The 136,084-nt window shown below is 45.2% G+C and overlaps 1 protein-coding gene across 4 annotated transcripts; it reads right to left on the bottom strand.

The window, feature by feature from the left end:
- Positions 1 to 15,261: 15,261 nt before the first annotated feature.
- Positions 15,262 to 115,486, bottom strand: LOC149439147 (cytoplasmic dynein 1 intermediate chain 1-like). Of its 4 annotated transcripts, none has more exons than XM_089659406.1 (8): positions 115,304 to 115,486; positions 56,288 to 56,518; positions 34,124 to 34,240; positions 29,236 to 29,350; positions 26,054 to 26,144; positions 22,359 to 22,382; positions 20,641 to 20,700; positions 15,262 to 15,412 (listed from the first exon to the last, which is right to left on the bottom strand). In XM_089659406.1, exons 2-8 carry the CDS (start codon positions 56,507 to 56,509, stop codon positions 15,277 to 15,279), a joined length of 765 nt encoding a protein of 254 aa, XP_089515532.1. In that variant the 5' UTR covers positions 56,510 to 56,518; positions 115,304 to 115,486; the 3' UTR covers positions 15,262 to 15,276. The 4 variants fall into 4 exon arrangements, with proteins under 4 accessions (XP_089515532.1, XP_089515533.1, XP_089515535.1 ...); XM_089659407.1 differs by having other exon boundaries at positions 15,262 to 15,409; XM_089659409.1 differs by lacking the exon at positions 22,359 to 22,382 and having other exon boundaries at positions 15,262 to 15,409.
- Positions 115,487 to 136,084: the final 20,598 nt, after the last annotated feature.

Raw genomic sequence — 136,084 nt, 5'->3', positions numbered from 1 at the left:
GGTGCATAGTGTTTTATCCGGGGTAAAAGGTTTTAATAAAGGCTAGTAGTACACTCACATGTTGTTAGTAATATATGCGCTTTTGTTATATATACAGCCGCAGGTGGCGGTGGAATCAGCCTCGTTAATGTGCCTACGCACACTGTCAATACTCGCCGTTCTGACTGCGGATGCGTGATGACGTCACTGCCCCTCCCCTACGCGTTACGCTACAGGGACTCGTAGCTTCCTCTGGGGGATGTAGAAAAACTACATATTATATAATTATTGGCACAAAGTATATGAATGGATACTCATGGTGATAATTTATAGAGAGATTAATAGATACTGATTTAAATAATTGTGCATAATTTTTAGAAAAAACAATGAATAGAGCGCGGCACCCAATTTTCTTTTTGTTATCTCACTGACGCACACCACGTGAGGGTGAGCAAGGACGCCTGCGACACATTGGTTATATGTACACAGATTGTTTATATATGTATATATAGATATTTGCACCCTTCAGTGGCTCACAAGTAAAACTTCACACTAGGATTGAGTTCTGACTGTAAATGTGAGTATAATTCCTACTCTTTGTCACATACTGTAGCTAGTGCATGAGCTGAGAGTACTGGTAGATGCTGAAATATATCGGGTGTTACCTATTGGGAGCCTATAAAGATTAAAATGTGGATGCTGAGATTTCTGATTTGATGTAAAAGTAGAATTAAATTCTGCCTCGTGGTAGGTGGGCTTTTGCCATAATGTGCAGCATCTTAGAATTTTATGACAGGATGACCCTAAAGCAATGCAATATCAGTGATCTTCCCAGTCACCCTGACACCACCGCTGACACCTTCATCCAGTCTTCTTGGTTTGGGATCTTCAGCGATCTTGTCTGGCTGGCCAGAGATGACATAACATCTGCACTTGCACAAGCAACACAGGCGTTTACGTCATCCTGGAACCCAAGGCATGCAGAGAATATACACTGAGCTGCACATGCACAAGCAACACAGGCGTTTACGTCATCCTGGAACCCAAGGCATGCAGAGAATATACACTGAGCTGCATATGCACAAGCAACAGAGGTGGTTATGTCATCCTGGAACCCATGGCATGCAGAGAATATACACTGAGCTGCACATGCACAAGCAACACAGGCATTCACGTCATCCTGGAACCCAAGGCATGCAGAGAATATACACTGAGCTGCACATGCACAAGCAACACAGGCATTCACGTCATCCTGGAACCCAAGGCATGCAGAGAATATACACTGAGCTGCACATGCACAAGCAACACAGGCATTCACGTCATCTTGGAACCCAAGGCATGCAGAGAATATACACTGAGCTGCACATGCACAAGCAACACAGGCATTCACGTCATCCTGGAACCCAAGGCATGCAGATAATATACACTGAGCTGCACATGCACAAGCAACACAGGCATTCAATTCATCCTGGAACCCAAGGCATGCAGAGAATATACACTGAGCTGCACATGCACAAAGCATTGTCTGCTAAGGGAAAACAAAGAAACACAGCACCTCTAAGTGTGTACTGTAAAGATATTTAATAGAAAGATAAGTAGTAACTCACATCTTAGAATTTAAAAACAGGCTCATGGGTAAGAGGGTGAGACGCCTGTAGTCAGATGTTGTTGTGTGTCTGATCCAGAGAGGAGATCGATTGAGTCCGCCAGCAGGTGGTGCTGTGCATGTGCAACATGGATGGTAAGCCTGGTGGAATCTCCAAGGTGTCTGCCAGCAGATGGTACCATGCACATGCAGCATGGATGGTGGAGCCTGGCAGAGTATCCAAGATGTCCGGGATCAGAACATGTGTCGTCTGACGTCATCAAAATGCGACGCGTTTCTGAGCATGTGCAGGACGAGATGAGTCCAGGCGCGCTCTTTCATCAGGGACGCTCAGGCACGCTCTTTCATCATTACTCATACCCTATGCTAAGGTCCCATTCACACCTAGTGTAGTGGGAACCTGCATTCCTGCGCATGGCTTTTGCTGCTTTCCATGCAATTTACAGGCATTTTTCACTGGAATGGGCTGCTCTATGCACAACAAACGTGCCAAAGGAGCTCCAGAACCTTTTCGGTCATGGAGCATTGTGTATTTTTTCAATGCAGGCTTGACACACAACAAAACACACAGCAAAATACATGTCTGCTAAACCTCACTTGGAGTGCCAATGACAATGCCAGCACAAGAACGATGCACGTTGTAGCACACTTTTTGCACTTTTCCATTCCTGCACATTTCTGCGCACAATCCTGGAAATGCATAGGTGTGAATGCAACCTAAGAAGAAAATGGTTAGCAGGTAACACAGAAGCTTTGATGGCATAGGAGACTCAGGGGTAGATTTACTAATACTGGAGCACCCAGAATCTGATGCAGCTGTGCATAGGAACCAATCAGCTTCTAACGTCAGGTTGCTTAATTAAAGTGGTTCTAAAGGCTCAAGGTTTATTACCTTCCTGCATTCTATGCAGGAAGGTAAGAACCTTCTGTGTGCAGCATCCCCCCAGCCCAGGAGCGGACTTACCATTTGGAAACTCGGGCACTGCCCGAGGGCCCAGGGTCAGTGGGGGGCCCCATGAGATGCCCCTGGTACCTTTTTCATAGGCTTTTTTGAGTTTGGGCAAGGACACAGGGGTCCCATGATCCCTTATTGCCCGGGGGCCCCATGAGTTGTCAGTCCGCCCCTGCCCAAGCCCCCCCCCCCAATACTCACTTAAGCGATATGCACTGGAGTCTTGGCTATCCCGGGACTCCCTCTCGTCATTGGCTGAGACAGAAGCAGGAGCTATTGGCTCCCACTGCTGTCAATAACAGCCAGTGAGCCAATGAGAAGAGAGAGAGGGTGGGGCTGAGCTGCAGCTTGGTGTGTGAATGGATACACGGAGCAGCGTTATCCGATATCCAAATGAAGGTCCTGTTTGTCCTGAAAAATACTGTAATTCACCTGGACTCTATAAGTAGTTGCAATGATACAGCTATCCAAATGAACAAACGAAACCAGCGCTCAAATCTTCATGCAGACTAGGATAACTGAAGCTGTAATTCGTGGAGGTGCAGCCCTTAAAGATTGGGAAATCTTGATACTGGTGAACAAAAGCAAAACAGGGCGCACTCTCTTCGTGCATTAACGTTGTAAACCAAGAATTTATTATGAAACATAAAAATGTATACTCACAATGAAGGGAGTACGTCTCCCGAAACACGTTAGCCTACCTCACTAAGGGTCTACCGTCACTTTGGACTGTCATTATGGACTCTTGTCTGTTTTTATCCCCCTTTGATTTGTGATTATGCATTTTTATGCTTCATAAAAAAATTTTGGTTTACATTGTTAATGCACGAAGAGAGTGCGCCCTGTTTTGCTTTTGTTCACCAATGACACAGCTATAGTAACACATGCCAAAGTTTTAAAACTGAGCTTAGGCGTTAGAATTTTTTTTTTTTTGTTTACCTTCCAGTATGAAAGGGGTTAAAATCTAACTCCAGGTAATATTCAAAGCAATTGTACCAGAGAAGCAATGTAAAACAAATAGCAGCTTTGGCTGCAATACTCTGATACTGTCCCTTGCAGTAACTGCTTTCCATCACTAGATGTCCTCAGACTCCTCCACAGTGTCATTCAACTCAGAAGACTGAGGACAGCCGGTAAGTGCAGGGTGTCATGGACCCGTCTCTAAGGGGGTGTCTCCAGGGTGCCCTGCGCTCAGATAAAATGATGCAGAAAATAGTGTAGATGTCAGCACATCAGTGTTACTCTTCATCATTGTGGACTGTCTGCCTCTAGAAAATATATCTGGAAAAGTATTTAAAAAAGGGAAAACAATGCTGGTAGGGCCTTTGGGGGTAAAGGATGTCTACTGGGGAGGAGGAAGACTGGAGTTGGGCTTTATATACTAAATGAGTGTTGAAGCTGAACTCAAACCTTCCTTCAGTCTCACACAGTTGTACAGGCTCCTCTCCTGTACTGAAAGTGTGTGATTTGATTTTACTACATACACAGTGTAGAAGCTGCAGCAAGTCACATAGAGCCTGCCTCATATCCTGCCTGTGGGATATCTGGCATCATCTAGCTCTTTAAAGAAGCACAAAAGGCAGGGTGCTGTCATGTTTTCAGTAAATTATGTTCAGCACTCTGCTGTTCCATCCAACCAGCTATGATCTGCAAACATTACATAGAAAAGCACAGAGGTCCAGTGACATCACGTGGTATTAAATAATATATGTGATGAAACTGAAAAGGTTTTATTTAAATTTCATTGCATGTAGAGGAAGAAGGGGGTGAGGAACCAGGGAAGACAAAATATAAGCAGATTAAAATTCAGCTTTAAAATAGGCATTCCCTGACCTCTGTCCCTGCTGCCTTTTCCTGTCTCCATATGCTTTTCTGGACCTTCTTCTCAAGTTAAAAGAATACATCTTCAGTCCTAAATAGCAGGACAGGATTATGTCAATGAATTGCAGATGATTCTGAGGCTCCATGCACACTAGCATTTTTTCTGCTCCTAGAAGCTAAACAGTGTTATCCGACAGTGCATCCAGAAGGTATTCCCAGCGCTTCACTTTTTTTCCTCAACATTCTACAAACAATACCCCACAATGACAACATGAAGGAAATTCATTGTCTTGTGGACGCATAGAGCAACGTCTTGGGATCGAGCATGCAGCACTGGGGGCACTGCTCGAGGGGGAGGAGCCAGGAGCGCCAGCGGGGACCCAAAAAGAAGATTGGGGCTGCTCTGTGCAAACTCATTGCACAGAGCAGGTAAGTATAGACATGTTAGTTATTTTTTAAAAAAAAAAAAACTAAGTTTTAGTGTCACTGCAACTGGAGAGTGGTGGGCGATCACCGGGGGTATTATGATCTTTAGATATGCCTGTTTTTGTACACAATAGGGAATAGGTTTTTAATTGGCTGGGATAAATCTTAATTTTAATGGGATTGCACTATTTGGAGCATTTTCTTTACTTTTGCATGGTTTCTGTGGGAGCATTATTGGGTTGGCACTACACAGCTGGTGACATGGTCAAAATATTATTAAAGTAGAACTATAGGCAAAACATTTTTATTTTCATTTTGAATTCAGTAAGGGAGGGTTATAACCCCTGTCAGATTTTGTTTGCCATCTGGGTCCCATTGTGAAGATTTTCCTTCACTTCCTGTCCATAGCCAAACAGGGAGTGAGAAGAAATCCCTGCAAGCTAAGGGAACTCCTTGCCCCCCTCCACAGGTCACCAGATCTAGTGACCCCATTGGAACTTTTCTGGGAACAATTTGGGATTTTCTTTTACTTTCACTTTCAATGATAATGGTAAACAGGACAAATAGAGAGGGGGAATCTCCGTAGAGGGGGCACAGACAGCAATGAAGACTGTTTGGGATTCTAATCCCTCTCCATTCTATCCAAAACTTAAAAAAAAAAAAAAAATTGCCTTTCGTTATACTTTAAGTTATTTGCAACATATGAGACCAAGATTATTAGGGGTCTGTCACTTTTTACCAGTGGCGTGATGAATTCAGAGAGAACATTCACTGGACTATATATGGACAATTATTTGTATTGCAATGTATGATTTTTGTTGTTGATTTATCTGCCTCGTGTTCACATTTAACTGAACATGGTGGATTTTAAGTTTAAGATAGCAGCAGTGGAAACACAGGTTATGTGATTTAATGTTGATTTATATTTGTTTATTTTATTTGTTATTTGCATGTGTATTAGTTCAATTCACAAGATTGGGGTGATTATATCACGAGTTTTAGAGTTACTGACCTTTAGGCTCCATGCACACCAGGCGTTTTAGTAATGCTGGTAGCGTTAGCTGGGTAAAAACTTGTTTAACCACTTGAGCTCCAGAGGATTTACCCCCCTTAATGACCACGCCTCTTTTTGCTACTCGGCGCTGCACTAATTCAACTGATAATTGCGCGGTCATGCAATGCTGCACCCAAACGAAATTTACGTCCTTTTTTCACACAAATAGAGCTTTCTTTTGGTGTAATTTGGTCACCTGTGCGCTTTTTATTTTTCACGCTATAAACAAAAAAAACGCCAAAAATTTTGAAGAAAAACAATCTTTTTTACTTTCAGCTATAAAAAATATATAGTAAACTCAAAGTTGGTTATAAATTTAGGCCAAAATGTATTCTGCTACATGTTTTTGGTAAAAAAAATCCCAATAAGTGTATATTGATTGCTTTGTGTGGAAGTTATAGCGTCTACAAACTATGGTATAGATACTGCAATTTACGCCATTTTTCTGCTATACAGCGCTGCGCTAGTTTAACGGACAATTGCGCAGTCATGCAATACGGTACATAAATGAAATTTACATCCTTTTTTTCCCCCACAAATTGAGCTTTCTTTTGGTGGTATTTGATCGCCTGTGCAGTTTTTATTTGTTGCGCTATAAAAAAAAAGGCTGACAATTTTGAGGAAAAAAAACTATATTTTGGACTTTTTGCTATAAAACATGTCCAGTAAAAAAAAAATCAAATTTAGTCATAAATTTCCTCCAAAATGCATTCTGCGACATGTCTTTGCTAAAAAAAAACCCAATACGTGTAAATTAATTGGTTTACGTGAAAGTTATAGCGTTTACAAATAACGGGAAAGATACTGGGATTTTTAGTTTTTTTTTTATACTAATAATGGCGGCGATCAGCGAATTATGGCGGCGATCAGTGACTTATGGCGGGACTGCAGCAGACATTCTGACATTGGGGGGTACTGACTTGGGGTCACTGACATCCCTAAAAACACTAATACAGTGATCAGTGCAAAAAAAAAAAAAAAACACTGACACTGTACTAATGGCAATGGGGAGGAAGGGGTTAACTTTATTTTGCAAGGAAGGGTTATAGGAGTGAGGGGAGTGTTTTACTAGGGGGCGGGGGTGTGTGCTGGATCTTCTTTCTCCATCAGCTCGTCCTCGAGCTGTCAGGGAAGTGACAGACAGCACATCTACTGCAGCTGTGCTGTCTGTCACTGTTTGCCGCCGTTCACCGGGAAACAGCCCGTAAAGACCGGCTGTGACCCGGCGACTGACATCCGCGGCGGTGATCGGCGGGACAGATAGGGCGGCGGCGCGCCTCGCGCGCGCCCCCTATCTGTTTACAAAACACGCGTTTAAAAATGTGGTTTTGCCTGCCAGTGCCGCCCTGCCGCCGTATTTCTACAGTGGCAGGGCGGCAAGTGGTTAAAAGGTGAGTTTTTCAGCATTTTTTTAGCATTTTTGCATTAGTGTTTAGCCACCTTTAACTGGATTTTTAGCATTTTTTACACACAGAAAAATAACATTTTTGCAAGAAAAAAAGCCCCAAATCGCTGGTTTGCCACTTTTTTCCTTGTTTACCAGTGTTAGAGCGTTTTTACAGCTCAAAAAGTCCTCTAGAAGCCAACTAGTTCTGGATTTTTTTTCCAGCCAAAAATTGCTGATTGCAGTCTGTGTGTGCATGGACACATAGGACAACATGCTGGGGAGTTTACTGGCTGTAGAAAAAAAAGCCAAAAGCCACAAACAGTCGCTGTAAAAATGTCCCGTGTGCATGACGACTTACAGTGTGGTGTCAGTTGATTATAGATATGCTGTGCAAGGGCTTGCCTGACTGGATACACATTGGATAGTTTAGAAAGGTCCTCACGTTTTGGTATGTCTAAGCCCGGGTTCACATATATACGGTGCGGTATATCTCATGTGATTTGCACAGGAACCGCACTGCATTCCCGTGCAAATCACATGCGATTTGTGTGTGGTGCGACTGGAGCCATACATTTTGTATGGCTCTATTCGCCCCGCACCAAAAACATGCAGGACCCTTTTTTAGGTCCGCATTAGAATCGGATCGCATTGGTATTCACACCTATGCGATCCGATTCTGCACGTCGCACCGCGTTTTGCGGACCGCTTCTGTTGTTAACTTAACATACACACCCGCAGCGGTTCGCATGAACGGGGTGCAATTCTGATGTGACGCGGAATTCGCACTGAAAACGCTGCAAATTCCGCACCGCATCACTGTGAACCAGGGCTTAAGCTGATTGCACGCTCATATTGTAACATGTGTGATGGCCCTAAGATTCATATATACCATGCATACTGGGAGTGATTACAAAAACTGAAGAATGATAAATGTGGTGCAGCTGTACACGGTAGCCAATAATCAGCTTCTAACTTCTAATCGCTTTGTTCAGTTAAGCTTTAACAAAAAACCTGGAAGCTGATTGGCTTCCATGCAGAGCTGCAGCAGATTTTGCACTCTCCAGTTTTAGTAAATCAACCCCAATGTATTTATGGATAGCATCCTTTGAATTTTGTCTAGTGTAAGAGATGGTAAAATGAAACAACACCAAAAGTAATTAAATTCAGCCATCATGTCTCATATAAAGTATAAAGAGCAAGACTTTGAATCTCAGCAAGGTCTCTACTGCCATCTAAAGGATGAAAATGATAATGACTGTAAAACAACCATCCAGAAATCAACTTCTTAGCAGGATGATACTGAACGCAAAACAGGCTGCAGTTTGAAACAATATTTTTAAATGGAGGACTCAGAAGGTAGGGCAGTGACTACTGTGTTCTGCATGAATGCAGTCAGAGGCAGAATACAGGCTGCTGACAAGACAGAGATGAACCAACGATGTTTTCGTAGGTGACATTGACAGATGTAAAGGTACCACCATTAAAAGAGAAATACGGGCAAAGCTGTTTTGGCCATACTTTTGTGGGTCACGAGAGTGCTCTTCCTTGTGCTCTCCTGTGATCCAGAATCAGCCAACAACGGACTAAAGTCTGCTCTTGGCAGCAGTGGTGTATTTAGGTTCCGTGCTGCCCTAGGCAACAAAAAAATCATCTCCCCCCCACAGAGAGACCCTGACACCGACCAACACCCCCCCTCCCCATAAAGAGACCGTGACACCGACCAACACCCCCCCCTGCCCCATTGAGAGACCCTGACACTGACCAACACCCCCCCCCCTCCCCCACAAAGAGACCTTGACACTGACCAACACCCCCCCTCCCCCACAAAGAGACCTTGACACTGACCAACACCCCCCTCCCCCACAAAGAGACCTTGACACTGACCAACACCCCCCCCTCCCCCACAAAGAGACCTTGACACTGACCAACACCCCCCCCCCTTCCCCCCACAAAGAGACCTTGACACTGACCAACACCCCCCCCACACACAAAGAGACCTTGACACTGACCAACACCCCCCCCCCTCCCCCCACAAAGAGACCTTGACACTGACCAACACCCCCACTCCTCCCCCACGAAGAGACCTTGACATTGACCAACACCCCCCTCCCCCACGAACAGACCTTGACATTGACCAACACCCCCCCTCCCCCACGAAGAGACCTTGACATTGACCAACACCCCCCCCTCCCCCACGAAGAGACCTTGACACTGACCAACACCCCCCCCCCACAAAGAGACCTTGACACTGACCAACACCCCCCCCTCCCCCACAAAGAGACCTTGACACTGACCAACACCCCCCCCTCCCCCACAAAGAGACCTTGACACTGACCAACACCCCCCCCCCCTCCCCCACAAAGAGACCTTGACACTGACCAACACCCCCCCCCCCACAAAGAGACCTTGACACTGACCAACACCCCCCCCCCTCCCCCACAAAGAGACCTTGACACTGACCAACACCCCCACTCCTCCCCCACGAAGAGACCTTGACATTGACCAACACCCCCCTCCCCCACGAACAGACCTTGACATTGACCAACACCCCCCCTCCCCCACGAAGAGACCTTGACATTGACCAACACCCCCCCCCTCCCCCACGAAGAGACCTTGACACTGACCAACAGCCCCCCCCCTCCCCCACAAAGAGACCTTGACACTGACCAACACCCCCCCCCCCCACAAAGAGACCTTGACACTGACCAACACCCCCCCCCCTCCCCCACAAAGAGACCTTGACACTGACCAACACCCCCACTCCTCCCCCACGAAGAGACCTTGACATTGACCAACACCCCCCCTCCCCCACGAAGAGACCTTGACATTCACCAACACCCCCCCTCCCCCACGAAGAGACCTTGACATTGACCAACACCCCCTCCCCCACGAAGAGACCTTGACACTGACCAACACCCCCCCCCTCCTCCCCCACCAAGAGACCTTGACACTGACCAACAACCCCCCTCCCCCATGGAGAGACCCTGACACCGACCAACACCCCCCTCCCCTACAAAAAGACCTTGACACCGACCAACACTCCCCCCTCCCTGATTGAGAGACCCTGACATTGACCAACACCCCCCTCCCCCACGAAGAGACCTTGACACTGACCAACACCCCCCCTCCCCCATGGAGAGACCCTGACACCGACCAATACCCCCCTCCGCCATGGAGAGACCCTGACACCGACCAATACCCCCCTCCTCCATGGAGAGACCCTGACACCGACCAATACCCCCTTCCCCCATGGAGAGACCCTGACATCGACCAACACCCTCCTTCCCCCACGAAGAGAGCCTGACATTGACCAACAACACCCCAGGCCCCCACCTGAGAGAGCCTTCCACTTCCACACCGCCCCCCATACACTGGCAACCGTCCCCTCCCCCGGTGAGAGAGAAGACACTCACCTTCACAGCTCCTGACATCCCCAGGAACAAGAGTCAGGCTCTGTATACACCATCAAGCAGTCCGCAGCCTCTCTCAGATGCCACCTGTTCCCCACGCTGCTTGTGTCCCTTCTTCCATTCCATCTTTCGGGGGACGGCTCAAAAATGCCGCTGCCCCCCTGAAAAATGCCGCTCTAGGCAAATGCCTTGTTTGCCTTGTGGTAAATACGTCCCTGGTTGGCTGACATCACAAGGCTGCTACGGGCTCTGGAAGGATCCCGACAATAATGTTGGATACCTCCTAGATGCCTGAGTGACAGCTGGGTAGGGCTCTCAGTGTGATATTCACAAGCTCTCTGCGGTCATGTGATCATTCAGTTCTTGGGCTTAAAGCCATCACACCAATGTAGCAGCCATAGAGTAGAGTATGCATGTTTGTTTGTTTTCTCAATCCCCACACTTCTCCTTTAACTCTACATCCTACCTAAAATCCATTTGCAGCACAGGATGGGGAGAACATTGCTCTTAATAAGTCTTACCAGTAACGTCTAATAGCACAATATAAATTCATTGAAATAATAGGAGTTTATGCAAAGATATTTAGGTAACTGCTTGTCCTGATAATAATAGTGTATGCCAGTGTTTCTCATCCTTTTTTCAGTCAAGGCGCTCTTTAACCTCTTCCATACCGGGCAATTTTACCCTTTCCTGCCCAGGCCAGTTTTCAGGTTTCAGCGCTCTCACACTTTGAATGACAATTGCGCAGTCATACAACATTGTACCCAAACTAAAATTTTATCATTTTCTTCACACAACTAGAGCTTTCTTTTGGTGGTATTTAATCATTACCGGGGTTTTTATTTTTTGCTAAATTAACAAAAAAGACCGAAAATTTTGAAAAAAAAAACACGTTTTTCTTTGTTTCTGTTATAAAAGTTTGCAAATAAATAATTGTTCTTCATAAATTTAGGCCGAGATGTATTCTGCTACATGTCTTTGGTGAAAATAACCCAAATTAGGATGTATTTTTTAGTTTGTAGGAAAGTTATAGAGTTCACAAACTATGGTATAGATCTGAATATTGATCAATCCTGAAGTACTGACAGCCAATCTAATTTCTTGAGGTCCAAGAATGTCAGAACAGTACAGATATCCCCCAAATGACCCCTTTTTGCAGATTAGACAGTTCGACGTACTTCATAAGAGGAATGGCGAGTTTTTTGAAGTCGTATTTTTTTTGTCATAATTTTTCGGAAAATGAAAAAATAAAAAAAAATATTTTCACTATTTTTTTTTTTTACATACTGTCACCAGTGCAAAAAAAAAATATATATATATTGTTTATTCTTTTTAATTATTTTTTAATTTTAAATTTTTGAATAAATTTTTTTTCTTTTTTTTTAAGATTTTTTTTTCATATTTCACTATGTCCAAAGTAGTACAATGTTACCATAGTAACATTGTACTACTTTGGGGAAGTGATCAGTATTTTTTTTTTTTTTTTTTTTTACACAATTTGCTTATAGCAAAGAATTACTTTGCTATAAGCAAGCATTTACCTGAATGACATCGATTCATTCAGGGTTTTTTTTTTTTTGTGCTTAGCTGTGATTTGGCCACAGCTAATCACATGACATGTGCATGTGATTAGCTGTGACCATTTACAGCTAGGCAGTAGTATACAATGGATGGCATGAATGAAGCCATCCATTGTATACAACTGTCATGTGACCTGCTGTGATTGGTCACAGCAGGTCACATGGTACCGGCAACGGGGGCCGGCACTCAGATCTGTCATCGGCCATGTCTGAGGTACACGACCGGTGACAGATCGCGCCGCTGCGCGGCTCTGCAAGCGCGCGAATTGCGCATGTGCGGGAGGACGCCATATGGCGGCCTCCCGGAAAGGTAATGCATTTTTGCGGACGCCATTTGGCCATAGGCCGGGCGTCAAATGGTTAAAGTTATGAACAATCTTGGAGTACCCTTTAAAATTCTGGACGGTCTCAAGGCGCCCCATTCTAAAATGTAAAAACTATTTTAATTATTTTATCTAATGCTGCAACACCCACACATGTAGGACCCCCAACCTTAGAGGGGTTTATTCTTCTAAATCAAATACACTTTTGCACACTGGTACTGAATAGTATTCCAATGTTTCTCTTCTCCCCCAGTTTCTCTCTATCACTTAGCTAATGGGACCCCATTACTGACGGGGGGGGGGGCAGGGAAGGGTCAAACAAGGATGCTGTGCATGCGACCAACATCTTCCATATCAACTGATGGCATCATTGGTTGTTAGGAGGCTGGCAGCTAGAAGGCTGTAATGGCGCACAATGAATACCTATGGCTTTGTGTAACTAAAAGGCAGGCTTGATCCACCTTCTGGCCTGTATATACGTTTTGGGCAATTTCTATGCATTTTGCCAAGGCAACCCTGAAGAAGCTTCAATGCACCTCAGGGTTCTGGGCACCCAGGTTGAAAAAGGCTGGTGTATATTAAAGGATTTGCATGAGCATGACCCAAATCTACCTCCAAACCTTCCTCTCTCTCTAGATCATGTCGGAAACATTTTTTCTTTTACCTTGTTACTGTAGAGGTAAAACAGCTTTTATTATTCCCTGTAACATCACCACCAGGCCTGCAAGAATCCCCGCTCCCCCCGCCACACATGGTTGTTTCTTTGGCTGACTTGCACATCACTACAGCACATATGAACTGGCGGGAGGAAGCACAATGGCCGCTGGAAAGGTAATTATATTGCCTCCTATTACAGGCTGGCTCATGTGTAGAAGTACGACACTTTAAAGTGTTGCGAAACCCACAACAGTACAATCAGTCTGCATATGCAGTAAAGCATGCTGGTTATACTCACTGTTGAACCTAAGGGGTTAATCCTCTGCATTGTGTAAAAAAGGCCAGTTGATCTTGACTTCTCTGATCCTCCTTGTTGAAATGACCACCTGATACAGACTGAATCTGTAGTCACATGCACATGCTCAGTTTGGTGTGTATTGCTAGAGAGGTTTTTTTTTTCTTGGGAGAATGTATGTGATCAGGGCCAATCAGCACTGTCCAGACAGAGGGGCAGGGGGTTTCCATCCTCCTAGAGAAAACTCCTCATTCAAACTTAAACCAGTGCTCAGCTGAAGTCATAAGACTGCTCTAATTGCTAATAGGAAAAGGTATTTAGCAGTTTATATTTACTAAAATAATTGAATTTACGTGTAGTGTGTACTGTGGGATACCAGATATAGTGAATGCAGGATCCAGGGAGACCAGATATAGTGAATGCGGGGTCCGGGGAGACCAGATATAGTGAATGCGGGATCCGGGGAGACCAGATATAGTGAATGCAGGGTCCGGGGAGAGCAGATATAGTGAATGCGGGGTCAGGGGAGAGCAGATATAGTGAATGCGGGGTCAGGGGAGAGCAGATATAGTGAATGCGGGGTCAGGGGAGAGCAGATATAGTGAATGCGGGGTCAGGGGAGAGCAGATATAGTGAATGCGGGGTCAGGGGAGAGCAGATATAGTGAATGCGGGGTCCGGGGAGACCAGATATAGTGAATGCAGGGTCCGGGGAGATCGGATATAGTGAATGCAGGGTCCGGGGAGACCGGATATAGTGAATGCAGGGTCCGGGGAGACCAGATATAGTGAATGCAGGGTCCGGGGAGAGCAGATATAGTGAATGCGGGGTCCGGGGAGAGCAGATATAGTGAAAGCGGGGTCAGGGGAGAGCAGATATAGTGAATGCGGGGTCAGGGGAGAGCAGATATAGTGAATGCGGGGTCCGGGGAGAGCAGATATAGTGAATGCGGGGTCCGAGGAGACCAGATATAGTGAATGCGGGGTCCGGGGAGACCAGATATAGTGAATGCGGTGTCCGGGGAGACCAGATATAGTGAATGCAGGATCTGGGGAGACCAGATATAGTCAATGCAGGGTCCGGGGAGAACAGATGTAGTGAATGCGGTGTCTGGGGAGACCAGATATAGTGAATGCGGTGTCCGGGGAGACCAGATGTAGTGAATGCAGGGTCCGGGGAGACCAGATGTAGTGAATGCAGGGTCCGGGGAGACCAGATGTAGTGAATGCGGGGTCCGGGGAGACCAGATATAGTGAATGCAGGGTCCGGGGACACCAGATATAGCGAATGCAGGGTCCGGGGAGACCAGATATAGTGAATGCAGGGTCCGGGGAGAGCAGATATAGTGAATGCAGGGTCCGGGGAGAGCAGATATAGTGAATGCAGGGTCCGGGGAGAGCAGATATAGTGAATGCAGGGTCCGGGGAGAGCAGATATAGTGAATGCAGGGTCCGGGGAGAGCAGATATAGTGAATGCAGGGTCCGGGGAGAGCAGATATAGTGAATGCAGGGTCCTGGGTTTAGTAACACTTTAAATTGATTATAACTACACTGAGCAGGAAAGGTCATAAAGTGCACACTGCAGGTATATGCACAAAAACGTCTGTACAGTAGGGCATTGTAAATTGCTCCCTGTGACTCTGCAAACTGTAATTTACATTTGTGACTCTGACCAGACTAGAGAAAACCTCTATGACTAACCTTTGAACATGGCATGCAGAGACAAAATGTTGTAGCAAAATATTTTCCTTGACAGAAGCCCCGAATAAAAGAAATACAATGTACATCACGTCATAAAATTCTTACCTTCTGCCTGATGTGTAGTGACCGGCGTCTGTGTCTCCTTTGCGTAAGAAACTACTTCTCGAGGTAGGAAATCCACCTGGGTGACCTTGGAGACTCCAAGTTTAATAAGTCTTCTTCTAGAAAACAGAAATGTGTTTAACTGTTAACAGCTAATTGGAAAACGAATTTGTTTTACAAAGACATGGGGAGGCTGACTGGGGTCTATGGCCATGAAATGTTCTACCCTCCTGCTGCTTTCTGATTCAGTTTTACTAAAATTTCTGAGGAGAAGCAGAAGAGAGAATACATTAGTCCCAGGGTCTAGAGGGGATTATTAGGAGGGAAATACCCGCTAAAAGGCCAGTACTGTACTTAAAGGGAGATAGGGCCTCTTACCTGCTGCAAATACTAGCTGCAGGGATCTACTGTACAATTGCTACAGACAGCACCTCCCGAACCAAGTTAACAGAGGCTGATGTCTTGTACAAACAAGGTTTTCACAAATTGTAATGCTCACTTTCAGCAAAGAAACAGCAATACCAGGTTAAAGTATATGTATCTTTTCGCCTTGTAAAACGACCCAGTTTACAACAGAAATAAAAGCTGCATACAGAGGCGGGGGGTGAAAAAACAAAAGGAAACTGGTCTTCCCAGTAAATGGCTGTGCAGTTGGGGGGTAGCGTGTCAAGACAAGTCTGATCATTGGAGGACAGCAGACTGAGTTCCCAGCATAGCTAGAGAACTGACCACGGTGAGTTCTCATGCCTATTGTGGTCAGTTTTTAATAGGAAAGCAGAGGGACTGGCAGGAACGCCAGAGATTTCACACAAAGGGAGCAATACAAAGAGAACAGGATATGTTTTCTTACAAGTACATGGCACAGAAGGCACATATCAGGAATATGAAATGTTGGGTATACATATCCTTTAATCCTGCAGGATTAACCTGCTCAAACATCAGGGCTGCTGCCACCTAATTTTCTGTTTAAAAGAAGACCCATTGCTCTCAGCTCTGTTGGTACTTCAGAGAACAGTAGTCAGTCAGGGGACAATGATCACAGGTACAGAATGCCACACTACCTGGGGTTTATTTACTAAAGCTGGTTCACTCAGAATCTCATGCAGTTCTGCATAGAAACCAATCAGCTTCCAGGTTTTATTGCTATAGCTTAATTGAACAAGCTGAGGTCAGAGGCTGATTGGCTACCATGCACAGGTGCACCAGATTCTGAGTGAACCAGCTTCAGTGAATAACCCCCCCGTGTGGCTGTGCTGCCCAAAATGGTAAGCAAATGTCAGCAAGCTGTCAGATACAAATGGAAGAATAGGAATGGAAGGGCCTGTCAGTGGACTGAAGGATGTACTGATGGCCTTTAGCTGGGCTTTAGTCAGTTTGCTGTGTGGGTGTGCATATACATGTCACCAATACAGGGGCGGACTGACAACTCATGGGGCCCTCGAGCAATAGGGGATCATGGGGCCCCTGTGTCCTTGCCCAAACTCAAAAAAGTCTATGAAAAAGGTACCAGGGGCATCTCATGGGGCCCCCTACTGACCCCGGGCCCTCGGGCACTGCCCGAGTTTCCAAATGGTCAGTCCGTCCCTGCACCAATACCATATGATCAGGTCACACACCGCAGGAAGACAATCGTATCTCCTTCATTCTATACGGACACCTGATTTGCTAGTGGGTCTGCTTGAGCCCTGGTTCACACTGGTGCGGTGCGGAATTCGCAGCGTTTTCTGTGCAAATTCTAGACCGCATCAGAATCGCACTCCGTTCATGTGAACCGATGCAGGTGTGTATGTTAACAACACCCCGAAATCGGTCCACAAAACGCGGTAGGATGTGAAGAATCGGATCGCATAGGTGTGAATACCCATGCGATCCGATTCTAGTGCGGACCCAAAAAAGGGTCCTGCACCTTTTTTGGTGCAGGTGCTGTGCAATTTGAGCCATACATGTATGGCTCCGATTGCACCGCACACAAATCGCATGTGATTTGCACAGGAATGCGGTTCCTGTGCGAATCACATGCTATGTACCGCACCGCATTAGTGTGAATCTAGCTTTAGTACTCATCAGACGCTTTGGCCTGAGACCAGGAAGTGGTTGGGGTAATCACACCAGTTGCATTAGGTCTTATTAGAATGAAGATACACAAGCCCTTTGCGGGTGTGGGAATTGCACCTGGAACCACCTGCACCCAAAACACACTTCCCTTTCACAGACATGCATTAATTCTTAATGGCACCCCCTTGCATCTAAAAACGCAGCGCAATTACAGGTGTGGAAATGTGCTAGAAATCATATGGTGCAAAAGCACCATGCAATTTCCCTGCCCAGGGGTGGACTGACAATTTGGAAACTCGGGCACTGCCCGAGGGCCCGGGGTCAGTAGGGGGCCCCATGAGATGCCCCTGGTACCTTTTTCATAGGCTTTTTTGAGTTTGAGCAAGGAAACAGGGGCCCCATGATCCCCTATTGTCCGGGGGCCCCATGAGTTGTCAGTCCACCCCTGTCCCTGCCACCGCATTTTAAAAAAGGCGCATGAACCTTTTTCCTGCATGAAACACAGGCACATTGGCCCTTTCAAATGAATGGGCTGCCATGCCAATGTGGATGCGGCTCGCAGAGCCGCAAAGGTGTGAACCAAACAGGGATTGAAGGTCTGGTACTCCGGTGAGTCCTTCTCCATAGCTGGGTCTCAGCCAGCTAGTTGTTTCGTTGTGCATTTAAATCTTGTCACGGGCTGTACAGGAAAAGGATTTCCTACACTTTTTGTGGGAGCCTGGTCTGCAATATATTCCCATCTCACACATTCTTGAAGAAAGCTTGATGTAGGAATAGCAGGTTAACCAGGATTAGCACCAAAGACAGCATATGTCACCAGAACACTGTGGATTCTTAATATGTAGTCCAAACATTTACTGAAGGGATCACATCATACATTTCAAGGCCATGTCAGTACAACATTTCAAGGCCATGCGATTGGTGATACCTGATGATCCATGGACTACTGGCGATGTATGTTTTCTTTCTCCTTTATCCGAAAAGGAACAGAACCAGGGGCGGACTGACCATTTGGAAACTCGGGCACTGCCTGAGGGCCCGGGGTCAGTAGGGGGCCCCATGAGATGCCCCTGGTACCTTTTTCATAGGCGTTTTTGAGTTTGGGCAAGGACACAGGGGCCCCATGATCCCCTATTGCCCGGGGGCCCCATGAGTTGTTGTCCGCCCCTGAACAGAACTGTTGCTTTAACAGCTTAAAAGTGTGAACTGGAGTTTGGCTTCAATTTGTTAGTGTATCTAAAATCTGCTAGTACATCTAACATCCCCTTCCCTTAGACTGACAATGTTGTCCAAAGGTGTCTCTATTGCTCCTCCATGCAGACTTGGGTTTACTCTAATACAGGAAGTGTGTTACTGGTCAAATCACCAGCTGAAAACAGAGGGAGAAAGCTTAAATAAAACGAATGCAGCCACCACATCTAAAGATTGGTACGCTCCAATATATAATATTTTTGATTTCAGTTTAAAACCGCTTTAGGCGAATGAATCCTGTTATTGAAAACCTGAATAAAATGCTCAAAATGTGATTTTGTCAAACTTTTCCTATTTTTACAATTGTAAAAATATGTTGACTTCATTTAAGCCACATCCACCCTTCAGCTATCACTTTTTATCCTGCTGTCCATTAAAAAGTGGGTTCTCCCCATCAATTCCTTCAGTGGACGCCAACACTCCAGTCCAGCACCATAATGACCAGTATCATTCATTTGGTTATAATATTACCAGACAGAAAACACATACTGCTATGGTCTTAAAAGTTGTGTTCCGTGGCATAAAGGGAATACTATGAATGATTTAGAAATAATAACAGTTTTGTTGTCTGTGGTAATCAGCTTCCACCTGCTAATTGTCTAATGACGTTTAAAGTGGTTGTAAACCTCAGACTTGTCTCTATTAGGAGCACTAAGTGTCATTTCTGTCTGCTGCTTTGTTCCTCTGCTATTAGCATGAGTCACTTCTGACAGTTTGACACCAAGAGAAAATTGGTGACAGGAGAGGGAGCTCCAGCAGATTGACAGCCTCAGCTCTGCTCTTGTGAGCTGTGTGGAGGCAGGGTGTCTCTTCCATCCATTCAGCTCTCAGAGCTCCCCTCACTGAGCTCTTCAGTGTGTAATTTCAGCTCTCCACCCCCCTTTTTTTTTGGAACTCTCAGACAAGCTTTATAAATTCAGTGCTTTGACTATAGAGAAGAGAAGACTTCAGATAAACATGTACAACTTATGTTGGAGGATTTGTTTCATCTCTGTGTATCACCTGAGACCAATCACTTCACTGGGTATATGTAAGGATTTACAATCACTTTAACCTCCCTAACGGTATTCCCGAGTGTAGTTCGGGGTAAAATGTCAGTACCAAAAGCGGTAACCCCGAGCTACACTCGGGCTTACCATGCAGCGCTGCATAGGGAGTCCCTGCAGCACTTACCTTGTCCTTCGCTCCCGCGATGTGTCCCCTGCAGCGTCCCCGGCCATCTCCTCCAGCTGATGCCAGCATCCGGCTCCTGTGTTCCGGTCCCTGTGACGTCGGGGCGTACGGGCGGCGGCGGGAAATTTGAAAATTTAAAAAAAATTTCATTTTTTTCAAAACGATTTTACATAGTAAAACATTGCTGTTTCAACCCATTTCACATACATTTTGTCCCGAGTGCTCTGTCCTGTCCCCGTCTGCATTTTGAATGTTCTTTCTGCCTGGAAACTTAGAAAAGTCCATGGCGTCCAAAAAGCGTCCCTTTAGGTCAAAAGCGGGTTTAGATCAGCTAGAGAACAGCGATAATAAATCAGAACCACTTGCAGAATTGAGTGATAATGATTCGTGGGGGAAATTCCTCATCAGACACTGAAAACAATTTTGCGACTGAGACCAGTGATGTGCGAACTTGGCTCTATATTTCAAATTTCAGTGTTTTTGGTTTGATTATATTATTGAATTAAATGTAATATTATTATATTATTATTTTTTATGATTATTTATTAAATTATAATTTATGATTTTGTGTTTCAAATTTTATCATACCCGGGATGTTTACTAGACTCTTGTTCAGACAGATTTCAGTGAGTTATTCCTAAATATTACAGCCTACAATAAAAAAACTACATATTTCCATGCAAAATAATGGTACCGCTTTCAGCACCAAAAATCTGAAATAATCATACCGCTAGGGAGGTTAAACAGTGAAAATTCTGATTGCTGTTGGTATCATAGACACGTTTCTCTCAGAGGAAAATGAAGAAATGTCTTATATTTCCCATAAAGCAGATGAAATCCACATTATGATATAAAGGCTGGAACGTACCCAAGGTCAGAGTCTGAATGCAGCTGCAGTACAGACGGGTCAGTATCCCACTGCAAGGTCCTGCTCATCGTCCAGAAAGCAGTTTAAAAAATATAAGTAGACACTATAATTCCTGAAATAACAATGTTTAATGAATATAAAGAAAATGAACACAAAATACAAAGGGGAGCATGCATATACTGATGGATGAGATGAGTCAGTGATGGTAATTCCCCGGTCTAAAAGGATTTTCTGAATATACAACGTAACAATCTCGGTTAGAATAAAGGGGATGAAAAATCAACAAAAAGTTTTGCCACTAAAGACCTTTTTCCACTGTATCTAATTTATACAAGACAGTAAAACAGGACAAAAGCAGACTGACTGGCTTAAAGATGGCATTAAAAAAAGTATTTTGCTACCTTGAAACAATACCTCCCCCCACTGAATAAAATGATTTATGCAAGGTATAGGTTGGCATAAAAAGTGAGTAAATTCATGTCTAAATCTAAATTCCTAATGATTTTAAACGTTCTAGAGAATCTTTCTGTTTCCCCTTTCTGTTTTTGTGTAAGGGATCTTGTGCTGCAAATTATTTACTATGATTCTATAGCAGCAATATTTCAGTTGTAACACTTTCATGGCATTGGGAACACTTAGCCCTGGTCCACATCTATGCAGCCGCGCAGGTCGCGTTTTACGCGGGCACAAGAGCCCATTCATTTAAATGGACTGCCGTGCTCCGTGACACGCAGGGAAGAAGTCCCTGCACTTCTTCTGAAAATGCAGCCCACATGGGAACCTCGGTTCACAGTACGGTTGCGTTTTCCAGTGCGGGCGGCATGCCATTAGAACTAATGGCACCCGCCCGCGGGTCCGCATTCCTCTGTGCGGGTGGTGCGGCTGCACGGATTTTCATGCGGATCTGCAGCAGCACCACCCGCACAGATGTGAACCTAGCCTATGATTTACTAAAACTGGAGCACTCAGAATCTGGTGCTGTTGTGCATAGGAGCCAATCAACTTCTAACTTCAGCTTGCTGAATTAAGCTTTGACAATAAAACCTGGAAGCTGATTGGTTTCTATGCAGAGCTGCACCAGATTTTGCACTCTCCAGTTTTAGTAAATAACCCCCTAAAAGTGTTAAAGGATAAGTTAACCTTTCGTAACATGTTACACCCATATTCATTACTATCGGACCAGACCCCCCCCCCCTTCCCCCGATCCCAATTGTGACAGCTAGCGGGGAATCTTTTCCTCACCGCTAGCTGTCACAATTTTAAAAAACACATGGCCGTGCGGGGTTCCGCCCATCAGCCACGTCACCCATTCACAGTATTCTGTGAATTGGAAAACTACAAGTCCCGATAGCCTTTTCATTGTAATTTCAGCCATACAACATGAATGGGCTCAAATCGCACTGCAAAGAATTGCACGTGATTTGAACAGGAATGCAATGCGATTCCTTTTTGAATCACATGCAGTTCCACGCATCAGTGTGAACCTAGGCTGAAGGTATGGCTAGAGTTCACACTTATTAAAATTATTTATTTTTAAAATAATAAGGTTTTTAAAGGATCATATTATCAGTATGGAAATAAGCAGCATATTTATTTTAAAACTGACTTTCCTTATTCAACATAGAAAGGTTTGTTGTATGTTTTTTTATTCTGCTGATGTAGTAACTTTTGCTATAGAATATTCACACACTTTGCAAAACACACAAACGCTTTCTTACCCCATAAGGCCACTTTGAATATTCCTAAGAATAAGAAATAAGAATGGTTTATTATTAATCCAAAATTAATAAAACTCAAATAAAACACAGATCTTCTGCCTTCTAAGGCCAGAGAAACTATTTCAAACAATGGCTGGTAAAATGGATGCCTCATCTAGAGTCAAAACTGGGCCAAAACCAAAAATTAATTCTATTACTGATTCACCTCATAAAAAAGAATCCAATGCTGAGAAAAATATGGAGGCTGTCATTGCCAAGATCTTCCTGATTATGCTAGTTGACTGGTTGTCATATTGATCCTCTGATCCTAATACTTTCTGTGTCACCGATTTGGAACATGCATGCAGCAAGCTAAAGTGTATGTGAAAACCAACAATAAACCTCTAAAATTTGCTCCCTTTTGTTATCTTACATATATTCTTGAAAGTGTTCTTTATATTGATGCGATAAGTGATACAAAATGTACCCTGTTGATCCTGCTGAAAATATTTTGAGTTGATACATTTCTATGCTGTCTGCCTGCGTGACTGTTATCAGTTTAATTGTTCTCTGAGGACATAGGCATGCACATGGGGTGTGTCGGATGTACCTGAACACCCCCTAATCACCCCGTGCACCAATGGCGTAATATCTATGGGTGCAATGTGTGCAGAGGAGGGGCCCACTGTGCCCTCACACATTGCACACCATGGGGAGATGATAGTTCTCTGTCTTGGGAAGGAGGCTGAGGGGGCTGCTGGAGAAGGAGCCCAGTGGGAGATGAACCCAACAGCTGCCCACCAGCTATGCTATGGAACCATTGGGTGCTACTGAAGCACTAGCAAGTTACTTGACAGCTGTCATCTGACATGGAGCATCTGATCCTCTCCTCCTGCTGCTCCCATGGCACCCAATCTCCCCCACATCACAAGCGCTAGAACTGCAGCAAATATTTATGTAGCGCTAGAGATGTGCTGGGGGGGTGAAGGAGTGGCAGGGGTAGAGTTTCAGATGACAATTGTCAAGTAATTAGCAGGAGCTTCAGTATTATTGATGCTGGGCAGCTGTGGGGTTCGGCTCCTACTGGGTCCTTTCTCCAGCAGGCATCACAGCCCTCTGCTCCTCATCACCAAATCCTCATCCCAGAGCTGGAGCCACAGTCTATTCACCTCTTCTCTCTTTGGGGTGCACACCTGTGACACCTCTGACCAACTGATCCAAATGGGACAGGGGCTTTTCGAAAGAACTGCAGGCTGGCCTACTGACTATGAGCCCTGGCTCTATTCTTTGGGAAGTGTGCGCCTGAAGGACCTTTGGAGTAGTTTTACCTCAGATTTACAGTAAGTTCATCTCTCCCTGAGCACACAGTGAGAACTGGAGGACCTAGATACAGATTTGGGGCCTCTGTGTTTTGTTGGGGTATAGAATCAACAGCCCAAACCAACATTTACTGTTTCAACCCCCTCTGAGACTCAAAGCAGAAGATTATAATTGGCTCAAAACAACCTGATGCTGGGGTCTCCTGCTGTTATTTGTAATCTGTTTATTAAGGTGTTATGTGTTTACTTTTATAATGTGTACCTGTGTTTGCCTATCCTGCCTAGGTGTGGAGTGTCGTTCTCCCAGTGTATAATTTCCCCATTGTGTGCCTCTTATGTGTGAATTCCCTATGTTATTTGAGTAACTTAATGTTTCTGTCTGGATGTGATTAGTCTTGTGTCAGCTTTACCTCCTTACCTAACCATTGTGGGATGTTTACCCAATGAAATGGTTGTTTTTATTGTTCATGTGGGAACGGCCCCTTTTTTTGAAGTGTAAAAAAACCTGTATTTCTGTTTAATAAAAGTAATTTTCCCTTGGTTTTACTTCAACATATTGTCTGTGTATGATGTTTGGGGTAAAGGGTTGATATTAGCTACTGGTCTGCTGGAAGGATTTGGAAGGCAGGAGGCACCCCCAGGCGGGGTGCCAGACGGTCTATCACAACACCCTAATGCAATAGGCTGTGCACACCTATGTCTGTGCACTACAGATGTTAGTTATACTGTACGTGTGTTGTGACCAAAGAGGAAAAGGGTGGGGTTTTATCTTATTTCTGTTGTTCTGATACAGAAGGGCATGCCAGTGTTTTTGTAAGGAAAAAAAAAAGCTAGAAAAAATGAAAACCACGCCTCCTTACAGTATACAATTGTTTATGCAAGGTTAGGATGGCAGAGAAATTGCATGAATTCATATCTAAAGTCATATTGATTTTAACCTTCTATACCAAGGCCATGTAAATATACACAAATCTTTAACAGATTTTCACCCATACTGTACCACTGTTCAAAGCCCTCTATATAAGACATGATTTCCATACACTGCACTGATAATTGTCAAAAAAGCCTGAAACAGCTGTATGCAGTTTGGAATAAATATATCTACTGTACTGTATACTTGGCTGGATCTGTACTATAAAAAAGGTGTTTCTGAACATGAAAAATAATTATTCGCCGCACCTGAGCCCAGTATGCTGGCTACCAATCTTGGCTAGCTGGTTGCTAAAACCAGGAAGGGTCTTGTTCTCACTCCAAGCTATCCAAAGGTCCAAAAGAAAGAAGCCAGTGAAAGCCATCATAAGAGCATTTTGAACCACATCCAATTCGCATGACATGTGAAATAACATTGGATTCTATTGTGCCTGGTGCGGTGCAGCCGGAGTGCGAATTGAAAAAGAGTCCTGTCAGTTTTCTGAGCAGTGCTGTCTGGCTCAGGTGCGAATTCAGGCTCATTGACTTATATGGGAACTTTTCTGAATCGCACATGTCATCAGTTGGGAACAGGATAAAATCCTGACCTGAACCTGATCTAAACCTGACCTGAATCAAAAAACAACTACTTTGTCAATTAGCTGTGAAAACAGAGCTTCAATTTGCACTGCACGTGTGTGAATCCACATTAAGTTCTTTCAAGCGCAAAACTTTATAGTAGCAGAGCAACTACTCAAAGCCCAGCCTAGGACCTCCTCCTCTGCCCCAGTTTTGGTTAAAAACCTGCATCAGAGGAGGAGGTCCCAGGATGGGCTTTGTGTTGCTTTTCTGTTACAATAAAGTTTCACGTTCAAAGAATTGGCTTCTTTCTCTTGGTTTAGAAAGTGCATCTGACTGTTGAGACATAAAGGACTGATAGGCATAGTTTTTGCCCACTGTCCCGAACTGAGGTATAATCCTTAATTGTTTGGGATATGTGATGGAATTAGACACGTAAATACCTTCTGTAGTAAGAAGGCTTTATTGTGCTGTTGCATATTCCAGCAATCTGTTGGGAATTACCACTATTACGATACTGGCTACAGCAATGTATGAGAGATATATCCACATGCAAAAATAAAAATGATGCAGTGCATGAAATGTTTGGTGTGAGCAGTGGCGGACTGACCATTTGGAAACTCGGGCACTGCCCAAGGGCCCGGGGTCAGTAGGGGGCGCCATGAGATGCCCCTGGTACCTTTTTCATAGGCTTTTTTGAGTTTGGGCAAGGACACAACGGCCCCATGATCCCCTATTGCCCGGGGACCCCATGGGTTGTCAGTCCGCCCCTGGGTGTGAGGCATGTAAACCAAGTGCTGGGCTCAGTATGACCTTTGCTAAGGCTTACTATGAACGATGACTAAATGTTTTATATAAATTATAAACATCATGATAGCCACATGAATAGGGCTAAGATACACATCTTACCGTCCCATTATTGCACCATCAACAGAGTCCTGGCTCCCGGCCTCGCTGGGCGTGCTCACTGATTTGGATGAAGGAGATATTGGGGTTGGAACTAAGTAATAAAGAAAAACAAAGCCAATATTCTTTTCAACTCCAATAAATCAAATATTTGCAATGCTATTGTCTATACCATACTTTTACTAGACTTCTATTATTTAAAGCAGATCAAAACCCTAACTTAAACTGTAAGACAATTAGTTTGCTGTGTTTCATGCACAATTGCAATGGGGTTTTTCTTTCACTTTTTCACTTTCTTTATCCTAATTTACATATCAGTGCAGCTGAGCTGCTGATCTCTTCCAGTCTCTTTCAGCCATTTCCTATCTATATGTAGTCTCTCCAGTAGCTGCACACCATGGACTATGCCCAACCAATGTGTCCTGGCCCAACAGTTCTCAGCCAGGGTGACCAGGGTGGTATGTGACAGGGTGACAATGCAGGAGCACAGTAAAAAATAACCCATAACAGGAGGTGTCTGAACAAGGATCTTCATGGCAGGATCACCATCAGGGGTGTCTTTACCACAAGGCATTTGCCTAGGGCATCATTTTTTCAGGGGGCAGCGGCATTTTTCAGGTGGGCAGAGGCATTTTTCAGGGGGGAAGCACCGCCCCCCGATTGAAGGGATGGAAGAAAGGACACACGCATCATGGGGACCAGGTGAGATCTGAGAGAGGCTGCGGGCTGCTTGATGGTGTATGCAGAGCTTGATTCTTGTTCCTGGGGATGTCCAGAGCTGTGAAGGTGTGTGTCTTCTCTCTCACCGGGGTGGGGGGGTTGTCAGTGTATGGGGGGTGGTGGTAGTGGAAAGGTCTCTCGGGTGGGATGGGGTGTTGTTGGTCAATGTTAGGTTAATGTCAGGGGTGTTTGTGAGTGTCAGGATCTCTCCATGGGGGATGGGGGATGGGAGGGTGATTTTTGTGTTGCCTAGGGCAGCAAGAAACCTAAATACACCACTGATCACCATCATAAAGAAAAAAGTTAACATTTGCAAAACATGTTAATGCTTATATAAGATTTTAGTGATTAGATTTAAATCTACTTTAACCACTTGCTGACCAACATACTGTACATATAAAAACAATCTGTCAGTAAGTGGTTATTACAACACCATGGCTGCAGCTACATCCATGATCACAGTACAGTTTTTTTCGGTAGGTGATTGGCTGCTTTGTAAAAGTGAAATCTGTTCCCCCATCTCCTCTGTGACGAATGATCCTGGATGTAATGATGATTTTATCACTTCTGGTTTCAGAGCTGGCATTTGCTGGCTGTTACTGCCAGGGAAGGAGCTAACCAAGCACAATCTGTGCTTGATTAGTTGCTTTGGAGGGCAGGGAAGACACTGGAGGTCTAATAGATCCCTGATGTTTCCATAAAGAGACTGTCACCCAAAAGCTATCACACAGAAGGATAAAAAAATATAGCAATACAGTTACATAGAAAAAGTGTAAAAAATTTATTTGAATAAAAAAGAATTAAAAACAATGTAAAAGCACCCCCATCTGTCCTTGCATGCATGCAAAAGCAAATGCATGCTTAATCTGGAACACATACAGGGGTTAGACAAAAAATGGAAACACTACATGATTTTCAGGTGTGAAAGTGATGACGTTTTGCGTTGAAAGTGATGTAACATTCTTTTGCTTCCACTGTGTGATGAGACACCTAGCTAGTAGGTGGGAAGCCTCACTTTCGTCATTCACTGCATATGCTGATAGTAATCTGGAGTCATGTCAGAGCTTACTGAACTTCAAAGAGGGCAAACTGTTGGTGCCTCTGTGACTGAAGTTGCCAATTTATTTGCCATCTCGCGAGGTACAGTATCAAAGGTTATACCGGCGTGTACAGTTTCTGGGAAAAGTCATCTGTAAGCATAAGCACGGTTCACATGGTCAACTGACTGAAAGAGATAAAAGGACATTTCGCAGGATTGTGAATATGAAAGCAACTGCTGCAAATGTGACTGCAGTGCTCAATCCCAGTCTTCACGGGAAACGTTATACGCTGCCATAACCTTTGATACTGTACCTCGCGACATGGAAAATAAATTGGCAACTTCAGCCACAGAGGCACAAGCTAAGAGGGCACCCACAATTTGCCCCCTTTGAGGCTATGACATGACTCAGTATCACTAGCAGCGCACGCAGTGAATGACAAAAGTGAGGCTTCCCGCCTGTTAGCTATGTGTCCCATCACACAGCGGAAGCAAAAGAATGGTATAGCACTTCCACTTTCAACATGAAACATGTCCATACTTTCAGACCTGCTTTGAGACTCTGGGAAGAGTGCAGGTCACAGACAGCTCAGAGATCCTATGGGACTCTACTTTGTGAAAGTCCAGCCAAATGTGATGCAGTACAGCCAGCAGTTGGGCAATACAGCTAGGAGCTGTGCAGTGCAGCTAAAAGTTGCGAAAAACTTCCAGCAGTTGTGCAGAGCAGTGAGAAGTTATGCAGTCCTCAAGTTGCTCAAGTTCTTGCGGTTCTGCTGTATTCCAATGATCCCCATCCCTATCTAAGTTCATCGTTCACCAATTAAAAAAAAAAACCCTAGACTGATGTTTTGAGCCAGAGGAAGAATGCTGAAAATGCTGTGTGCCTGACTGTGTGCGCTCTAAGGGGGAAATACAACTTAATATGACCAACTGCTCTTTCAGGGGTGCGCTACTCAAACATGTCCACTGACCATGTTAACTTGCTGGTAGGTGTCCAGGGACCTGTACAAATACAGATCACCTTCCTGATTTTATCACCTAGCCACCTCACACGTCAGTAAGCCCCAGGGGCGGACTGACCATTTGGAAACTCGGGCACTGCCCGAGGGCCCGGGGTCAGTAGGGGGCCCCATGAGATGCCCCTGGTACCTTTTTCATAGGCTTTTTTTTAGTTTGGGCAAGGACACAGGGGCCCCATGATCCCCTATTGCCCGGGGGGCCCCACGAGTTGTCAGTCCGCCCCTGGTAAGGCCTTACTTAGATTTACCATATCTATGAAATCTAAGGGCCTACCTGATTTAAATAATTAATATCCAATCAGAAAAGTCCTTGCACTATATAGTTGTGCAAGGCAGGCCTGGATTTGGTAGAAAGCTGTGAACAATCAGACATTTTACAAGAAATTTAATCACACATCTCTGAATACCTAGAGGTGGCTCTGGGGAGATCCCAATACTCTGCAGTAGAGCTTCTGTTTCACGCCTCTTGCGGTCTAGATCAGAATCTTCATGGATTGGCTCTGTTTTTTGCTGTTGTTCTGCCTGTGTAAAATAATGTGTTATAGATTCACTAAAGATCTTGGGGACAATATAAAGACACAAGGCTTATGCAGGCCATAGATGGGTTGAAAATCGGCCGATTTTTCGGCCAAAAATAAAATCGGCCGATTTTCGGATCGTTAGTGGGCTAAATGTTCGGCCGTTTTTCGGTATTTTGGCAGATTTTTTTTATCGGTAAAGTTGGAAAATTTTGCCGATCGGCCGATTTTCGCGGCAATGATGGGCAAATCGGCCGATCTTTTACCGATAAAAAAATCTGCGCATGAGCAGTGACCTGCAAGAGGAAGACAAAAAAAAAGAAGAAAAAAGAAGAAGAGGATGAAGAAGAAGAAGAGGATGAAGAAGGAGAAGAAGAAGAAGAAGAGGATGAAGAAGAAGAAGAGAAAGATGAAGAAGAGGATGAAGAAGATGAAGAAGAGGATGAAGAAGAAGAGGAAGAGGAAGAGGATGAAGAAGAAGAGGAAGAAGAAGAAGAGGATGAAGAGGAAGAAGAAGAAGAGGATGAAAAAGAAGAAGAGGATGAAGAAGAAGAAGAAGAGGATGAAGAAGAAGAAAAAGAGGATGAAGAAGAAGAGGATGAAGAAGAAGAGGAAGATGAAGAAGAGGAAGATGAAGAAGAGGATGAAGAAGATGATGAAGAGGATGAAGAAGAAGAAGAGGAATTCCAGTCCGGCAAAAAGTGTCCCTGCAGAGAGCTCCGCTATTTCTTTGACAGTTCCTTGACAGTTATAGCGGTTGCAACAATGTATCTATTTGTTTCTGAATAAAAACATCTGTATCCGAAATGGATACAAATAGATACATTGTTGCAACTGCTATAACGGTCAAGGAACTGTCAAAGAAATAGCGGAGCTCTCTGCAGGGACACTTTTTGCCGACTGTAGACGGGATGAAAATCGGCCGATTTTTTTACCATTACTGGTAACGTCAGCCGCTTGAACGACCGATTTTTCGTTTTTTTAAAGAAAAATTGGCCGGTTTTCTCTCCATCTATGGCCTGCATAAGTCCATTTTTTTTTTATAACTGCACAAAATACTAAAGAGGATAACAGGTAAGTGACATCACTAAACGATCAAAATAAAAAGTTACCTATCCACAATATACTATACACCCACAAGTATGGGAATACCTCCCTAAATGAGTTCAGGAGTTTCCAGGGAAGGGTACTGTTAATGCTACAGTATATAAAGACAATACAGATAATTGTGTGCCTCTGACCTTGTGACAACAGCTTAGTGAAGGCCCTTTTCTGTTTCAGCATGGCTGTGCCCGTGTACAAAGCCAGCTCTGTAAAGACACGGTTTGATGAGTTTGGTGTGGAGGAACTCGAGTTGTCTGCACAGAACCCACACCTTAACATTACTGAACATTCTTGTTATGAACAGGAATATGCATTGTGAGCCAGGTCTTCTTTTCTAACATCAGTACCTGACCTCACAATTGCTGTTTTGGCTGAAAATTACATATTTTCACAGATGCACTCCAAAATCTTGTAGAAACCCTACGAAAAAGTGTGAAAGCTGTTACAACTGCAAAGGAGAAGCCACCCCCATATTAATGGAAATGGTTTTCGAATGGGGTATTTATCAAGTTCATATTAGTTTTGATGGCTGATTAGTTTTTGGGTACCCCTAATCTCTGCAAAGCCAGGCAAGATGCATTTTCCACGCTTTCATCCGCAGTCAGTAAACAGTCCATGAGCTTGCTTTTTGTTGTTTTTTTTAGGGGTTAATAACTTGGATGGGGTCTAGGAGTATATGGGATGCCCAATGGAACTGAAACAACTTGGGAGGACAAATTCCTAAGCACAAAAAGGAAAAAAATCCAGCAAACTCATGATCTTGCCACCATGCCAGGCCTCCTGCCTGGGAATTGACCAGATTCCCCTAAGTATGCAAATTATCCCCTCCTTACCCTCCCATTCCCACCACCTACTGGCTTCCAGAAACTTTTCCAAGTTTCTAGAGCAGAGGGAGGTATCCAAGAACTGACCTGCAGAGCTCTCCAGCCTTAACCTGAAGTAACCTCACTGACTCACTCCCAGGCTGACTCATACCCAGGCTTCTAGCATGCTTCTCACTATTAACCACTTGCCTACCAGGCACTTATACCCCCTTATTTACCAGGCCAATTTTCAGCTTTCAGCGCTGCCGCACTTTGATTGACAATTGCGCGGTCATGCAACATTGTACCCATATGAAATTTTGATCATTTTTTTCTCACAAATAGAGCTTTCTTTTGGTGGTATTTAATCGCCACTGGGCGCTTTACTTTTTGCGCTATAAAAAAAAAATGCAAAAAATTTGAAAAAAAAAAAAAAGTTTCTTTCTTTCTATTATAAAATTTTTCAAACAGGTATTTTTTCTCCTTCACTGATGTGCGTTGATGAGGCAGCACTGATGGGCACTGATAGGCGGCACTGATGGGCACTGATAGGCAGCACTAAAGGGCACTGATAGGCAGCACTAAAGGGCACTGATAGGCAGCACTAATGAGGTGGCACGGATAGGCGGCACTGATAGACAGCACTAATGAGGTGTTAAGGATAGGCGGCACTAATATGCAGCACTGATAGGCGGCACTGATAGGTGACACTGATGATGGGTACTGATAGACGGCACTGACTGGCATCACTGCTGGGCACTGACTGGCGGCACTGACTGGCACAACCACTGGGCACTGACTGGTGGCACTGACTGGCAGCACTGCTGGGCTGCAGTGGTGGGTGGCACTGGTGGGCAGCACTGGTGGGCACAGGTGGGTGGGCACAGGTGGGTGGCACTGCTGGGCACAGGTAGGTGGCACTTCTGGGCACAGGTGTGTGACACTGCAGAGTGGCACAGGTGGGTGCACTGCTGGGCAGTGGGTGATCTGCTGGGCACAGGTGGGCGGAGCTAGTGGGTGCACTGCTGGGCACAGGTGGGCGGAACTTGCGGGTGGCACTGCTGGGCACCGATCATCAGGGCACTGATCATCAGTGCCCTGATGATCGGTGCCGATCCCCACTCTGACAACTGTCGGTTCTCGGCAGTACTTTCCTCACGATCTGACAGCGTGAGGAAAGTGCAGCCGAGAACCGACACTTGCATTTCCCTTTGATCAGCGTGTCATTGGACACCGCTGATCAAGTGGTAAAAGGCCGCTGTGATTGGCCTTTTACCGCATCACGTGATCAGCTGTGTCCGTAGGACACAGCGATCACGGAGATCGCCGGGTGCGCGCCCCCTGGGAGCGCGTTCTGGGAGGACGTCATATGACGTCCACTCAGAACTGGCCGGCCGCAGTTTAGCCGTCATTCGGCTATCTGCGGTCGGCAGGTAGTTAAAGAAAAAAACCTTACACTAAAGGGTATTACAGGTGGATGAGGAATTTTTCATCTGGGGTCAGATGCTCCTTGCAAAAACTGTATGCTGACTCTTCAGAAGATAAGAGCCACTCCTGAAGGAGTAGATAGCCTAGGATCACTCCTTCAGGAGTGGCTCTTATCTTCTGAAGAGTCAGCATACAGTTTTTGCAAGGCTATCTACTCCTTCAGGTGTGGCTCTTATCTTCTGAAGAGTCAGCATACAGTTTTTGCAAGGAGCATCTGACCCCAGATGAAAAATTCCTCATCCACCTGGCTGTCTTGAGAGTAACCCAGGGCAAGGGATTCCAAGTAATGGGATACCAGGGAGAACTAGTTGGGTATTGCACCTGATCACAGCTCCATTCTTTGTGTAGAAGTACTCACACTTTCCTGTTCATGTAGCTTTAAAGGTTGAAGCTGCTTTCAAGTATTATGCTGGACTGGCTCCTTCCCTGCCGACAGGCTGTCTTTCTCCGGTAGACTGTGGAGATCCTTCTTACCAGCTTCCAGCCTGTAGGCAGACCAACTCCTCTGGGGCCCACTCCCAGGCTCCACGCCAGCAGCACTTCCTCACTTCATCTTCCACCCAACTCTTCCGCCCAGGCTCTATCGTATTTAAGGGCTGATCTTGCCACCATGCCAGGACTCCTGCCTGGGAATTGACCAGATTCCCCTAAGTATGCAAATTATCCCCTCCTTACCCTCCCATTCCCACCACCTACTGGCTTCCAGAAACTTCTCCAAGTTTCTAGAGCAGAGGGAGGTATCCAAGAACTGACCTGCAGAGCTCTCCAGCCTTAACCTGAAGTAACCTCACTCACTCACTCCCAGGCTGACTCATACCCAGGCTTCTAGCATGCTTCTCACTATTAAAGAAAAAACCTTACACTAAAGGGTATTACAGGTATTACAGGTGAGTCATTTAGTGTATTTGTTATTCAAACCTGAGCTTAAACAGAACCCCCCCCCCCCATGACTGGGCTTATGAAGGAGTCCTCCAGGACTTTTGCTGTTTTTATGTTTTTATGAATTTGATGGTTTTCAATGGCATAGTTCACACTTGCAGTGCAGTGCTTGCAGTTCCAGTGTGTTCCTGTTCCAGTAAAAAAAAAGTGGAACATGCAGCATTTTCCCTACAGAGAACTGTACTGGAATGATGTAAAGCGCATTAAAAATGTATCAGAACACACCTACATACATGAAAAACACACCAGACTCCAGTACAGTGAAAACAAAAAAACAGGAAAAAAGCATCAGGAACAAATAAAAAAAATGCATCAAAAATACACTGGGACGCATAAAAAACTCTCATGCCGAAATGCATCCAGAACGGATCTGGAGGATGTTTTTGTGGTGTGAAATAGCCCTTAACGTACGAGTTTGAAGCAACTAAACTCAGTTCACTGACCTCCTTCTTTTTCCGCTCCTCCTCTTTACGTTTCTTCTCTTCCCGTATTTGTGCTAAACGCTGCTTCTTCCGTTCCAGTTCAGCTTTCAGGTCACTTTTATCAGACATTATGTACTCCTACATGAGATAAAATCAAGAAAGGTGATGACATCTATTTAATATCAAATAACTGACCTGAATGTTTTTTTTTATTTTTCCATTTAAAGTAGACCTAACCCCGGACAGTGTTAACAAACATGTTCATGTAATTTCAAAATACTGTATGTATTCAATCTTTTTAAATCTGCAGTTTTATATATAATCCCTGGTGAACCTGTTATGACGATTCTTGTTCAGACACTTTCTGTTATAAGGTGGCATCTGTCTCCCAGTCTCCTGTATAATCACCCTGTCATATGTACCCTTGGCATGGGCGGACTGACCATTTGAGCACTCGGGCAGTGCCCGAGGGCCCGGGGTCAGTAGGGGGCCCCATGAAATGCCCCTGGTACCTTTTTTAAAGGCTTTTATGAGTGTGGGAAGGACACAGGGGCCCCATGATCCCCTAATTGCATTAGCAGTATTTCAGAGTTCCAGCCATTTTTGTGTTTATTAAAAGTCAGTGGCTATAAAATCTGTAGCTGCTGATTTTTAATAAACACACACTTACCTGTCCCAGGATCCAGCAATGTTCTCACCCGTGCCGTCCCTTCTCCCCTTCTCTTCTCCACGGTGCCGACATGTCAACTGCTGGAACCAGGCTGTGACAACTTGCGGCTTCACAGCCTGGTGCCCACTGCGCATGTGTAAGTCGCACTGCGCCTCCTAATTGGTCCGGCAGTCTTCTGGAACCTATGAAAGTTCCCAGGAGACTGCGGGAGGAAGGAGGGGGCTGAAATTCCGGCTCACTTCGCCGTGGTGAACTGTCAAAAACAGGTATCCGCTCTCCCTCAAAAGGTGCCAAACATGGCAGTGGAGGGGGGAGGAGGTAAATAAGCGGAGCTTCAACATTTGAGTGGAACCCCCCTTTAACGTGATGTATTTGTAAATGTTTGAAGCAGATGTCAACATTATAACTTTTTCATTATAATCGCACATTTTGTACAAGCATTTATTGTATATGTGTACCTAGTAGCACTCTGGATTCCAGCATATTTTTTTAAATCATTTGATAACATTAGTAACTTGTTTAAACAGGCAAATTATTATTATTACTATTATTATTATTAGTAGTAGTAGTAGTAGTGTATATCTAGTAGTGTATATCTAAACCCTAAGTGGATGACCTATTGTTACATTTTTGAATGTAAACGTTTGGAAAATAGAATTCTGCTTCCTTTTATTTTTTCCTTTTTTTACCCCAACTGATCACCACCAACCTCTTTCAGACATTTTATGTCTACAAGCACTAGCTCCAGTGTCAGCAACACATCATTACTTGTGACTGGCTTCCCAGTAGTGATAATGGAGGTCCATGCCTGCACTTTGTGTTGGCACAGCTGTTTGTAGACTTCACCAAGGGTCAGGGGCGGACTGACAACTCATGGGGCCCCCGGGCAATAGGGGATCATGGGGCCCCTGGGTCCTTCCCACACTCAAAAAAGCCTATAAAAAAGGTACCAGGGGCATTTCATGGGGCCCCCTACTGACCCCGGGCCCTCGGGCAGTGCCTGAGTGCTCGAATGGTCAGTCCGCCCCTGCGCACAGAATTCACCAACTGTCTGCAGAGTCAGTAGCTAAAGACCTCCAAACTTCATGTGGCCTTCAGATTAGCACAACAACAGTGCGTAGAGAGCTTCATGGAATGGGTTTCCATGGCCGAGCAGCTGCATCCAAGCCTTACATCACCAAGTGCAATGCAAAGCATTAGATGCAGTGGTGTAAAGCACACTGCCACTGAACTCTAGAGCAGTGGAGACATTTTCTCTGGAGTGATGAATCACGCTTCTCTGTCTGGCAATCCGATGGACGTGTCTGTGTTTGGCAGATGCCAGGAGAACGGTACTTGCCTGACTGTATTGTGCCCAGTGTAAAGTTTGGTGGAGAGGGGATTATGGTGTGGTGTTGTTTTTCAGGGGTTGGGCTTGGCCCCCTAGTTCCAGTGAAGGGAACTCATAAGGCATCAGCATTCCAAGATATTTTGTACAATTTCATGCTCCCAACTTTGTGGGAAGAGTTTGGGGATGGCCCCTTCCTGTTCCAACATGACTTCGCACCCGTGCACAAAGCAAGGTCCATAAAGACATGAATGAGTGAGTTTGGGGTGGAGGAACTTGACTGGCCTGCACAGAGTCCTGACCTCAACCCTATAGATCATCTTTGAGATGAATTCAAGCGTAGACTGCCAGCCAGGCCTTCCCATCCGACATCAGTGCCTGACCTCACAAATGCACTTCTAGAAAAATGGTCAAACCTTCCCATAAACACCCTCCTAAACCTTGTGGACGGCCTTCCCAGAAGAGTTGAAGCTGTTATAGCTGCAAAGGGCGGGGCCAACTCAATATTGAATCCTACGGACTAAGACTGGAATGCCATTAAAGTTCACGTGTGCGTAAAGGCAGGTGTCCCAATACTTTTGGCAATATAGTGTGTGTGTATATATATATATACACACACACATACAGTGAAGGAAATAAGTGTTTGATCCCCTGATGATTTTTAATGTTTGCCCACTCACATAGAAATGATCAGTCTAAAAATCGAATGGTAGGTGTATTGTAACACTGAGAGAATAGCAACAAAAAATTCAAAAGAAATGCATGTCTAACAAATGATGCACTGATTTGCATGTTCATGAGGGAAATAAGTATATGATTCCCTTCACAAAACATGACTTAGTACTTGGTGGCAAATCCCTTGTTGGCCCACTCCTCTTGGCAGATTCTCTCCAAGTCCTTAAGGTTTGGTGGCTGACGTTTGGCAACTCGAACTTTCAGCTCCCTCCACAGATTTTCAATTGGATTAATGTCTGGAGACTGGCTAGGCCACTTCAGGACCTTAATGTGCTTCTTCTTGAACCACTCCTTTGTTGCCTTGGCTGTGTGTTTTGGGTCATTGTCATGCTGGAACACCCATCCACGACCCATTTTCAATGCCCTGGCTGAGGGAAGAAGGTTCTCACCCAAGATTTGACAGTACATTGCCCTGTCCATCGTCCCTTTGATGCGGTGCAGTTGTCCTGTCCCCTTAGCAGAAAAACACCCCCAAAGCAGAATGTTTCCACCACCATGTTTGACAGTTGGGACGGTGTTCTTGGGGTCATAGGCAGCATTCCTCCTCCTCCAAACACAGAGAGTTGAGTTCATGCCAAGGAGCTCGATTTTGGTCTCATCTGACCACAACACTTCAACTAGTCCTCCTCTGCATCATTCAGATGTTCAGTGGCAAACTTCATACGGGCCTGGACATGTGCTTTCTTGAGCAGAGGGACCTTGCAGGCACTGCAGGATTTCAATCCTTGTCGGCGTAGTGTGTTACCAATTGTTTTCTTGGTGACTGTGGTCCCAGCTGCCTGCAGATCATTGACAAGATCCTCACGTGTAGTTCTGGGGTGATTCCTTACTGTTCTCGTGATCATTGACACTCCATGAGGTGAGATCTTGTATGGTGCACCAGACCTAGGGAGACTGACAGTTGTTTTGTGTTTCTTCTATTGCGAATGATTGCACCAACTGTTGTCACCTTCTCACCTTCTCACCAAGCTGCTTGGCGATAGTTTGGTAGCCTAGTAGTCCAGCCTTGTGTAGGTCCACAATCTTGTCCCAGACTTCCTTAGACAGCTCTTTGGTCTTTGCCATGGTGGAGAGTTTGGAATCTGATTGTTTAATTGCTCCTGTGGACAGGTGTCTTTTATACAGATAACAAAATGAGATTAGCAGTGCTCCCTTTAAGAGACTGCTTCTAATCTCAGATTGTTACCTGTGTGAAAGACACCTGGTAGCCAAAAAAGAATGATAGGGGATCAAATACTTATTTCCCTCATGAACATGCAAATCAGTGCATAATTTCTTTTTAATTTTTTGTTGCTATTCTGTCTCTCAGTGTTACAATACACCTACTATTCGATTTTTAGACTGATCATTTCTTTGTGAGCGGGCAAACATTAAAAATTAGCAGGGGATCAAATACTTATTTCCTTTACTTTATGTACACAGTATATAGGAAACACAGTCATATCAATTCCTGCTCCTTGACATTCCAGCATTCCAGAGTTTGTTCTTATATAACAATAAAGACTCATTAAAATCTGTAAAATAGCATGAAAAGCATGCTGAAATCGTGTGTACATACTTGTCAGGAGTGCTTTTATCTGCAATGAATAAAGCGGTTTTTGACAGTAATTGGTGTGACAGTCCTGAGTATCTGAGAAGAATCAAGCTGTGTGTCTCTTCCAGATTCTGAACTTCAGGTGCTGCCACTGGTCTGTGTTCTGACTCTACCCCCAACCTGCTGATTTTCTACTTCTTCTGCCTATCTGATATCAAATCTGACTTCTGACCCTGCTTCTGCCTTCCAAATTGATACATCTTCTTCCAATTTGTTGCTGATTCTGGCTAGCTTTGACTACTACATCTTCAAGTTCCGGTGCTCCATCTGTAAGACAGCGTTCTGCACAAGTTTCAGTCCTGCGCCCACAGCATTCCAACAATATCCAGACTGTCATCTGGCCATGATGTCAAAACCTATGCCACTTCTCATCCAGCTACACCCTCCTCACCAACTCCAGGCGTTCAAGAAGTCCTTTCATCAGCTCAGCCTCTACCAGGTACTGGACAGTAGCACAGGGTAACATAATTCATATTGAATTCACTAAAGTCGGCCATATATGGATCTAAATTCAACCGGTTCAACAGGGACTGGTCAAATTTCGATCCAGGTATGAGCTAGCTGGCTGTACACAAGTCGATCTATTGATCGACTTCTGTACAACCAGCCTGTCAGGTTTTCCTGAACGATCAGTGCTATACTGATCAGTACTGCTTGTTGAAAGAAAAAAAATTATGTATGGTTTCCCTAAGAGCTTAGTTTTAGGGCTGAAGCACATGAAACTCACACAGGCATTTTGGATGTCTCTGGTAATTTCCAGTGATATACCACACCCAGGGAGCCACACATGTTGTGTACAGCCTACCATACAAGCAGGGACGGACTGACAACTCATGGGGCCCCCGGGCAATAGGGAATCATGGGGCCCCTGTGTCCTTGGCCAAACTCAAAAAAGCCTATGAAAAAGGTACCAGGGGCATCTCATGGGGCCCCCTACTGACCCCAGGCCCTCGGGCACTGCCTGAGTTTCCAAATGGTCAGTCCGCCCCTGCATACAAGTGAATGCCTGTACACGGCTGTGTTCTTCTTTGCATCAGCGTTCACACATGCATGGGTACCCAATGTACTTTCTGAACATGAAACTTACACCACTTGTAGGGCAAGCTCTATGTGACATGTATGGCCCCCCATGTGCAGCAAAGTGCTGGTAAACAATTACTGTATATCTGATATTGAAGTGTTTACAAAGGCAGAGTTGTAGTTTAAATGTCACTTTTTTTTTTTAAATATATACAGTATATATACAGTGGATAAAAAGGGCTACACACCCGTTAAAATGTCAGGTTTCTGTGATGTAAACAAATGAGACAAAGATAAATCTTTTCAGAACTTTTTCCACCTTTTAATGTGATTTATAAACTGTACAGCTCAATTGAAAAACAAACTGAAATCTTTTAGGGGGGAGTAAACATGAAAAACTAAAATAATGTGGTTACATAAGTGTGCACACCCTCTTATAACTGGGGATGTAGCTCTGTTGAGAATTAAGCAATCACATTCAAAATCATGTTAAATAGGAGTCAGTACACACCTGCTTCCAAAGCTTTAGAGGGATCTCATTGTTAAAAGGTATCAGTCAGGAGAAGGGTACAAAAGAATTTCCAAGGCATTAGATATACCATGAAACACAGTGAAGACAGCCATCATCAAGTGGAGAAAGTATGGCACAACAGTGACATTACCATGAACTGGACATCCCTCCAAAATTGATGAAAAGACAAGAAGAAAACAGTTCTGGGAGGCTGCCAAGAGGCCTACAGCAACATTAACCACCTCCCGCCTGCCATATAGTAATATGATGGATGCAAGGTGGTTCTCTCGTTCTGGGAGGACATCATATGACGTCCTCCCATTCTCACCGCACATGCGCGGCCCCGGACACAGCGGATCACCGATCATGGAAAGAGCTAAAGATGTCAGCTTGGTCATGTGATCAGGTGTGTCCAATCACAGCTGATCACATGTAAATAGAGAAATGCCGGTTATCGGCATTTCTCTCCTCTCGAGCTGTCACGCTGACAGCTTGAGAGGAGAGGAGAGCCAGTAATTGGCTTTCCACAGAAGGGACATGTACACTGATCATCAAGGCACTGTTGATCAGTGTGCCCTGATGATCAGTGTAGCCCTAGCAGTGCCACCTGTCAGTGTCCATCAGTGCCTTGTGCCAGTGCTCATTAGTGCCTCATGCCAGTGCCACATCAATGCCACATATCAGTGCCTACCAGTGCACATCAATGCCACATATCAGTGCCCATCTGAGCTGCCTTTCAGTGTCACCCATCAGTGCCAATCAGTGCCACCTATCAGTGCTGCCAATCAGTGCCACCTATCAGTGCCAGTCAGTGCCGCCTTTCAGAATGGCAACGACCCAAAGCATACATTCAAATAAAGCAAAGGAATGGCTTCACCAGGAGAAGATTGAAGTTTTGGAATGGCCCAGCCAGAGCACAGACCTGATCGCAAATCTGTGGGGTGATCTGAAGAGGGCTGTGCACAGGAGATGGCCTCACAATCTGACAGAGTTGGAGTGTTTTTGCAAGGAAGAATGGACAAATATTGCCAAGTCAAGCTGTGCCATGCTGATAGACTCCTACCCAAAAAGACTGTGCTGACTGTGCTGTAATTAAATCAAAAGATGCTTTAACAAAATATTAGTTTAAGGGTGTATGCATTTATGCAACCACATTATTTTAGTTTTTTATTTTTACTTCCCTCCACCTAAAAGATGTACTGTTTACAGGTCACATTAAAGGTGGAAAAAGTTCTGAAATTATTTATTATTATTATAATACATGATTTATAAAGAACCAACAGTTTGCTCAGCGCTTTACGATATAAAGGGAGACAATAGAGCAACGATACAGTTCAATACAAAAGGGTGAGGAGGGCCCTGTTCCTTAGAGCTTACAATCTAAGAGGGAGGGGCTGGTGGTACAAAAGGTAATAACAGTGGGGGATGAACTGATAGGAGGAATAGAAGATTCGGTGATATTTGGGGCAGGCTCTGGAGAAGTCCTGGAGACGAATATGGGAGGAGACAAGAGAGCTAGAGAGCAGGAGGTCGTGGGAGGAGCGGAGAGGACGGTTTGGGTGATATTTGGGGACAAGATTGGTGATGTCATTTGCGGCAGAGTTTTAAATGGCTTTATATGTTGTTAATGTTTTGAATTTTATTCATTGGGCAATGGGAAGCCAGTGGAGGGATTGACAGAGAGGGGTGGCAGATATGGAGCGGTTAGTAAGGTGGATGTGTTTGGCAGCAGCATTCACGATAGACTGAAGAGGGGATAGCCTGCGATTAGGTAGGCAAATGAGGAGGGAGTTACAATAGTCAAGGTGAGAGATAAAAAGGGAGTAAATAAGTTGCTTAGTGGTTTCAAAGGTTAAGAATGGGCGTATCTTGGAGATGTTGCGGAGGTGAAGTCTACAAGATTTGGACAGTGATTGGATTTGTGGCTGAAAGGACAGATGGGAGTCTAGGAATACACCTGACGTCGGTCACGCCTCTGTACAGCCTCCCCTCTGATGATGTGCCTGTAGCACGAAAGGCCTAAGGAGGAGCTGTGCAGAGCGTGACGTCATTTCCTACCGCCGGAGCCACGAGGAGGCCCGGCGGCCATCTTTACTAGGGTCAGTAATGCTGTCTTCTACCTATACACATTTGCTGTGATGTGCATACTGCCCTATTGCTATGTCTGACTAATAAAATCACCGTAAGAACATACTACACTATCTCTGGCACCTGTTTTTTGGGGCTCCTTCTTGGAGCTGTTACTCCCACAGAAAGGGTGCCCTCACCAGCCAGAAGAGGGATCAACACTACCAGTGTGACTAGCCTTAAGGGGACCTCTGGACCTGTCGTGTTGTTTCTGATGACCCACAGTGAACAGGACGCCCACCACTCGGTCTTCGTTGGATCGGATACCTGGGATGATTATTCCTATATGCGCATAATCCATGCGTTTCTGGTGAGTGCGCATTGCTGTTATTTCAAGGCAGTACATACCTCGGAAGTATATTCATCTTATCAGACAATACTGCGGATATTGCATAGACTTTATATGTGTACATTTATATATACTTGTTTGTCTTCATCCAGTTAATAATTCTTGAGCGCTGCACTGTTCTTTGTAGGATTACACCTAGTACCCTGGCATAAGGGGAGGGACTGATGGTTGTATTATTGATCTTGATGGAGAAGTCAGGGGAGGGAGCACGGGTTGGAGGGAATAGTATGAGCTCCATTTTGGAATGATTTGATGAAGTAGAGTGCCATCCATGCCGATATGTCACTTAGTAGGTTAGTAATGCGAGAGCAGACTGAAGGGGTGAGGAGTAGAAAGATAGATTTGTGTGTCATCAGCATAGAGATGGTACTTAACCATTTGCCACCCGCCCTATGGCTGAATAGCGGGCGGCAAATGTCATCAGTGTTCTGGGTGGACGCCATATGGCGTCCTCCTGCACGTGCGCAGATTGCGCTCCTGCAGAGCGGCGTGATCTGTCACCGGCCGTGTACCTCAGACATGGACGGTGACAGATCTGAGTATCGGCCCCGTTGCCGGTACCATGTGACCTGCTGTGACCAATCACAGCAGGTCACATGACAGTTGTATACAATGGATGGCTTCATTCATGCCATCCATTGTATACTACTGCCTAGCTGTGAATGGTCACAGCTAATCACATGCACATGTCATGTGATTAGCTGTGACCAAATCACAGCTAAGCACAAAAAAAAAAAACCCTGAATGAATCGATGTCATTCAGGTAAATGCTTGCTTATAGCAAAGTAATTCTTTGCTATAAGCAAATTGTGTTGAAAAAAAAAAAATACGGATCACTTCCCCAAAGTAGTACAATGTTACTATGGTAACATTGTACTACTTTGGTCATAGTGAAATATGAAAAAAAAAAATCTTAAGAAAAAAAATTTAATAAAAAATAATTACAATTTTATTTATTTTTTTCATACTGTCACCAGTCAGTGTTCCTGATCACCGCCATGCCAGTTATATGATAATGCTGTACTGCACTGGTAACAATATGTAAAAAAAAAAAAAAATAGTGAAACTAATTTTTTTAAATTTTTTACGAACAATTATGACAAAAAAAAAATACAACTTCAAAAAGCTCGCCATGCCTCTTATGAAGTACGTCGGACTGTCTACTTTGCAAAAAGGGGTCATTTGGGGGATATCTGTACTGTTCTGACATTCTTGGACCTCAAGAAATTAGATTGGCTGTCAGTACTTCAGGATTGATCAATATTCAGATCTACCATAGTTTGTGAACTCTATAACTTTCCTACAAAGTAAATAATACATCCTAATTTGGGTTATTTTCACCAAAGACATGTAGCAGAATACATCTCGGCCTAAATTTATGAAGAACAATTATTTATTTGCAAACTTTTATAACAAAAACAAAGAAAAACGTGTTTTTTTTTCAAAATTTTTGGTCTTTTTTTGTTAATTTAGCAAAAAATAAAAACCCCAGTGGTGATTAAATACCACCAAAAGAAAGCTCTAGTTGTGTGAAGAAAATTATAAAATTTTAGTTTGGGTACAATGTTGTATGACCGCGCAATTGTCATTCAAAGTGTGAGAGCGCTGAAACCTGAAAACTGGCCTGGGCAGGAAGGTATAAAATTGCCCGGTATTCAAATGGTTAAAGCCATGGGAGTTTATCAAGTGACCAAGGGAGGAAGTGTAGATGGAGAAGAGAAGGGGTCCAAGGACAGAACCTTGAGGGACCCCTACAGAAAGAGGAAGTGGAGAGGAGGAGACAGAGGTATAAATAACACTGAAGGAGTGTTGCGATAAGTAGGAGGAGAACCAGGAGAAAGCAGAGTCTCGAAGCCAAGAGAGTGGAGTTTTTTGAGGAGGAGGGGATGACCAAATGTATCAAAAGCCACAGAGAGGTCAAGTAGTAAGAGTACGGAGTAGTGGCCATTGGTTTTAGCAGTTAGTAAATCATTAGTGAGTTTTAGTAGGGCAGTTTCAGTGGAGTGTTATGAGTGAAAGCCAGACTGTGAAGGGTCAAGAAGGTTGCTGTCAGTGAGGTAGGAGCACAGGCGATTGTAGACTAAGCGTTCTAAGAGTTTAGAGGTAAACGGGAGTAGGGAGATGGGTCTTAAGTTGTTCAGGTTGGTGGGGTCCAGCGAGGGTTTTTTAAGTATGGGAGTGATCTGTGCATGCTTCAGAGGGGTGGGGAAGGCACCATTAGAGAGGGAGAGATTGAAGATGTGAGTGACGGAGCTTAGGACTAAAGAAGAGGATGACCGTGGTGGTTGAGAGGGGACAGTATCCAGGGGGCACGTGGTAAGACGGGCTTCTGAGAAAACTTTAGTGACCTCTTCAGTAGTAGCAAGGTCAAAAGAGGAAAGTGTTAAGGGAGGTTTAGTATAAGGTATGCTAAGTGGGATATACAGTATGTCTGTGTAGCAGAGATGCCTCTACAAATTGCATCAATCTTGTTTTTGAAATGATTTGCAATCTCATAAGCAGTGAGTGTGTTACTGGGTGGAGGTGGAGAAAGTAGAGAAGAGACAATGAGGACTGGATGACAAGGTATTAAGAGTGACAAAGTAGGCTTGTTTAGCAGCATGGAGGGAGAAATTGTATGTTAAGAAAGCAGATTTACAGTATACAGTGTGAATGCTTGCTGATATTTGTTTTTACACCACAATCGTTCCAATGCACAACTATGTAGCTTAAGATTTCTGGTGTTGTCAGTCTGCCACGTTTGTAATGGTCGGAGCCTGATACTTTGTGTAGTTAGAGGAGCAAGTGAGTCTAGTGTGGACGAAAGCGAACTGTTGTAGACAGCAGTGGCCAGGTCAGGGCAGGACAGGGGAGAGATTCTGTCATAGAGGCGGTCAGTTGCAGAGTGGAAAAGAGAAGGGTTTAAGTTGTGAAGGTTTCTGCGGGTAATTGTTTGCTGCTTGGAGGGATAAGTGAAGATGAGGACACTGTAAAGATGATGAGATTGTGTCACGATATAAGGTCAGGTTCAGAGACCAGTTGCTAGGCTTACCTGAAACCAGCAGGATTGGTACACCAGCGGCCCACCCTGGGAATGACGCAGGCTCACCTGAGGTGCGAGGTCTAAGCATCCACCGGCCTTCCCCAGAGCTCCTAATGGTGGAGATGGATTTGGCTGCGTGTGAATGCCAGATCGCACATCTCAGGATCACCCCACCAGGGAATGAGTAGGCTGGAAACCAAAAGCGGATCAAACAGTTCAGGGATCAAACAGAAGCGGAGTCAGTCACAAGCCAAGGGTCGGTCACCAATGGTAGTAGATAGGATGAGGCAGAATCATAGTCAGTAGCAAGCCAAAGGTCGGTAACGTAGATGAAGACAGCAGCAGGAACAATAAGCAGGATATTGGCTGGTAAGGCACAATAATCTGGCAAGGAGGAAGTGCATGGACATGGCTTTTATAAGGAAGTTCATGGGAGGAGCAAGGAGTTCAAGGTTCAAGAGAAATCAAGGTACAAGGCAGGATTATCCAAGAATTGTCAAGGGAGCTGTCCAGCATTCAAGACCTTGCCTCCTACTGCAGAGGGGCCAGGTTCAATTCCAGGCTCTGACAGATTGTGATCAGAGAGAGGAAAGGGGGTGTTTGTGAGGTTGTAGGAAGAGCAAAGATGGGAGAAAACAAAGTCTATTGTATTCCCATCAGAGTGAGTGGAGGACTGTGTCCATTGTGTTAAGGCAAAAGATGAGGTTAGGTTGAAGAGTTGGGATGTAGCCGGGTTGTTCACATTAATGGGGATGTTAAAATCTCCAAGAATGATAGTGGGTATTTCAGAGAAGAGAAAGTACAGTAGCCAAGCAGAGAAGCCCTCAAGAAAGCGCTACAGGAGGTCAGTAGATCACTGCAGTCCTCAGAGAAATGGGAGAAAACAGCCGAATGCAGTGAGTCTTGAAAGAAGAGAAGGATAGAGAGGGAGGGTTATGGAAGACTTGAAATGTGCTTAGTGGGGATAGAAGCAAACCAACTCCACCTCCTTTCTGACCACTAGGTCTGGTCAAGTCCAGAGAAGGCTTCTGCAGGAGAAGCAGAATCTGATGCTTGAAGCCAGGTATCTGTAATTGCTAGTAGGTGAAGGGAGTGGGAGACAAAAAGGTCATGGACAGAGGTGAGTTTATTAAAGACAGAGCAGGCATTCCAAAGGGAGGGTGGTTTTTAGGAACATGGGGATTGAGATTAAGTTGGGTGGATTTTTCTCGGCTAATTTTCTCGGCTATTCTCGGAGGAAGGAGGGTGCCTGGTGTGGGGTTGAGATACTGGAGAACTAGGGTTTGGGGAAATATCACCAGAGGTTAGGAGAAGGAGGGTGAGGAAAGTAAGATGGGAGTGGAATGTATATTAGTGCACATGCCTTCCTGTCCTGGTGTTTGGATCATCAGGTGAGTAAAGTATTAGCAGGAGGTGATGAGAGCAGTAGTAGGGAGATGGTAGAAGTGAGGGTGATATGTATAAGCTTTGGGGTGGAGCAGAGGGGTAAATAAAGGAGATTTTGAGAGCAGAGGATAGTAATATGAAAAGGAGGAGTATAGGGGGCATTTTAAAAGGTAGATGGAGTGGGAATCAAACTTGTAGGAGATGTTTCCCAGGGTGTTTGCTTGCAGTCCATCCAGCGTGCAGTAGAGTTCTTTGTTGTATCTTCCTGCTGCTTGAGTTATCCTGCATTAGTTCAACTGCTGCTTCGCACTCCAGCAGCAAATGCACTCATGCAGGACAATGCCCCACCCTACATCTGTGACCTCCCCCATAAGTTGGTCTAAATTTATAGGGAAATGATCAAATGGGCAACTCCTCTCTGCACCAATTAGGAACTGATAAGGATCACATGAATTTGGGGGGAGGTTGATCAAAACCAGACCAGACACAGGCCAAAGTCATAAAAGATGATTGATTTTCTGATCACAGAAACAAAGGAGGTGAGAATCAATCACCACAAACAGACAAAAAGATATGACTAATTATCCTGAGTTTTGCAGAAAGTCAGTGCATAGCAGCGAGCTAGTTTAAGGTAGAGATCACATAACAGCATTTACCTGTGAAAAAATAGAGGACATGATCAAGGAGCTGTGTTCAACTGCTATTTTGCACTCACGCAGGACAATTCCCCCCATCTGCGACTGTACCCCCCGTCTGATTTATCTTTGTCTCTTTTTTTATATCACAGAAACGTGACATTTTAACAGGAGTGTGTAGACTTTTTTTTTAAATCAAGTCTGTGTATATATATATATATATATATATATATATTTGTATACAGTTGTGTTCAAAATAATAGCAGTGCGTTGAAAAAAAGTGAATAAAGCTCAAAATCCTTCTAATAGCTTTTATTTCCATCCACACAAATGCATTGGGAACACGACACATTCTATTCCAAATCAAAACATGAAGAAAAATATATCAAATTTGTGTTGTTCCTCTAAAAAAATTGAAGAAAAGTGAATATTAGACTGTTCAAAAAAATAGCAGTGTTTGTATTCTTCTTTACAAACTCAAACATTCACTATATAAACTGAAAAATGTTTGAAGATTTTGCTTTCCTTTGAATCACTTAATGAATATTTGGTTGTAGTCGCACTGTTTCTGAGAACTGCTGTACATCTGTGTTGCATGGAGTCACCCAACTTCTGGCCCCTGTGATCAGGTATTCCAGCCCAGGATGATTGGACTACATTCCACAGTTCTTCTCTATTTCTTGGTTTTGCCTCAGAAACTGCATGTTTGATGTCACCCCACAAGTTTTCTATTGGATTAAGATCCGGGGATTGGGCTGGCCACTCCATAATGTCAATCTTGTTGGTCTGGAACCAAGATGTTGCACATTTACTGGTGTGTTTGGGGTTGTTGTCTTGTTGGAACACCCATTTCAAGGGCATTTCCTCTTCAGCATAAGGCAGCATGACCTCTTTAAGTATTCTGATGTATTCAAACTGATCCATGATCCCTGGTATGCGATAAATAGGCCCAACACCGTAGTATGAGAAACATCCCCATATCATGATGCTTGCACCACCATGCTTCACTGTCTTCACAGTGTACTGTGGCTTGAATTCAGTGTTTGGGGGTCGTCTTTAGGCCAGTCAATGTGCTCTTTGGCAGATTGTAACCTCTTCAGCACATCTTTTTCCCAACAGTGGGACTTTGCGGGGACTTCTTGCAGATAGCTTGGCTTTACATAGGCGTCTTCTAATTGTAACAGTACTCACAGGGAACTTAAGACCTTCTTTGATCTTCCTGGAGCTGATTGTTGGCTGAGTCCTTGCCATTTTGGCTATTCTTCTATCCATTCGAATGGTAGTTTTTCGCTTTCTTCCACGTCTTTCAGGTTTTGGTTTCCAGGTTAAACCATTTGCAATCATTTTAACTGAGCAGCCAATCATTTTTTGCACTTCTTTATATGTTTTCCCCTCTCCAATCAGCTTTTTAATCAAGGTACGCTGTTCTTCTGAACAATGTCTGGAACTACCTATTTTCCTCAGAATTTCAGAGAGAAATGCACTGTAACCAGTATGTACAGCATTTGCTGCCTTCCTTCCTTAAATAAGGGCAATAATTGCCACCTGTTTTTCAAAGAATGAATGACCTCACTAATAGAACTCCACACTGCTGTTATTTTGAACATGCCCCTTTCAATTAGTGATTCAATTACACAGAATCAGCAGCATGCATGTCATGACTGTTGGGTCTGTTGGATTTCTATTACTCTACTACACCTGCTAGTAAATTATTTGCCATGTAGAAATATAATTTCCACCAAAAACAGTGATTGATCAGGTTAGTGATGTCTGATTGCTATTATTTTGAACACAACTGTATATATATATATATATATATATATATATATATATATATATATACACACACTAGAGGGACTATTATGGAAAAATTAAATAAACTTTGGTATAATTGTGCCACCATTCCGCAATGCTGCTCCACCATGAAAAAGATTTGATGGGGTTCTATCAGAGTGTCCATTTACTCACCATGTCCAGATGCAGGTGTAGGCCCCTTTACCTCCATTTCCCACAACTCCCAGGGTACTTGGACATACCCAGAGAGTGTAAATTCATCACCTTCCCTCCCCCTGAGACGTAACACCTGATGAGGCAGAGGTAGCCTGGCATGTAATCTGCAGCCCTGTGAGAGGAAGATAGTTAACCACTTAAAAGCGGTACATGGCCACTTCCTTGGCAAAGCAGAGCATGAGAGAACCCAGTGTAGTAGTAGGCCAAAACCATCTGCATCAATATGGAGTTGTCCCTCCTTATGGAGATGTGCATGGGGTATAGTCATACTGGAACAGAAAAGGGCCTTCTCCATATTTCTGCTCAAAGACTGAAAGCACACAATTGTCTAAAATGACTTTGTATACTGTAGTATTAACAGCGCCCTAAAATCACCTGAACTTAATAATTTTCAGGGATGTCCACATACTTTGACCACATAGGTTATGTAGGTGTGACGGTCAGGTGTCCACAAACATTTAGCTACATAATGTAAGGATTGGTTCACACCTACAGGTGTGACTAAACATGGGCATGCTTCTGCGTGTTTTTCATGCGTTCCCACATGTCGCGTGTAAGGCAGTCAATTCATTTCAATAGGCTGCTCTATCCATTAGAAATGCAGAAAAAAGGTCCTAGACTCTTTTCCAAAACATGGCACACTATGCAGTTCTGCGTGTGTGAAAATGCAGCATGTTTGGAGATGCGTGTTGGTGCCATTAACAATTAATGGCAGCGCGTTTTTCTACGTGTCAGGAAAGCGCTCGATTTTGTGTATGTTTTCAACACACAAAAATCTGAACCAATCCTAATTCTTGCTTTTACTGATAAATGAGGAAAAGGAGTTCTTTTTTTCAGATAAGGTGTATATACAAACCGACTTTGGTCCCATTTGTTTATTTTTTTTTACATTTATACCTGCCTAGCGACCTAGTAAGTAGTTGACAAAAAAAAAACTAATTGTGTATCCAGAATCAATCAGTTTCCTATAAAAATTTGGATTAAATTACTATTTTGTTTAATGCTTGCCTATCATACACTTAAACAAACAAAAGCAGTGAAGTGGAAACTTTACTTTAGCCTGTAATTACAGAGAAAATGTGATAGCATAAAGCAAATGGCAGCTAAATACATAATTCATTCTCTCTGTGACAGCTGCGGGGTTCCTCAAAACAATGGCAGCCATCTGTAAAAAATGTTCAAGCAGAAAATCAAACTAACATGATTTCAAAATGTAATCACATTCAGAATCGACATAATCAATCTCTTGCACAAAAATATGAATATGTTATGACCACCTTGGGCCTTAGTTATGTGCCATCTTGTAGCGGAAGCCTTTGGCCTCATCTTCATCTCTCTTTAAAAGAATTTGTCGCTTTGCCCATTCCATGCTTATCAGTCAGGTACATTATTGCCAAATTTTAAACAGTGGCAACATAAAGTACAGTATGTGCAAATCCAATCATTAATATCTCATATAGGCTTATTAACATGTTAATGTAATTTTAGAGGTCTTTTTTGATATCTGCAGCTTTTATTTAAATGATACCTGGTGATCCCACTACAAAAATTCTTGTTCAAGCATGTCCTGTTATAGAGTGAATGCGCTCTGTCCTTGTATCCCAATTGTGCTCCTGTGTTGTCAAAGGGGCTTATGTTGCAACCGCTGCAATAGCTGTATGGTTTCCTGATGCTGACAAAAGTGAACCAAATGCGATTTCTCCTGCGCTCCGGGACCCAGGCCGGTGGTGAGTAGATGAAATCAAACTCCCGAAAAGCAACCACCGGAATAAACAAGGTCGTGCAGCTCCACACCAAGGCTGGGGAAGCCCGAACAGAACTGTGAAGTAAAACAACAAGAAGCGCACCAACCTTGCGCATTACCTCAGTAACCAAAATTTATTTAGTAAAAGAATGGTACTCACAAACAGTGAATAAAAAGAGGCATGTAAGTCCTCCAAGGGACTTTAAAGGCAAGGGGCCAGTGCGAATCCCATCATGGGGGTAGCCACTCAGTACAGCTGACGCGTTTCAAAGGTCATGCCTTCTTCCTCAGAGCTGACTGGACTGAGGCATAAAAGGGAACATACACTCTCAGTCCAGTCAGCTCTGAGGAAGAAGGCATGACCTTCGAAACGCGTCAGTAAACTGAGTGGCTACCCCCATGATGGGATTCGCACTGGCCCCTTGCCTTTAAAGTCCCTTGGAGGACTTACATGCCTGTTTTTATTCGCTGTTTGTGAGTACCATTCTTTTACTAAATAAATTTTGGTTACTGAGGCTGACAAAAGTGAACCATTTCCATGTAGTGTGCATTGAAATAGCTGCTTGTAGTCTCTGCTGGATCAAGTGACAGGGTGACAACACAGAAGCACAACTGTGAGTGTTGTCACCCTATACCAGGAAGTGACTAAACAAAGAAATTCATGGCAGGATCACCAGGTATTATTTTAACGAGAGCTAAAGCTTATATAAGATTTTAGAGATTGTGTGTTCATCTACATTAATTACCAGCACTGACACTACAACTGGGCATATTAGCTTGTAATATTAGTGCCATCTTGATTTCTCAGGGAATGCTATACTGTTGGGAATTTTATTACGGTATTTGAAAAGCAATATTGTGGCGCCTCAATAAGTGAATAATTTAAACAATAATGGATGTTGCCTGCTCTAAGCCAGCAAAAGTTAACAGCTGCCCCTAAAAAGTGAAATGCACTTCTACACATGAATATGTGAATAGGTAGGCGCTGCAATGATTATATAGCACAGATGAAAAATAGAGTGAACTACCAATATCATCAAACAAATGGTAGTTCTAAACAAAATATGATGAATAGTGAACATAATATATTATGGTGACAGTCCCATAAAGGTATAGTCCCATAGATATATGCTCTTTCAATAAGTGAATTTCTCACTCACCAGAAAAAACTGACCCGGTCAAATAAGGTGGTCAAATATCGCTTTGTTATCATAAATATTGACGACCAGCAACAGGCTCTCCTGGATTTACGTGATCACAAGACTCTGGGTGCACAAATGGTGGATGGATTCACAATCCCAGGCTCTCCTCAAGATAAAGGTAATGCTCCAAGCAGCTCAAATAAACCAAATAAATTAAATTGCTCTAAATGTAGTATTTATTGAAAATAGCATAACAAGATAGGTAAGTATCAATGCACTCACATGTAATGGTGCGCAGAAACCAGCACCAGTCTATGCAGCCTGTGTTTGTATGTATACCAATAATGATGGCCGGCGTGCGTTCCAAGCCTCGCTTTCGACAGGCCAGATGTGACGGGATCAGGTGCGGACTGACCATTGGGGAACTCGGGCACTGGCCGAGGGCCCGGGGTCAATAGGGGGCCCCATGAGATGTCCCTGGTACCTTTCATAGGCTTTTTTGAGTGTGGTTTGAGTGTGGGCGAGGACACAGGGGCCCCATGATCCCTTATTGCCCGGGAGCCCCATGAGTTGTCAGTCCGCCCCTGGACGGGATCACGCTTCTACGTACGTTTCACCTGGAGAAGTCCTATTACACCTGGAGTCAAACCTTCAGGACCCATGTGCAAGAAACTATAAAAGGGCCCCCCCCTCCACGGTGGCGGAAAGTCAGGGCCTGGTTGCAAGTACAACCTTTGTGACCCTGGTAGTTCCACTACTGGTGTCAGTAGTTTTATTTTTGTTATTTTATTTTTTTATCATTTTTTACCATTTTATTTATTTATTTGGGGTTTTTACAATTTAATTTTTGGTTATAATTCTTTAGGAGCTCTGTTGGGGAGCTTTGGTGAGATATCAGGGGTCTAAACAGACCTCTGATGTTTCACCTTTGAGACAGAGAAAAGAGATTAAGGACATAGCCCTCAATCTCCATCTCTGCAGCCTCAGTTGCACAGAATGAATGGACAGGAATAGCTTCCTGTTTATTCACAAATTGAAGCACAGTAAACACAGTTTACTATGCCCCAGGTATGAATGAATAGGATCAGTGATTGGTACGGATCACTGACTCTATTCATTAGGACAAGGAAGGGCTGTTAAATGACACATTTACCAGCTCCTTCCCCACTCTCCATCCTAACAGATCCCCTGCAACAGCTGGCGAAAGAGGTGAAGGGGGGAACCCAGCAGCACTGCAGGTGATGATGGGGGGGGGGGGGCACGGGAATACACAGGAGCCCAATCACAGCAGGAGGTGGATAGGACGGGAGGAAGGGCGACATGTAGAGGAACTGATCCCCTCCATTTGAAAGGGATTCATTCCTCCATAGGCTGCATCCACCTTCCCTCTTATCTAGGTGTACAGGGGGCCACACGGATCACACAGGAGCCCAATCACAGCAGGAGGTGGATAGGACGGGAGGAAGGGCGACATGTAGAGGAACTGATCCCCTCCATTTGAAAGGGATTCATTCCTCCATAGGCTGCATCCACCTTCCCTCTTATCTAGGTGTACAGGGGGCCACACGGATCACACAGGAGCCCAATCACAGCAGGAGATGGATAGGACGGGAGGCAGGGCGACATGTAGAGGAACTGATCCCCTCCATTTGAAAGGGATTCATTCCTCCATATGCTGCATCCACCTTCCTTCTTATCTAGGTGTACAGGGGGCCACACAGATCCCCTGGAACATAGAGCTGGGTCGCAATTGTGACCCCTGTACTTACGCCCCTGCCTGGACTGTTATAGTAAATGGCTATGCAATTTGGGTGGTAAAGGTATATTGCCAGTTCTCAATAGTTTTATTCCTGGGTATATAATTCTACAGATTTTTTAAGGGTTAGAATGAAGAACAGGTGAAGAAAGCAGGCGGCCCTTAGGAATAAGAAAAAAAGCAGTGTCAGTGCTATGTCTAAGAACTCTCTGATCCCATGAGATCTCTTGGATATCCTGAGCATAGGTGAACATCGGCAGGAAAAATCTGTCTAAACCCCACTTGAGCACCTGGGTAGGCAGAGCTTGTGGGCTGTCTGATAGCGCATGTTTGCTTGCGCTTTTTCTATTTAGTTGACTCAAGACAAATACATTTTTCATAGATGCTAGTGTGTGGAATATACCACCACCTTCTATGTGTTGGGAATACAACAGCATGTACTATATAGTATTGTGTGTTAATATCACTTGACCAGTAGATGGCACTGTACACTAAGGTTGCTAGTTGTGCATATGTGTAAAACTTGTTGGTTCTCTCTCATCCCTCTCTTCTCTCTCTTCAAAAACCAAGATGTCTGCTGTTACAGATTGCTGAAATGTGTTCTGTATGTTTGCAACTTAAGCCACACAAGTAAAACAGTGTTCAGCCTCATCACAAGCTACCAGTGTCTTCTCTAACACATAAGCAACACTATGTCTTTGGGTTACTGATGGTTATGCCTCTCCACTTCACTCTCTGCCAAGCTTTTCTCAATCACTTCAATATCAAATGAGAGTACCAATATGGTGCTGTGACTGGTATGCTGAAAGAAGGAAGGGTTGTCCTGGCAGAGCTCTAAGTCAAAGATAAATGGAGACCACAGTTCAGTGTAGGGTCAGAATCCAGAGTTTTCTAGATACACAACTTGGGATTCTTGAACATAGGTAGTAGCTAGTTAAATAGCTCTAGAATCATGAAAGATTTGCTTGAAGAAATCTTCACAAGCTAGACCCAGCCTAAATCTAAAACTTTTTTAAAGTTTTGGTTAGTGTGGGTAATGGCTAAATCCCATATAGTTGTAGTTGTAGGTAGGTAGGGATTAGTGGGGGTTTCATGTGGTAGTTGTAGGTAGGGATTGGTGGGGGTTTTAAAGTAGAAGGTTGTAGGTAGGGATTGGTGGCAGTTTTTAGGTGAGGGGAGGGATGTTGGGGGAGAGACATTGATGTGGACATGGTGCTGTGACATGGTTTTTAATATTTGATATTGAGAAAAAACATATTTTTTTAAGTAATCTGCGGTAATTGTGGTTCGGTAGCTTCAAGCTGGTGTCTATGCTTTCTCTCTTGTTTTTGTATTAGGTTATTTTTGTGGTGACACCCACCAGTACTTTGTAATTAACAGATGTACACTGGCTCAAGCACCGAAATAATATTTGTGGGCTCCCTGAACCAATTACATAGTCATGTAAACCCCATAAGTAACGAGGAAAAGTTTCTAAAGTGAGGGGTTTCTGTTCCTAGGGCTTGTACAGACGTGCAGCCAAGGAGGAGTAAAAACAGGTGGTTGATCCGTGGTTTTACTGACCACACAGCTAAACAAAGACATGCAGCTACATAGGGCTGTATGTATAGCATGACCATGATACTTTGCTTTGTGACCCCTTGCCCATTAAAGTTATTGGGGCTGCACCGCAACTGCCCTGCAACCATGTAAAATGTAGACTTTTAGGGTTAAAACAGGATGTGAGAAGGGGCGCAAGTGCTGCCCCTTGTGAGAATGAATACAGTTTTCACAGGAAAAGATTTACCCAACTGCTCCAACTGGACTAGAAAATGTGGGGTTTACCATCACTTTCTCTCCTAGGAAAATGGTCAATAGGGCAAATAGAAAGGGTCAATCTCCGCAGTGGAGAAACAGACAATAAAAAAACTGACAGAGGTTCTCACTCTACTATACATTTTTTGGCTTTATATATACGTAAATTTAAGATTCTCTAGATGTTACAGTTGAACATTTAGCATTTTTTGCCCATAATGCTGGTTGAGGACAAGCTAACAGACTCAAGTATAGTGTTGGAGATACGCAACAGAGTTAGGTACCCAGTCCCTAAATTTGTGTGTCTTGGACAAAGTTCGCTTTATGCAGTCTTTATTTGTACAATTACCACTATGTTCTTACCTGAATTTTCTCAGGCAGAACTGGCTCTGCAGCACTAGCCTGTGCCACGGAGACAGATTCTTTCGCTTCCTCTTTTACACGTCTTGCTTTGGATGGCACAACGCGGCCTGGCTTCTCCTGTGATTTGGTAGCCCTTTCTTGGCTGTTGCTTGCTGCAGCCGCTGAGTTTTCTGGCTTCTTCGGATCTTTTTTCTCTTTTGAAACTCTTCTTTTAGGGGGCATCACAAAAATCTAGCATTTGTGAGAAAGAAAAAGAGAAGAATGGCTATAAAATAGTATTAAAAGTCACGCTTTCAATATTACTCTGTGATACTAACTGAACAAAGCCCTTCAGGACAACCATGTACCCATTTAGATTGAATAAATAAATGATTTTGTGGAGATCAAATAATGCTAATAGTCAACTCTCCAGATTTTGAGTACTTTGACAGTTTGGATCAGGGGTGGACTGACAACTCATGGGGCCCCCGGGCAATAGGGGATCATGGGGCCCCTGTGTCCTTGCCCAAACTCAAAAAAGCCCATGAAAAAGGTATCAGGGGCATCTCATGGGGCCCCCCACTGACCCCGGGCCCTCGGGCAGTGCCCGAGTTTCCAAATGGTCAGTCCGCCCCTGGTTTGGATGTTTGTGTGCTTTTAGAGCCATAGAAGTTTTTTGTAGTGGCTAGAGGTGCTAGCTGTCACAGAGAGAGATTATCCTACTTGTTTGGAAAATCTCCTTGTGTGCAGGGTCAATTTTTCACATGACAGATCACAGCGAAGGATCAATAGTAAGTGTAGCAATCAGCATCAGGTGAACATCACAGCAGATTCTGGTAATGGAATAAGTTGTTTCAGGCTCTATGCATACTAGTTTTTTTTTTTAAGCTAAAAAATGCTGGATAACAAACGCTGATAATAGTGTTTTTTTTAGTAGCGTTTAGGAGCATCAGCGTTATATTAGCATTTTTTCAATACATGGAGGGAACAAAAAGCTAAAAAAAATCTGTTAGGAGCATTTTAGTAATATTTAGTAGTGTTTAGGAGCATTTAGCATTTTGTTTCTGGAAAAAGCGTTCCAAAAAACTCTTCTAGGAGCTGAAAAAAAAAGTGGGCATGGAGACTCAAGAGAGTCAGCTATCTGTACAACCATCCTACTTGGGAATATATCAGCTCAACTATGAATATCATTAACGTCACATGTTTTTTTTTTTTTTTTTAATTATTGAGATCAGGGCTTTTTTTCTCAGAGAATATGTGGAGGTACTCCCTACCCACCACCAAGCACAAACCAACAATAGAACAACCCCTTCATCAACAACAGTTCCCCTAAACATCAATATATGTCAGCAAAAATAGACCCCCAGTAACAATAGATCTACCCCAGCAACAATGGACACCCCAGCAATAATAGATCTCCAAGCAGCCAACAGAATTTATAATTATTATACCAGCCCAGGGGCGGACTGACTATTTGGAAACTCGGGCACTGCCCAAGGGCCCGGGGTCAGTAGGGGGCCCCATGAGATGCCCCTGGTACCTTTTTCATCGGCTTTTTTGAGTTTGGGCAAGGACACAGGGGCCCCATGATCCCCTATTGCCCAGGGGCCCCATGAGTTGTCAGTCCACCCCTGTACCAGCCCATACCAGAACCCCACCTAGACCTGGCGTCTGAGTCAATGTGGAGCTCGGTACCCGTTACTGATCCACCCATCCGTCTGATCCATCAAGAGTCACTCTCATCTCATCAGTCCATAAAACCTTTGAAAAATCTGTCTTCAGATATTTCTTGGCCTAGTCTTAATGTTTCAAGGTATGTGTCTTGTTCAGCGGTGGTCGGGTTTCAGCCTTTTTTACCTTAGCCATGTCTCTGAGCACTGAACACCTTCTGGGCACTCCAGGTAGGTTGCAGTTCTGGAATATGACAGCACTGGAGGATAATGGGTTACTGATAGCTTCACATTTGATTCTCCTCAAATCTTTGGCAATTTGCGTTTTTTTTTCTCAACACATTTCTTGTGAGCCTGTTGACTATTTGCAACAAAACATATGATTGTCCTGTGATCACACCCCAATATCTTATCAATTTCAAGAGTGCTGCATCCCCCTGAATGACTTTTTTTTTTACAATTTTTGACTTTTCAGAGTTATTTAAATCTCTTTTTTGACCCATTTTGCCTGAGGAAAAGAAGCTGCCTAATAATTATGCATACCTTTATACTAACAAAGCCACCATCTCGCCCACCCCACACGCCAAAGTCCTGGGTGTCACCCTGGACTCCCACCTCTCCTTCCTACCCCACATCCAACTGCTATCTAGATCTTGCAGGCTCCACCTCCGCAACATCTCCAAGATACGCACATTCCTCACCCCAGACACCACCAAACAACTCGTACACTCCCTCATCATCTCACGCCTGGACTATTGCAATTCCCTTCTCACCGGCCTACCCAAACGAACGCTATCCCCACTCCAGTCGATCCTAAACTCAGCGGCTAGACTCATCCACCTCACCAACCGCTCCACATCTGTCTCCCCCCTCTGCCAATCCCTTCATTGGCTCCCGATTGCCCAACGCATCAAATTCAAACTGCTAACTCTGACCTACAAAACCATTCACAATGCCGCCCCAAACTACATAACTGACCTGATACCCAAATACTACCCTACCCGTGCCGTCCGCTCCTCACAGGACCTCCTACTCTCTAGCTCCCTGGTCTCCTCCTCCCACGCCCGATTGCAGGACTTTTCTAGGACTTCCCCCATCCTCTGGAACTCCCTACCCAAATCCATCAGACTGTCACCTACCCTCCTCACCTTTAGGCACACCCTGAAAACCCTCCTCTTCAGGGAAGCCTACCCAAACCTCACCTAACACCCAACCTCACCTAACAACTAACCTCCTCCACTCCTCCCACCACTCCATCCCCCACAGCCATCTCCTCCTGTGCCACCTTCCCCTCCCTCCTAGATTGTAAGCTTGGAAGAGCAGGGCCCTCGAACCCCTCATGTATTGTTACTGTCTTGTCTCATGTTATGTCCCCCTTGCTACTGTACAGCGCTGAGCAAACCCTTTGGCGCTATATAAATACTGTATAATAATAATAATATAGGGTATTGATCTCCATAGGCCACACCCTCCCTCATTACACAAATACACATTACCTGATATGCTTAAATCCAATAAACATTCAAGTTTATATAGCTTAGAGTTGGACAATATGCATACAAATTATGATTTGGTCAAAAAAACTCACTTGCCTAATAATTCTACACACAGTGTACATACAGGAAGTCTCATGTAAAAAAAAGTGTATGTATAGCCAATTTTTCATTTTAGTAGTAAGGGGTTAAAACCCTTGTCAGTTTTTTTTTTTTTTTTGCTGTGTGCTGCTGTTTTTGGCTTTTTTGTTTTCTTTTTTTTTCTGCTGTGTCCCAGTTGTCACAGGAGATGTCTTCATTGGAAGTTCCTCTCCATTTCTGTTCCAGTAACAACTTAAATATTTCTTTTATCTTTCAGTTCCAGGGACAATAGTCATCAGGACTAACAGAGAGGGCGAATCTCTCCAGGAGAACACATACAGCAATAAAAAAATGATACAGGCTGAAATTCTTCCCAAAAGGTTTTACCTATATATACACTTTAAGATAGTTTGAGAGAACTTTCTGACTTTTGCAAAATTGGAAGTGTGTTGAATAGCATCAGTAGCTCACTGATTATTTGTCTAGAAATGTCATTTAATTGGAAAAGCAGTGTTTTAAAGTAGTTGTAAAAGCAGAAGATGTTTTACCTTAATGCATTCTCTGTATTAAAGTAGAACTATAGGCAAAAAATTTTTTTTTTCATTTTGGGTAAAGTAAGGGAGAGTTATTACACCTGTCAGATTTTTTTTTTTGCCATCTGTCTCTCATTGCAGAGATTTCCCTTCACTTCCTCTCCCATAGCCAAACCGGAAGTGAGATGAAATCCCCTGTAAATTAAGGGGATTTTTTGGGGACTCCCAGGTCATCAGAACTAGTGTCCCCAGTGGCAGATTTCCCCTCTATTACTTTTTTGGGGACAACCAAAAGTTTGAGATTTTATTTTAATTTCACTTTCACTATCCTAATAATTGTGCACACAGTGTACATATGGGAAGTCTCATGTAAAAAAGTGTATGTATAGCCAATTTTTTCATTTTAGTAGTAAGGGGTGGACACCCTTGTCAGTTTATTTTTTTGCTGTGTGCTGCTGTTTTTTGGCTTTTTTGTTTTCTCTCTTTTTCTGCTGTGTCCCAGTTGTCACTGGAGATGTCCTCATTGGAAGTTCCTCTCTATTTCTGTTTTAGTAACAACTTAAATGATTCTTTTATCTTTCAGTTCCAGGGACAAAAGTCATCAGGACTAACAGAGGGCGAATCTCTCCAGGAGAACACATACAGCAATAAAAAAAAATATACAGCCTGAAATCCTTCCCAAAAGGTTTTACCTATATATACACTTTAACAGGGGCGGACTGACAACTCATGGGGCCCCCGGGCAATAGGGGATCATGGGGCCCCTGTGTCCTTGCCCAAACTCAAAAAAGCCTATGAAAAAGGTACCAGGGGCATCTCATGGGGCCCCCTACTGACCCCGGGCCCTCGGGCAGTGCCCGAGTTTCCAAATGGTCAGTCCGGCCCTGCACTTTAAGATAGTTTGAGAGAACTTTCTGACTTTTGCAAAATTGGAAGTGTGTTGAATAGCATCAGTAGCTCACTGATTATTTGTCTAGAAATGGAAAATCAGTGTTTTAAAGTAGTTGTAAAAGCAGAAGATGTTTTACCTTAATGCATTCTCTGTATTAAAGTAGAACTATAGGCAAAACTTTTTTTTCTCATTTTGGGTAAAGTAAGGGAGAGTTATTACACCTGTCAGATTTTTTTTTTGCCATCTGTCTCTCATTGCAGAGATTTCCCTTCACTTCCTCTCCCATAGCCAAACTGGAAATGAGATGAAATCCCCTGTAAATTAAGGGGATTTCTTGGGGACTCCCAGGTCATCAGAACTAGTGTCCCCAGTGGCAGATTTCCCCTCTATTACTTATTTTGGGACAACCAAAAATTTGAGATTTTATTTTACTTTCACTTTCCATACATTTTTATTGAAAAAGTTTTGACTTTAGAAAATATAAACGCAAACGCTATCATGCGTACAAACAGAGATATAATAATAATAATAAGAGGTAACAGATCAAAAGCAGTCGTGCACAGAAAAAAAAACATACATAAAATTGGTAACAATGTAAGTGATATGTTGAAAAAAGAACATCAACCATATCATGTGAATAAATCAGTGAAAAGAATGGTTGAGGGACTATACACCTATTGCCTAATATCCAACTATAACGAGAAAAGTAGTAGCATTTGAAATACACAGAATGTATAGTTGAACCAAGAAATGCATGGGACACATCGTAAATCATCCTTTTAGGAGACCCAGTAAAATAAAAGGGAAGGAGAGGGGGAAAGACAAGAAAAGATGGAACAGAGAACGTCAAAAGTGCTTGAACCAGGGATATAGGGTCTCCAAAGTTATAGCAAAGTAAAGCTGCCTATTGATATTGTAAGATGGGCATGTTGAATCTATAGAGTCCAAGTTTTAAGGAATCTCTTGTGAGTATCTGAAAGAATGCTAGAGAGATTTTCATTAACAAGGAAGAAATCTAGGCGGCGATGGACTTCCGTAAAGGATATGAATAGAGATGAGCGAATCGAAGTATCCGAAGTGGAATTCGAGTCGAATATCGGAAAAATTTCGATTCGTGCCGAATCCGAAAAACAGCCTAATTCGGACGCGCGAATCGAAATTTTTCCGAAAATGGCGGCTGACATGTGCGGCGACGGAGCGGGGATGTCGGGGAAGGCGCGCAGACAAGGCGCGCTGCCCCATAATGCATTCCTCAACGACATGTGATCGCATCAGCCAATCAGCAGCCAGCCAGCCAGCACTGTGTAATGGTCGAGGTATATATAGCGGCCATTTTGGAAATCTTCATTTGCCTGCAGTCATTGAACAGAGGCAGACCGCTCTGTACTAGGGACAGGGACAGAGTTAGGGCCACAGAAACGAGAATTGGGGACAGAGAGAAGTTACTTAGGGACAGAGAACCATTACTCAGGGACACAGACTTGTTAATGAGGGCCACAGAATCGTTATTTAGGGACAAAGAAACGCTAGTTAGGGCCACAGAATTCATACTCAGGGACAGACAGAATTTTCACTCAGTGCCAGAGAATTGTTACTTAGGGCCACAGAAACGTTATTAGGGCCACAGAATTTTTACTCAGGGACAGACAGAATTGTTACTGAGTGCCAGAGAATTGTTACTCAGGGACAGACAGAATTGTTACTGAGTGCCAGAGAATTCTTACTCAGGGCCACAGAATTCATACTCAGGGACAGACAGAATTGTTACTCAGGGACAGACAGAATTGTTACTGAGTGCCAGAGAATTGTTACTCAGGGACAGACAGAATTGTTACTGAGTGCCAGAGAATTGTTACTCAGGGACAGACAGAATTGTTACTGAGTGCCAGAGAATTGTTACTCAGGGACAGACAGAATTGTTACTGAGTGCCAGAGAATTGTTACTCGCACAGACACAAAATTGTTACTTGCACAGACACAGAATTGTTACTCGCACAGACAGAATTGTTACTCAGGGCCACAGAATTCATACTCAGGGACAGACAGAATTGTTACTGAGTGCCAGAGAATTGTTACTCAGGGACAGACAGAATTGTTACTGAGTGCCAGAGAATTGTTACTCAGGGACAGACAGAATTGTTACTGAGTGCCAGAGAATTGTTACTCAGGGACAGACAGAATTGTTACTGAGTGCCAGAGAATTGTTACTCGCACAGACACAAAATTGTTACTTGCACAGACACAGAATTGTTACTCGCACAGACACAGAATTGTTACTCAGGGCCACAGAATTCATACTCAGGGACAGACAGAATTGTTACTGAGTGCCAGAGAATTGTTACTCAGGGACAGACAGAATTGTTACTGAGTGCCAGAGAATTGTTACTCAGGGACAGACAGAATTGTTACTGAGTGCCAGAGAATTGTTACTCGCACAGACACAAAATTGTTACTTGCACAGACACAGAATTGTTACTCGCACAGACACAGAATTGTTACTCAGGGCCACAGAATTCATACTCAGGGACAGACAGAATTGTTACTGAGTGCCAGAGAATTGTTACTCAGGGACAGACAGAATTGTTACTGAGTGCCAGAGAATTGTTACTCAGGGACAGACAGAATTGTTACTGAGTGCCAGAGAATTGTTACTCGCACAGACACAAAATTGTTACTTGCACAGACACAGAATTGTTACTCGCACAGACACAGAATTGTTACTCAGGGCCACAGAATTCATACTCAGGGACAGACAGAATTGTTACTGAGTGCCAGAGAATTGTTACTCAGGGACAGACAGAATTGTTACTGAGTGCCAGAGAATTGTTACTCAGGGACAGACAGAATTGTTACTGAGTGCCAGAGAATTGTTACTCAGGGACAGACAGAATTGTTACTGAGTGCCAGAGAATTGTTACTCGCACAGACACAAAATTGTTACTTGCACAGACACAGAATTGTTACTCGCACAGACAGAATTGTTACTCAGGGCCACAGAATTCATACTCAGGGACAGACAGAATTGTTACTGAGTGCCAGAGAATTGTTACTCAGGGACAGACAGAATTGTTACTGAGTGCCAGAGAATTGTTACTCAGGGACAGACAGAATTGTTACTGAGTGCCAGAGAATTGTTACTCAGGGACAGACAGAATTGTTACTGAGTGCCAGAGAATTGTTACTCGCACAGACACAAAATTGTTACTTGCACAGACACAGAATTGTTACTCGCACAGACACAGAATTGTTACTCAGGGCCACAGAATTCATACTCAGGGACAGACAGAATTGTTACTGAGTGCCAGAGAATTGTTACTCAGGGACAGACAGAATTGTTACTGAGTGCCAGAGAATTGTTACTCAGGGACAGACAGAATTGTTACTGAGTGCCAGAGAATTGTTACTCGCACAGACACAAAATTGTTACTTGCACAGACACAGAATTGTTACTCGCACAGACACAGAATTGTTACTGAGTGCCAGAGAATTGTTACTCAGGGACAGACAGAATTGTTACTGAGTGCCAGAGAATTGTTACTCAGGGACAGACAGAATTGTTACTGAGTGCCAGAGAATTGTTACTCGCACAGACACAAAATTGTTACTTGCACAGACACAGAATTGTTACTCGCACAGACACAGAATTGTTACTCAGGGCCACAGAATTCATACTCAGGGACAGACAGAATTGTTACTGAGTGCCAGAGAATTGTTACTCAGGGACAGACAGAATTGTTACTGAGTGCCAGAGAATTGTTACTCAGGGACAGACAGAATTGTTACTGAGTGCCAGAGAATTGTTACTCGCACAGACACAAAATTGTTACTTGCACAGACACAGAATTGTTACTCGCACAGACACAGAATTGTTACTGAGTGCCAGAGAATTGTTACTCAGGGACAGACAGAATTGTTACTGAGTGCCAGAGAATTGTTACTCAGGGACAGACAGAATTGTTACTGAGTGCCAGAGAATTGTTACTCGCACAGACACAAAATTGTTACTTGCACAGACACAGAATTGTTACTCGCACAGACACAGAATTGTTACTCAGGGCCACAGAATTCATACTCAGGGACAGACAGAATTGTTACTGAGTGCCAGAGAATTGTTACTCAGGGACAGACAGAATTGTTACTGAGTGCCAGAGAATTGTTACTCAGGGACAGACAGAATTGTTACTGAGTGCCAGAGAATTGTTACTCGCACAGACACAAAATTGTTACTTGCACAGACACAGAATTGTTACTCGCACAGACACAGAATTGTTACTGAGTGCCAGAGAATTGTTACTCAGGGACAGACAGAATTGTTACTGAGTGCCAGAGAATTGTTACTCAGGGACAGACAGAATTGTTACTGAGTGCCAGAGAATTGTTACTCGCACAGACACAAAATTGTTACTTGCACAGACACAGAATTGTTACTCGCACAGACACAGAATTGTTACTGAGTGCCAGAGAATTGTTACTCAGGGACAGACAGAATTGTTACTGAGTGCCAGAGAATTGTTACTCAGGGACAGACAGAATTGTTACTGAGTGCCAGAGAATTGTTACTCAGGGACAGACAGAATTGTTACTGAGTGCCAGAGAATTGTTACTCGCACAGACACAAAATTGTTACTTGCACAGACACAGAATTGTTACTCGCACAGACACAGAATTGTTACTCAGGGCCACAGAATTCATACTCAGGGACAGACAGAATTGTTACTGAGTGCCAGAGAATTGTTACTCAGGGACAGACAGAATTGTTACTGAGTGCCAGAGAATTGTTACTCGCACAGACACAAAATTGTTACTTGCACAGACACAGAATTGTTACTCGCACAGACACAGAATTGTTACTCAGGGCCACAGAATTCATACTCAGGGACAGACAGAATTGTTACTGAGTGCCAGAGAATTGTTACTCAGGGACAGACAGAATTGTTACTGAGTGCCAGAGAATTGTTACTCAGGGACAGACAGAATTGTTACTGAGTGCCAGAGAATTGTTACTCGCACAGACACAAAATTGTTACTTGCACAGACACAGAATTGTTACTCGCACAGACACAGAATTGTTACTCGCACAGACACAGAATTGTTACTCAGGGCCACAGAATTCATACTCAGGGACAGACAGAATTGTTACTGAGTGCCAGAGAATTGTTACTCAGGGACACCTAATCGTTGAATTAAATAGTATGTCAGACAACATGCAGAGGAGTGGCAGAGGAGGCAATGTTTTAGGAGCGAGCAGACGTGGCAGCAGAGGAAGGGGTCGAGGCAGCAGTATTCGCAGCCAGAGGCCAGTGCTCCCGGTGTCATCCAGCGGTCGTGTCTCCACCGACAACCCTGCCGTCATTGATTGGTTGGCTCGGTCGTCTTCCTCTTCCCAGGTCACCTCTGACACCTACAGCCAACGGTCGGTGGGTACGTCAGACACAACCGTTAGTTGGCATGGCCCGGGAGCAAGCCCACTGAAATCACGTGTCCTCTACCTGCCCCTGTCCTTTGCTGTTCCCTCACCAAGCGAAGTATCGCATGCTGTGGGCTCAGCCCCACTGTACAGTGAGGAAGAGCTAACAGAGGGCGGTCAGGAACGGGGGGAGACATCGGCCTTTTCAGCAGCCAAGCGAACAAGTACTGGCGAGGAGAGTGGCTCGGTAGCCGGTCTAGAGACAGGTCTGTCTCCTGACCCAGACGCAGCCGAGGGGGCTAGTAGTGAGGCGGAGACCCTACTTGATGATGAGGAGGTTGATCGCACTTGGCAGCCTCGTCGTCATCAGGCAATTTCTTCCGCATCATCAGGAGAAGAGGGTGGCAGCTTGGCAGCGAGCAAAACAGTCGGTGGGTTGCACAGGAGACAGCAGCAGGGTCGCATCAGTGTCAGTGGAGCCAAACGTCCACGGAGTAGAGCACCAGCTCCACTGCAGCCTACCACCACGGCCAGTAGTGGTGCCGGTGCGCACGGAGGAAGTAGCAGTCAGCCAGTGAAGAGTAGCGGGGGCAAAGTTTCCTACTCGGTGGTGTGGCAATTTTTCCTCAAGCCGCCCGAGGAAGTAAACGTAGCCGTATGTCGACTATGTGGCCAGAAATGCAAGCGTGGCCAGGTGGCCCATGTTGGGACTACAGCGTTGCGTCAGCATATGCAGCGTCACCATTCGGTGGCCTGGGAAAACCGTGATAAACATACGGCGGTTCTGCCTGCCCCAGCCCCCGCTCCATCACCCGCTCCGTTACTTGCTCCGTCACCCGACGTCGTCAATCGCCCTCTATCAGCCAGTCAAGGCTCCAACACCTCTGCTGAGGGGAGTTGTCGCTCATTGGCATCTTCCGCTCGTTCAGATGCTCCTTCTCCTGCTACTCCTCTTCTCGGATTCCGTCAACAGTCTTTCTTGGAATCCGTATCCAAGAGACAACAGTTTGCGAGCACGCACCCGACGGTGCAAAAGCTGAACGTCCTCCTGTCCAAGTTGCTGGTGCTGCAGTCCCTCCCTTTCCAACTGGTGGACTCAGCACCTTTCCGAGAAATGATGGCTTGTGCCGCGCCGCGGTGGAGAGTGCCAAGCCGTCATTTCTTTGCCCAAAAGGCAGTGCCAGCCCTGCATTCACATGTAGAAGAGATGGTGGGCCAGTCTTTGAGCATGCCGGTCTCTGCCAAAGTGCACGGCAGCGCCGACGTGTGGAGCTGTAACTACGGTCAGGGACAGTACATGTCATTTACGGCCCACTGGGTGAACGTGGTGCCGGCACAGCCGCACCAGCAACTTGGACAGGTCACGACGCTTTTGCCTCCACGTTTGCACGTCCTTGGTCCAGCAAGCATGTCCGCCTCTACCACCTCTTTTTCCGCCGTGTCCTCAGCCGCCACCCCCGTGCCAAGTCCCATTACCCGACCGGCATATCACATGTGCAGGGCGCAACGGTGTCACGCTGTGCTGCACCTGGTATGCCTTGGCGAACGTAGTCACACAGGGGAGGAACTGCTGAGTGTAATGAACAGAGAAATCGACAGATGGCTGTCTCCGCGCAAACTAAAAATCGGAACCATGTTGACTGACAACGGAAAGAACATGGTGTCTGCTCTGCGTCAAGGAAGGTTGTGCCATGCGCCATGCATGGCTCACGTGTTCAATCTGGTTGTCAAGCGGTTCCTAAAATCCACCATCCCACTGCAAGACATCCTTAAAATGTCACGTAAACTGTGCATGCATTTCAGCCATTCCTACACCGCAAAGAACACCCTCATTGAGCTGCAGCGGCAGAACGGAATTCCACAGCATCGCCTGATCTGCGACGTTGCAACAAGGTGGAATTCAACCCTACACATGTTAGACCGCCTTTACGAGCAGCGAAAGGCCATCACCGATTTCCTGATGTTACAAGCGGATAAAGGTACTCCCCTGTGTAACTTAGATGTCAGCCATTGGCAGCTCATGCGTGACACCTGCCGCTTGCTCAGGCCCTTTGAGGAGGCCACGCTATTCGTGAGTCGGCAGGACTATGGGATGAACGACGTCATTCCTCTGTTGCACGTCCTGGAACAAATGCTGTTAACAATGGCTGGTCAGGGTGCGGTAGACGTGGCGCACAGATCTCAACGCCACATGACCCCTGTGGGGGCAGGACAGGAAGAAGAGGAGGAGGTAGAGGAGGACATTTGTGCTCAGGAATTATTGAGTGAAATGGGTGGTTTTTCCACTCAGCGGACAGGAGTGGAGGAGCAGGAGCATCTGGTAGAGGAGGAGGAGGAGGAGACAGAGGACCCAGACGCACCGTGGCAGTATGCTGTGGAGATGGAGGCAGGGAGTCCCTCGCATTCCTTGGCACAAATGGCCCATAGCATGCTCGGTTGCTTGCGTAGCGACAGCCGAATAATAACCATCAGACAGAGGGATGACTTTTGGCTGTCCACCTTGTTGGACCCTCGCTACCGGTCCAAAATGGTGGCCTTTTTCACACCTGCTGAGAGGGAGGCCAAAATTACGTACTATAAAAACCACCTATGTAGTCAGTTGGTCTCTGCCTTTGTGCGCCAACGTCCATCCTCAGACACTGTGGGCCCTGTGCGCTCGCGTTCCGCTGGCATGGCAGCAGGGGAGGGGTGGGGTGGTAGGAGCAGTGGCAGCTCCACCAGCAGCGGCTGCCTCAGTCTGCAGTCGATGATGAGTAGCTTTCTTCACCAGCGCAGTGAGGAAACTACTAACCAGCCGCAGCAGCAGCAGCAGCATCAGGTGGACCTGGAGCAGGAGCTCAAACAACAGGCTTGGGCCTACTTGGACAGCACCCTGCCAACCGAGGTAGACAATCCCCTTGACTACTGGGCAACGAAACTTGACCTTTGGCCCCAACTAGCTGAATTTGCCCTTGAAAGGCTGTCATGCCCGGCCAGTAGCGTGGCATCGGAGCGCGTGTTTAGTGCGGCAGGAGGTATTGTAACTCCGCGGAGGACACGACTGTCCACCCAAAGTGTGGAGAGACTCACGTTTGTGAAAATGAATCAGGCGTGGATTAGTCTGGATTTCAAACCACCAGTTCCTGACACAACTGACTAAATCCGCCATGAATCATGCCTCAAACATGTGCCACTTTCAGGTCTCCTCACACTGCTGGTGTGTTTAATTTTTTGACATAGGGTGCTGGCAGATTACGGGCCTCCTATAGCTGCTGCCAGGCCCCTAATCTGCCATAGGCCCCTATATACCGCCTCCTCATGCTGCTGCTAGGTCCAGAGTCTCTCATGGGTCCCTGTACGGCCTCCCATTGCTGCTGTCTCCATCGCCACACTCTGCTGCCATGTGCCACTTTCAGGTCTCTTCACACTGCTGGTGTGTTTAATTTTTTGACATAGGGTGCAGGCAGATTACGGGCCTCACATAGCTGCTGCCAGGCCCCTAATCTGCCATGGGCCCCTATATACCGCCTCCTCATGCTGCTGCCAAGTCTAGAGTCTCTCATGGGTCCCTGTACGGCCTCCCATTGCTGCTGTCTCCATCGCCACACTCTGCTGCCATGTGCCACTTTCAGGTCTCTTCACACTGCTGGTGTGTTTAATTTTTTGACATAGGGTGCAGGCAGATTACGGGCCTCACATAGCTGCTGCCAGGCCCCTAATCTGCCATGGGCCCCTATATACCGCCTCCTCATGCTGCTGCCAAGTCTAGAGTCTCTCATGGGTCCCTGTACGGCCTCCCATTGCTGCTGTCTCCATCGCCACACTCTGCTGCCATGTGCCACTTTCAGGTCTCTTCACACTGCTGGTGTGTTTAATTTTTTGACATAGGGTGCAGGCAGATTACGGGCCTCACATAGCTGCTGCCAGGCCCCTAATCTGCCATGGGCCCCTATATACCGCCTCCTCATGCTGCTGCCAAGTCTAGAGTCTCTCATGGGTCCCTGTACGGCCTCCCATTGCTGCTGTCTCCATCGCCACACTCTGCTGCCATGTGCCACTTTCAGGTCTCTTCACACTGCTGGTGTGTTAAATTTTTTGACATAGGGTGCAGGCAGATTACGGGCCTCACATAGCTGCTGCCAGGCCCCTAATCTGCCATGGGCCCCTATATACCGCCTCCTCATGCTGCTGCCAAGTCTAGAGTCTCTCATGGGTCCCTGTACGGCCTCCCATTGCTGCTGTCTCCATCGCCACACTCTGCTGCCATGTGCCACTTTCAGGTCTCTTCACACTGCTGGTGTGTTTAATTTTTTGACATAGGGTGCTGCAAGATAATGGGCCTCACATAGCTGCTGCCAGGCCCCTAATCTGCCATGGGCCCCTATATACCGCCTCCTCATGCTGCTGCCAAGTCCAGAGTCTCTCATGGGTCCCTGTACGGCCTCCCATTGCTGCTGTCTCCATCGCCACACTCTGCTGCCATGTGCCACTTTCAGGTCTCTTCACACTGCTGGTGTGTTAAATTTTTTGACATAGGGTGCAGGCAGATTACGGGCCTCACATAGCTGCTGCCAGGCCCCTAATCTGCCATGGGCCCCTATATACCGCCTCCTCATGCTGCTGCCAATTCTAGAGTCTCTCATGGGTCCCTGTACGGCCTCCCATTGCTGCTGTCTCCATCGCCACACTCTGCTGCCATGTGCCACTTTCAGGTCTCTTCACACTGCTGGTGTGTTTAATTTTTTGACATAGGGTGCTGCAAGATAACGGGCCTCACATAGCTGCTGCCAGGCCCCTAATCTGCCATGGGCCCCTATATACCGCCTCCTCATGCTGCTGCCAAGTCCAGAGTCTCTCATGGGTCCCTGTACGGCCTCCCATTGCTGCTGTCTCCATCGCCACACTCTGCTGCCATGTGCCACTTTCAGGTCTCTTCACACTGCTGGTGTGTTTAATTTTTTGACATAGGGTGCAGGCAGATTACGGGCCTCACATAGCTGCTGCCAGGCCCCTAATCTGCCATGGGCCCCTATATACCGCCTCCTCATGCTGCTGCCAAGTCTAGAGTCTCTCATGGGTCCCTGTACGGCCTCCCATTGCTGCTGTCTCCATCGCCACACTCTGCTGCCATGTGCCACTTTCAGGTCTCTTCACACTGCTGGTGTGTTTAATTTTTTGACATAGGGTGCAGGCAGATTACGGGCCTCACATAGCTGCTGCCAGGCCCCTAATCTGCCATGGGCCCCTATATACCGCCTCCTCATGCTGCTGCCAAGTCCAGAGTCTCTCATGGGTCCCTGTACGGCCTCCCATTGCTGCTGTCTCCATTGCCACACTCTGCTGCCATGTGCCACTTTCAGGTCTCTTCACACTGCTGGTGTGTTAAATTTTTTGACATAGGGTGCAGGCAGATTACGGGCCTCACATAGCTGCTGCCAGGCCCCTAATCTGCCATGGGCCCCTATATACCGCCTCCTCATGCTGCTGCCAAGTCTAGAGTCTCTCATGGGTCCCTGTACGGCCTCCCATTGCTGCTGTCTCCATCGCCACACTCTGCTGCCATGTGCCACTTTCAGGTCTCTTCACACTGCTGGTGTGTTTAATTTTTTGACATAGGGTGCAGGCAGATTACGGGCCTCACATAGCTGCTGCCAGGCCCCTAATCTGCCATGGGCCCCTATATACCGCCTCCTCATGCTGCTGCCAAGTCTAGAGTCTCTCATGGGTCCCTGTACGGCCTCCCATTGCTGCTGTCTCCATCGCCACACTCTGCTGCCATGTGCCACTTTCAGGTCTCTTCACACTGCTGGTGTGTTAAATTTTTTGACATAGGGTGCAGGCAGATTACGGGCCTCACATAGCTGCTGCCAGGCCCCTAATCTGCCATGGGCCCCTATATACCGCCTCCTCATGCTGCTGCCAAGTCTAGAGTCTCTCATGGGTCCCTGTACGGCCTCCCATTGCTGCTGTCTCCATCGCCACACTCTGCTGCCATGTGCCACTTTCAGGTCTCTTCACACTGCTGGTGTGTTTAATTTTTTGACATAGGGTGCTGCAAGATAACGGGCCTCACATAGCTGCTGCCAGGCCCCTAATCTGCCATGGGCCCCTATATACCGCCTCCTCATGCTGCTGCCAAGTCCAGAGTCTCTCATGGGTCCCTGTACGGCCTCCCATTGCTGCTGTCTCCATCGCCACACTCTGCTGCCATGTGCCACTTTCAGGTCTCTTCACACTGCTGGTGTGTTAAATTTTTTGACATAGGGTGCAGGCAGATTACGGGCCTCACATAGCTGCTGCCAGGCCCCTAATCTGCCATGGGCCCCTATATACCGCCTCCTCATGCTGCTGCCAAGTCCAGAGTCTCTCATGGGTCCCTGTACGGCCTCCCATTGCTGCTGTCTCCATCGCCACACTCTGCTGCCATGTGCCACTTTCAGGTCTCTTCACACTGCTGGTGTGTTAAATTTTTTGACATAGGGTGCAGGCAGATTACGGGCCTCACATAGCTGCTGCCAGGCCCCTAATCTGCCATGGGCCCCTATATACCGCCTCCTCATGCTGCTGCCAAGTCCAGAGTCTCTCATGGGTCCCTGTACGGCCTCCCATTGCTGCTGTCTCCATCGCCACACTCTGCTGCCATGTGCCACTTTCAGGTCTCTTCACACTGCTGGTGTGTTAAATTTTTTGACATAGGGTGCAGGCAGATTACGGGCCTCACATAGCTGCTGCCAGGCCCCTAATCTGCCATGGGCCCCTATATACCGCCTCCTCATGCTGCTGCCAAGTCCAGAGTCTCTCATGGGTCCCTGTACGGCCTCCCATTGCTGCTGTCTCCATCGCCACACTCTGCTGCCATGTGCCACTTTCAGGTCTCTTCACACTGCTGGTGTGTTAAATTTTTTGACATAGGGTGCAGGCAGATTACGGGCCTCACATAGCTGCTGCCAGGCCCCTAATCTGCCATGGGCCCCTATATACCGCCTCCTCATGCTGCTGCCAAGTCTAGAGTCTCTCATGGGTCCCTGTACGGCCTCCCATTGCTGCTGTCTCCATCGCCACACTCTGCTGCCATGTGCCACTTTCAGGTCTCTTCACACTGCTGGTGTGTTTAATTTTTTGACATAGGGTGCAGGCAGATTACGGGCCTCACATAGCTGCTGCCAGGCCCCTAATCTGCCATGGGCCCCTATATACCGCCTCCTCATGCTGCTGCCAAGTCCAGAGTCTCTCATGGGTCCCTGTACGGCCTCCCATTGCTGCTGTCTCCATCGCCACACTCTGCTGCCATGTGCCACTTTCAGGTCTCTTCACACTGCTGGTGTGTTAAATTTTTTGACATAGGGTGCAGGCAGATTACGGGCCTCACATAGCTGCTGCCAGGCCCCTAATCTGCCATGGGCCCCTATATACCGCCTCCTCATGCTGCTGCCAAGTCCAGAGTCTCTCATGGGTCCCTGTACGGCCTCCCATTGCTGCTGTCTCCATCGCCACACTCTGCTGCCATGTGCCACTTTCAGGTCTCTTCACACTGCTGGTGTGTTAAATTTTTTGACATAGGGTGCTGGCAGATTACGGGCCTCCCATTGCTGCTGCCAGACATGTAATCTGCCATGGGCCCCCGTACCGACTCCTCATGCTGTGACGTTGCAACAAGGTGTAATTCAACCCTACATATGTTAGACCGCCTTTACGAACAGCTAAAGGCCATCACAGATTTCCTGATGTTAAAAGCGGATAAAGGTACTCCCTGTGTAACTTAGATGTCAGCCATTGTCAGCTCATGTGTGACACCTGCGCTTGCTCAGGCCCTTTGAGGAGGCCACGCTATTCGTGAGTCGGCAGGACTATGGGATGAATGAGGTCAAATCGGCCATGGGCCCCCGTACCGCCTGTTCACGCTGATGCTGGTCCCACAGTGTGACCTGGGTCCCTGTACGGCCTCCCATTGCTTCCACTCTGCCATGTACCTCTTTGAAATCTCCTCACACTCCTGCGGTTGTCCATTTTGTCATAGGTTGCTGGCAGATTAGCGGCCTTCCATAGGTGCCGCCAGGCCCCATATCGACCATGGGCCCCCGTACCTCCTGGTCACGCTGCTGCTGAGCCCACAGTGTGACCTGGGTCCCTGTACGGCCTCCCATTGCTTCCACTCTGCCATGTGCCACTTTGAAATCTCCTCACACTCCTGCGGTTGTCCATTTTGTCATAGGTTGCTGGCAGATTACAGGCCTTCCATAGGTGCCACCAAGCCCCATATCGGCCATGGGCCCCCGTACCGCCTGGTCACGCTGCTGCTGGGCCCACAGTGTGACCTGGGTCCCTGTACCGCCTCCCATTGCTCCCACTCTGCCATGTGCCACTTTCAGGTCTCCTCACGCTCCTGCTGGTTTCCATTTTGTCATAGGTTGCTGTATGGCCTCCCATTGCTGCTGCCTCCACCGCCACAATGTGGCTCCAAACACTGGTTTTGGCCCCGTGACTGGCCAAAGGAGTGAAGTGTGCAGTGATTCTAAGATCGACGGCACTCATCTGCATGTCATACTGACAGACAGTATTATTTCTCTTCCCCAGCAGACTCCAAGGGCATTTAAATTAAAGGTACAGTGTTCTGCACTAATATTAAGTCTCTCTGAAGCCTAGAAACACCCTTTTTTAAGTTAAATTCACAGCGAATTTATTCGACTCGAATCGAATATTGTCCACGAATTCGCCGAATCAGTCGAATCGAATTTTTCATTTCTTCGCTCATCTCTAGATATGAACTGTTGTTTCCAAGCTTTCGCTATGGTTTGTTTGGCTGCCAATAGTATGTATGCAGCCAGTTTAAATGACAATGGTAAACAGAGAGGGGGAATCTTTCTAATGGGGACGCAGACAGCAATAAAAACCTGCCAGGTGTTCTAATCCCTCTCCACTCTATTCAATACTATAAAAAACGTTTTCCCTTTAAGGTATAAAAAACTTGTGTACAGTTCCCCCCAGCCCCCCCCCCCCCTAAATACTAACCTGAGCCCAATCTCAATCCAGGTCTGCGCACAAGAGCAGCATCAGTGTTCTTTCTCTCCCTCCTTACTGGCTCAGAGGCAGCAGCAGAAGCCATTGGCTCCTGCTGTTGTCATTCACAGCCTGTGAGGAGGGGGCGGGGATGGGGCTGAGCCGTGCTCGTGTGTCAATGGACACCCAAAGCACATCTCAGGAGAGAGCCCACACAAATGCCCCCATAGCAAGCAGCTTGCTGTGGGGCACTTAAAAGGGGAAGGAACCAGGAGTGCCAGTGGGGGACCTCAGAAGAGGAGGATTAAGGCTGCTCTGTGCAAAACCATTGCACAGAGCAGGTATGTATGAATTGTTTGTTATTGTAAAAACAAAATTCCCTTTACAATCACTTTAAAATGTGCTATTCTATTAGATTTAAACCCTCAAGAACAGGGCCCTACTCTGGTATTGAACTGTAACTGTACTGTCTCCCTTTATAATATAAAAAGCTGCGCAAACTGTTGGTGCTATAAGAATCCTGTATAATAATAATTACAATGATACATTTCTTATATTATATAACCCATGGGCATGCTGTCAGATAAGGCAAATTGCAAATTAAAACATGCAGCTTCTGTACAGAGCGTGTCTGAGTTTTGTGATGCTGTGTAATTCAGCTGCAAGCTATGAGGTCTCTCACAGGAACAAGGAGAGCACCCCATACATTTGAACATGAGAGGAACAAGAAGCTTAGGCTTGCAAAATTCTCCTGGAATCTTTCAGTGTGATTTTATTTTTAAAGCTGAACAAGACATAATTAAAATACCAGTTAATGGCAGTGCCCCAGGTTCTTTAAAATCTTAAGAACTACCCCTGACTGCATGGTACATGAAAGCCCATGAAGCTGTTTAGTATATGAATACCCTGATGAATTAATCAGAAGGTCCATTTTCGCATAAAAAATTCAAACAAACATAAATATCTCATGATCCACGTATATCCTTTTTTTACCATTTCATTTTCAGGGGCATATAAAGATACGCCAAAGGATAAGATAAAAATCTAATAATTGGCTGAAGATGTCACACTTTGTGCATTTTGCAGCCCTGCCAGTAAAATATTTGGCACCCGTGCTGCAAGCCAAACTTTACTGTGCAAATATTAGGCAAAAGCAAGCAACTTTGTTCTCAACGTTTAGGCAGTGCTTTCTTAGCAATTATCCTTCTTATTATAAAAAATAAAATTGCACAATTAGAAGTAGATACAGCATCAATGAGCTACTCAATTAACAAAACACAATAGGCAAATGTATAAATGACAAAAGTAACATGTAGTAAAGTGGTATGAGGGCATCATTTTGTGATCACTTACTCATTAGCCTTAGCAACTCTAATATTCCAAATTATCCACAATGTCTCAATACTGATATGGTCCAGAAATATTTAAACAGAATAATGGTGAATAAAAAACCTGGACCAGATGGCATACACCCACGAGGGTCCTAAAAGAATTGAACTCTGTCATTTCAAAGCCATTGATTCTAAGGGACTCTTCAATGACTGGCATAGTACCGCTGGATTGGCACAAGGCCAATGTGGTGCCTATATTTAAAAAAGGGGTTCAAAGTCTTTACCAAGTACCTATATAACTTTTAGTTTAACTTGTATAGTTGGAAAAATACTGAAGAGTTTAATAAAAGACCACATTAGAGGAAAAAAATATTTTAAGCAACAGACAGCATAGATTCATGAAAGACAGAAGTTGTCAAACAAATCTGATTTACTTTTATGAGTAGATGAGCAAAACTTTGGACAGAGGGGTGGAGGTGGACGTGGTATACTTGGACAGAGGGGTGGCAGTGGACGTGGTATACTTGGACAGAGGGGTGGCAGTGGACGTGGTATACTTGGACAGAGGGGTGGCAGTGGACGTGGTATACTTGGACAGAGGGGTGGCTGTAGATTAAATATACTTAGATTTTGCAAAAGCGTTTGACACAGTTCCCCACACACGGCTAGTGTGTAGGGTAAAGTCTACAGGTTTGGAAAAATCTGTATATAAATAGATAGAAAACTGGCTAAAAGATGCTATTTAGAGAGTAGTGGTTAATGATTCATACTCTGAATGGTCTAGGGTCATCAGTGGTGTACCCCAAGGTTCAGTGTTGGGACCCTTACTTTTTAATATATTTATAAACAATATAGGGTCTGAGATTATAAATCCCATTTCAGTCTTTGCAGATGACACCAAGCTGTGCTGTGGAATATTGTCCTTATAGGATGTCTCCAGCTTACAAGCCGACCTCAATGCTCTGTGTAATTGGGCAACTATGTGACCAATGAGGTTTAATGTAGATAAATATAAAGATATGCACTTGGGGGATAAGAATATGCATGCATCATACATACTGGGGGGATACAACTGGAGGGATCAATGGTGGAGAAGGATCTGGGAGTTCTGGTAGATCACAAGCTCAATAATGGCATGCAATGCCAAGCTGCGGGTTCTAAAGCGAGCAAAATCCTCTCTTGTATTAATAGAGGTATAGACTCCAGAGAGAGAGATATAATTTCCTAGATTGTAAGCTCGAAAGAGCAGGGCCCTCAATCCCCTCATGTTTTGCATTGTATTGGTATTGTTCTGTCACATGTTCTGTCCCCCTTTGTAATGTACAGCGCTGAGCGAACTATTGGCGCTTTATAAATACTGTATAATAATAATAATAATAATAATAATAATTTCCCCCGGAACAAATCATTAGTTATATTTTGGGCAACAAGTCACAAAAAGAACATTGGGGAACTGGAGAAAGTACAGAGAAGGGCAACTAAACTGATAAGAGGCATGGAGGAGATCAGCTATAAAGAAAGATTAAAGGAACTGAATTTATTATCTTTTGAGAAGAAGAGAATAAGGGGGGATATGATCTCCATGTATAATACATAAGGGGAATATGATCTCCATGTATAATACATAAGGGGGGATATGATCACCATGTATAATACATAAGGGGAATATGATCTCCATGTATAATACATAAGGGGGGATATGATCACCATGTATAATACATAAGGGGGGATATGATCTCCATGTATAATACATAAGGGGGGATATGATCTCCATGTATAATACATAAGGGGGATATGATCACCATGTATAATACATAAGGGGAATATGATCTCCATGTATAATACATAAGGGGGGATATGATCACCATGTATAATACATAGGGGGGATATGATCACCATGTATAATACATAAGGGGGGATATGATCTCCATGTATAATACATAAGGGGGGATATGATCTCCATGTATAATACATAAGGGGGGATATGATCAACATGTATGATACATAAGGGGGGATATGATCACCATGTATAATATATAAGGGGGGATATGATCTCCATGTATAATACATAAGGGGAATATGATCTCCATGTATAATACATAAGGGGGGATATGATCACCATGTATAATACATAGGGGGGATATGATCACCATGTATAATACATAAGGGGGGATATGATCTCCATGTATAATACATAAGGGGGGATATGATCTCCATGTATAATACATAAGGGCGGAAATGATCTCCATGTATAATACATAAGGGAGGATATGATCACCATGTATAATACATAAGGGGGGATGTGATCACCATGTATAATACATAAGGGGGGATATGATCTCCATGTATAATACATAATGGGGATGTGATCTCCATGTATAATACATAAGAGGGGATATGATCTCCCTGTATAATACATAAGGGGGATATGATCTTCATGTATAATACATAAGGGGGGATATGATCTCCATGTATAATACATAAGGGGGGATATGATCTCCATGTATAATACATAAGGGGGGATATGATCTCCATGTATAATACATAAGGAGGGATATGATCACCATGTATAATACATAAGGGGGGGATATGATCACCATGTATAATACATAAGGGGGATATGATCTCCATGTATAATACATGGAGGGGGGATATGATCTCCATGTATAATACACAAAGGGGGGATATGATCTCCATGTATAATACACAAGGGGGGATATGATCTCCATGTATAATACATAAGGAGGGATATGATCACCATGTATAATACATAAGGGGGATATGATCTCCATGTATAATACACAAGGGGGGATATGATCTCCATGTATAATACATAAGGGGGGATATGATCACCATGTATAATACATAAGGGGGGATATGATCACCATGTATAATACATAAGGGGGATATGATCTCCATGTATAATACATAAGGAGGGATATGATCACCATGTATAATACATAAGGAGGGATATGATCACCATGTATAATACATAAGGGGGGGATATGATCACCATGTATAATACATAAGGGAGATATGATCTCCATGTATAATACATAAGGGGGGATATGATCTCCATGTATAATACACAAGGGGGGATATGATCTCCATGTATAATACATAAGGGGGATATGATCTTCATGTATAATACATAAGGGGGGATATGATCTCCATGTATAATACATAAGGGGGGATATGATCTCCATGTATAATACATAAGGGGGGATATGATCTCCATGTATAATACATAAGGAGGGATATGATCACCATGTATAATACATAAGGGGGGGATATGATCACCATGTATAATACATAAGGGGGATATGATCTCCATGTATAATACACAAGGGGGGATATGATCTCCATGTATAATACACAAGGGGGGATATGATCTCCATGTATAATACATAAGGAGGGATATGATCACCATGTATAATACATAAGGGGGATATGATCTCCATGTATAATACACAAGGGGGGATATGATCTCCATGTATAATACATAAGGGGGGATATGATCACCATGTATAATACATAAGGGGGATATGATCACCATGTATAATACATAAGGGGGATATGATCTCCATGTATAATACATAAGGAGGGATATGATCACCATGTATAATACATAAGGAGGGATATGATCACCATGTATAATACATAAGGGGGGGATATGATCACCATGTATAATACATAAGGGGGATATGATCTCCATGTATAATACATAAGGGGGGATATGATCTCCATGTATAATACACAAGGGGGGATATGATCTCCATGTATAATACTTAAGGGGGATATGATCTTCATGTATAATACATAAGGGGGAATATGATCTCCATGTATAATACATAAGGGGGGATATGATCTCCATGTATAATACATAAGAGGGGATATGATCTCCATGTATAATACATAAGGGGGGATATGATCACCATGTATAATACATAAGGGGGGATATGATCTTTATGTATAATACATAAGGGGGGATATGATCACCATGTATAATACATAAGGGGGGGTATGATCTCCATGTATAATACATAAGGGGGATATGATCTCCATGTATAATACATAAGGGGGATATGATCTCCATGTATAATACATAAGGGGGGATATGATCTCCATGTATAATACATAAGGGGGGATATGATCTCCATGTATAATACATAAGGGGGGATATGATCTCCATGTATAATACATAAGGGGGGATATGATCTCCATGTATAAATACATAAGGGGGGATATGATCTTTATGTATAATACATAAGGGGGGATATGATTTCCATGTATAATACATAAGGGGGGATATGATCTCCATGTATAATACATAAGGGGGATATGATCTCCATGTATAATACATAAGGGGGGATATGATCTCCATGTATAATACATAAGGGGGGATATGATCTCCATGTATAATACATAAGGGGGATATGATCTCCATGTATGATCTCTACTGGCGTATTCCCCTCCCCCCTAAAGCACGCGCATATCACCCCCATCCTCAAAAAGCCCTCCCTGGATCCCGCGGACCCCAACAACCTCAGACCCATCTCTCTGCTGCCACTCACCTCCAAGCTCCTTGAACGCATAGTCTACGATCGCCTAAGCGCCCACCTTACAGACAATAACCTCCTTGACCCTCTACAGTCCGGCTTCCGTCCCCTACACTCCACTGAAACTGCCCTCCTCAAAATCACTAACGACCTACTCAACGCCAAAGCCAAGGGCGACTACTCTGTCCTCCTTCTCCTGGACCTCTCTGCGGCCTTCGACACAGTTGACCACCCCCTCCTCCTTAATAAACTACTCTCCCTTGGCATCGGAGATACTGCTCTCTCTTGGTTCTCATCCTACCTATCCCGACGCTCCTTCAGTGTCACCTACAATGGTGCCACCTCCCCCTCCCTCCCCCTCTCTGTTGGGGTCCCCCAAGGCTCTGTCCTTGGACCCCTTCTCTTCTCCATCTACACCTCCTCCCTGGGCAAACTCATACAATCTCACGGCTTCAACTATCACCTCTATGCTGACGACACCCAAATCTACCTCTCCACCCCTCACCTCCTAAATGACATCTCAGACTGGATGTCGCTACATTTCCTCAAGCTCAACCTCTCCAAAACCGAGCTCCTCATCTTTCCCCCTGCCAACACCCCCCCCCCCCATCCTGTCCATCATCACCAACAACTCCACTATCACTCCCGCCCCGCAAGCCAAAGTCCTTGGCGTCATTCTTGACGCGAACCTCTCCCTCCAACCACATGTCAAATCACTCACAAACACATGCAGGCTCCATCTTCGCAACATTGCCAAGATACGCTCCTTCCTCACCCCAGACACCACCAAACTTCTAGTACACTCCCTCATCATCTCACGCCTTGACTACTGCAACTCCCTCCTCACTGGCCTACCCAAGTGCAGGCTCTCCCCACTCCAGACCATCCTGAACTCAGCTGCCAGACTCATCCACCTCACAACCCGCTCCACCTCTGCCACCCCCCTCTGCCTCTCCTTCCACTGGCTCCCGATTGCCCAACGCATCAAATTTAAACTCCTAACCCTGACCTACAAAGCCGTTCACAACACTGCCCCTAACTACCTCACCAACCTGATCACCAAGTACCACCCTACCCGTACCCTTCGCTCCTCACAGGACCTCCTTCTATCCTGCTCCCTGGTCTCCTCCTCCCATGCACGACTGCAGGACTTCTCCAGGTCCTCCCCCATCCTCTGGAACTCACTGCCCCAATCCATCAGACTGTCGCCTTCCCTATTCACATTCAGGCGCTCCCTCAAAACCCATCTCTTCAGGGAAGCCTACCCCACCCTCACCTAACGGCCATCCTCCCTCATTCCTCCCACCACTTCATCCCGCTCAGCCACTTCCTACTGTACCTTTACCCCCTCCCTCCTAGATTGTAAGCTCGTAAGAGTAGGGCCCTCTTACCCCTCGTACGTTGTTTGTTGTTGTTGTACTGTGCCATGTATTGTCCCCCCTATTGTACAGCGCTGAGCAAACCCTTTGGCGCTATATAAACTCGTAGTAATAATAATAATAATGTATAGTACATAAGGCGGGGGATATGATCTCCATGTATAATACATAAGGGGGGGATATGATCTCCATGTATAATACATAAGGGGGGATATGATCTCCATGTATAATACATAAGGGGGGATATGATCTCCATGTATAATACATAAGGGGGATATGATCTCCATGTATAGTACATAAGGGGGGGATATGATCTCCATGTATAATACATAAGGGGGGGATATGATCTCCATGTATAATACATAAGGGGGGATATGATCTCCATGTATAATACATAAGGAGGGATATGATCATCATGTATAAATACATAAGGGGGATATGATCGCCATGTATAATACATAAGGGGGGATATGATCTCCATGTATAATACATAAGAGGGGATATGATCTCCATGTATAGTACATAAGGGGGATATGATCTCCATGTATAATACATAAGGGGGGGATAAGATCTCCATGTATAATACATAAGGGGGGATATGATCTCCATGTATAATACATAAGGGGGGATATGATCTCCATGTATAATACATAAGGCGGGATATGATCACCATGTATAATACATAAGGGGGGATATGATCTCTATGTATAATACATAAGGGGGGATATGATCGCCATGTATAATACATAAGGGGGGATATGATCTCCATGTATAATACATAAGGGGGGATATGATCACCATGTATAATACATAAGGGGGGGTATGATCTCCATGTATAATACATAAGGGGGATATGATCTCCATGTATAATACATAAGGGGGGTATGATCTCCATGTAAAAATCCCCCCTCCCCACACACACACACACACACACCTCAGAGTAGTACAGTGTCACTATGGTAACAATGAGGTACTCTGATGGTAGGATGATAAATAATTAATTAAAAAAATCAATACCCCTGATCATCACTACGCAGTCATATGATGATGCTGTACTGCATCGGTGGCAGTATGTAAAGAACATTGTGAAAAAAACCCAACTTTTATTTATTAATTTTCAAAAAAATGACAAAAAAATTACAACTTAAAAAAACTTGCCATACCTCTTACTAAATACCTCAGACTGTTTGTACTTTCCAAAAAGGGGTCATTTGGGTGAAATTTGTACTGTCCTGGCATTTTAAGGGCCTCAAGAAATTGGAAAAAGCAATTAATATACACTTATTGGGATTTTTTTTATTAAAGACATGTAGCAGAATACATTTTGGCCTAAATTTATAAAGAAATTTTACTTTATTGGATATATTTTATAACAGACAGTAGAAAATGTAATTTTTTTCAAAATTTTTCATTTATATTATTTAAAAAATCCAGTGGTGAGCAAATATCACCAAAAAAAAATTCAAAATGTATAAGCGGATGAAAGGAAGGTATGTTTACAGTACCATATCCCTTACATAGACAATTCAAAATGGATTTAGAAGGAATAGGATTTTCCAGGATGTCACAGAATAGAAAAACCCAATTCAGGCAAAAAGGCTCAGTGAATGTCAATGCCAATGAGATGTTCACAGAGCCTTTTTGCCTGAATTTGGTTTTTCTACTCTGTGACATCCCGGGCCCCCCTTTTGTTGGATCTGCTTAATCTGATAATCTCAGATTTTATTTTTCTGCTATACCTCCTCTGCGGTGGTCCCCAGGCTATCTTACACTCCTAGCTGGCTCTTTGGTGATGTTTATTCCATCTCATTGATGCCCTTCTGTTGTGGACCGTTTGTGACGTTTATGCATGTTTGTGGTATCCTGTATGTATACTTCCTGAAGAAGCCATACAGCAAAACATGTAGAAGAAAATGCATAGAAAACCCTGTTTACAACAATTGCAGAGGAAATCAAAATAATATTTGTGAAATTATTCTATGGTTTTAATAATAATTTACAATACTTGCAATAAACATTACTAATTTTTAACTATGGGCAGCACAGTGTCTAAATGGTTAGCACTTCCACCTGGCAGTACTAGGGTCATTGGTTCGAATCCCAACCACGGCACCTCCTGCCTGGAGTTTGCATGTTCTCCCTGTGCCTGTGTGGGTTTCCTCTGGGTACTCCGGTTTCCTCCCACCCTCCAAAGACATGCTGGTAGGTTAATTGGATCCTGTCTAAAATTGGCTGTAGTATATGTATGTATGAATGTGAGTTAGGGACCTTAGATTGTACGCCCCTTGAGGGTTAGGGACTGATGTGAATGTACAATATGGATGTAGCACCTTAAAAATCCCATTCCTACTAAATCCATTTTTATTTGACCACCAAAAGAAAGCTCTATTTGTCTGAAAAAAAATGATATAAATTTCATGGTGCTACATCCATAAACCAAACATAGGTACATATTATGTAAGCGCTGTGTAAATGGACGGCACTATATAAGTACCTGAAATAAATAAACTATATTTGGTTTATGGATGTAGCACCTTGAAAATCCCATTCCTACTAAATCTATTTTTATTTGACCACCAAAAGAAAGCTCTATTTGTGTGACCGAGCAATTGCCAATTAAAGTAGCGCAGTGCTGAATAGCAAACAAAAATGCCCTGGTCATGAAGGGGGTAAAACCTTCCGGAGCTCAAGTGCTTAAGTGAAGGTTCACTTAAAGAAATATTTACATTCTTCCATAAATCCAATTATGACTGTATCCTTATTTCTCATTATAAACTATCACTATAACATAAAACCAGGGGCGGACTGACAAATCATGGGGCCCCCGGGCCATAGGGGATCATGGGGCCCCTGTGTCCTTGCCCAAACTCAAAAAAGCCTATGAAAAAGGTACCAGGGGCATCTCATGGGGCCCCCTACTGACCCCGGGCCCTCGGGCAGTGCCCGAGTTTCCAAATGGTTAGTCTGCCCCTGCATAAAACTAATTTTGAACCTGTTCATGAAGCAATAACAGTAGTATTTTAGCATAATAGATTGGATTATGTAATTATTTTACTTTAAAGTGCTGTAAAGCTCTTGCTGGAACTATCTGTCTATATATGATGAATCAGTGCTCACCTTTCCTGCATCCTGTGGATTTTGGAGTGCCCTTCCATCATTTAAATGCTGCTCTCAGAATACGGTGCACAGAGGAGTTTCGGTATAGAGGACAATCTCATGCACTGTAACCCGTTACAAAACAAGCTGAGCAGAGAGATGGAAGAGGCATTGTGTCCCCATACAGTGCTGACACTGCCATTCCTCCCCTATCTCCTAAACAATACATCCGTAAACCATACTTTGCAGCTCAACTGACTAAACACACTGGATCCCATTATTATACTGGCTGCGACTATGATTCGGGACAACCCGCTATCTGGAATAATTAGCTGTGCTTTTATTTTCAGGCTCATGTAGTTATACAGTACAAAAATCACATATAATGTAGCCATAGCAACCGGTAAAGCTGGCAATATGGTTCCCAATAAAGGTTACCGTGACATGGCACGCTGCCTCCCCTCCAGCTACACGTACTTATCTTTTTTCCTTCATTTCCCAGCTATGATTAGCTGCTTGGGTCAGCCTGGGTTCACACTGATGCGGTGCGGCACATCGCATGTGATTTGCACAGAAACCGCACCGCGTTCCTGTGCAAATCGCATGCAATTTCTGTGTGGTGCAATTTGAGCCATATATTTTGTATGGCTCAAATCGCACCGCATTCGCGACAAAAAAGTGCAGGACCCTTTTCTTAGTCGGATCGGGGTGTCGTTAACTTAAAATACACACCCGCAGTGGTTCGTATGAACAGGGTGTGATTATAATACGGCACGGAAATCGCACAGAAACCGGTACAAATTCTGCGCCGCATCAGTGTGAACCCGGGCTCAAAGAAAAACAGCCCTGGATAAGCTCAGTCTCTCCAGTTGGAGCTTACACAGGGCTAAAAGATCTGCCCCATGTGACCAGGGCTGTGGATACGGGGGCACCACCAGTCTTCCTGTATGGGGCCCAGATCAGCCGAGGGGGTGAATCGGATGCAGGCAGAGAGGGTAATGGGTTCAACAGTGGAGCTATTTATTTATTACAGGTACTTATATAGCGCTGTCAATTTACGCAGAGCTTTACACATGTATATTGAACATTCACATCGGTCCCTAACCCTCAAGGGGAGTACAATCTAAGGTCCCTAACTCACATCCATACATACACATATTAGGGCCAATTTAGACAGGATCCAATTAACCTACCAGCATGTCTTTTGGAGTGTGGGAGGGGCCCAGGCAGCTGGGTGAATCGGATGCGAGCAGAGAAGGAAATGGGTTCAACGGTGGGGCTATTACTGGAACCTATCCCCTGTATGGCTCTCTCTGCAGCAGCTGAAAGCTGGCTTCTTCTCCTCTCCCTCCCTTCTTTTCCATTGAACTAAATGGGACGCAATTTTGAATTGAAGTCAATAGGGGGCGTTTTTGCATTGAAGTCAATAAGACAAAATTTTGTATTGAAGGTAATAGGGGGAGTTTTTGCATTGAAGTCAATGTGACACAATCTTGCATTGAAGTCACCGGGATGCGATTTTGCATTGAAGTCAATGGGACGCGATTTTGCATTTAAGTGAACGGGACTCAATTTTGCATTGAAGTCAACGGGACACGATTTTGTCATTCTGCCCATTTCCTGTGAACCCAGCCTGTTGTCTGCGGGGACATTGTACAATGACTTTTTAAACTGAAAGATGTTTTTTCATGACTTATTGTCAAAATAAAGTACAAGTGATTTTACTAAATACGTGTTTATAGTTTCTGTGCCTCTAAAGTCCATCTGCACTTCTCCCCCTTTTTCTCCCCCCTTTCTTCTCTTTTTTCAGCCTGTTGTTAACATGCCCCCTAGAATCATCATGCATGCTGGACTCACAGTACTAAAGGACACCCTCCCGCCTCCACGTCCTGCCGCAACCCCCGCAACTTAGTATCTGTCCCCCTGCTCCTTAAAATCACCCCCCCCCCCCCGTTTTCATGTGCACTCCTGAACGCCCGATCGGTGTGCAACAAGCTTACTGCCATCCACGACCTCTTAGTTTCCCGCTCCCTCAACCTCCTAGCGATCACGGAAACCTGGATCCAGCCCACTGACTCTACCTCCCCTGCTGCACTCTCCTACAGAGGTCTCACCTGGACCCACTCACCCAGGCCCGACGGTCGTAAAGGTGGTGGGGTTGGTCTGCTCCTGTCACTGCAGAGCACCTTCCGAGTCCTCCCAAACCTCCCCTCCCTATCCTTCTCCTCCTTCGAGGCCCACTGCGTCCGACTATTCTCCCCAACCCCCCTGAAGATTGCTGTGATATACCGCCCTCTTGCATCCATATCCCGCTTCCTGGATGACTTTTCCTCATGGCTACCCTTCTTCCTCTCCTCTGAGCTACCCACCATCATCCTTGGAGATTTCAACATCCCTGTCAACCTCGACAACCTGGACACAGCCCGTCTCCTCCACTTAACCTCCTCCATGGCACTTGCACAGTGCATACAATCCACCACCCACTCCGACGGTAATATCCTTGATCTCATCTTCTCCAACCGCTGCGTTCCCCACAACCTGTTAGCTGGTGACTAACAGTCACCGACTCTCTGCAGACTAAATACGGAGTGATCAACAGTCTTTAATTACTCAGTTCTTGAGGTAGAGCTGGCAAGGAACGGATGCAGCTGGGATTGGTGCTGCAACCATCTAGGTGAGTATGATTTTTTTTTTTTTTTTTCATATTCCTGAACTTTTCCTTCAAAAAGGTTCACTCAGCTTTGTAGCTTAGGTTGATAACATCAGAGTTGCTTTAATCTAAAGTCAACACAGATTAATACTGCTTTAGAAGGTTTTATATTAGTAAAGCCCCATACACACGAAGAGAATATTGGACGAATGATCATCCATTTTTTTTTTGCATGCTAGTCTCATATCAACAATTAATAGGTTGCTAAAGTTACAAAAAATCTTGTAAAACAGAATACAGCTTCTGAAATTATGTATTGTGTTGCAATGTATTCTTTTGTTTCCGAGCATGCACAGTCTTGGTTACTCGATTTTTTTCATACAAATACTATACTGATTACACAAAAATTGTTCATTCTGTTATCTTACAAGAAAAATTTTTGTGCTTGTCCCTTCCGACATTTTCGCATGAACTGTCATGATTGGCTCTCAAAAGCTATGTACTAACGATCAGATTATCGGATGATTGCTCAGAAAGCGTTTTTTTTTGTCATCTATGTGCACTAGGCTTTAGTGATTGTGTGGTTATTAATGTGAGGTGTGCCCCTTTAGAACTCCAAACTCCAAAAAAACAAGTGGTAAGCCTGGACGATTTTCAAAGCGTAAGAAACCAGCCTTGTGACACGAATGGCATCAGATCCCAGCCACTGCCATCAATCTGTGACAAACGGCAAGTCAGATCTGTCAATATGAGATGATGATCCTCTCAGCTCACTGATCGACATTGGGGTCAGCTAACTATGCCATTAACGTTTAACACATCCAAACAGCTGCCATCAGGTGTTTTTATTGGAAACACGGGCCCTTCACAATATCTACAATAACAATTCTGAGTTTTCTAAGTTGTCTGTAATACACACCGTCATGACAGATAGGACTATTTGCAGAGAGTTACAATGTAGTAGCATTCTTCAAAGAGACAGGGTTCTACCTTCTGGCTTAGTGCATTGGAGATAAAAGGCAAAGAAAATGGTGCAAACTAAATAGTTGCAGAAAAAAGATATTGCAAAAGAAAAAAGACAACACCAAACAAATAGGGATTAAGAATGAGAGTACTTAACAAAAGTCCTTGGGTTCTTTGGTACTGGCAAAGGTCCACATTTCTGAGTCTCTGGGCTCCCAGAAAATAGGACTCTGGATAGATGTTCTTTGTTTCTATTGTAAAGAAGAACTCCAGTTTGCGGATGCTGCATTTTTTATGGACCTTCTGGGGGGCATCACTGAGCACCCCCGTCCCCCAATCACCAGGGTTAAGGGGTGGTAGGTAGGCATGCTGAAATGTTTCATACTGTTCCAGCAGACCCTCCTATGAAGTCAGTTTTCATAAATGTAGTTATGTTTTCAAGGTACCACATTCTACAAATTGATATTCCACATATTATTGTGTAGCATTCAAATATCAATCAATAGAAGCTAAGAATCATACATCTCAGATGACAATACAATATCATACAAGGGGTCGAATGCAGTTATTCTGTCTCCTGTATATGATAGCCTAAGTGTTAACTGCTGGTGGAATGTTACGTTCAATGGATGCTTGTTATGAAAATAGCTTTATCATACCTGTTTATATGAATTATGTTTAGATTTTTGAAATCTGTGAGTTTAATTGGAGCTGTTTGCTGGTCAATAACCCAGGCTATCAGCATAGATCAGCCTTAATGGCTTTATGATATCAATTAGAACTGTGTAAGAGATTTTATTGTATTTCAGGTATCCTTCATGGATTTAATATTCTAAGGTCCAGGGCGTGGCTAGACTTGGAAGCTAATCAACTACTAAAAAGACTGCAGTGTTCTGTTGCATTCCCTGCTGGATTTTTTCTTTTTAACAATATCCTCTGCTTTGGTGGATCCCACTACCTCCAGATACAGAATGTTGCAATGGGCACTTGCTGTGCTCCATCTCTTGCAAACCCGTACCTGGGGGATGGGTGCACCAATTATTCTTGGATGATGATATATCGAGATTTCTTACCCATATGGTGAAATGGCTAGATATATTGATGATATTTTCTTATTATGGGATGGGGATAGAGCACTACTGGATGAATTCATTCATCATTTAAACGTGAACTCCTTTAAATTAGGATCACAATAGCTTGTCACCAACAAAAGATTCATTTCTTAAATGTTCAAATACAGAAAAGGGGAGATGGCATTCTAGTGAGAGCGCTTTACCACAAACCAAAAGTAAGTATTACGATTTTTCACACTAGCAGCTCCCATCTATCTCTCCTAAAAATGGCTATACCATACAGTCAGTACTTACGAATAACACAGAACTGCTCAGAAGAAAACACTTTCCAAAGAGAAGTGAAAGACCTAAGAGACAGGCTACTAAGAGGATACTGTAAAAAGTGCCAAAGGAAGGCTTATTAGAGAGCCAATGGTCATACTCATGACTTTTTACTGTTTTGGAAAATGTAAAAAAAGAGGGTTGTATGGTTAAATGTATTACTAGAAAAACTAGACAATCCAAAAGGACGCAGGGACATGAAAATACTGGCATCTTCGAACTGCAGACGCCAAGGTGCCATGCTTTTTTAGAAAGACCCCAGAAATTGTTTTTCAAAGGGCGTCACTCCTCAGGGACAAACTTGTTTACAGTCAATACAAAGGTAATCTTAGAATAGATCCATGCACAATTAAGGGCACCTACAAATGTGGAAACTGCCCATATTGCAAATTTAAAAAATGCTGAGTAAAAGATTATTTTTCCAAATGGTAAGCTTTTTCAACTAAAACATTTTACAAGCTGCAAAACAACAGGATTTATTTATTTGCTGCCATTAACTAACTACCAATACAAAGCCAAGCAAGAGTTCTAGAAAAGAATGTATGATCATGTTCATGCTACAGAAATTGGAGATTAAGCTCCCTGATAGGTAGGCATGTGGATAAACATCATCAGTACCAACCCTCAGATGTAAGATTTATCTCTCTATATTGGATGACCTGAAAATGAGAACTTGGGACAAAAAATCCTACTGGCAGAAATTAGATAAATTAATTAATTTTAAAGGGCTATACGATTCCCTGGGTTTAATGAATCCACCTCACTTAGCCTGTTTATTTAAAGCGGAAATAAACCCACTGATTCAACAATTTAAAAAAACAATTACATTCCTGACGCATGCCAGGAATGATAATTGTCACATTTGCTTAGTTTAGTTCAGCTTTAAAGTGGTTGTAAACCTCAGACATGAAATATGAACAAAGCATATCCCTCTATAGTGTGTACTTGTCTCAATCCAGAGCACTAGGCGTCATTTCTGGCTGCTGCTATCAGAATGAATCACTTCTGACAAGGTTTCCTGATCCCAATAGAAAAAAGGTTACATAGAAGGGAGCTCCAGCACACATCCTGTGGATGACAGCCTCAGCTTTGTTCCTGTGTGAAAGGGGTGTGTTCCTTCCCTCCAATCAGCTCTCAGAGCTCCTCACTCAGCTCTGCAGTATGTAATGTCAGCTCCCCCCCTCTTTTTCTGAAAGCTCAGACAAACTTTATAATTTCTGGACTTTGAATGGATGTAGAGAAGAGAAGACTACAGATTAACAGGTACAACTTATGTAGGATTGGTTTAATTAATGTATATCACCTGAGGATAGTCACTTCACTGGGTATTTGTAAGTGTTTACAACCACCTAAGTTTATTAACAGTGTCAACTTTTGTAAACAATGATCTGTTGAGAATATGTGATAATGTGTCCGAATAGGAAGCTTTTCCATTAAGTCAAGACTTTTGGGACTGCAGTGTGAGATAGACACTCCAGTGGCATCAAGCCTTCTATTGCGCAGGTTGGCAATTCAGCATTTTTTGTCTTCTGTTTTTCTGTTTTGGGATTGTTTCTGGCCCCCTCAGGGATTGGCTGTTTCCACCCTCACCCACTAAGCCAACCACATTTGTACTGCAGCACTCAAACATTTATCCAGGTGGCACTGTTGCAGCCAACCACAAAACAGCCACTCTGCCAAGAAGACACAGCAACAGTTGCGGCATAATGTGATATCATTATGCCACTCCGGATGTGATTTAGTGGCATAATATAAAATAGGAGTATTTTTGTATATATTCCAGGGAATTTGGAAAATGCATTTGGGATGCCTGCTCAGCATGATGTCCTCCCCCTCCCCATCCTTCTCATGGTGCAAGGGTGAAATTTCTGAGAATGATCACTGTTAGACAATGTGTTTTTATAAGCTAAGATCACTTGTAAAAAAATAATACATTTTTGCAGGTAAAAAATGTGCAGTTATTACTTTTTTTTCTGGAGCCTGCAGATCATTGCACATTGCAAGTTGGTAAAGTGGTCCACCATGACTAGAACATGATAGTCTTTTAGCATGTCGTGTCATAATGGTCAGTACTTCAAGTGGGGCAAACAATTAAAAAGTCAGAGCATGCAATGTCACTAGACTATTTCAGCCAGCTGTAATGGACCCACACATGTGGCTTGTCTCTTGAACCAAGTGAGCATTTTGTGGACACCCCAGTGTCCAACTTCCACATGAATTTTCTCTGCCATAGAAAGGGCCCTGGCCCTTGACAGTACTTGCCAGGTCACTGAGGAGTCACGGGGAAACATTATTCTGCGGTACAGTATACCATTCATGAGGACAAGATATGGCCACTCAATCATCAGTATGTTGGCTTCTGATAGTAGCATCAATCCTTTGCTAAGACCATTGCCAAGACCATTGCTGAGCCACCGAGAAACCCATATAGCCTCTATTAAGGGGCAACCACTGCATCCTTTCTCTGTGTCTCAGCCCATTTTTACTCTTCCATTACATGGATGAAGTGCACCTGAGGGTTTCTCTAAGGTGTATCTTTTCAGCTTCTTCATCCATATCTTTGATTTTTGGATGAGTAGCTGTTCCACTCTGCCACGCTGCTGCTTGACTCCGGACAGCGGGGGTGTTCTAATTAAAAGACCTTCACTGTACATGTATACTTGACAGCTCCAGTGCGGGGATGGTGACCTTGCCTGCCTTGGCAGTGTTTGCTTCTGCACAAAGGGGCATCCCCCTTGTCCCAGTGCGGGGATGGTGACCTTGCCTGCCTTGGCAGTGTTTGCTTCTGCACAAAGGGGCATCCCCCTTGTCCCAGTGCGGGGATGGTGACCTTGCCTGCCTTGGCGGTGTTTGCTTCTCCACAAAGGGGCATCCCCCTTGTCCCAGTGCGGGGATGGTGACCTTGCCTGCCTTGGAGGTGTTTGCTTCTGCACAAAGGGGCATCCCCCTTGTCCCTCGTAAAAGCATTGCTGTCTGTGCGTAGATGCAGATAACTTTTTCTGAAGCTAGGACACAGGGTCTTGAATGCATTCATGTGCAGTAAATACTGTCATAGAATAGTCTTTAGCAGGGTCCAGATCTGAAGTGGAAATATCTTTGGTGACTTAGACAGCTATATGTAAAGACTATAAAAGGACTTGTTTTACAGAGGAAAATCTCAGTTTGCCCTTGGAAAATTGAAACACGGTAAAATTCTAGTCCTTTCTTGGATAAAATAAATTTACTGACACTTGTGCAGCTTCTAAAGAATAAGACAACTTAGAGTGCTGCCAGTGCTGACTGAAATTTAGCTGAAATTAATCCAGGATTTGTCACCTTATTGATAATCTGTGTCTGAATTCGTACTGTAATTATTTCCACTCTCCATTTCAGAGTCTGGTTTCATGAGATATGATTAGCGGCTTAAATGGTGATGCAGCCACCGCCAAACAGCAGTCCAACTGCAGTAAAATATGTCTACGAGTGATAATCTGTCACAGACCCTGCAATATTTCTTCATCACTGTTATTTTTTCCCATCTCTCAGGTGTTTATGGATATACTGTAGTTCAATTCACTGTATAACAGTTCCAGTTTCAAAATACCAGGGCATGTTTATCAAAGTAGAAACTAGTAATTATAACTACATTTAACTATTCTTCTGTCTTTCCTTTATTTTTGAATGTTTATTAAAGGTTGTTCAAGTTCATCTTTTAATCCTCAGCATATCTACTGAAATCAGTTGATTACATGAACAATTTTGATGCTCAGATATTCTACGTCTCTCCTGGGATGAAATCAAAAGTGTAATTTTAGAGAACTGATTGGACAAAACTAACCTTTCAACTAACCGATTAGGGGTTTGAGGAAATTTATCAGTGCCTTAAATTGCCTGAAATTTGACCAAACAGCAAAAAAAATTAATCTTTACTCCAGTTAAAACAATACAGCTTGGTCAAAGACCACTCCCAGCCTGTGATTGCATAGTGAAGGTACAGAAACAAACTGATGAGGTTGACCCTCCTGTTCCTCCCTCCTATTAGCTTGCTCCGTGTGCACTGTGCTATGTAACAAAGCTTGATTGGTTTGCAATGCTTCTCCCTAATTTCTCAGTCTGCGTCAGGGAGTGGTGGGCAACTTGACAATTATAGAGGGCTTCAAGTGCCTTCCCCAACACTTCCAGAGGGCCGCATAATAGCAGTAAATTTTCATGCATTGAGGTGCAATTTATATGGTTGCCACCTCATCCCTTTAAAACTGAACACATATTAATTAATACACAAGTTCTGGGGCTACTTTAATGCAGATAAGGCAGTAACTGGGATTAATTACCACCTTAATTAGCCACAGAAACTGTGTAATAAATATGTGTTTAGTTTCAAAGGGATGAGGTGGCAATCGGCAGCCCATTCATTTTTAATTTACTCATTCATATTACACGTTAGTCCCCAACAATCTCAATACCATTGCATTTTTTGCAGCGTATCACAATGCACACACACACATAAAGAATGAGTACATTAACCCCAGAAATTGGTGTCAGTCGTGATAACCCAAACCATTGGTGTCAGTGGGCACAATATTAAACCTCAATATTAGTGTCAGAGTACATAATAAAACCCCCCAGCATTGATGTCAGTGAGTGCAATAATAAACACCAACATTGATATCAGTGGATGCAATAACAACCCCTGACACTGGTATCAGTGGACACAATAATCACCCCCAACATTGGTGTAAGTGGATGCAAGAATAACCCCTTGCATTGGTGTCAGTGGACACAAAAATACCCCCCTACATTGAGGTCAGTGGACATAATAATAAACCCCAACATTGGCGTCAGTGGAAATCTTAACCCCCACTATTGGGTGTTAGTAGGTGCAATAATAACTCCCCAACATTGGTGCCAGTGGTTGCCCTAATATCCCCCAACATTTGTGTCAGTGGAAATCTTAACCCCCACTATTGGTGTTAGTATGTGCAATAATAACCCCCCAACATTTGTGTCAGTGGCCTCAATAGTCCCCAACACTGGTGTCAGTACATTGGTGGTTGCTGGCAGTGAAATTTAATCTCCCTTGCGTTGGTTGTCAGTCGCACTGACAATTAAACTTTCAGCAGTTGATTTATTCACTTACTGAGTATGTGGTTTCTCCATCTTTAAACCTTGCCTATGTTCCACATTAAGGTGGAGGCATGACCAATGGCCCCAGGTTTACTGTTTCATCGTGGCTCCCTTCTCTTGTTGCATCCTACGATGCCCCCCTTGCATTCAGGAACTAGAGTTGTGTCTCTCTACACTGAGTGAATCAATGGAAACACCCACCTGTGACCCCCCTCCGCACACCACCGCCCCCCTATGGGAGAGAATGAGAGAGACTCACCATCACAGCTCTCTGGAATCCTGGATCCCTCACGGCTGCTCCCCCGGCTCCCCTCACTCCGCTCTTCTGCCTGCCACCCAGCCCCGGTGCCTCTTGGAGCCTTCTTGGCATGAAACAGGTTAACCAGCTTCAATCCTTTTGCGGGTGGCGTCGCCCCCAAACTCCCCCCCGTAAAAAAATGCCACCCAAGGCAAACACCTTGTTTGCCTCGCGGCAAATATGCCCCTGGCTGCAAGTGCTGGATTAGGAATTTTAACAAATAGTTTACAGAGGAATGTTTATTTTTATTGTGCTCTGTGGTGGGCTAAAAAATGATGTGGGTTTAATATCACCTTAAGAACAAAAGGTATACCGCTCAGGCAAACAATCGTTGATTAAGCATGAGATCGTGTGAAACGCGTTAAGTCCTGTATTTATGTACTGGTGTTTTATGTGTCCTATGGATCAATAAATACACACTATATTCATCTATCCTCCGGTGTGCGGCTGACCCTTCTTCCTATTTAACACCACCTTAACTGAACTGAATTTATTCTTCATTGGGCAGGAGATATGATCACCCTGTGTAAGTACATAAAAAGTCCCTGTAGTAAAATTAGTACAAAGGTGTCTATTTTCAGGTTGTGGCACTCCATGCATCTAGAGGAAAATCAGTATCGTAAGAGCTGTAAAAATGAAGAAGAGACTTCCACAGGAACTTCTAGTCATTCAGAATATTGTCTTCAAAAGTTGGATGTTTCTAAAAGCACAGAATATAACTGGCTGTTATTATTTCTATTTAACAACACCAGAGATTGTTGATAGAGATGAGCGAATTATTCAAAAATTCGATTCGGCTGATTCGCCGAATTCGCGGAATAAATTCGATTCGAGGCGAATAAATTCGCTGCGAATTTAACTTATAAAAAGGGTGTTTCTAGGCTTCAGAGAGCCTTTATATTAGTGCAGAACACTGTACCTTTAATTTAAATGCCCTTGGAGTCTGCTGGGGAAGAGAACTAATACTGTCAGTCAGTATGACATGCAGATGAGTGCCGTCGATCTTAGAATCACCGCACACTTCACTCATTTGGGCAGTCACGGGGCCAAAACCAGAGTGTGGAGCCACAGTGTGGCGGTGGAGGCAGCAGCAATGGGAGGCCATACAGCACCCTATGACAAAATGGAACCCACCAGCAGTGTGAGGAGACCTGAAAGTGGCACATGGCAGAGTGTGGCGATGGAGACAGCAGCAATGGGAGGCCGTACAGGGACCCATGACACACTCTGGACCTGGCAGCAGCATGAGGAGGCGGTACAGGGGTCCATGACAGATTACGGGCCTGGCAGCAGCAGTGGGCGGGCGGTGGATGCAGCAGTATTCGGAAGCCAAACACAGGCCTCGGTTAAAAGCGGAAGCCGTCAGCAGCGTGAGCAGACGACAGAGACACATGGCGCAGGGTGGCGGTGGATGCAGCAGTATTCGGAAGCCAAACACAGGCCTCGGTTAAAAAGCGGAAGCCGTCAGCAGCGTGAGCAGACGACAGAGGCACATGGCGCAGGGTGGCGGTGGAGGCAGCAGCAATGGAAGGCCATACAGCACCCTATCACAAAATGGAACCCACCAACAGTGTAAGGAGACCTGAAAGTGGCACATGGCGCAGGGTGGCGGTGGAGGCAGCAGTATTCGGAAGCCATACACAGGCCTAGGTTAAAAAGCGGACCTGGCAGCAGCGTGAGCAGACGACAGAGACACATGGCGCAGGGTGGCGGTGGAGGCAGCAGTATTCGGAAGCCATACACAGGCCTCGGTTAAAAAGCGGAAGCCGTCAGCAGCGTGAGCAGACGACAGAGACACATGGCGCAGGGTGGCGGTGGATGCAGCAGTATTCGGAAGCCAAACACAGGCCTCGGTTAAAAAGCGGAAGCCGTCAGCAGCGTGAGCAGACGACAGAGGCACATGGTGCAGGGTGGCGGTGGAGGCAGCAGCAATGGAAGGCCATACAGCACCCTATCACAAAATGGAACCCACCAACAGTGTAAGGAGACCTGAAAGTGGCACATGGCGCAGGGTGGCGGTGGAGGCAGCAGTATTCGGAAGCCAAACACAGGCCTCGGTTAAAAAGCGGAAGCCGTCAGCAGCGTGAGCAGACGACAGGCACATGGCGCAGGGTGGCGGTGGAGGCAGCAGCAATGGGAGGCCATACAGCACCCTATGACAAAATGGAACCCACCAGCAGTGTGAGGAGACCTGAAAGTGGCACATGGCAGAGTGTGGCGATGGAGACAGCAGCAATGGGAGGCCGTACAGGGACCCATGACACACTCTGGACCTGGCAGCAGCATAAGGAGGCGGTACAGGGGCCCATGACAGATTACGGGCCTGGCAGCAGCATGAGGAGTCGGTACGGGGGCCCATGGCAGATTACGGGCCTGGCAGCAGCATGAGGAGGCGGTACAGGGGCCCATGGCAGAGTGGCGGAGCGTAAGCAGCTAAAATTGAAGGCCATACACAGGCCTAGGTTTAAAAGTCCCTCACAGTTAATTCCAATAACGAACTCTACTCCTCCGTGCAATCTACTTACGAGACCCTGGGCAGGTCTGGGTCCAATTTGTGGTAGAGACTGGTTTTGTTCAGCCATGCTTGAGTGAGTAATAACAGGTCTGTGCTGCCCTTTGGTGTCTGGCTTAATGCGCACAACACTGAACGTCCCAGCGTTTGTCAACGATTTGCCGTTAAGTGATGCAAACCCGCTGAACCACGTTCATGAGGAGCCGGTACAGGGGGCCATGAATCAGTATGGACCTGGCAGCAGCGTGAGCAGACGACAGAGGCACATGGCGCAGGGTGGCGGTGGAGGCAGCAGTATTCTGAAGCCATACACAGGCCTAGGTTAAAAAGCGGAAGCCGTCAGCAGCGTGAGCAGACGACAGAGACACATGGCGCAGGTTGGCGGTGGATGCAGCAGTATTCGGAAGCCAAACACAGGCCTCGGTTAAAAAGCGGAAGCCGTCAGCAGCGTGAGCAGACGACAGAGGCACATGGCGCAGGGTGGCGGTGGAGGCAGCAGCAATGGAAGGCCATACAGCACCCTATCACAAAATGGAACCCACCAACCGTGTAAGCAGACCTGAAAGTGGCACATGGCAGAGTCTGGCGATGAAGTCAGCAGCAATGGGAGGCCGTACAGGGACCCATGACACACTCTGGACCTGGCAGCAGCAAGAGGAGGCGGTACAGGGGCCCATGGCAGAGTGGCGAAGCGTAAGCAGCTTAAATTGAAGGCCATACAGAGGCCTATGTTAAAAATAATAACATGTTTGGGGCATGATTCATGGCGGATTTAGTCAGTTGTGTCAGGAACTGGTGGTTTGAAATCCAGACTAATCCACGCCTGATTCATTTTCACAAACGTGAGTCTCTCCACACTTTGGGTGGACGGTCGTGTCCTCCGCGGAGTTACAATACCTCCTGCCGCACTAAACACGCGCTCCGATGCCACGCTACTGGCCGGGCATGACAGCCTTTCAAGGGCAAATTCAGCTAGTTGGGGCCAAAGGTCAAGTTTCGTTGCCCAGTAGTCAAGGGGATTGTCTACCTTGGTTGGCAGGGTGCTGTCCAAGTAGGCCCGAGCCTGTTGTTTGAGGTCCTGCTCCAGGTCCACCTGATGCTGCTGCTGCTGCGGCTGGTTAGTAGTTTCCACACTGCGCTGGTGAAGAAAGCTACTCATCATTGACTGCAGACTGAGGCAGCCGCTGCTGGTGGAGCTGCCACTGCTCCTACCACCCCACCCCTCCCCTGCTGCCATGGCAGCGGAACGCGAGCGCACAGGGCCCACAGTGTCTGAGGATGGACGTTGGCGCAGAAAGGCAGAGACCAACTGACTACATAGGTGGTTTTTATAGTACTTTATTTTGGCCTCCCTCTCAGCAGGTGTGAAAAAGGCCACCATTTTTGAACGGTAGCGAGGGTCCAACAAGGTGGACAGCCAAAAGTCATCCCTCTGTCTGATGGTTATTATTCGGCTGTCGCTACGCAAGCAACCGAGCATGCTATGGGCCATTTGTGCCAAGGAATGCGAGGGACTCCCTGCCTCCATCTCCACAGCATACTGCCACGGTGCGTCTGGGTCCTCTGTCTCCTCCTCCTCCTCTACCAGATGCTCCTGCTCCTCCACTCCTGTCCGCTGAGTGGAAAAACCACCCATTTCACTCAATAATTCCTGAGCACCAATGTCCTCCTCTACCTCCTCCTCTTCTTCCTGTCCTGCCCCCACAGGGGTCATGTGGCGTTGAGATCTGTGCGCCACGTCTACCGCACCCTGACCAGCCATTGTTAACAGCATTTATTCCAGGACGTGCAACAGAGGAATGACGTCGTTCATCCCATAGTCCTGCCGACTCACGAATAGCGTGGCCTCCTCAAAGGGCCTGAGCAAGCGGCAGGTGTCACGCATGAGCTGCCAATGGCTGACATCTAAGTTACACAGGGGAGTACCTTTATCCGCTTGTAACATCAGGAAATCGGTGATGGCCTTTCGCTGTTCGTAAAGGCGGTCTAACATATGTAGGGTTGAATTCCACCTTGTTGCAACGTCGCAGATCAGGCGATGCTGTGGAATTCCATTCTGCCGCTGCAGCTCAAGGAGGGTGTGCTTTGCGGTGTAGGAATGGCTGAAATGCATGCAAAGTTTACGTGACATTTTAAGGATGTCTTGCAGTGGGATGGTGGATTTTAGGAACCGCTTGACAACCAGATTGAACACGTGAGCCATGCATGGGGCATGGCACAACCTTCCTTGACGCAGAGCAGACACCATGTTCTTTCCGTTGTCGGTCAACATGGTTCCGATTTTCAGTTTGCGCGGAGACAGCCATCTGTCGATTTCTCTGTTCATTACACTCAGAAGTTCCTCCCCTGTGTGACTACGTTCGCCAAGGCATACCAGGTGCAGCACAGCGTGACACCGTTGCACCCTGCACATGTGATATGCCGGTCGGGTAATGGGACTTGGCACGGGGGTGGCGGCTGAGGACACGGCGGAAGAAGAGGTGGTAGAGGCAGACATCTTTGCTGGACCAAGGACGTGCAAACGTGGAGGCAAAAGCGGCGTGACCTGTCCAAGTTGCTGGTGCGGTTGTGCCGGCACCACGTTCACCCAGTGGGCCGTAAATGACATGTACTGTCCCTGACCATAGTTACAGCTCCACACGTCGGCGCTGCCGTGCACTTTGGCAGAGACCGACATGCTCAAAGACTGGCCCACCATCTCTTCTACATGTGAATGCAGGGCTGGCACTGCCCTTTTGGCGAAGAAATGCCGGCTTGGCACTCTCCACCGCGGCTCGGCACAAGCCATCATTTCTCGGAAAGGTGTTGAGTCCACCACTTGGAAAGGGAGGGACTGCAGCACCAGCAACTTGGACAGGAGGACGTTCAGCTTCTGCACCGTCGGGTGCGTGCTCGCAAACTGTTGTCTCTTGGAAACGGATTCCAAGAAAGACTGCGGACGGAATCCATAAAGAGGAGTAGCAGGAGAAGGAGCATCTGAACGAGCGGAAGATGCCAACGAGCGACAACTCCCCTCAGCAGAGGTGTTGGAGCCTTGACTGGCTGATAGAGGGCGATTGACGTCGGGTGACGGAGCAAGTAACGGAGCGGGTGATGGAGCGGGGGCTGGGGCAGGCAGAACCGCCGTATCTTTATCACGGTTTTCCCAGGCCACCGAATGGCGACGCTGCATATGCTGACGCAACGCTGTAGTCCCAACATGGGCCCCCTGGCCACGCTTGACTTTCTGGCCACATAGTCGACATACGGCTACGTTTACTTCCTCGGGCGGCTTGACGAAAAATTGCCACACCGCCGAGTAGGAAACTTTGCCCCCGCTACTCCTCACTGGCTGACTGCTACTTCCTCCGTGCACACCGGCACCACTACTGGCCGTGGTGGTAGGCTGCAGTGGAGCTGGTGCTCTACTCCGTGGCCGTTTGCCTCCACTGACACTGCTGCGACCCTGCTGCCTCCTGGGCAACCCACCGACTGTTTTGCTCGCTGGCAAGCTGGCACCCTCTTCTCCTGATGATGCGGAAGCAATAGCCTGATGACGACGAGGCTGCCAAGTGCGATCAGCATCATCATCATCAATTAGGGTCTCCGCGTCACTACTAGCCCCCTCGGCTGCGTGTGGGTCAGGAGACAGACCTGTCTCTAGACCGGCTACCGAGCCACTCTCCTCGCCAGTACTTCTTCGCCTGGCTGCTGAAGAGGCGGATGTCTCCCCCCGTTCCTGACCGCCCTCTGTTAGCTCTTCCTCACTGTACAGTGGGGCTGAGCCCACAGCATGCGATACTTCGCTTGGTGAGGGAACACCAAAGGACGGGGGCAGGTCGAGGACACGTGATTTCAGTGGGCTTGCTCCCGGGCCATGCCAACTAACGGTTGTGTCTGACGTACCCACCGACCGTTGGCTGTAGGTGTCAGAGGTGACCTGGGAAGAGGAAGACGACCGAGTCAACCAATCGATGACGGCAGGGTTGTTGGTGGAGACACGACCGCTGGATGACACCGGGAGCACTGGCCTCTGGCTGCGACTAGTGCTGCCTCGACCCCTTCCTCTGCTGCCACGTCTGCTCGCTCCTGAAACATTGCCTCCTCTGCCACTCCTCTGCGTGTTGTCTGACATACTCTTTAATTCAATAAGCACCCCAAACATAAAACAGGATTTAACTCTTTGAACGTACAATAGTGGTTGTGAAGCAGAAAGTAACGTTTCTGTGTCCCTGAGTAACAATTCTGTGTCCCTGAGTAACGATTCTGTGTCCCTGAGTAACGATTCTGTGTCCCTCAGTAACAATTCTGTGTCCCTGAGTAACAATTCTGTGTCCCTGAGTAACGATTCTGTGTCCCTCAGTAACAATTCTGTGTCCCTGAGTAACGATTCTGTGTCCCTGAGTAACGATTCTGTGTCCCTGAGTAACGATTCTGTGTCCCTGAGTAACAATTCTGTGTCCCTGAGTAATAATTCTGTGTCTGTCCCTGAGTAACAATTCTGTGTCCCTGAGTAACGATTCTGTGTCCCTGAGTAACGATTCTGTGACCCTGAGTAACGATTCTGTGTCCCTCAGTAACAATTCTGTGTCCCTGAGTAACAATTCTGTGTCCCTGAGTAACAATTCTGTGTCCCTGAGTAACGATTCTGTGTCCTTGAGTAACGATTCTGTGTCCCTGAGTAACAATTCTGTGTCTGTCCCTGAGTAACGATTCTGTGTCCCTGAGTAACAATTCTGTGTCCCTGAGTAACGATTCTGTGTCCCTGAGTAACGATTCTGTGTCCCTGAGTAACAATTCTGTGTCCCTGAGTAACGATTCTGTGTCCCTGAGTAACAATTCTGTGTCCCTGAGTAACGGTTCTGTGTCCCTGAGTAACGATTCTGTGTCCCTGAGTAACAATTCTGTGTCCCTGAGTAACAATTCTGTGTCTGTCCCTGAGTAACAATTCTGTGTCCCTGAGTAACGATTCTGTGTCCCTGAGTAATGATTCTGTGTCCCTCAGTAACAATTCTGTGTCCCTGAGTAACAATTCTGTGTCCCTGAGTAACAATTCTGTGTCCCTGAGTAACGAATCTGTGTCCTTGAGTAACGATTCTGTGTCCCTGAGTAACAATTCTGTGTCCCTGAGTAACAATTCTGTGTCCCTGAGTAACGAATCTGTGTCCTTGAGTAACGATTCTGTGTCCCTGAGTAACAATTCTGTGTCTGTCCCTGAGTAACGATTCTGTGTCCCTGAGTAACAATTCTGTGTCCCTGAGTAACGATTCTGTGTCCCTGAGTAACGATTCTGTGTCCCTGAGTAACAATTCTGTGTCTGTCCCTGAGTAACAATTCTGTGTCCCTGAGTAACAATTCTGTGTCCCTCAGTAACGATTCTGTGTCCCTCAGTAACGATTCTGTGTCCCTCAGTAACAATTCTGTGTCCCTGAGTAACAATTCTGTGTCCCTGTGTAACGATTCTGTGTCCCTGAGTAACAATTCTGTGTCCCTGAGTAACGATTCTGTGTCCCTGAGTAACGATTCTGTGTCCCTCAGTAACGATTCTGTGTCCCTGAGTAACAATTCTGTGTCCCTGAGTAACGATTCTGTGTCCCTGAGTAACGATTCTGTGTCCCTGAGTAACAATTCTGTGTCCCTGAGTAACGATTCTGTGTCCCTGAGTAACGATTCTGTGTCCCTGAGTAACAATTCTGTGTCTGTCCCTGAGTAACGATTCTGTGTCCATGAGTAACAATTCTGTGTCCCTGAGTAACAATTCTGTGTCCCTGAGTAACGATTCTGTGTCCCTGAGTAACGATTCTGTGGCCCTAAAGTCTCTGTGGCCCTAACTCTGTCCCTAATACAGACAGGTCTGTCTCTCTTGAATGACCGGAGGCTAATGGAGAATTCTAAGATGGCCGCGATTTATAGCTCCACCATTACACAGTGCTGGCTGGCTGGCTGCTGATTGGCTAATGAGATCACATGTCATGAATGAATGCATTATGGGTCAGCGCGCCTTGTCTGCGCGCCTTCCCAGAGATCCCCGCTCCGTCGCCACACATGTCGCCGCCATTTTTGGGAAAATTCGATTCGTGCATCCGAAGTTTGCTAATTTTCGGATTCGGCGCGAATCGAATTTTTCCTAATCTTCGAAACGAATTCCACTTCGTCATGTTCGATTCGCTCATCTCTAATTGTTGATCCAGGGAATATCCAGTTAACTTAGTGGATCACGAAGGAATATTTTCCCCCTTGGAGCAAATTGGACCTTGTTTTAAAAAGGTTTTATGATTTTCTCTGGCTCAGTTCTGAGTTTGGGGTTCTGTGGAAGCAGGTTTTCAATTGTATTTATTTTTCTATTAGTTGTACTTGATAAATGTTTTTTTTCAACTTTGCAGCTGGACTATGTAATATTTAGAAATTCTGCCAAGTGATGATGACTTTCTTTAAGCTTTAAATACCAGCAACACTATCTTTGACATACCATTCATTCCATGCAGAAATAGACCTTCCGTCATCATCAACCACAACCCTGCTCTACAAGAAATTGTTTTATAACATTCCATATAGGTGCTCCTGCTTACAGATTTTTATCACATTCCAGTTCTTTAAAGTGGATGTATACCCAAACTTTTTTTTAATTTTAGTTTTGGATAGAGTAGGAAAAGTTAGAGCCAAGTTTTAAGTCCCAGAAAATGTATATTATATAGGGCGCGCTTGTTGGAGCCCAACCTCTGCAGCTGTAAGATAAAGGTGCCAGATGGATATCAGGGATGGATGGATGGAAGCAGTATCACTGAGGCAGCTCTTCTTAGAGTGGAAGCAAGGCTCTAATGCAGTAACAAGAAAAAGAGAGGAAGGCGCCTCTAAGTGCAGTATTAACGATTTATTAGTAGACAAATTTGCACTTACAAGATAAACGGTTAAAAAGACTCATCGTGTGGTAATTGGATCCAGGTGGGACATCCAGCCGTCCAGCAGCAATCTATGTCTATAGGATCAGGAAATAGAGTACAGGATATGCCTGTGCATCAAAAATGAAGCTTGGAGAGCATTTCAGACCTCTGAGGTCTGAAGAAGGAGCCTATTGAGCATGCTCCGAAATGCATTACCGCCCCTTTCACCTGCTACATCTGACTCTGCTCTCCAAGCTTCATTTTTGATTCACAGGCACATCCTGGACTCTATTTCCTGATCCTATAGGCATAGTTTGCTGCTGGATGGCTGGATGTCCCACCTGGATCCAATTACCACACGATGAGTCTTTTTAACCATTTATCTTGTAAGTGCAAATTTTCCATTGTCTACTAATAAATTGTTAATACTGCAGTTAGAGGCGCCTTCCTCTCTTTTTCAAGTTTTAAGTCCCAGCTACTGTATGTACGTTGTAGATTCCCCTCTCCATTCGTCCTTGTGACCACTGTCACTGAGACAGACAGTGACAAGAAATCCCAACTTTAACATCTCAACACACAACAGGAATATAGGTGAAATCTTTCTATGGGAATGTTTGTTTTGGTGACAACTGTCTAATCTAAAGCCTAGTACACACGATCAGAAAATTGTACGAAAATACCACTTTTGAAGCGATCGTACAGTAATCTGATTGTTAGTACACAGTGTTCATCCAAAACTATTTGAAGGGACAAGCATGAAAATTTTTCTCATACGATACCAGATCGTACGATTTTCATTTAATCGGTACAGTTTTTGTCCGAAAACACAATACAAATACATTACAATATATGACATCACTTCCGAATTTTTATTATCATACAAGAATTTTTGTTAACTTTAGTAGCCTCTTCACTTTCAATATGGAGACTAGCGTGCAAAAAAAAAAAAAAAAAAACATACGATCATTCATCTGATATTCTCATCATGTGTATTGGTCTTTAGAGGGGTTTTTCCCCTTATTTTGTATAGGGCTATAAAGGGAAATCTCCAAAAAGTACATTTGGAAGGGATAAGGTAGAGTGAGATGATGCCATCTGAAAAATTCTACTGAATTCCATTGGGATCATCAAGAGGTGAAATTCACCAAAATTGGTAGCTTTGCAGCAAACAATTTAGAACCGTTTCACTACTTACTCCTACTCAAGAGCTCAGCCATAATTACAACCCCCATCATGCTCTTTGTATCTGGATTTTAAGTATATGTGAACCTTCACCTTGTAAAACATACCATTCAGTTTAGAATAGAAATGAAAGATAAAATATAAGTGTATAGATATAAAAAAAAGAATAAATACCTTTTCCCCCTTTTTTTTTTTTTATAAGTGAACACATACCCTCTGTTCCCAGCTGCATAAGGATCTTAGAGAGCTGGCGGAGGAGAAACAGTAGCACACTGGTCTTCCCGGTGAATGACTGTGCAGGACGGTGTGTCTGATCAAGTCTGATCATTGGAGGAGAGCAGGCTGATTTCCCAGCACAGCTAAAAAACTGACCATGTCATGGTCTCATGCCTTGTGTGGTCAGTTTTTATTTTTTTTCAAATTCTTTATTTATAACAACGGAACAGCAGTAGACAAGTGACCATATATCAGTTCAGTCAAAAAATATATAAAGGAAAGCATCAATAGCAATTCAAGCATGTACAGTATTCAAAAGAGTACAGGAAAAATACATTCCAGATTCAGAAATGTAACCCAGTACTCCCAAAGGGACCACCACTCCACTGTCCATTGTAATTACTCATATATAGAAGATATAAAAAAGGTAGAAAGAAAAGAATCAAGAGGAGCATGAGTAAGAGAAAGGACATAGCAGAGAGAAAGGGGAGAGAGGGAATGAGAGGGTGGTAGAAAAAAATTTGAATGCCAGGTAGAAGCAAGTTACTCCTCTCCCCTCTCTAGGAGAGGCTTCCCTTCCTCCAAGTAGACAAAAAAGTTCCAAAGGGTTCAAGTTTTAGAATAAACATCACTTTTATGTTGATGCATAAGCATCAAGTCTTCCGTATGGTTAATTTTCTCCACTTTACGTAGCCAAAGCCCAAGAGATGGAGGTTGCGTCTTTCGCCAACATAGATACGAGATTTGGTTGCATTCAACAGGTGATGTAACAATTGACCACTTGTAAGTTCTGGGTGGCATATTGGTGACATGTAACAGAAAAAATGCCAGGTCCATAGGCATGGAGTAGTCCGTGAATTTTTGGATGGTATGGCGAACCTCTTCCCAGTAGTGTGCAAGCCGAGGGTACGACCAGAATATATGAAGCAGTCTCCCCTCTGCCTTCTGACATCTCCAACAGAGATTAGAGGTAGAGGGAGAGAGCTTCTGTAACACCCCAGGAGTTCTGTACCAATGGGACAATATACTAAAGTTGTTCTCTTGTACTTTCGTGCACGAAGACGATTTCAGCGAGAATAAAAGAATATTAGATTTTTGGGTATCCGAGAACGGTCCTCCGAGATCCGATTCCCGCTTCAGAAGGTAAGAGGGGGTAAAGTCTTCAGACAACGTTAGAAGTAGGTTATAGACTTTAGATAAGGCATGGGGCATAGCACTCCCCACAGAGCAGTATTCATCCAGCATGATGAGCAGATTCAGAAAGCCAGCGGGTGAGGGCATCAAGCTCAAGAACTGTCGCAGTTGGAAAGCTTTCCAGAAATTCAGGTGATAGGGGCTCGTCTGGTCACAGAGAAGTTGTAAATGGGGCCACATTCCATTTACTGGGAAGTGAGAGGTCTGAATCTGCCCCAAGCGGTATAGGGACATAAATGGACCATGAAGGAGGCCCAGTTCAAAATTGGGATTCCTCAGTATGGGGTAGAGGGGGGAACATTCTGGTGACAGGGAGGACAAGGCAAAAAGAGAGGAGCAGATACGAGACGTCATACCTATCAGTGGATGTATCGTGAGGGCAGAAGGAGGAGTGCCACTGCACCACAGAGCCCTACCGAGAGAAATAAATTTAATGTCACCATGGCAGTACCAGTCTATCAGTCTACTCAGATGTGCCGCTTGATAATATTTGCGTAAGTCTGGGACTGCCAGTTCTCTATATCGTTTATGTAATGATAAGAGCTTACGTTGGTTTCTGCTTCGCCCAAATGAAGTCATAAAGCACCGCATCAGCCTGTTTGAAGAACCGTAAAAGGTATACAAATATACAAATAGGAAGGGCCTGAAAGAGGTAGAGGAATTTAGGTAGGATGCACATCTTCACAATGTTGCATCAGCCAAACCAGGAGTATATGCCCTTATGCCAAGTAGAAGAGAGAGCAAACTTTATCTAGAAGCGGGGGGGGGGAAATTCAAGGAGAAGGTGCGTGTTAGCTGTGAAGGGATCGGGGTGCCCAGATATTTCAGAGCTGTATCAGACAATTTAAAGTGAAAATTGGTTTGCAGAGATTGTCGGAGATATGGAGGTAGCTTTACACCCATCTCTTCCGATTTGGAGAAATTGAATTTAAGATTATACAGGGCCCCGTATCGCTCAAATTCCTGCAAAAGATTAGGGTTAGAAATTAGTGGGTTGGTTAATGTGAACGTTATATCGTCAGCATAGGCCGAGATCGTGTGCCATGTCCCACCAGCCTCCAGTCCCACTATATCCAGGTTCTGTCTAACCTTACAGAGAAAAGGCTCCAACGTGAGGGCAAAGAGAAGGGGGGACAGGGGGCATCCCTGCCGAGTCCCATTGCAGATAGGAAAAGGATTAGAGAGAACTCCGTTCACCTTTACCGAGGCAGTAGGAGAGGTATAGACATTAGAGGCCCAGCTACACATATGGGCTCCCAATCCTATATGGTGAAGGACCTCCAACATGAACCTCCAATCCACACGGTCTAAGGCCTTTTCATCTTTTTGCATCTGTACCTAGTAATACGCAAGTGGTGTCCGAACGATCGGCTATGTGAATTATGTTTAGGACTATAATAGTGTTGTCTCGCGCCTCTCGGGGCGGGATAAAGCCAACCTGATGTATGATGGCGGGCAAATGTCGTTGGAGGCGTGAAGCGATTACCTTGGTGAACAGTTTGAGATCCACGTTTGGGAGGGAAATTGGTCTATAACTAGCACATTATGAGGGGTCATTCCCTTCCTTGGGGATCACTGTGATGTGAGCTAGTAATGAATCTCGGGGGAAAGAGGCCGAATCCCCCAGCACAATAAACAGTTTGACCAAGTGTTGTCCAAGGTGTTGGAGTAAAGTCTTATAATATTGTATCGTTAGACAGTCAGGGTCTGGTCCCTTCCCATGTTTAGCAGAGCTTAATGCGGTTTGCACCTCACTCAGGGAAATGGGGTCCTCGAGCTTCCGTCTAATTGGCGAAGGCATTCTGGGCATAACAGAAGCCATCAAGTACTCGTGTACTGAGTCCCTTGAGCAAGCAGAAGGTCCCAAATTGTATAAGGTAGAGTAGAATTCCCCAAAGGTCTAGGCTACATGCGATGGAAGAGTACTGTTGCTGCCGTCCGGTCACGCGATGTGCGGGATGTAGGTTGCTAGACGTTGTCCGACCACATTTATCGCCCAATTCGGAAAATACTTGATGACATGTTTGCAGGGCCATTTTGGCCTTGAAACGTAAGAGATCTGTGATTTGGTTGCGTAGAAGGAACAATTCTGTTTCCAGCACTGGGGTTGGGGCATGTTCATGATGAGATTCTACTACCTGGACCTTAGTCAGAAGAGCAGAAAGCTGCATTTCCCGTTCCTTTTTGATTCTAGCTCCATGTATAATAAGGACCCCACTTATCACAGCCTTATGGGCTTCCCAAATCATTCGTGGGTTACAGTCTGGGGTGTCATTTATGGTAAAATAAGAGTTAAACTCCCTGGTCACATCTGCCAAGACCACAGGGTCCTGACGCAGGCTTTCATTCAATTTCCAAGAGGAGCATCATGGATCCCAAATTCCCAATAGTCAGTATCGGATTGAGATTGGAGCGTAATCTGACCAAGTGATGTTGCTGATGGTCACAAATGTTATCCTTTGTGGCTGCCTATGAGAAATCAGAAAATAGTCTATTCTCGAGTATAGTTTATGGGGCGAAGAGTAGCATGTATAGTAACGTCTCCCTGAATGAAGAAGCCTCCACACATCATGGAGCTGTCAATAAATCCTCTTGCGACCATGGCACGTGCCTAGATATGAGGATCGATATGCCTTTGGATTTAGCCATCTTGTGAGTAGCATGATAGACAAAGGGGAACCATCTATTTCTCAGGTAAGGGAGTCTGTCCTCTCAAAAGTGGGTCTCCTGTATAAATGCCACATCAGATCGAAGCCTTTTGAGGTCAGATAGTAGCATTCGGCGCTTCTCCGGGACATTCAGCCCTTTAACATTCAGCGAGGTGATTTTAAGGGAGTCCATAGTCCCACCTGATAGGGAGAAGAAAGAGAAAAAAAAAGGGGGGGGGAGAGGGTGGAGAGCAGAAGAGGAAGAGAAAGGGAAAGAGAGAAAATAGAGGGATGAAAATGAGTGAAGAGAGAAAGAGGGAGTGTCAGAGGGAGAGTGGAAAAGGAAACGGAGTGGAAGTGAACAATTTAGAAGTACGAGATCACCGCACTGTGTGACCCCGTCCCAATACTAATATGGGTAACCAAAGTGTACTCCTTGGGGTAGCCAATGGCCACCAGAGCATGGGCCTAGTGGGGAATGAAGTAGGAAAAAGCCAATGGGAGAGCCCGCCCCTCTCCCGAGCAGAAAAGTAGTTGAGTTACAACAATTATAATGTAAGATCCATTAAAAAAAAACAGTAACATCACATGTGTAAAAAAGGAGACCATGAATTACATACTATACAGTGAACAGAACAGTAAGGCACAATACTAGTTCCCCACCTTGCACATCCAGGACCACAGGGGCAGACAGACAGAGCACCCGAGGCAGACCAACTGCCTTCTCCTAAGGCTCCCCAGCCAAACCGATGTGGAACTCCCAACCTGATACACAGAAATAATGAAGAGCTAACAAACATGTCCCAGAGGGCAGTCCAAGATCCAGATTAGTCAGATAGGGAGGAGCCCCCCACCGCAAGACCCCAGTGTGGGCAAGAGCCAGGGGTGGACTGACCATTTGGAAACTCGGGCACTGCCCGAGGGCCCGGGGTCAGAAGGGGGCCCCATCAGATGCCCCTGGTACCTTTTTCATAGGCTTTTTTGAGTTTGGGCAAGGACACAGGGGTCCCATGATCCCCTATTGCCCGAGGGCCCCATGAGTTGTCAGTCTGCCCCTGGCGAGAGCACCCTTCCCTACCTGACCAGCAGTATAAACATTAGGACTCCCAGTCCTCCCAGTCCTCCCAAACATATAGAAGATGAGCCTAGGGTAGACATCACAGAGCACCCCTGGTAATATGGCCTGCGAGGACAAGGTCCCTCTCCCCATAGGAGAGAGGGAAAAAGAAAAATTAAGGTACAAAGACCTTGTAAATGATGGAAAGTCAAAAGACAAATAAGCAATAAAACCCAAGTCTAACAGCATGATGTGGGAAGGTCATAATGGGCTATAGCCAGTATACGATAGATCAGACAAGTCCCGACATCATGTATAAGACCCTTTCGGCATTAGAGGCAGTCACATACGGCCAAGGCCTAGTACCAGTGAAGGCGCGTACAGCAGTTTCAGCAGCGGGTGGAGTTCCACGGTGCAATGTCAATTAGTGCATGATATGGGGTATCCGGACATAATAAAAATAGGACTCACGTGGACCCTCAGCAGATGGTGAGGAGGGTCTGCGACATCTGCGATGTCTTCCAGGCAGTCAGTTAGGGGGGGGGAGGCCGAGGACAGAGCCCAGTGGTGAAGGTGGGGCAAGAGCTGCAGCCAGTCAGGCACCTCAATCAGAGGTAGGTCAGCACTGGTAGGTCTTCCATGGATCGCAAGGTAAAGGAATGAGGCCCTTTCCGTATAGAGACAGTCAACGAGTACCCCCAACGGTAGATCAGGCCAGATCTAGAAGAGGGCGAAGTAGGGCGCACCTCTGTAAGGTAGCCAAGGATCTGTCAGGCAAGATCTTGATGGAGACCCCATCAAAGTCAGTGTCACCTTGTAGCCAGGCTTTACGCAGAATAGATTCCTTCTGGGTGAAGTGGTGGAGTCAACAGAGTACATCCCTCTGGCGATTCGGGTCAGAAGGTTTCGGCCTAGCGTCCTGTGCACCTTGTCTATCTCTAGGTCTGCCAGAGGAGTAGTGTCCAGAATTTTGTGAAAGATAGCTGTGACAGTATCTCACAGCTGATCAGGGCCTGTGGCCTCCGGGAGGCCTCAGAGCCTCATGTTGTTGCGATGGCTCTGGTCCTCCAGCTCCTACAGATGTAATTGGAGAGCTACCACCACAGCCCCGTGGGACACCTGCGTGTTCGCCAGCACCGTCACTCGAAGGTCCAGAACCATCACAGACTGCTTGCCCGTGGAGAGGGGGTCAGCCAGAGTTTGCATCTCTGATCGCAGAAGTTTGATATGCTGTGCATATACATTACCCAGATAATAAGAGCCTCAATGTTGGCCTTAGTTGGGAGTCCCTAGATAAGCGCCCGTAGGTTATCTCCCGTGGGCGGATTTGCAGGGGTGGCTGGCGCGGGCATGGAGCCAGGTCGGCTCACAAAGAAAGCCTCAGGGAGGTCTGTATACATGTCCAAGGCATCCAGGAGTAGATGGCTGGGACACGGACCCGGAAGGTGAGACAGTCGGTGTTCCATGTGGTGCCGCCATATTAGTATTAGAGTCCAGACGGCCAGTCTTCGGAAAGAACCGGTATCTCGGTCTTCAGACCGGGTCACCGGGATGCCTGTGTCCCCTTCACCATCTTCTTCTTGGCTGAGAGCATGATAGGTTGTTGTAGCAAGGTTTGGCAGCAAATAATTCAGGAGGTGCAGGAACTCAGGAGCGGTGCGTTCTCACTTGGCCATGTCCAGACCACGTCCCCCGTGTGGTCAGTTTTTAATAGGAAAGCAGAGGGAGTGGCAGGAACACCAGGGATTTCACACAAAGGAAGCAATACAAAGAGAACAAGATACTTTTTCATAAAAGTACATGGTACAGCAGGTACATATCAGGAATATGAAACGTTGGGTTGACATATTCTTTCATCTATAAGCTTCAGTGAACACCAGTGTACCTAAAATGCATTTTAAACGATAACAAAAAAAATTCCCTTTGTGCTCCCTTTTGGTCTGTTAATTATACCACTGAAAGTGTTTGATTATACTACAGTTACCAGCAACCTTCAGGATTTTCCTATTGCTCTAAAGTGCATAGAATTTGGATTAGGATCTATCAAATGCTATGATTGCGGGTAAATCAGATAAAATGGATAAAGACCCTTATAAAATACACAAACGCTCCATTCAAGACTGTTACGTGCATTCTTGTTGCAGCAAAGTGGGTAATAATGAGAGCTTGGAAGACCGCAGCCATTCCCTTCGCTGAAGTCCAGCACCAAATCTGTGATGGTCTTTGAAAAAATGACCACTCAACAAAACTTGGGAACCATAGATTGAATCCTATATGCCGCCCTCTTTTGATCCAGAGTCATTGCTCCTGTAGAAGACAGAAGTGGGAGGCACATGGGTACTGAGAAACCTTTCTCTTCTTCCAGAGTTTTTTGAACTTAAAAAAAAAAATGCTAGCGTGCATGGAGCCTGAATTATACCATTTTTAATGTGAGCCAGGGGCGAACTGACAACTCATGGGGCCCCCGGGCAATAGGGGATCATGGGGCCCCTGTGTCCTTGCCCAAACTCAAAAAAGCCTATGAAAAAGGTACCAGGGGCATCTCATAGGGCCCCCTACTGACCCCGGGCCCTCGGGCAGTGCCCGAGTTTCCAAATGGTCAGTCCGCCCCTGATGTGAGCATATTGATCTTCTATCTTTTGTATCTTTGAGTTTCTCAAACAATTTCTCTTATGAAAATCTGAAAATTCAATAAAAACTTAGTGAACAAAATTTTCTTTTGCAGATCATTTAAGAGATGGCTTTTGATTGGTCATTATGGCTTACTCCACTCTGGCCATCGTCTTTGCTCTGGTCCTGGTATCAGTAATCTTTTTAGGTCTGAATCAAGACAATACCTACTTTCTGAAAAGGATCAGATAAGCAACATCACAAAGCATTTCCTACTGTCTGGAGCATAGGTGGATTAAGAGTATTGAAAGCAGTTTGAGGAAGAGCAGAGGTATATTTTGATTTGTAATTTAAGCTTTTCCAGGCTTAGGTCTCCAAATCCCAAAGGGTCCCTTTATTTGGAGAAACAGCATCCCTATACCTGTATCATATGATAACAAGACATTCTACAGTCTACGACAGACACCTCCTTTCCTGTTTAGTCACTGTGTATGTATAGCATTGGTTAGGTAGAATATGCAGATTGTACACGATAGAAGAAAACTAAATGAGAACAGGCCAAACTATCAACAACTAATTAGCAGCAATCAAATGCCATTAGTAAAATAAACAAGCCATCCAATAAGAGTAAACAGCACCTAAAATTACAGTAAGTCCACAAGTGATGAGTCACATACAGTATACTAGGAAAATGCTGACGCCCCAGCAAGCCTCCCTATTGGATGTATGTTCTGGGTGATAGGCAGGTCAGTAGGGCGCAGCCTGTATTCAGAGAAAGATTAAAGAGCCGGACTGCTAATTGTGATGCAAATACTGTGCAGTGAGATAGAAATATGAAGCATCAATTTGTAATACAGTGATGCAGGGCAGCATAGACGCAGAACTCACTGCTACATGCAGAATTCACAGTGAAACTGCCATGGTGATATTTACCTTCCTTCTCTGCTATGTGGAGCTTCTTAAGATGGATTGGGTGGGGTGGGAATGCTGCTGGAAAGAAGGAATGAGCCTGGAGTTCTTGATACAGCAGAAGAGATGCTGACAGTAACTACTGCATGATGCTGCTTGAGAATCCGCTGTATCATGCTGGCCCCGGCTCTGTCTCATTAGCATCAGACCATAAGCCACCCCTCTCCTCCACCTCCCCTTGTTTCTGCTTGGGAGGGGAGCCCTGGATCTGCTAGCTCCCTGCAAGAGGGGCACACATTAATCTCACTGAGAGAGCTATTAGCGAGTGTGGGCAACCTGCAGCCCTCCAGCTGGTGGAGATCTGCAAGTACCAACATACACTGTAATGCCAAAAGTATTGGGACGCCTGCCTTTAAACGCACATGAACTTTAATGGCATCCCAGTCTTAGTCCGTAGGGTTCAAAATTGAGTTGGCCCTTTGCAGCTATAACAGCTTCAGCTCTTCTGGGAAGGCTGTCCACAAGGTTTAGGAGGGTGTCTATGGGAAGGTTTGACCATTCTTCCAGAAGCACATTTGTGAGGTCAGGCACTGATGTCGGACAAGAAGGCTTGGCTCGCAGTCTCTGCTCTAATTCATCCCAAAGGTGTTCTGTCAGGTTGAGGCCAGGATTCTGTGCAGGCCAGCCAAGTTCTTCCACCCCAAACTCACTCATCCATGTCTTTATGGACCTTGCTTTGTGCACTGGTGCGCAGTCATGTTGGAATAGGAAGGGGCCATCCCCAAACTCTTCCCACAAAGTTGGGAGCATGAAATTGTCCAAAATGTCTTGGTATGCTGATGCATTAAAAGTTCCCTTCACTGGAACTAAAGAGCCAAGCCCAACACCAGAAGAACAACCCCACACCATAATCCCCCCTCCACCAAACTTTACACTTGGCACAATGCGGTCAGGCAAGTACCGTTCTCCTGGCAACCGCCAAACTCAGACACGTCCATCGGATTGCCAGACAGAGAAGCACGATTGATCACTCCAGAGAACACGTCTCCCTGCTCTAGAGTCCAGTTGCGGCGTGCTTTACACCACGGCATCCGACGCTTTGCATTGCACTTGGTGATGTAAGGCTTGGATGCAGCTGCTCGGCCATAGAAACCCATTCCATGAAGCTCTCTGCACTGTTGTTGTGCTAATCTGAAGGCCACAAGACGTTTGGAGGTCTTTAGCTATTGACTCTGCAGACAGTTGGAGAATTCTGTGCACTGTATGCTTCAGCATGCGCTGACCCCGTTCTGTCATTTTACGTGGCCTACCACTTGGTGGCTGAGTTGCTTCCACTTTGTTAGAATCCCACTAACAGTTGAGCGTGGAATATTTAGTAGCCAGGAAATGTCACGGATGGACTTATTGCACAGGTGACAACCTATCACGGGACCATGCTTGGAGACACTGAGCTCCTGAGAGCGACCCATTCTTTCACAAATGTTTGTAGAAGCAGTCTGCATGCCTAGGGGCTTGATTTTATACACCTGTGGCCATGGAGGGGATTGGAACACCTGAATCCAATCATTTGGAGGGGTGTCCTAATACTTTTGGCAATATAGTGTACATGGCTAGATGGCTTGCCATTGTTAAAGAAGAACTTAGCTAATCCTTGTTTGAACTTTAAGCTAAACTCCAGACAAACAACTAATTACAATGATGACATACAGTACATATAAGGGTGCTACTTTACCTGAAAAAGATTTTATATTTATGTCCATCCAGTCTCATGTTTTACACTGGTCTGCCACCCAGCACAGCCCTATCTGGCAGGGCTAAAGGCCTGATTTTCATCTGATGCAGTTAGGTATTACTCGCCAGTCTTGTCCCTTCCACAGCCCGTGACTGGACAGTGATAGGGGAAATAGCAGATTGATGTGATCTCTCTTTCACTCTGTTTTCTTCTATCAGTAGATCCCTTGTTAGCGCATGAGTACTGAATCACAGCTGTCTGGGTCCTTGTGCAGTTTCTTCTTCTCCCAGTTTGAGTTTTGCTGCATTATAGGGATTGAAGGAGGTGGATACCAACGCAAATTCAGGTACTTACGCTGCTTGTATAAACAAAAAAAATAAAAAAGTGATCATAAAGCCTTAATGTTTTTACATTAATGCATTCCTTGCACTGCTGCTTTCTCTGCTTTTGCAGGAGATAATGCCTAAGAGCCCATTCACCCTACGTGCAGTTACCTGTGTTTTTGCTCATGGATAGTTTTCTGTGTGTCGTGTTCACACCAGAATGCAGTGCCTCACTGCCTACCAGAGATATGTAATATTATACAACATATTATGTAACATGTTTGCATATTATCACATTGCTCTGGATGGCCCTGCATGTCACCACTGTGCAGTGACACAAATTGTCAATAGGTTAAAAAAAAGGGGAGCTGTGTGATGCAATTGTAGCACTGCCCCTTGGGACAAGCTGGAATATATTATGGGTCCTGCACTCAATAGATCCAACCCTAAGCAAACCCAATCCCTCTGGCACAACTGGTAATGAATAGCAAATACCCCGACAAGAAATTTGCTGACACAGGGTTAAATGAAACAAGAACAATTTTATGGAGAATAAAATGCAGTGTAGAGGGGTGGGGTTCCCCTTTCAACTTCCAAACTTACTTTTCTTCTTTTATGCAATGCAGTAAATTTGGTCTGCCACTAGAGGGCTTCACAGCCAAGAGTCTCCGGATGGCAGAGCCGCACTTTAAACAGAATACAACTGACATCAAACAAATCAACTTACTTATACTCTATCAATGAAATGTATTACCCACACCGGTGTATGATTCTGCTTCTGAGGGGCGTTAGCCAAAAATCACCTCAGAGTCAGAACAGAATGCAATAAAGAGGTACCTCTAATAAGGCTACTAAGCCAAATTCCCCCACTTCAGTCCTTGTAACGGTGGAGCTCTAGTTGGTGCACGTTTAGTCCTTACAATGAAGTAAATAGCAGCTGAAGGCTTCTTTGGAGTTTCAGCTGGTGTGGGTTACATCAGATTTCACTAGGTTTCTGGGCTGAGAGGGTCCAACCTCAGTGTCTAAACGCAACACAAAGCACCCCAAGACCAGGGGCAGTCACAGGATGCAATCTCCCAGTATGTGTCAGTCCCCGGGGCAGACAGTCTCAATTACACTGGTGGTGAGGGGCAAAGCAGGCAGGGGGATCTGTGGCTTGCACAGGGCCCCGGATGGGTGAGATCCCAGCAGTGGGGTGCGGATGTCCCAGTCTATATGCAAAGTGTAAATGGTGTTTCTTACTCTCTCCAGGGGGACAGCTCACCAGACTCTGAACACACAGCAGGGTCCCTCTATCCGCGCTGAGTGCTGTAGTGCCTCCTCCTCTGCTTGGACGGGCTCCACATGTCCCTGTCTTTCTCCAGCCTCGTGTCTCTCCCCTCTCCCCTTCACTTCCTGCTTCCTCCCCCTCCCAGCGTTCTTTGCTGTGTAGTGGATGAGTCATGAACTTGGCAGAATGCCCAGGTTTTACAAATAGAGAGAGAGAGAGAAAGGACTGACTGCTGATCATGTGATTCCTTCTGAATCCTCTTGTACAAGGAGCCTGCTACACACTCCCCCCACTCGAGAAGCTTTGGTCCTCCAAAGACAGCAGTAAAAGCAACCTGTTACATGCTTTTTATATACACGCGGAGAAAAAGCAAAGTTAGTACACACAGGAAATTAAATTATTCACACTTGCATAAGAATATGGCAGAGGAACCTCCCACCATGTAGCAGAGTGAGGGTTGTCCTGCCCATAGGCCACACTAATGGGAATGGCCCAACCAGATGTGCCAGGGGGTGAGTTGGGGCTGTTCTCTACCGAAACTGCTGTAGGAGAACCAGGCATCACAAGATTCCTTTGAGAAGCATATACTACTTCCTCAGAGTTTTCACCCAACACATCATATGTCAGTCTCTTTGGGGGTTGAATAACTCTACGTTCTCTCTGTTCTCTGGGCTCTAGCAATGGTTCTGGCGTTGCTTCCGATGTTGGTTCTGACACTACTGACTCATCAACCCTTGCTTCTTGCTCGACGCTCTCTGTCTCTCCCAGTTCAGCTTCCTCTACATCTTCTCCCTCATCAACAATGGACCACCAGTCTTCAGGTTCTTGCAAGTCTTCTGCAGGTTGGGCCTGAGGCACAAAATCAGGAGCCTCTGGCCTAAGAGGAACTACGTTAGTCACTCCAGTGGAAGAAGGAATGGTGGGTTCGGAAATGTCAGATGGCCACAGCAAATCTGTCCCTACCTCCTCACTCTCACTGTCCTCTTCATCTGCAGGAGGTGGTGTGGGTTGAGACCTGGTCACAGGTCTAGTCCTCTGAGAAGTTGAGGGGGTAGACTGTGGATCAGATTGTGATGGTAGACGGACTGCATCTGACAAAGGCAAAAGGTGGTTGCGGTGCCAGGTTTTGAGTGGGCCAACACCCTTTTCCGGTCGAATCTGGTAAACTGGCAATCCAGGCAATTGTTTGCAGATGACATAGGGCTCTGGTCGCCACCTATTCGCCAACTTGTGTTTTCCAGGGATACCCAGATTTCTCAGTAAGACTCTGTCTCCAGATTGTAAGTCCTGTACTCGCACTCTGAGATCAAAGTTCTCTTTGTTTCTCTGTCCCCTGGCATCTGAGGTGGCTTGTGCCTTCTCATAGGCAATCTTCAGGCTTTTCCTTAGGCGGTCCACATATCCTCTATGGGAAGCTGCAGAGGTATGGTCTACAGAGGTTCCAAAAGCCAAGTCTACTGGCAGTCGGGCTTCCCGGCCGAACATTAGCCGGTAAGGAGAGTATCCTGTAGCGTTGTTGGCAGTGCTATTGTAGGCATGTACGATGGCTGCTACATGCTTACTCCAGTGTTGCTTTTGCACTGAAGTCAAAGTCCCGAGCATATTCAGGAGGGTACGATTGAATCTCTCTGGCTGAGGATCTCCCTGAGGATGGTATGGAGTAGTCCTCGACTTTTGGATGCCTAGGAGACTCAAGAGTCTCTTGATGAGATTGCTCTCAAAATCTCTCCCTTGGTCTGAGTGGATACGTTGTGGTAGTCCGTAATGCACAAAGAACCTTTCTACTAAAATCTTTGCCACAGTTGATGCTAACTGATCTCTAGCAGGAAAAGCCTGGGCATACCTGGTAAAATGGTCAGTCACTACCAGGATATTTCCCTGTCCACTCTGATCCGACTCCAGGCACAGGAAGTCAATGCACACCAATTCCATGGGTCCCTGACTTTGAAGGTGGCCCATTGGGGCAGCTCGTTGAGGCAGAGTCTTCCTCTGAATACATCGGATGCAGGAGTGACAGTAACTTTCAACTTCTGTCCGCATGCAGGGCCAGTAGAAGCGGTCTCTTACCAAACAAAAGGTTCTTTCTTGTCCCAGATGGCCATGGTCATCATGGAGAGCGGCCAGCACCGTTTCTCTGTGTTTTGCGGGCAAAAATAGCTGCCATTTCTCTTCAGGATCATCAGAGGGGCCCCTTCGGTAGACCACTCCGTGGCGTAACTGTAGCCGATCCCACTCACGATGTAGCCGCCGGGCCTCCCTTGACGATGTAAGAAGCAATTCAGGGCTTTTGCTTTCTAAAGCCTTCAATACTAGGCCGCAGAGGGGGTCTTCCAACTGATCTCTTCGCAGATCCTTCCTGGAAAGCTTGGGCAGGCCTTCACCCCCAACCTGGGTGACATTGCAATAACACCTGGGAACGCCAGACGCCGAAATCCCAATGTCTTCTGCCCTGGACCCACCTCTTGTTCGGTGTTCCACTCCTTGGCATAAGGCTCGTACCCCTTCAGAGGGCACCTGAGTCCACTCTTCTGGGGAATCCTTGGAACAGTGAGGTCTTCGGGATAAGGCATCTGCATCCCTATTCCCAATCCCTGGCCGATAACTGAGGCTGAAAGTGAACTCCGATAAGGCAGCTAACCACCTGTGGCCAGTAGCATCCAGCTTAGCTGTAGTGAGAATGTATGTGAGGGGGTTATTATCTGCTTTTATCACGAATTCTGCTCCATATAGGTAATCTCGAAGTTTGTCCACTACACTCCGTTCTGGGCAAGCATTTTCCCTGCTGCACCACTTGGTCGCGGCTGCGACGTCCATCTTAGGAGTTGGTATAGGGCACTGCTTGAGTGGTTATTGGGTAATTGAGCAGCAAGAATCCCGGACGAGCCCCCACGTGTAGCACTGCCCCTTGGGACAAGCTGGAATATATTATGGGTCCTGCGCTCAATAGATCCAACCCTAAGCAAACCCAATCCCTCTGGCACAACTGGTAATGAATAGCAAATACCCCGCCAAGAAATTTGCTGACACAGGGTTAAATGAAACAAGAACAATTTTATGGAGAATAAAATGCAGTGTAGAGGGGTGGGGTTCCCCTTTCAACTTCCAAACTTACTTTTCTTCTTTTATGCAATGCAGTAAATTTGGTCTGCCACTAGAGGGCTTCACAGCCAAGAGTCTCCGGATGGCAGAGTTGCACTTTAAGCAGAATACAACTGACATCAAACAAATAAACTTACTTATACTCTATCAATGAAATGTATTACCCACACCGGTGTATGATTCTGCTTCTGAGGGGCGTTAGCCAAAAATCACCTCAGAGTCAGAACAGAATGCAATAAAGAGGTACCTCTAATAAGGCTACTAAGCCAGATTCCCCCACTTCAGTCCTTGTAACGGTGGAGCTCTAGTTGGTGCACCTTTAGTCCTTACAATGAAGTAAATAGCAGCTGAAGGCTTCTTTGGAGTTTCAGCTGGTGTGGGTTACATCAGATTTCACTAGGTTTCTGGGCTGAGAGGGTCCAACCTCAGTGTCTAAACGCAACACAAAGCACCCCAAGACCAGGGGCAGTCACAGGATGCAATCTCCCAGTATGTGTCAGTCCCCGGGGCAGACAGTCTCAATTACACTGGTGGTGAGGGGCAAAGCAGGCAGGGGGATCTGTGGCTTGCACAGGGCCCCGGATGGGCGAGATCCCAGCAGTGGGGTGCGGATGTCCCAGTCTATATGCAAAGTGTAAATGGTGTGTCTTACTCTCTCCAGGGGGACAGCTCACCAGACTCTGAACACACAGCAGGGTCCCTCTATCCGCGCTGAGTGCTGTAGTGCCTCCTCCTCTGCTTGGACGGGCTCCACATATCTCTGTCTTTTCTCCAGCCTGGTGTCTCTCCCCTCTCCCCTTCACTTCCTGCTTCCTCCCCCTCCCAGCATTCTTTGCTGTGTAGTGGATGAGTCATGAACTTGGCAGAATGCCCAGGTTTTACAAATAGAGAGAGAGAGAAAGGACTGACTGCTGATCATGTGATTCCTTCTGAATCCTCTTGTACAAGGAGCCTGCTACACAATAAAAAGTGCATCACACCACCCCCTGCTGCACAGTTCAGCAGCTCAAAACGTTGCAGGGAACAGTATTTTGGGCTGCGGGCTAGCGTGAACAGGCCCTAAGGCAGGCCATAGACGGGCCAAAATCGGTCAACCCCGTTGCCGATGCTGCCAACCATGTCCACGAAAAACTGACATTGTTCGCGGATTTTCCAGCATGGCCGATAAAAATAAATGAGAAGATGAGAAAACGACCAACGGGCTGGCCCCACTAACGGCGTGATTATCGGCCGATTTTTGACAATTCGGCTGATAAACGACCCGTCTATGGCCTGCATTAGACAGAGTTTCATTTTCACAGCACAGTTTCAGTTTCCCATTGAGGATACAATTACCTATTGTCTCAGGTTCATGGGTACAATACCCATTCTGGGGGGGGTCTGTGCCATTTTGGGTTGGCTGAAGTGCCTGCATAGTACAAGTCAGATGACTCCACTGGGAACCAGGAGCATGAGGAGTTATCCCTTGTCCACTGGTCAGTCATACACTACTTTCTAGTATTACTTACTCCTGACCTGCTATCAATATGTTACTTTGTTCTCTGTGTGTTACTTTCTTCTGACCTCTGTACTCCATGGGGTTGATTTACGAAAGGCAAATAGACTGTATGTGATTGAGCATTCTTTGCGATGTAAAGCTTCCCCTCATTTACTAAGCTCTGGAGCAACTGTACTTGCAAAATGCACAGTCTATTTGCCTTTAGAAACTCAATCCCCATGTGTTAACTACTGTTTCTCCTGACCTCTGCTCTCTTGCATTTCTTCCTCCTAATCTCTGCTCTCTGTGTATTATTTACTCATAACCCCATGCATTACTTATTCCTGACCTGCAGTCGATGTTATATACTCCTGACTCCTGCACTCTGTGTACTCAATCTATACCCTTGCACTCTGTGCGCTAATGACTCCTGACATCTGCTTTCTGTGCATTACACCTAACTCCTGCACTATATGTATATATTAAAATGATACTGCTGTCATGTATTTTAGCATAATCTACCCTTTTCATTCCTTAATTTAAATACAAACTTTACCTACAGTTTAATCTGCTTTTTTGCATACTTGTTATTTTTTTAAATAAAACCTGTTTTCATTACATACCCATATTTTAGACCCAGTGAAATCAGCACTCGGTCTCTGAGCTTCTCTACGGAATGCAGGCAGATCATAACAGGTGGGAGGAGCTGATAGGGTTCTGTATATAGCTTTGTGAAAACAGGAAGCTGGGATAACATCCACTTTTGATGCTGAGCCTCCTTGATTGAAAGAATTGAAATCTGATTACTAAAAGAGTTGGGCACGGCACAGTAAGGGCTCGTTCACACTTGGCTGTTTTGTCAACTCTTGACAAACACCCCTATAGCGTTTGGCAAGCGTTGGTCCGGCGTTTGTGGAGCGTTTTTTGACGCTCGGCAAACGCTCCGCAAACGCCGCATGCGCGGTTTAGCGGCGATTGCTAGGCGTTTGCCGACCGTTAATAACGCCCCCCAAACGCCTATAATGCAGTTTGAGTGGTGTTACCGCTTCGCAAACGCCCCGCAACCGCACTGCAAACGCCAGGCGTTTGCGGAGCGGCACCATAGACAAGAATAGGAGGCTTCAACGCCTGACTCGTCCAGAGGCGTCCGTTTTTCCGCGACGCGGCGCAAACGCTCCCGTTAGAACAGTACCATGTGCTGTAATGTGCAGAATTGGCAGAGGCGTTTGGGAAGCGGTAAAAACGCTTCCCAAACGCCTCTCTGCCGCCTGCACACAGCGCTAGTGTGAACGTAGCCTAAGGCTGATGAAACACAGGCAATTCTACCAATAGAGATCAATTGTCAGTGGCAGGGTCGATAATAGGGCTGCTTATGTGTCCCTATGGAACAGTTCCCTCTGTAGCCTCACCAGGGGTGGACTGACCATTTGGAAACTCGGGCACTGCCCGAGGGCCCGGGGTCAGTAAAGGGCCCCATGAGATTCCCCTGGTACCTTTTGCATAGGCTTCTTTGAGTTTGGGCAAGGACACAGGGGCCCCATGATCCCCTGAGCCTCACACAACACAATGGCACTTTGTTGCTCGTCCAAGCACTGCTGAATCTCCATCACTAGCAATAGGAGCAACGTCTTGCTGCCTCAGCTTCAGAGAGAGGGATGGCTAGAGTTCAGCTTTAAAGACCCTCTGATTTTTTCCTTAGCCCTTTAATTACTTTGGGGATTATTACATATTTCAGCAACACATCCAAGTGTACAGCCCCTGGCCATGCCCCTGAACACAGTTCACTCTATGGACCAGATGGGCTGCAGCTGAGCAGGCATGGAGTGCTAGTGAGCTGGTGTGCTCAGTGGGTTTACTAACCCCAACACAGGTCACATGTTAAACAAAACCTGGGTATGGGCCCCTCCTCTTTTTTCTTCCTCTGTGTAGGACCTAGACATGCTCCTCTACCTGGCTGGCTGTCCATGCATGTGGGTTTAAGCTGGATGTGGTCCCTGGTGTACTGTCTAAATGACCCATAATCCAGGGAGCCCCATTGCTGGTCCTCAGGATGGCTTTTATCATGAATAACACCCTTGTTTGGGGTCCACTGGGTCTATGTGAAGTGGTCAGCAGAGTCTCTCCTAGGCACGTAACCCCCGCGCAGTGCCAGTGTTTGCAGTCAAACATCAGAGGTTGGATGAGCTAAACTTAAAAATGTTGTTTATCCAAATGAATGCTGCATTGCTAGGTATTGTGGAATCTTGCTCCCTGCAGCCACTGTGCATACCCTGAGTTCCTCCAGAGTTAGTACTCTGCATATCAGGTGTACAAAGTAATACTTTGTCTGTTCACACATGGCATTAACCCATTGGTGGGTTCTCATGTTTGCCTCACTATTGTGCCACTATGCCAACCCCCTCAAAGGACCAGCATTTCCAAAGAAAGTAGAGGAGTCACCTGTGGATGACTATAGTAGCCAGCTATTGCCTATTGGAGTATAGGACATCCTTTTATATTTGTTTGTGCTCTTCAGTTTTTCAGAAAAAAAAGAGAAGGTCTTTATGATGTCAACAATTCCCCTGGATGGTTTGTGTACATTGCAGATTATTTCTGTGACTCTGTGGTAGATTCCTACCTTTTGGTTGCTCTTTCATCATGTCCTGCTCCCTGACAGGTCAAGGTTTGGTTCATTAACATCTGGTGATCTCTAGGCTGTGGTTGGAAGCTGCAGTATCAACATCCCTTTAGCAGTAGTTAACCCTTTAGGGCTTTGTTACTAAACAAGCTATTTTCAAGTGCATTGAATTATTTTTTGAGCTGCTTTAAACAGCAACCAAAACCCTGTGAAAGGATGATCTATTCTGGCAATTAGCAGTCTCAGAGCATTCCAAAGCAAAATAGCCCTCTTCAGACTCTTCAAAAAAGAAGATTCAGATGACCATGACTGTATGAATCTTGTTTTCTTCAAGCAACCAGAGATGACTATGATGACACCTAACAAGTTGTCACATTCATTAGGCCAATACACTCAAAAGGAGTGTTTCCACTCACCCTGTAAAGGGGTTAATGCTCTAGCAATGAGCAGTCTCATAGCCTTCCCAGGCAAAACAGCCTCTTCAGATTCTCCAAAGGGAAAGATGTGGATGAACATGACTGTATGAATCTTGCCTTGTTCAAGCAACTAGAAATCAGGATGATGACACCTACTAGGTTGTCACACTCAAACACATTGTCAAAAACAGCCCTCTTCAGAGTTTCCAAAGAGGAAGATGTGGATGACCATGACTGTGTGTATCCTGCTGGTTTAAGCAGCCATAGATAGAGATGATGACACCTAATATGATGTCACATTCAATAAACACATTCTCAATACACTCTAAAGGACTGGTTTCCTTTCACCCCTTTGAAAGGGTTATCCTCTCTAGCAATGAGAGGTTGCCTAGCCTTCCCAGGCAAAACAGAGTTTCCAAAGATTATTATGCAGATGGACTGCATGAATACTGCTTTGTTCAAACAACCAAGGATAAAGATGATGCCACCTAACAGGTTGTTGCATGAGGCTAATATACTTTAAGGAGTGTTTCCAGTCACCCTGTGAAAGGGTTATCTATTCTATCAATAAGTAGTCCCCTAGCCTTCCAGGCAAACAATCCTCTTCAGACTCTTCCAAAAAGAAGATACAGATGAGCATAACCGTGTGAGCCCTGCTGGTTCAGGAAGCCAGGAATAAATGAGTTGACACCTAACAGGTTATCACATTCATTGAACACATTGTCAATACATTCTAAAGGAGTTACTTCCTCTCACCCTTTGAAGGGGTTATATATTCTGCCAATGAGCAATCTCAGAACCTTCTCAGGCAAATCAAACCTTGTCAGATTCTTCCAAAGAAGATTAACATGACTGAGTCCTGCTGCCTTCAGGTAGACAGCGATTAAATGATTGGTGACCAAGCTGCCACAATTAAGTATGTGGTCAAGTCACTCTAAAGGAATTGCTGAATTCACCTTCTGCAAGTGCCATCTATTCTGGCAATGTCCAGTCTTTCTTTCAGGGCCATTAAAACTGGTCTCAGAGCCTTCTTAAGCCAATCAATCCTCTTAAGTCTCTTCTTCTCAAGAACATTGGAGCATGTTGTCACAGCAGAATGTCAAAATTATGCCCTTTTGAACAGGAAGGTGTCCAGGGTTTGGACTCACCCTCTTAATTGGTGTATCCCTTATGAAATTGGCCAGATACATGACCTTACCATTAGAAGATGCTGTGGTCTTCAAGGATGTACTAAAGGACTGTATTGGTCTTGATCTTAGAAGGTGAAGCCTAAATTAATAGTGGTCAGTTTGGATTCCTGCCTTAAGATGAACGTCTGTTGAGTTAATGGAGACCGAAGTTCAAGAGTCCGTTTCCACGCTCACTCCAGAGAAGGTAGCTTCTGCATTTCTGGCTGGGTGTCCAAGATAAACTGGTAAGCCAGCACATAATCCAAGAGGTCAGTGAAGAGCTCCATGTCAGGATGCTTTCTGGTATTTTGAGGATAGTGCCACCACTACATGTTATATGAGCACTCGGTGGCTCCTTTTTGGACACAGGTACAGCCTTGGTGATGGACACATGATCCATCAAAGTAAATATTCAGGTCAATTTGGGAGATCTTTCATCCTTCACATCTTAGATTGGGCTGCATAAATTGTCTCACTCCAGCAGATCAGATAGACTCAGTTGAACTCTTGCCCCCTTTCAAGTTGGGTTTCTGGACCAGTGGCAGTCAGAGGGGCTAGGTCTATGGATTACACCGTGTATGAAAGCAAGCCTAAACTTGTGGTTGGAGAAGCAGAATCTTCTGCGATGTCATTCTCATCAGACGACCTAGTGGCTGGTGCTGCAGTCACACCAGCAAAGTTGCTCGGGAGCCTTAATTCAGGAGCAATGGGTTCAGGACCTTTTCCCAAGGGTCCAAGATGGTGTCCAACATCCAGGAGTTGAGAATGGCATTTCAGGCTCAGGTCCAAACTGCAACAAGTCTTTCGAGAACTAACGGAACTTGGTAATTTGTTTCAGAGGTAGACCTGTTCACATCCCCAGTTAACACCAAATTGTTAAAAGTTTTATTCCAGGGTTCAGCATCCACAAGCAATCAGGGTGGAGATGCTGATCACAGAGTGGATCTCCAAGACAGCTCATCCCTTTTTGCCGCTCCCTCTGATTCTCCGCTTCCTGCTGAGAATATAGCAGGGGAAGGTGACAGTTTTGGTGGTGATCCCAGATTGGTCGAAGGGACCTTGGTACCCTCTGCTCTTCCTGAGTGTCAAGGAGTCACTCCTTCTGATCAAATTTTCTCCAAAGTCCCATTTGTCCAGCACCCAACAGGCTCAAGCTGATGGCTTGGGTCTTGAGAGGCAAAGGCTAATAGATCTCGGGTGCTCTGTAAATGTTTTGAATACTCTCATGAAAGCAAGGAAGGACAATACTAACCTATAGTGGAATATGGGATAAATGCACAGGACAGCTGCTGATCAAGCTTTTACAGTGGACTCTTCACAAGTCTGTCACATTCTGAAGTTTCTGCAGGTGGGGCTTAATTTAGGTTTATGCAAAAGTACATTATAGGCCCACATTTCAGCTATCGCTGCCTTCTCCAGCATACAGTGGGCATCCAACACTTAATTATACTGTTCTTCAGCTACAATTTGGTTGAATCCTCCCTAAAGGATTGTTGTTCCCGAAGTTAAATCTCCCATCACCCCTGATGAAGTCACATGACCTTATGATATAAGGTGTAGGGAGGAACCAGTGATGTCACGCCGCACAAACCAGAAGGATAAAGTCGGCCATTTTGTTGGTTGGTTTCAACTGTACATGCTTATACACTGTGTGCACCTGATTTGTGCACCAGAAAAGTTGAATGTATTCCATTTTTAATCAATAAGTGGTGTTTTTTATATGGAGAGCACTATATTTCCTTCTTTTTTCCAAGTACTTTGCAAACATTAATCTAAGGATTGCAGAGGATGGAGATGGATTGAGAAGCCCAAGTGGTCTGGAGGAAGCCATCACTCCTCCGGTACAGGTGACCCCACTACAAGGGGCAATAACATTAGTTGTTGTGAGATTTACTAAAAAGGTGAGAGCTTAATTTTTTCGGTGGATGGGCATCTGCACGTGGTGATTATACAATATATATAGAACAATATAAACGCAGTAATTAAAAAACAATAGTTGACACGGCTGGATTATTGAACAATAGGATTGTTTCTGAAAATACTTGGACATTTGGAATCTGTCTTTGTTTAATTACAACTAATGGTGTGGATTGCTTCAGATAGGTTTTCCATATATGCATGGGTTATACGTATGCCCATTTAATACAATTTTTTTTATGTGATGTAATGCTGCATGCGATATAATTTATAAAAAATGTGCTGATGCGCTTATGGATATGTCAGAATCTCTATTTAGCAACTGCAGCAGTCCTAAATTGTGAACCTAAACACACAAAAATAAATATGTAACCATGTGGACCGCACATAATATATGACAATAAAAATATAACTCTGTCCCAAAACAGTTAAAAACTGCAAAGTGCTGGTGTTCAACTAATTCTTTTTATATCTTGATTGTAAACTCTTCCCACAACACAATAGGTTCTCCACTGTGCTCAAAATAGTGCCCAACATGAACTGACACTCACCATCATCCAATGACCACCTACAGTTGCAAGAAAAAGTATGTGAACCCATTGGGATTACGTGGAGTTTTGCATGAATTGGGCATAAAATGTGCTCTGAACGTCCTATAAGTCACAACAATAGAAGAACACAGTCTGCTGAACATAATACTACACAAACATTAGATGTTGCCATGGTTTAATTGCACATAACATGTAAACATTCACAGTGCAGGGAGGAAAAAGTATGTGAACCTTTGGACTTAAAAACTGGTTGACCCTCCTTTGGCAGCAATAACCTCAACCAAACGTTTCCTGTAGTTGCAGATTAGACCTGCACAATGATCTAGAGTAATTTTGGACCACTCCTCTTCACAAAACTGTTTCAGTGTAGGAATATTCTTGGGATGTCTGGTGTGAATCGCTCTCTTAAGGTCATGCCACAGCATTTCAATCGGGTTGAGGTCAGGACTCTGACTGGACCACTCCAGAAGGCGTATTCTGTGCTGTTGCAGCCATTGTTTTGTTGAATTACTTGTATGCTTTGGGTCATTGTCTTGTTGCATCACCCATCCTCTGCGGAGCTTCAGTTGGCAGAGAGGTTTCCTGCAAAATGTCTTGATAAACTCTGGAATTCATTTTCCCATCAATGACAACAATCCATCCAGGCCCTGAGGCAGCAAAGCAGCCCCAAACCATGATGCTCCCTCCGCCATGTTTTACAGTGGGGATGAGGTTTTGATGTTGGTGTGCTGTGCCTTTTTTTCTCCACACATAGTGTTGTGTGTTCTTCCCAAACAACTCAATCTTGGTTTCATCTGTCCACAGTATATTTTGCCAGTAGTGCTGTGGAACATCCAGGTGCTCTTTTGCAAACTTCAAACGTGCTGCAATATTCTTTTTGGACAGCAATGGCTTCCTCCGTGGTGTCCTCTTATGTACTCCATTCTTGTTTAATGTTTTCCTTATTGTAGATGTGTCAACAAAAATGTTAGCATGTGCCAGAGATTTCTGTAGGTCTTTAGCTGACACTCTGGGATTATTCTTTACCTCATGCAGCATTCTGCGCTGTGCTCTTGCAGTCATTTTTACAGGACGACCACACCTAGGGAGAGTAGCAACAGTGCTAAACTTTCTCCATTTGTAGACAGTCTGTCTTACTGTGGACACATGCACATCAAGGCTTTTGGAGATACTTTTGCAACCCTTTCCAGCTTCATGCAAGTCAACAATTCGTAGGTCTTCTGAGAGCTCTTTTCTGCGAGGCATGGTTCACATCAGACAGTGCTTCTTGAAACCAGTAAACCCAAAACAGGTGTGTGTTTTTTAAGGGCAGGACAGCTGTCAGCAACACATCCAATATCATCACACTGATTGGAGTCAAGGTTGGCTCACTCCTGGCTCCAATTAGCTCTGGGAGAAGTCATTAAGCTAGGGCAGTGATGGCGAACCTTTTTGAGCCCGAGTGCCCAAACTGCAACCCAAAACCAACTTATTTCTTTCAAAGTGCCAACACTGCAATGAAACCTGAATATCGAGCTTTTGATTTAGAAAAAACAACTCGTACAGTAGTGCAAACTAATTAACAGTACAGGGATGACCAGAGACTGCGGACACAGTACAGGGATGACCAGAGACTGCGGACACAGTACAGGGATGACCAGAGACTGCGGACAGTACAGGGATGACCAGAGACTGCGGACACGGTACAGGGATGACCAGAGACTGCGGACACAGTACAGGGATGACCAGAGACTGCGGACACAGTACAGGGATGACCAGAGACTGTGGACACAGTACAGGGATGACCAGAGACTGCGGACACAGTACAGGGATGACCAGAGACTGCGGACACAGTACAGGAGATGACCAGAGACTGCGGACAGTACAGGGATGACCAGAGACTGCGGACAGTACAGGGATGACCAGAGACTGCGGACACGGTACAGGGATGACCAGAGACTGCGGACACGGTACAGGGATGACCAGAGACTGCAGACACGGTACAGGGATGACCAGAGACTGCGGACACGGTACAGGGATGACCAGAGACTGCGGACACGGTACAGGGATGACCAGAGACTGCGGACACGGTACAGGGATGACCAGAGACTGCGGACACGGTACAGGGATGACCAGAGACTGCGGACACGGTACAGGGATGACCAGAGACTGCGGACACGGTACAGGGATGACCAGAGACTGCGGACACGGTACAGGAGATGACCAGAGACTGCGGACACGGTACAGGAGATGACCAGAGACTGCGGACACGGTACAGGGATGACCAGAGACTGCAGACACAGTACAGGGATGACCAGAGACTGCGGACACGGTACAGGGATGACCAGAGACTGCGGACACGGTACAGGAGATGACCAGAGACTGCGGACACGGTACAGGAGATGACCAGAGACTGCGGACACGGTGCAGGGATGACCAGAGACTGCAGACACAGTACAGGGATGACCAGAGACTGCAGACACGGTACAGGGGATGACCAGAGACTGCGGACACGGTACAGGGGATGACCAGAGACTGCGGACACGGTACAGGGATGACCAGAGACTGCGGACACAGTACAGGGATGACCAGAGACTGCGGACACAGTACAGGGATGACCAGAGACTGCGGACACAGTACAGGGATGACCAGAGACTGCGGACACAGTACAGGGATGACCAGAGACTGCGGACACAGTACAGGGATGACCAGAGACTGCAGACACAGTACAGGGATGACCAGAGACTGCGGACAGTACAGGAGATGACCAGAGACTGCGGAAAGCACAGGGATGACCAGAGACTGCGGACAGTACAGATGACTGCTGACCTTTGGGGAAGGAGGGGGAGCAGGTACCTGAATTTGACAAGTACCCGCTCTTAATTCCGCAGAGTTTTTTTTTATCTTACCTGTTCCTTTATCCAGCCGCACGCTGTCTTCCCGGCTTCTGTAGTGTGGGCGCTCGTCGGACAGCCGGATGCCCAGTGCGCGAGAAGCGCTGCGCTTTGTGATTGGTCCGGCGGCTTCTGGGATCTGTCATGTGTCCCAGGTACCGCCTTACCATTCACAAAGAGCACTGCTTCTTGCGCATGCGCACTTGGGACCCGGCTGTCACGCACACTACAGAAGCCGGGAAGACAGCGCGCCGCTGGATAGAGGGACAGGTACGGTCCCACTGCAGAGCTGAGCGACCGGCCGCTCTATATTCGCTCCATAAGACGCACTGACATTTTCCCCCCTTTTTGGGGGAAAACAAGTGCGTCTTATGGAGCGAAAAATACGGTATTCTCCTGGCGTGTCCACAGATAAGGCTCGGCGTGCCGGCTGTGGCACACGTGCCACGGGTTCGCCATCACTGAGCTAGGGCCTCATACTTTTTCCTCCCTGCACTGTGAATGTTTACATGTTATGTGCAATTAAACCATGGCAACATCTAATGTTTGTGTAGTATTATGTTCAGCAGACTGTGTTCTTCTATTGTTGTGACTTAGATGACGTTCAGAGCACATTTTATGCCCAATTCATGCAAAACTCCACGTAATCCCAATGGGTTCACATACTTTTTCTTGCAACTGTATCTCTAGAACGGTCATTCGAGCTTCTGGGACTATCCCAATGAAACGATTGTTGCAATTTGTGACCACCTCTCCTTGGAGTAAGCGGTGACTGATAATAGACACGTTCCAGGAGGCCAACTTTCTCTTCACCTGTGGATCAGTACACCAGCTGAATTAGATTAACAGGAAAATGTTGGAACCTTTATGCAGGCCATCCATAGATGGGTCGAAAACTGGAGGGTTTTTTTTAACAAAAAAACGAAAAATCTGTCGTTCAAAAGGCCGATGTTACCACCAACGGTAAAAAAAATCATCCGATTTTCATCCCGTCTACGGCCGGCATTTAATTACTTCTGTGCCCTGTAGAGAGCTTCGCTATTATATTTGACATTAAAAAGTATAGCGATTACAACATTGTATCTATTTGTATCTATTTCGGATACAGATGTTTTTATTCGGATACAAATAGATACATTGTTGCAACCGCAATACTTTTTCATGTCAAATATAATAGCGGACAGGAATTCTTCTTTTTCTTCTTCTTTTTCTTCTTCTTCTTTTTCCTCTTCTTCTTTTTCTTCTTCTTCTTTTTCTTCTTCTTCTTTTTCTTGCAGGTCACAGCTCATGCACAGATTTTTTATTGGTAAAAAGATCAACCGATTTGCCCATCATTGCCACGAAAATCGGCCGATCGTCAAAATCGGCCAATTTTTTTTCCAACTTTACCGATCAAAAAAATGTGCCAAAATCCAGAAAAATGGCCGACCAATTAACCCATTAACAGTGCGAAAATCAGCCGATTTTTTTTTCGGCCGCAAAATCAGCCGATTTTCGACCCATCTATGGCCTGCATTAGAGGTGTACTTTCTCTCCCACAAGCCTTTGTCCTAGAACGACATCACTGCTATCCAAATGCAATATTACTCATCCCATGTCCATACTAACTAAATGCCAGTACTTTATAATTATCACTGGTAGTAATTATACTGCAATTAGTCACTTATATTATACATTTCTTTATTGTGGGAACACACAAAGTGTGAGCAGCAGTAATAGTTACACATACAAGATTATTTACTAAAGCTGGTTCACTCAGAATCTCGTGCACTCGTTTTGTCATAGTTTGCATGTTTATATGATGATTGCGTTGAGGTTTCTCTATTATTGTACAAAATAAAAGAATTCCTTAAAATGGGCTTTCATGATCTTCAGGAGCCATTGAAGACAAATTGCACCCTTAAAGCCCATTTTGGCTTCCCCATTGAATAGCAAAATCTTGCAAAAATCTCTCATTTATTAATGAATTTTCAGGCAAATGAAGAACCCCAAGGCCCATTCACGCTTGTGAAATGTGGCAAAGTGCATTTAATGCACACATTAAGGGCTTGTTTTGCACTGGATAAACACAGGTTACTGCTAGGACACGTGACCCATTCACACCACAATGCTGACATGGTGTGTGGTGCAGAACAATGCAGCATTTTTCTGCCCTGCACTGGATGGCACCGCATGTCACAGCACAGCAGCGCAAGACACTGTGTCACTGCTTTATTCTTCTTCAATACATGAGGGGGGCAATGTAATCAGTCAAAGCTGTGCACCTGCCTGTCACTTAAAAACAGAGCATGCACCAGGTAGCTGGTGTCCGATTGGGCCTTGCCAACACAGACAGTGCAAATATATGGCTTCTCTGTGCATATTGCAATCCTTATTAACATCAGGATGTAAAGAATATCAGCGAGCGCTTATAATGGTAAAAGCAGCTGTACACTAAAAGGAAACCACAAACCTACAGATAAAATATGTATAAAAGTTGTGCAGCGCTAAAAACCAAACAGTAAAAAATTCAATAAATGCAGATAATATTGTAAAAAGTCCAAAAAGGAAAATTAATGTATATCATGAGGTATATGTATATATATGTATTAATTATATAATATGACCCAAGGTGACTTAACTTAATCCATATATGATGTAATTCCACAGTCCATGTGAGCGGCAAGCAAATAGTTAAAATGCGCACTCGCCAGATACGCATAGATAATGCGCAATATATAAATCAATGAAGATCAGCCCGGAGTCCCTCTTAAGGATGGTACTGGAGATAACAGCCCAGGGTGGATGGATAACATCAAGGTGGCACTGTGTCTGGAGGTCCCCTTTAAGGATATGGATGCAACCTCTTCTGGATATGGAAATGGTCACCGGGGGGGAGGGGCTCTGGGGGGTTAAAAGCTCACCAAAGAGCGACAGAAGGAAATGCCCATAGTGTTGTAGGTTATGATCCAAAATTTATTAAACGTATAAGTAGATAAAAGTAAACATACATGTGGCAAATCCTTAATGTAGATACGAAAGAGTAAAGCAGCCTAAAGCTGCTATGAGCACTGACCAGCTGGCTGACCGATTTGCTAGTGTGAATGGGGCCTGAGGGGCCTTTCACATGGGCGTTCTGTTTTTTTCATCAGTTCAGTCACGTTTTTTCCAAGAAAAAAACGGATCAGTTCACATCAGTTTTTCATCAGTTTTTTATCAGTTCGCATCAGTTTTTCATCAGATTACATTCGATTTTCATCAGTTTACATTCGATTTTCATACATTTACATCAGTTTACATTCGATTTTCATCAGTTTACATCCATTTTTCTTCAGTTTTACATCAAAATGTCATCTGTTTGCATCCTTTTTTCGTGTTTACA

The sequence above is a fragment of the Staurois parvus genome, unplaced genomic scaffold (assembly GCF_062004578.1).
Source record: "Staurois parvus isolate SC_StPar_1 unplaced genomic scaffold, SC_StPar_1.0 ptg001152l, whole genome shotgun sequence".
Classification (NCBI taxonomy): Eukaryota; Metazoa; Chordata; class Amphibia; order Anura; family Ranidae; genus Staurois; species Staurois parvus.
This window is presented reverse-complemented; position numbering and strand designations above follow the sequence as displayed.

Bases quoted from the DNA above. Each gene is read 5' to 3' on its own strand.
- LOC149439147 (XM_089659406.1), bottom strand. From the start codon at position 56,509: ATGCCCCCTAAAAGAAGAGTTTCAAAAGAGAAAAAAGATCCGAAGAAG. The intron at 26,145-29,235 runs GTATTCAGAGAT...TTTATTACTTAG, and splicing joins CTCCCCAGAGCCACCTCTAG to TTCCAACCCCAATATCTCCT. The intron at 15,413-20,640 runs GTACGTTCCAGC...TCTGTTTTCTAG, and splicing joins CATTCAGACTCTGACCTTGG to AAGAAGACTTATTAAACTTG.